The sequence below is a fragment of the Amborella trichopoda genome, chromosome 1 (genome assembly GCF_054954075.1).
Source record: "Amborella trichopoda isolate Santa Cruz 75 chromosome 1, AtrichopodaSantaCruz75HAP2 v2.0, whole genome shotgun sequence".
Lineage (NCBI taxonomy): Eukaryota > Viridiplantae > Streptophyta > Magnoliopsida > Amborellales > Amborellaceae > Amborella > Amborella trichopoda.
In genome coordinates, this window is record NC_142336.1 from 55,339,625 (window position 1) to 55,483,803 (window position 144,179).

Consider the following 144,179-nt stretch of genomic DNA (forward strand, 5'->3'; position numbering starts at 1 on the left):
TGAGAGAAACAAATTTTTTATTGAGAGGTGCGCAACTTGATTTTCAACTGAAGAAATTGCATTGTGACGTAAATATCACTAAAATGAATATTCACTAAATGGTACGAATTAGGGATGGAACTGAGCACTTTTTTATATTTTTTTTTAGTCTATTTCAATACTCAAAATAATTCAAAGATTAACTCTTTATGAGTTGAGAGATATCATATTTTTATCATGGGATGCTCAAGTCCTATTCTACAGTAAATTAAAAAGATGTGGCATGTTAAGACACATCTTTGGATTCATAATTACGAAGACCTTTTTTTTTGGGACTCATTTAAAAAGGTTTTATAGTGTGCCATGAGTATGGTTTATTATAGTACAACTTCAGAGAGATGTAATGCAGAGTTAGCATGATAAAAGACTCTATATGAAGAATTTTCGATCTGGAAATAGCAAAAAGAAGAAGAAATACAATACCTATAAAAGCATCTTGGTTTCTTCAAAATGAAAGGATATATAAAGAGACTTGGTGGTAGCATAGAAACGCTAAAGATCAGTGGGAGAATCAAAATTATGATATTTGAAATAATGGGATGAATAAGATATTTTTTTCATGGTGTAAGACAAGAGAATCCAAGTGCCGAAGAGATTGACACTTCGTGACATGTGAAATCAATGACCAATATATTTTCCATCAGTTACGTGCACTTCTAAGATCACAAAAGCTTGTCAAACAAGTAAAAGCGATGAATCAAGAAAGCCCAGGTACCACACTACATGGTTGAGGTATGAAATGTATCCCACATTATATGGTAAGGTCATATAGGGAAAGATGATTCAATAACTTTGTTTAATGTGCGTTGGCTATATTTTGGCTAATTGTTTTATGAATATGTATGGAGTGTATAGACATTAAGTGATAAGTGCTAACAAATTTGAAAGTGCCGATTTTGAATACCTTGTGTTTTTGTACCTCCTTATGCTTGAGTATAAACTACTTAAGGTAATGATACACATAGAGATGTGATTTGATCAAGAGCTTTGAGCCCTAAGGATGAAACACGAGAGATGAGTGTGGCTCATTCAAATATGTAACCACAAAGGGAGTGTTCTGATGACACTTGGTCTAGGTGACCATCCTCTCAATAATGTCTATAATATGATGTGTTGCATGTGATGATGATATCTTGATAAATTCTCCATAATTGCCAAAAATGAAGTATGTTGTCAAGGCTTTAATAACATTATTTAGTCGCGCTTTATTTTGGATAAAATTATAAGATGGTATATATGATTTGTTTTTATGGACATGAACTTGACTTGGTTGGAAATTAAAGGTGAATGCGGTAAAATGACTTATGAAGGCTAAACATGAATTTTATAATTAAATTGGATGATTTGAAAAAAACCTAAATCTATGAATATCGTTTTTAGAAAACCACATAGTCTTACAAGGTCGATTAAGTCTTTATGAAAATCATTTTAAATTGTCATATTATTATATAACTAGTGCTTGCGAATGCATATATATATATATATATATATATATATATATATATATATATATATATATATATATGTACCAAGTCAATTTTTTTTATTAAAAGAAAAACATTATATCTTGAATGTATTTGTAAAAGTGGAAAAAAAACTATCATGCACTGTTTTTTTTTTTAAATACCTATATGCCTTGACCCATGTTTTTAGTTATTTAGAATCCTCGAACCATAGGGAATGTTGTAGAAATGCTTTCATGTTGGGCTTCTCTGATACATTGTGTTGATTAGATAACTTAGTTTGTATGAATTTACTAGTAAGATGTCTAGTGTGGTTGAACATTCATGGTTCATGAAGGTTTTTGCATATTATGAAACCAACGGGTATTGCATTACATATTGCATGAGACTTGATATGTTACCTCATGATATATACATAAGAATGTTGAGAATGTATATGTGTGAAATAATTGAGTGGGAGCTACTGTAGTCCCACGTTTTTTTAGCTCCTTGGATATTCATATATACAGGTGCAAGCTATCTCACAGATCCAGATGATGCGAAGTCAACATCTGGATATGTGTTCATGCTTGGAGGGGGTGCAGTTTCTTGAAAAACAAAGAAACAGAATGTGACGAAATTGTCCACCATGAAGGTAGAGTACATGGCATGTTGTTTGGTGATCGATGAGGCCGTATAGATTAAGAAATTTCTTAATCGACTTAACTTTCACCTCATGCACTGTGAGGCAGTAAGAATTTCTACGACAGCACGTTGATGATATGCGTGTTAAAGGAGTCACGATTCTATAAAAACTCTAAGCATATAAAATCATGTTTTTATTACTTGAGGAATGAGGTGAGATTGAGAAAGATCGAGATCCAGATAAACTAAATATTCCAGTGGGAGCACCTGCTAGTATTTGACATGTCAAATGGAACAACAGACTATAATGTTGTTCACCCATGGAACTCAAACGGTTGGTGCTGGTTATATGACTACAAAAGGGAGCAGCTTATTTGAAGAACTCTTTTGAGCCCATGAATATACGATCCCATGCGATAAGGGTATGTGATGGTCTTTTGCGACAACATGTCTATGATTCGCGATGTGATGTGAAAGATGAGCTACGACCATTTTTGGGATGAGATCTGAGCAACAAAGAGAAAAATATATTGCTTCTATAAATCTTTTTGTGAAATGATTGATGGCGAAAGTCATAATTAATGTATTGAGAGAATAAGTAAAAATGCTTGAGAGAGATTGTAATTGGGAGAGAGAGATAGAAATGAGAGGAAGTGAGAAAGAGAGAATGTAAGGCCAAGTGGGAGATGTTGGGTTTATGTGGCCTTTAAAGGCCTTATGAGTGCTTGTAAAATGAAATAATATAGTGGAATATAAACTCAATGGGATTGTGGTCCCTCGTAGACCATACTAAGCAAACGATGGTTTGCTGATACTGATGTGTGCTTAATGATCTATGTCAGTTGGTTGGAAAAAACCCATGTTACCTGGGCATGAAGAAAAAACCGATGAGGGTTTATGGGTTAGCCCTTGATGAGGTCGGAGAACATTCCTGGATGAGTGAGCCGAGGGACTGTGTGACCCTTGTGTGTGATGGTGGCCTACAGAGACAATGGCCAAAACCTCATCCATATACCATCACATGGCATGCATATCGATAGATCATTCGGGAAAGCCAAAAATCTATCTTTTAGGGTGAAGCGTATGCATGTGCGAGAGATACCCTCATGCGCCATAGAGCTCTGGTCGCATAAGGTTTTGGTGACCTTGACTTGTCTCTAGGGGAGACCATGAAATCCACAGATTGAGATTGCAATCCCTTGGCTCATCGGTTTAACTTTGGTGACTCGCTAATGAGCCACTGCTTGGACTACGGGTCATGGGAAACACTGGGTCGGTATGATAAAGCAAGTGTAGTTTGTAGTCCACAGTTGAAGGTGGAGTGCCCCATAATTGTTGATTCCTAAACCATATGGATCATTTTCCTATCAAATTAATTTAATTGTATTTGTGTGATGATAGAAATTATTTTAATATTATTATTTGAATTTTAATGAATCTCCGGATATTTTATTTATAATTTTTAGATTTATAAAATTAAAGATATTGATTTTACAATTGTTTAAATATAAAAATAATATTCTAATTTTTTTTATTATTTTTAAATATATAAAATATCATGAGGGGCCATTGTGCACATGGGCCTGCCATATTTTTAGAAGGTGTGGCCCATGAGTGCCTCCCTTGGGTGGCACACCCCACCCTTATTCTCGTTCCTATTTTTTGGTGATATGGCATGTAGCCATATGGTTGATTCCTAAATATTTTTTATATATCTTTGAAAGATTTTGTGGAAAGATTGAGTAGACTTGTGCTATTTTATGGTATGCACAATATTTTAATTAGACTTAATTTATTTAATTTCCATTAATGGAAAAATGGTTTAGGAAAGGGGGATAATGGTTTATGCATCTTCCATAATGTTGATGACCCATCTATGGAATGGATGGCTCAGATCTCTCTCCCCACAAGTCACCCTTGATCGATAGTCTATGTTCAATCTCACAAGAAGAGGCAAGCCAAAGAAAACCTTAAAAAACCCTAATCTTGTACAAAGCTTATAAAAGGAATTGTCTCTACCCAAAATCTCTACACCTTATCTTTTTATCTCTCTCTCTTAAGAAAGTTTATCTCTCTCATGTTTGATCTCTCTCTACTACATTGTGAAAGAACCTAAAGGTTTAGATTATAGAGTTCTTCTCTCCTATCTTTCAAATATGGATTTATGGCTAAGGGTTTTAGGGTGTAGCAAAAAGATAATCCATCTCTCTCAAACTAGGTTGCTAAGAGAATTCATTTATGATTTGAGTTTGTAATCAAATGAGTTCATGTTCCATTGGTGTGGATTGGCCGAAATTTGCTTTCTCGGTTCAAGATTAAAGTAGACCGTTGATCCCGTGCCATCGGATGATGGTGACTCGGTGTGGAGTGTAATAAGCCCAATTGAGGTAATCTCCAGTACTATTCTTTTTGTTTCTTGCAATTTTATCTTTTATTCTCAAGCATAGTGCATACTTATTTCAATGGCATCAAGTTGTTAAGATCTTGGTTTTATTGTTATGTTGATTTTATTTTGAAAATTATCCTATTATAATAAAGACCGCATGTAAGTGATCTTTTGCCAAAAGAAAGAGATGAAGAAAAAAAAAATGTATTCCCCTATAAAAGATCACATAGGTCTTTCTTTCACGTGGGTGATGCCGATAGGAAGAGAGGGTCGAAAAAAAGTTTGCTTAACTGGTTTTGCCCAGATGTTACATGAATAAAAGGGGACCTATTTTTTAAGGTTACTCTCAAGGTTATCTGTCGATACCGTAGTTTAGGTCTCTATAATTATGACAGATAGGTGAGTGATGCCGATAGAAAGAGCGAGTAAAAAAAAGGTTTGCTTGATCGGGTTTGGTCCATGTATAGGACGAGCAGAAGGGACCTATCTTCTAAGAGAATATAGGACAAATGTCCTTAAAAGTTGAGGGTTTTTAAAGGGGTATAAGGCATATTTTATTATTTGAAGTATATCTTTTGGGTTCTCTAATACACTAAAATTAGAGAGGCTAAATAATAGAGAAGTTAAGCTTGAAATTTAAAATGATCTCTCCTTCTCTATCCACACACCAATTTTAGGAAGTGAAATGATCCTCAAATAGATTACTGAGATGTTATAGAAATTGAAACTTATCTCATAGGAATCAACTACATGAATTAGAAAGGCTAAATAATACGGAAGTTCAGCACGAAATTTAAAATAATCTCTCCCTCTCTATCCACACATCAATTTTAGGAACTATTTTTAAGAATGTCAATATAAATAAAGAAAATATCTTCAAATAAATTCACACTTATCTCATAGGAATTAAAACTATATAAAAAAAGAGAGAGAGTATACCTACTATGACATTCCCATTATTTTTCTAGGCTTAAAAACTTAGGAAACCATAGTATACTATATTACTATTATATAGTACATTCTATATATATATATATATATATATATATATATATATATATATATATATATATATATATATATATAGCTTGATGTACTTATTTATTGATATATGTGCTAAGATAAGGATAGATTAATAAGCATTTATAGGTACACTTCTCCCCTCATTAAAGTCATAAAATAGATCCTTGCGATATTATAGAAATTCAAATATATCTCATAGGAATCAAAATTATATAGAGGAGGAGATATAGTATACCTACTTATGACTTTCCCATTATTTTTCTAGGTTCCAAAAACTAGGAAACTATAGTATACTATTACTATATGGGAAAAGTTTATATAGAGTCGAGACTCTAAGCAATCACAATCGAGCCTACCTCAAAAATTTTACTAGATGAGATTGTTTTGATGTCTAAAAATCCTCAAATTGATCATTTCGACATCAAGATGCATGGACAGGAGAAAAAAAAATTGATTTGAAGTTTTGGAAATAATGTATTTTGTAATGCATTTTTTACCGTTAATTTTTAAGATTTTCAAGTTTTCATAGATCTGTCATCTACACCATTTTTTAAGCTTTAAAATTTATAAATTAAAAGATTAAAATATATTTTAAGGCTATCACAAAGATTTCCAGTGTTGAAACCACATTTCTTGACACTACTTAAAAGGTAGGCTCTAATTTGATTGTTTAGAGCCTAAGCTGTATATGCACCGCACCCTTACTATATTACTGTTTTATTAAACATTACTACCATATGTTCATACATAAATAGCTTGATGTACTCATTTATTAATATGTATTTACATGTGCACGTATAAGATAAGGATGGATTAATAGGCATTTATAGGTGCACATATATATTTAAAAGTTAAAGTATATCTCTTTAGTTATCTAAGCACACTAAAATTTAGAAAGAAAAAGTTCATATAAGGGCGAAGCCCTAAACAATCAAATTAAGGCGCACCTCAAAACTTCACTAGAAATGGTCCCAAAAATCTTCAAATCAATATCTTAGCCTCGAGATGTATGGAAATGAAAAGAACTAGATTTCAAGTCTTGGAAATAGTGCATCTTTTTACGGGCAATTTTCAAGATATGCTCAATGTACACTATCTTTAAGCTTTAAATTTAATAATTAGAGATGAAAATAAATTCTCAAGGCATCACAAAGATTTTCCGTATTGAAACAATATCTTTTGACACCATTTGAAGGCGGACCTTACTTTGATGGTTTAGGGCCTCGGCTTTATACAAACCACGCCCAAATTAGAAGGCTAAATAATAGAGAAATTAAGCTGGAAATTTAAAAGGATCTCTCCATCTCTATCGACGCACCAATTTTATAAAGTGTGAGATTTAGAAAAGGCCAACCTAAATAAAGAAAAAATCCTCAAAACATATCCTTGAGAATTAATTAAATCAAAATAATCTTTGTGCTCATTTTGTTTTTATTTTCTTATATTTTGTAAAGACGTGCTTTTTTTACTAGCTTATATTAAGTTTACTACAGAAGGGTGAGTCGTGCAGAGTTTCGAAATTAAAAGTGAGAAAGAAAGAGAATGGACGGGAAGGTCGTGTGTGTAACTGGTGCTTCAGGCTACATTGCTTCATGGCTCGTCAAGTTCCTTTTACAGAGAGGTTACACCGTTCGAGCCACTGTTCGCGATATCAGTATGCTACTTTCCCTTGCATTTTTCTTTTTATGTCTCCTTTCTTTTTCTTAGTCCATGGATATATCTTTCTTTGAAAGATGAGAGAGACCCGAAGATTATCGTAAATATCTATGTAAACTGCACCCTTTTGCTTCAGCAACTGGTTCAAAAAGATTGGCAAACGTCCATGATATAAAGTACGAATTAACATAATTTCACTGAAATTATAAAATAAATAAATATTTTACTAGAGATTATTCTTTAACCGCATGAAAGCTCTCAGTCTCTGCAGTGGAGAGAGTGAGACTGGCAAAGATGCCGCCCTGTTTTTTACAGGAATCTAGAGAGAGAATGGCTGTAATACCTTAAATCTTTAGTATTCTTTCTCTTATTTAATTTCAATGGAGAAGCTGTTTGGCTGACGCAATTCAATTGGATTATACTATGTTTTTATCTTTCTTTTTTATTGAAAAGCAATTGATTTTGAATCCAGAACAAGTTTATATGATCTCTATTGATCTTGTTTTCTAGATCCTTATTCGCTTTTCTTATCCTCTATTACTGCTTGTTATTTTTGTGTAGAACTCGTCTCCATATGTGATCGGGATCTTCTAGAAAAGAATAAATCCTTCATGCTCTTCTTGTTATAAAAGATCAGGACCTCTATGCTCCAGTATAAGCAAGGATATGGCGTAAGAAATATCCCACATTGTAGATGTGGGATGGAGTTGGGGGGCAAAACCTTATAAAATGGGTTAAGGTTGGACCACAAGATGTGTTTTTTAATAAAATATTAAATTTGAAAAAGAAAAGATCATTTTCAAGGAGGTGGGATATATTTTTAAAATAATAAAAAACAATATAAAACATTGGATTGGTAATTAGGCTGATATTTTAAAAAATAATAATAAAAAAAAGCAATATAAAACATTGGATTGATAATTAGGCTGATATTTTAAAAAATAATAATAAAAAAAAGCAATATAAAACATTGGATAGGGAATTATGCTGGTTTTGTTCGATCGATGGTTCTTGACAGAACTGGGTTTGTTAGAGATTGGCGTTTGATTCGAGATAGTTTGTAGGAATTGCATTGGTGTTTTTCTAAACAATGATATAAATCAAATAGTTTATAGGAACTGCATTGGCGTTTTTCTAAACATGGATATAAATCAAATGCCGATCCCAAATAATTGGGATATTTGGGATAAGGCTTTGATGATGATGATGATGATGGTATAAATCAAATAGTTTGATAATCCCTGTTTTATTTATGTTTTCATCTTCTATATTCTTTTGTCGACTTTTTTAAATTATTTTTAACTATCTTTGACCTTTTTTATTTTTTAACATTTCCCATGGTGTGCATTACTCGGGCTAGTGGCAAATTCCTGGCTCGAGGCGATTCTAAAAACATTGGTTTGTGCTGTTAAGGTTATCCAATTTGGATTTCAAATGAATCTCTAATTAACTCAATGGTAGAATAGATGACTTTGAATGAAGGCATTGTTAATTATGCATGATGAAGTTGCAAATAGGAAGAATCTTTGACATAAATGATGGTGGAGGTTATAGTTACATTAATACGATTATGATATTTGAAGTGAAAGAAGCTTTGAGAAAGATGAAGATAGAAAAGGCTTTAGGACTAGATGGTACCCCAATAGAGGTTTGGAAGTGCATGAGGTGATTAACATATGCTGGCTAACCAAGTTGTTCACAAGGTATTAAGAACAAAGAAAATGATAGACAAATGGAGAAAAGTATCGTTGAACCTATTTACAAGAAAAAATGAGACATACATAATTGTACAAATTATTGAGGGATTAAACTTATGAGCCATACTGTGAAGCTGTGGGAGAGAGTGGTTGAACCATGATTAAGACGTGAAACGAGTATATCTGAAAATGAGTTCGGCTTTATACCAGGGAGGTCAATTGTTGAAGGTATTTTCCTACTTAGGCAGCTAATTGAGAAGTTTAGGGTGAAGGGAAAAGACTTCACATGGTTTTTATTGATTTAAGAAAAACATACAATAAAGGTACCTAGATATTTAACTTGGTGGGTATTAGGAAAGAAAGGAACCACTAAGGCTATGTTGACATAGCGAGATATATGTATGAGGGAGCAGCAACCAGTATGCAGATAATTAGTGGAGAAACAAGTGAGTTCTCAGTGACAATTGGCCCACATCGACGGTTAGCGTGGAGCCCATATCTCTTTATTACCATGGTGTATGTTGTTCGCAGAAGACATAATTTAATCGATTAGGCTAGAGGCGGCGTCAATGCAAAGTTAGAACGTTGGAGGGATGCTCTAGAATCTAAATGTTTTAAAATTACTTGGACTAAAATAAAATATATAGAATGCAAGTTTAGCAATACTAGGAGTACAAAATGAGGAAGTTCAGATTGATGGTTAAGAAATACCTAAAAGAGATTGTTTTATATATATAGAGTTGATAATCCATGAGAAAGGATAGATTAAGAAAGATGTCATATATAAATTTAGAGTTGGATAGGCGAATTGGAGATGTGCATCTGGTGTTTTATGTGATCGCCCCTTACTATTGAGACTGAAGGGGAAGTTCTATAGGACGGTTGTACGACTAGACATGCTTTATGGGATGAAATGTTGGGTGACCAAAAAATAACATATTCATAGGATGAGTGTAGTTGAGATGAGGACGCTGAATGGATGAGCAGTAAGACAAGAAATGATAGAATTTGGAATGAATACATACAAAGAAACTTAGGAGGTGTGCCTTTAATAGGCGATAAGATGAGAAAATGTACACTTAGATGGGTTGGCCATATGTAGCGTATAATTAATATAACGCTGGTTAAGCGATAAGATGAGAAAATGTACACTTAGATGGGTTGGCCATATGTAGCGTATAATTAATACAACACTGGTTAGGAGGTGTGAAATGGTTCAAGTGGAAGATTCTAAAAGGGTAAAGGGAATATGCAAAAGGACGTGGATATAAGTAGTGAGAAAATATACGATAACTTTTAGTCTTACTGGGGTATGACCCTTGATAGAGAAGAATCGAGGAATAGCTGACCCTAAATAATTGGGATAAGGCTTCGATGATGATGATGATGCTGATGATAATGAAGTTGAAAATATATTCTTAGAAATGTTTGATCAAGGTAAAGCTCTTTTTTTCTTTTTTTTTTTTCTTTTTTGTGGCTTAGATTGTTCTTTTAAATTAACCAATTGATGGGGAAAGTTATGTATATTTCTTAAATTTGAGTTCATTTCAAAAATTCATCCACCCGACAGCCTAGGCGACTGGGAGGCCGAAATGCCTAATTGGGGCCTAGGCGGGTGCCCTGGGCATACTTGCTCCTAGGTGCCCACCTAGGTGGCTAAGGTGCCTCCTTAAGGCAACTGCCTAGCGGCGCCTTTGAGCAACTTGGCCGAGCGTGGAAAAAAACCCTTGGTCAAGGAAAAAAACCCTTGGTCAATTACAAAAAAAAAAAAAAAATTCGTCCCTAGAAAGACGGGAAAAGGGCTTTGGGGGCAAATTTAACCCCCAAAATACATATTTGCCATGTGCCAACCAAACAAAGCGTAAACGCTTTTAAAAAAAATAAAAAATAGTTTAGTCTCTCTGCTCACATGCCGATGTGCTCTCTCTCTACATGTAAGAAAAACTGAAGAGGAGGAAAAAGAAGACGCCCTTCAATCTTTTAGTGCGAGGGCTCTCTCTCTATGAAACACATACATACATACACAAACACACACATGGACCCATATGCTCTCTCTCCATATAAGAAGAGAAAGAAAAAAGTGACCTCCAAATGTTTGATGTTAGCTCCCACCCCTTCACATACTCATATTCTCTCTCTACATATAAAAAGAAAAAAAAAAAGAGCATGTACTTCAAGTGGTCGATGTGAGACCTCTCTCTCTCACCCACACATGGACCCCCACACACACGGACGTGCACAAACACACACACGCATAGACAAACACGCCCCCCAAAAAAAAGCCCCAAGTTGGGTGGCTAGGAACCTCAAAACGCCTAAGCAGCTGCCTCCGTGTTTTTTAACGATGCGGAGTTCATATTGATGCATGTTTCTCGATAAATTCCTCTATGGGATATCTTTATCTTTTAGAACCTTAAGTTAATTGTCTGTTTATTTCTTTAATGCATAGTTTGGTTTTTGGATAAATTATGCAGTACTTGATCATATTCAACTCCCAAACTAGTACTTGGATGATTCACATTGTATTCATTGCATGGTGCAGCGAATTATTTTCAGTTCTTCATTGACTCTGTCCAGTTTCTTATGTGTGTGCATTGTTCTTTGTTGACTGGTGCTTTGCATGCAATGCTACATAGAAACCCCACTTTCTCTACTGTGTCATGTGTCGACCCCAGTTGCTGACAACTGGACATGTGCCGACACACACAGACATGCCTGAGACATGTGGTTGTACATGCCAGGTCATTTATGCATTATACGTATGAATCGACACTTCTTAAGGAAGTGTCATCTTTAGGGACACATGGTACCTATTAAATTTTTGTATAAAACAGGTCTTTGGCAGCTCCCCAATTCAAACATAAGATATCATGCATAATAGGGTCAGCTCCACCATCCAAGCTGTGTTTCACGAATGAAATATATAGGGAACTTAAAAAAAATGATGAAAAGAAAAAAACTAGGGCTTACTGCCGCATTTTCCATGCAAGGGTGACGTACAAGGGATGAACAATTAAAGATAGTAATGCATTGTACATAAGTATCTAAAAGCACTAGGTTTTCAGCATCTTATACTAGACACCCCAATACGTACTAGATGCTGACACTTGTCGAGGTCCATGTACCACTGCTTGCATGTAATTTTTATACACTAATTTTAATTCTACTGGATTGTAGTCAATATTTTTGTGTTATGGTATTGCAGATGATTCAAAGAAGACCAAACACTTACTTGAACTCGAAGGTGCCAATGAAAACCTTAAATTGTACAAAGCTGACAACCTGGAAGATGGATCCTTTGATGCAGCAGTGGATGGATGTGATGGTGTTTTCCATACAGCGTCTCCCTTTTATTCATCAATCAAGGACCCTCAGGTTCTTTCTAATTCTAAGTTATCTGCATTTGTTTTCTAATGACATCTTACATTACAAACTTAGTCTAGGCTCTTGAAGTATGCTGGTATGTGACACTAACTTTGGTATCTTTGGGATTAAATTAATTTATTCAAGTTTTCATTGCAATAGATTTAGTTGTCTGCTGGCTCTTAGAATTAGACAGACAGATGACTTTATTTGAAATGTCATTATGTCCTTTTAATGTAGGAGGTTTTGCAAAGTTAATGGCTTTCCTAATTTGAATTTAAAGCACCCATGCCAAGATTGTGTGGACGTGTTTAAAGATTGTATTATTTTGAGTTTCATTGTATTCTGTTTATCTAGAATGGGTTTTGCCTTTACATATGATTGGTTGTTTACAACTCAGTAAGAAACTTACAATTGCTCATTGGTCCCTCTCATAAAACAAATGATTCTTTTCCAATTCTTTCACAATGAAACCCATTTATTCTTCTGTGTCCATGAGGCATTTCTGGAGGTTAAAGTCCCAGACAATATTTGATGTAAATTGCATCAAGGAGCTGACTGGAACAATCATTTTAATTTGGCCCCGGGATGTGTCCGTCAATCTCAAGTTTGGTTTTGGTTTTGGTCACCAGGACGTGATTGTCATTGTCTTTTTTTGTTGGGTCCCAGGATGAGTTTGGTCATTTTGGGATTTGTCAAGGTCTGGGGAATTTGGAGAAGAGATGAGTAATTTGCTGTCTAAAAGTTTCCATGAGTTTAAAAAGTCAAAGATGTGTAGTTTTAATACATGAGAATTGTATTGCATGAATGGAGACTCGTAATATGGGAATTAGGTTGCATGGAAGTTGGTTTAATTGTACAGGGGAATAGGTATAGGGGCAGTTAAGTCATTTATTATTTTTTTAGGGGTATTTTAGTCAATATCTAGCTCCAGCGAATGGGTCTATATATATTGTACATTGCTGTAAGAGTTAGTTGGTTGATAATTTGATAATGGAATCTTCTTCCTCCTCCTCGGTGTAGAGGGAGAGAGAGTTCCCATACTTGTGTATGGAGAGTACCTTGAGTTGGAAGGCCATCCTTGTGTACTGCGAGTACCTTGAGTTTGGCCTTTCTTCCCTTGATCATCATTCCCTTGATCGAGGTCAAAGAAGCCGGGTCATTGTTGCTAAATTGGCCTCGGATCTTTACTTTCCGGTGCCGGTTTTGCACCAATATTGTTAGTTATACAGAAAACTTAGTTACTTCAATTGCCCAAATGGCACTTTCTATTATCCAATCATTCCAACAGGAGTAACAGAACACCATGTGTTTTCTTTGGAGTCAGTTGATTTAAGCTCATGCACCAGTGTGCGCATCTCCAAGCCAGAAATAGAACCATTGGCAGTGCCAAATGGTTGGGTTGGTTGATGTCCTGGAATGCAAAGCTTTATATGTCCACGTTATTCTATGAGTCACTTTTTGTCGTTTCAGATTCCAATTAAAGTTCTTAAATGTTGATGCTTGATAGAAGTATCTCAATGCCATTTTATTGTGCATGGTATTCTTTGTTGTTTCTAGTATACTTTGTTATGGATTGGTTGTATTGGATCTGGTATCTGAGGTGGTGCTTATGTGGATACTTGATAGCAGCACACGATAAAAAACAAATTAGTAATAAATCAAGCTTGCATTCCTGATCTTACTGGATTATACCTTGGTTTGTTTTGCTTACCCAGAAATTATGATTTTTTACTTGCCACTATATTTAAGGTATCATTCTTTGATTGGATTTACCAGACTGAAATGATTGATCCAGCTGTGAAGGGAACTCTTAATGTTCTTGGGTCCTGTTCCAAAACATTATCTGTTAAAAGGGTGATTGTGACGTCCTCCATGGCAGCTGTATTGGTTAATAGAAATCCCCAAAATCCTGATGTTGTTGTTGATGAGACCTGGTTTTCAGATCCAACAGTTTGCAAAGACATAAAGGTTTGTAGTTGTATACAGTTTTTCTTTATAGATTTTTTCCCTTAGTACCATCTACATTCACAAAGAAGGATGCATGAATAATGAGTTCAATTTATTTGCTAGAATTTTGTTTAAAACTTAATATTGGATAGGTATGTTTATGTTGAAAGACTTTTAGTAGTCAATTTCGAAGGACCAATCATATTAATGTCTTGGCTTATCTTGTTGTGCTTTGCAAACCTTGAAATATGATCTGAATGAGATTTTCATGTTATGACATGTGAAATATAGCTGTGCAATGAAATTTGGTAGAGGAATGGTCCAGTAAGTTAAATGCGTATGCTTCTTAATTATGGTGAATGAAGTTGTCCTAGTTGGAAAGATGAGAGTCTAATTAGCCAAAAGGTTACCTAGAGTTTGGCCAGGTCAAGCATCCATATAGGACAATGTAGAGTTTATTGTTAAAAAATTTTATGTAGTGAATTCCTTCTACTAATTTTAAGTGTAAAACCACACTCTGATATATGCTATTAACAACATTACCATTCATGTAACTTTGATGTTGAATGGTACCATTGATGGTGGGACAGTTGGTTACCCTAGTTACATAACAGTTTTCTCAATTTTATTTCGTGCACTTCACAGTTTCTAATGTTTGTTACACCTTCAAAACTTTGTCTTGAGTGAATCCAAATTGTCAGTATGTGTATTCTTACTTTCCTAGGTGTTTCCTGCTCAATCAAGAGCAAATGCATAAGAATGTTAATGATGAAAACAAAACCAATGAAAGTAATGAGAGAAGAGGGAACTTGCATGAATATTGGTTTGCTCAAGTGGCCGTATTCCTCTGGGAGGGAGATCCCACTCAATATTTTAGGTTGCTTGCAAATTTTTTAGAATGGTGATATTTACCACGTATTTATCATGAAGAATGGAGTGATATGATTTCTAACTGCAACGCAAGGAAAAGAACACTTGTTGTAGTTGCCCCAAAATTTTTATAAGAATGGCTTTTACAGAAATACCCTTCTCACTAATTATGTTCATATGATTTTGACTAATTATGGGAAGGGACTCGCATGGTTTTCCAACTGCAATATACATAAGAATGGGGCTTCCATCTCCCTGAATATAAGTAAAAATGGGCCTGTTCCATCCCCCCCCCCCCTCTCTCTCTCTCTCTCTCTCTAAATTGCATTTTAGCTTTCAATGTGGTCTCTGTTTTCTGCAGGCATCCCTATTGTCAAATATCATGCTTTTCTCAATGATATTTGTAATAGTTTGTGTTTGTTGGATTATTTTTTTAAAGTGCTTCTTTTGTTCTGGCAGAGCTGGTATGTCCTATCAAAAACCTTGGCTGAGAAAGCTGCATGGGATTTTGCAAAGGAGAAGGGGATTGACTTAGTGACAATAAATCCGGCAATGGTGATCGGTCCCCTTCTACAACCAACTTTGAACACAAGTTGTGCTGCTATTCTAAATCTTGTAAACGGTAAGCACAACACTTAGCAGTGAATCTTTTATGTCCAAGATTGGATAGTGTTTTAGATTGCGTTTCTCTTACTATGCATGGTCGGCCTCTGCCTCTGCCTATGATGGTGAAGGGCGGGCATTGGACTGAAGTCACAATGGGAAAGAAGTATTTGATTATTACCTGTATGATTCTTTGTTTAATGATCTATATAATAACAGGAAAGGGAAAAATGTGAAATCTCAAAGCCCATATTCTAACATTCGATCATTTCCTCTCCATTTTTGGTATTGCGTGACAGTGAAATTATTTTATTGAGTCACATTTTCAAGAGAAGTGTTGCACAACATGAAGCATTTTACTCATGAAATGAAAAAGCATAAAGCATTTTGCATTGAGGTGAGGAAAGTACAAAGGCTTGACAGTGAGGCATGAGCTTTATGGTTAATCAGAAGGGTCCAGTAAATAGTAAGAAAATGTGAAGAAAAAGATGTAGGAGAGATTTTGTTTTGCTTCTCGATATAAATGCAAGGCAGGGTATTGTAATGATTTAACAATCCGTTTTGTCAGAAAGAGCCATCAAATTGATTGAGCAGCTATTGGTGGCCTTTAGTAAGCCTTGGAAGTTAGACATCAAGCTACATAGGTCTGTCTCCTAATTGCTGGGTTTGGGGGTTGTCTTTAGCTGTCATTGATACCAAGTTGGAGGCTCATCCATCACCCGATTGGTCGACCTATAGTATACAATATTCTTCTATTTTTATAAAAAGTGACATGCTAAAGTTTCAGCATTAAGGATCAAATGTGCTGTCCACATATTAGTCTGTAAGATTGCAAGAGTTCTTTTCTAAGCAATACTTAGCCTTCAGCTTGATAATTTTCTAGTTTTAGTGACTGAGGTCAAGGGTTCAAACGCTTGAACTTTGTCACAAGAAGTCCAAAAAAGCTGACGTCCCTGTGGGGTTTAGTCTTGCAATGGTTAAGGTGTTGACAATTGCCATAAAATCTATCAAGTTTTCTTGTTGCTGAACTACAAAAATAAAAAAAAAGAAAGGAGGGACTATGCTTTTCTGTTCAGTAAAAACAAGAAATATATTCTAAGAAACCCTTGCATGAACTTGGGACACTGGAGAGGGGTGCAACAAGTAATTTGGAAATGAATTTTATGTTTAAAGCTATGCTACCTAGACACCGACACAAGTATCTTGTCCTAGGGGTGTCAAAATTGTCTAGTCTATTGCTTGAAAAGCCAAAACGACAAGACATGATAATTTCCTATTTATATATATATATATATTTATATGGAAAACACTACAAAACGCCTATAGGTGAAGTTCTACAGTACTTCACCTACCGCTTTATCACCGTTCAAAGTTTATCACGCGGTCACAGATGTTTGATAGTATTTGAATTTTAATATTTTTTTATAAATCATAATGATCTGAAATTTTTTAGATGTGTGCGCTTTAGTGAGATGCACATGAATAAAATATAAAACAAATAATTTGAATGATAAAAATTACGCAAAATACCTCTATAAAGTTTCAGGGGTAATTTCATCATTTTATTTTATGTCTATTATTTTTTTAATATTTTATTTTAGTGTGAATTGGTCATATGTACGTACGTCTCAAATTTTAGATAATCTGATTAGTACAATAATTATAAAAATTTAAATACTGCTGCACAATTGTGATCGTGTGATGAACTTTGGATGGTGATGAGGTGTAAGTGAAGTACTGGAGAACTTCATCTATATGCGTTTTGTAGATGCTTCCTATATATATATCGTCATCATCATCATCATAGCCCTTTCCCAATTAATTGGGGTCAGCTACACGAATGATGATTCGTCATTCTGCTTTATTAAAGGTCATACCCTCAGTGAGGCTATAAGTTCTCATATCTTTTCAGACTACCTGCAAGCACATCCTTTTGGCCCTACCCCTTGCTTTTTTCAGTCCTTCTACTCTAACTAACTCGCACCTCCTAATAGGTATTATACTTGGTCGGTACCACGCATGGTCAACCGACCTAAGTCTACTCTCTCTCATCTAGATGTATGTATGTATATTTATGTAAGAGAGAGAGTTCACATGTATTACACTTAATGTTGTTGGTGCAGCAGTGACCACATGAACTTAGCACAAGATCCCTTGGGTCCAAACGCCAGCCCTGTGGTCTAAATACATTTTTAAATGCCCTGTGGTCTAAATACATTTTTAAATGCTCCTAGTGCTGGAAGTGTTGAGCACATGATGCGGCAGCAAAAATGTGGGGTCTGGGTAACATAATGTTAAAGCAATATAGTTAAGTCACAAGCAACACTGAGTAGACATGCATCATAGCAGAATGTAAAATTTCAATGAATTAGTCCGTTCATCTATCAGTACCTCTTATGCTTTTCATCTGTGTTACTGATTATTTGAAATTTTTATTTTCTTTTTCTTTTTTCTGATGCAGGGAGTCCTACATACGTGAGTGCAAATTTTGGATGGGTAAATGTCAAAGACGTTGCAGAGGCCCATATTCTTGCATATGAGGTTCCATCAGCAAGTGGGAGATATTGCATGACTGAAAGAGTGGTGCATTCTTCAGAAATTGTGAAGTTGTTGCATGAGCTGTACCCGGAATATCCAGTCCCTCAAAAGTAAGCACTCTCCTACTACAAACCTGACGAGTTTTATATTTTTTGTCAGGGGATTCATGTCATTATACAAAGATCCAGACATTGTTTTTAAGCTGGACTTCCTTTATAGCTGCTATGAACCCTGAAGATTGTTCGCATATATGCAAGTGGAAAGTAGATGTGGGTTTCCAATGGAAAAATATAACGCATCCAGCTTGTGCTTAGTATCTGACAGAAAGATTTTCATCTCAAAGTTACAATTTTGGATCAGAATTATTATAGTACTGAGACGTACTCTTTTTCAAACTTACCATTTGCCTCGAGTTTTTTGGGAAGTGGGCTCTCGTTAGCTTGGCAAGCTATATACATTTGCAAATCTTTATTCAGGGTCATGGATGTATCAGTGGCTTTTAGTGGCATTCCTACCTGTTTGTGTCAGTTTTTTGGTAGAAAAGTAATGTTGTTTGCTTCTGATATTGGGTTATGCATGTATCAGTGGCTTTTAGTGGCATGCCTACCTGTTTGTGTCAGTTTTTTGGTAGAAAAATAATGTTGTTTGCTTCTGATATTGCAGGTGTGCAGATGAAAATCGTCCAACATTTAAGGTGTCAAAGGAGAAAGCACAGAAGTTGGGAGTCAACTTTATTCCTTTAGAGGTCAGCCTCAAGGAGACAGTGGAGAGCCTAAAGGAGAAGAAATTTTTCTAAGCTGAAAAGTTGAAAGGCATCATATAAGTGTTGAATAATGGTTCTTGTCATTTTCCTGAGTTTTTCTCTTTTCCTTATTCCTTGGTGTTTAAACCAAGGAGATGGTTCTCAAAATTGTATGTCAAGAACATCATATATACATTACAATAAATTGATTCAGACAAATATATGATCTTTGGCTTGACCAAGATGTTTGAAACTATCATGCCAGCGGCCTGGATACTCTTAGGTAACTGCAAGTTACAGTACTTGATATCTTGAAAGTTGCATGCAGTTAAGTACTCACCGACATATATTGTAATCTCTTGCTATTATGACAATTGGGTTTTAGGGGTTTCTGAAACGAATAATTGGTTTCCTCTTGCTGGGTATTTTACTGTTTCCTTGGATTCATCCTTTCCCTAGGACAGTGACATGGAACAATCAACCTTTTAATGCATCCTGGGCAATTGAGCCTGTATTTTTGTCTTGGACCCTATATTCATAAAGTTTCCAATTATTTCAATGCTCCATGCTCCGGCTCAAGATTAGGCCAACTATCGAGTGAGATTACATTTTTCAAACGTCAAAGTTTCCAAGCTGCATAAGTATGTGTATACCTGGTTGATGAAGAGGTTTCGGAAGAAACCAGAGCAATTCACAACAACATCAATACGAGGGCGACCAATCTCTTCAAGGCTAACAGGTTCCACCTTGTCCACCCACCCAAATGTATCAGCCACAGGCCCCACTCCAACCATCCATAGCACTTGGGCTAGTGACTCCCACAGATCTTGATATTATCAGTTCCCCATAGCACCAAATGCAACTCTCTGGGTACTTTCCCTCATTGCCGGCCTTTTGCCTCTCGAGCAACGTATCGATCACTACTTTTGCACTTACTTGGCGCCATTCAACTTCCAAGCCCAAAACAAGTTATTTTGATGCAAACTTCTTCCAAATTTGGACAAGGAATAGGGGTGGCAATGGACCCAACTAGACCACCCCCCCCCCCCCCCCCCCCCCCCCCCCCCCCGTCAAGCCCCGGGTCCGGGTATGAGCCCAAATTTTGGACTTGAATACTATTGTTACAATATTGTTCATATTGTTACAATATTGACAACATTTACAATATTATTATAATATTGATAACATTTACAATATTATTGCCAAAAAAAAAGAAACTCATAGTCATTGGGTATATAATGGTAATAAAAACCAAAAAAAAAAACTCATAGTCATAGGGTGGCAATGGATCCAACCAGACCTAGGACCCAACAGGTCCGGGTACATGTCCAAAATTTGGACTAGAATACTATTCGGGTTTGGATCCAGGTTCAGCCGTATCTGACCCATTGCCAATCCTAATCAAGAACAAGGCAAGAGAAATTGGGTCATTTGCGGCATGTAACTCTGAGTGGAGTAAATTATAAAAATGCCCTCACTTGTTTAAAGTTCTAATGAGTTCAGAATAGCATGTGGCCAAGTCCGCACATGTAGAAATATGAGCTTGGCAATAAATATATTTTTTAAATATAATTTTATCTTAATTTTTAGAAAATATATAATATTTAACATGGAAATCTTGAATATAGATTTTTGTTTTTGAAAACTAGAAATAATTATTATATTAAAAAAATATTTGAACCATTAGTTACAATTATTTTTAGATGGAAAACCTATTTATACATGTTTAAGATGGATAATTTATACCTTCGGACTGAAGAAATGCGGTCCAGCCTGCAATTGTTCATGAGTTTTATCATTAATGAGTTTGGTACACTGGAGGAGCTAAATCAGATGGAAATTATTAAGGGTGCAGTTGGGATACAGATGCAGCCGATGCAGTAGAGGTAAGGTACACCTTCAAATTTTATCATGGTATATAATTTTGATGTAAAATGTTCTTAGGACTATCTCAAAATTCATTTTTATATTTAATTATAAAATTTAAAATTTCAAAAACGGTTAAAATCAAGTAGATCTATAAACATATGAAAGTCTTGAAAATAGACGGTGTAAATAATATATTGTAAAATGCTCTGAGACGTAAAATCTTTTATTTTTGATGGTCATACATCTCGATGTCGAGATGATCAATCACAACATTAAAACTACTTTTCTAATAAATTGTTGAGGTGCATCCGTAGCTCTACATTATAAGGTTGCAATCTTATATAAACTTTTTCCTATTATTAATATTCAAATAAGAAGATTCAAACTTAGTTTTACATAGGTGTTTATTTGTTCACAATAAATCAAATCAAAGAGCCGTGATACCATAACTTATTCGATCTTGACTTTCTAATTCTCTATAGACAATAATAATCGCTATAACAGCCCAAATGCTGAACCCACCCAAAATACTACATAAGTGAAATGATTTTCTCCTCTTGTGGAAGTATACTGTGCATTAGCTCCCGAGAAAATTTTTGGAGTTCCCTTAGGGACATACCTGGAAATATATTCTATGTAAAATATTAGTGGCTTAATACATTACCTACAAATAGATTATATTTGGGTAGTATTTAGATGCAACCTTGGAAATACATGATTATTGTTTGGCAAAGAAATATGGGAAATGCATTATCAACATTTTACCAGCACTTGCCTATAAAGTATTATTTTTTTCTTTTTTTTGTCACAAAATTCCACTGAAATGCGGATTTAAAGTCATCATCAAATCATTCTAAAAATATTTTTTTTAACATCATCACCGTTTCAAAAAGATTTTCTAATAATACCATCATCAATTTCTTACTTATTTTGCATGCATTTGGTACTTACATGGATCACATGTTTTCTAACATGATTAGACTTTGGTTTCAACATGATAAATCATTGGAATAATATGTTTTGAATAACATGTTTTTATTGTAATAAGCTTTATTTTTATTTACTTTTTTATTTTTTATAGAAGTCTTTGAAATGTTATCTATATAATTTCAAATAAGCAATAAATTTATGATACTAAATTAAAAATCTTTATGTGCAAGTTAAAAAATGGTAAGAAGTTTGATTAGTAAACTAGAATGTTTGATAATTGCACTAGAAAATTTTGAGGTATTGGAGAATTTTAATAAGTAAACTAGAAGGTTTGGTAGTTGCGAAACTAAAGATCTATCTTATTGCAATTGAGCTTTTACTAAGTCTTATGAGTATTATGTTAGGTGAAATTTTTTATTATAATCGTGTTGTGTAATTCTTATGTTGGGTAAAAAATTTTATTATAATTGTGGTATGTAATTTCTCATTGATTATATATAATAAAGAAAATGGATATGCTAAGGAGTGAAGGAGAATGGAAAAAGTACAGATGACAGAGTAAGATGAGAGGACGGGGCCTAAAGATAAATGGGGCTTGAAAAAAAAGAAAAAAGATATATGAGAAGGAAAAGGAGAACCTTATACAAACCAGTTATTAGGGTTCAAGAGAGAGGGGATGGGTTTAAAGAGGGATGGAGGAGCTATGCAAACCTAGGTTGTTACTCATTTTATTAAGCTGAGATAGCGCAGAGTGATGCCCGCGAAATGTTTCTAAAGACTAGCCATCAATGGTGTAATAGATTTTTTATCTTTCACCGAGAGTAATGTATTTTTTTATTTTTGGGTAACTCTTCCTATTTCCTTACTATAAAGTCTACCCAAACTTTGGAAATGTCATATTTCCTTGTAATTGATTATTATGTAATAGATTTCTGGATACCTATCTCTTGAGCCTAACAATAACTATAGCAAAAGAAAATTCACATCGCACTCGCTACGTGAGTTCAAAAATAATGTATCAAGATTGAAGCAGCACCATCCAGCTTTTGAAACAGTAAAATATAAGTGTTGTAAAACTATAAAAAAAAAAAAAAAAAAATCACCCTCAAAGAAAAAAGTTTATATAAGGTGTTAGGTGCACATAAAAAATTCATTAGCAAATGTGTTGCTGAAAAGCCCTCCAATTGATCATCTCAACCTTGAGATATATGGATGTAAAAGAGAAAAAGATTTGAAGTCCTAAAAATAATTCATCTTGTAATATATTATTTAAAGTGCTCATTTCCAAGATTTTCAAGTATTAATAGATATGCTAAATCTAAACTATATTTGAAATTTGAAATTTTATAATTAGATATAAAAATAGATTTTCATACCATTACAAATATTTCGGACACTAAAATAATGTCTTTAGGTACACCTTGTTTTGATTGTTTATAGCGTCAATCTTATACAGACCTCACCCTTTTCCAAATAATCATCTTGTGATTCTCAAAGGACCTCCAAAATTTCGGATAAAAGGATATCCCAAGCAACTCCTTTTACCTTATGGGAAAAGTTTATATAAGGTTGCAACCTTACCTCTACAGCAATGCGTCTCAAAAATCCATCGGAAAAGATAGTTTTAATGTTGAAATACCCTTTGATTGATTATCTCGACATCAAGATTTATGACAATAAAAAATAAATAAAAAAGGATTTTAAGTCTCAGAAATAATGCATTTTACAACATATAATCTGCACCGTCCATTTTTAATATTTTCATATGTTTATAGATCTACTTGATTGTAATTGTTTCTTAAATTTAAAGTTTTATAATTAGATATAAAAATAGATTTTGAGATAATCCTAAAAACATTTTACATCAAAATTATATACCATGATAAAATTTGAAGGTACACCTTACCTCTATAGCTACGGATGTACCAATTGCACCCTTACCTTATAGAGCAAATGGATAGTATGCTCCAGTAGGATTATGTCATATTATATACTTAATAAACCCATTATATGACTCCGAGAACCAAATTTAATATTTTTTAATTTTAGTTTTATTTTAAAAATTATTGAAATTTTACGTTGTAGTTTCATTTTTATAAGAAGAAATGAATAAAAACAATAAAAAATAATGACCAAAATATATAGGGGTATTTTAATCTTTTTTATTTGAAATATCTGCAATTATTTATCCCAAAATTTTTAAAAATGATATTTAAATAAAAACAAAAAATAAACGACAATATTAATTTTGGAAAAAAGCCTATCTATTGTTGCAACCTTAAAATGTAGAAATACAAATGCACCTCAAAAATCTATCGGAAAAAATTGTCTTAACATTGAAAAACTCTCTAATTGACCATCTCAACAGCGAGATGTATGAATATGAAAATAAAGAAGGATTTTAAGTATGAGAAATAGCGTATTTTGCAACATATTATCTAAACCGTCAATGTTTAATAGTTGCATATGTTTATAGATCTACTTGACTTTAACTATTTTTAAAATTTTATAATTAAATATAAAAATAAAATTTTAAAGAATCCTAAAAAATTCTTACACCAAAATTACATGTTAAAATAAAATTTGGAAGTGCGGCTTAAATGGATTGTTTAAGGTTGCAAGTTTGCAACCTCATAGAAACCCATTAATTTTTAGCCATTACGTGTGGACTTACGAAATCTCCGATATCCCGATGATGTGGACGGAACACCTCTCCTTGTCGAGAACAATCGGGAGCTGGAGGCCTGGACTAAGATAAATTATATTTACATTTAGTTTTACCAGTTCTCATCGCCATTGCGTCGTGTAGAGTTTAGAAATTGAAAGTTAGAAAGAAGATGAGCGGGAAGGTCGTGTGCGTAACTGGTGCTTCAGGCTACATTGCCTCATGGCTCGTCAAGCTCCTTTTACAGAGAGGTTACACTGTTCGAGCCACTGTTCGCGATATCAGTATGCTATTTTCCCCTGCATTTTTGTTTTTATGCCTCCTTTCTTTTTCTTAGTCGATGGATTTATCTTTCTTTGGATGATGAGAGAGAGAGCTAATATTTAGGAGTCGAAAGTGAACTGTGAATTGAATTGATTTTAGTTAACAGCTTACTCACTGAATGAACTGAATCACGATTAAATTTTTTATCATGTAAATTTTGGAATTTTCTGGCGTTTATCTGAATGAAAAAGCAAACTAGGATCTGGTCTATAGAAAGGAAGTAATAAGAAAGATCGATAGTCGAATTTTCAATGTTCATCTTTTTCTTTATTTTCTTTTTAATGATTTGGTGCGTATAGAAATCTTCAACTGGGAGAAAAGAAAAAGAAATATCAGGAATCGACTGTGAGGTGTGACTCTAATTAGTTATCAAATCAAGAAAATGTCTATCAAGGTTATCAGTATGAACTTTTTGTGGTTTGTTGCGTTCATCTAAATGTTTAGGCCTTATTTGCTTTCTTTAAGTAGGCGCAAACTAGGGTTTGTTTGTTAGAGAGGCTGATTCAGAAATATCAATTGTTTCCATCTATTCTAGTATAATAGTTTGAGGCACATATTTTTCATTTTTATCCATAATTTTGTGGTTGTCTGCTTAAATCCAACTTAGTTTAAGGTAATATATCTTGAAGTTTGTATGAAAAACATATAAGAGAGAGAGAGAAAGAGATAGAGAGATAGAGAGAAATAGATATAGATAGGGGTGCAGTTTGCATACGGACGCATCCGTAGGTGTAGAGGTAAGGTGCACCTTCAAATTTTATCATGGTATATAATTTTGATGTAAAATGTTCTTAGGATTATCTCAAATTCTATTTTTATATCTAATAATAAAATTTTAAATTTAAAAAATGGTTAAAATCAAGTATATCTATAAACAAATGAAAATTTTAAAAATGGACGGTGTAGATAATATGTTGTAAAATGCACTATTTTTTAGACTTAAAATCTTTTTATTTTTCATGGTCATACATCTCAATGTCGAGATGATCAATCAAAGGGTTTTTCAACATTAAAACTACCTTTTCCAATGGATTTTTGAGGGGCATCCGTAGTTCTACATTATAAGGTAGCATCCTTATATAAACTTTTACCTATAGATAGGGAGATGAAGTAAGAGACTTTGAAACTCTTTCTCATGTTTTTTGAGATAAGAGGAGTGGTATATCCATTGATATATTTATACACATTTACAAGATAAGTACAAAATCATGTACACTTAACAAATTGATATGGTCAACCTTAAATATCTCATTTGGGATAAAGAGGAGATGATTTGTTTGTTGTGAATGTAAGTTTGGTGGAAGGAGGTTTCACAAGTTCGTTAATATGCCCCCTCAAGCAGATTGTCCGAGTAAAGTGACAGATGGTCAACTCGTCATGAAGTATGTGAAACCTGGTAGAGTGCAGTCCTTTAGTGAATAAGTCCACCACTTGTTCATGGGTGGAGACATAGCGAACATCATGATCTTTATGAAACAATTTTTCGCGAACAAAGTGATAGTCAACCTCCACATACTTACTACGTGCATGAAAAACTGGAGTAGCAACTAAAGATAGTGTGTTGTCGCGCCAAATGATTGGTGGAGAAGGTAAAAAACGTGCAAGTCCTTGAGAAACATGCGAATCCAGACAACTCGGCAGTGGTGTGAGCCAAAGATCTGTATTCGGACTTTGTAGTTGACCTAGCAATAGTGGGTTGTTTCTTGGCACTACATGAGACAAGGTTGCTACCAAAGTGTACACAATAGCCACTTGTCGACCGACGATCATCCGGATTGCTAGTCCAATCCGCATTAGAATAAGCAACAAGTTTTAGTTGGCCTGGCAGAAAGTGAAGACCATAATCAATTGTGCCTTTAAGATACTGTAGAATATGTTTGACAACAATCCATATGTCATAGTGGGGCTGTGCATAAATTGACACACTGGATTAACGGGAAAAGCAATGTCGGGCCTTGTTATTGTTAAATATTGGAGAGCACCAACAATGCTCCGATACTTAGTACCATCAGGGAGTGGATCACCTGTGTCCTTAGATATTTTGCTACCATCGACAACAAGAGTCGTGTAAGGTTTGGCCCCACTCATTTTGGATCGTGCAAGTAAGTCCACAATATCTTTAGATTGACACAAAGAGGATCCTTTAGATGAGCAATGTCCTTTGATGCCCAAAAAATAATGTAAGGGCCCGAGGTCCTTCAGAGCAAAGAGGTGCCCAAGATCATGGATTAATATATTTAAGTGGATGCCACTATTGCCAGTGATAAGAATGTTGTTGACATAGATTAGAACAATGATGATAGTGCCATCGGTCAAGCGGACAAATAGAGAGGTGTCGGCATTAGATCCCACTAACCCGAGACCAATAAGATACTGTGTGAACCTCTCAAACCAGGCTCGGGGAGCCTGTTTGAGACCATACAATGCCTTGAGAAGGCAACAAACATGCATAGGGAATCTAGGATCAATGAACTCCTACAGTTGCTGCATATATATTTCCTTAGAGAGAACCCAATGCAAAAATACATTTTGTACATCAAGTTGTCAAATTGGTCAATTATGAGTGATGCCAAGCGAGAGAACCACTTGAATGGTTGTAGGTTTGACAACTGGGCTGAATGTGTATGAGTAATCTATGCCAAGTTGCTGATGAAAACCCTTGGCTACTAGACGAGCCTTATATCTTTAAATAGTCCCATCTGCTTTATGTTTGATTTTGTATATCCATCGACCTCCAATCACATTTTGGTTAGGGTGAGGTGGTACAAGTACTCACGTTCCATTTTTAATGAGTGCATCAAATTCACTAGCCATAGCCGCCCTCCATTCTGGTAACTTCGATGCTTGAGTGTAGCATGTGGGCTCGCTAGCAGTAGTAGTCGTAGCATGGGCAACAGGCATAGGGTACAATATGGATAGGAGCACACGTTTGTGGTGTGTCCCATCTTTACTTTGGGTTATCATTGGGTGAGTGGATGGTTGCCAGGTCTGGGTTGATGATGCATTATTGGTATTTGAAGTTACAAGTGGTTGCGTAGATAAGGGTTAGAGTTAGTGATGTCAAAGGGGTCATGTTGGGTGGAAGCAATTTGTTGTAAAGAGGAGGTAGGAAGTGTCATAAGAAAGTTGTTAGGAGTAGAGTTAGTGGGAGGAGAATGTGAGGTATTAAGGAGGCTGGGTGTAGATTGAGGGGCTGTAGGGACATGCGAGGAAGCATGGACAGGTGATGGGGAAGATCCATGAGGCACATGAAGTGGGCTAATGACCACAGACGAGGTGTGACTAGTTTTTGTGTGAGGACTAGCGGAATGCAGTGGTGCAGGTTGCAAATGGGAACCGCAACTCATCAAAATATTACATGCCGAGAGAGAAAAATACGCCCCGTGGCCGGATCAAGACAATGATACCGTTGATAGTTTAAGCTATACCCGACAAAAACACATGGAATCGACCGAAAGGCCAATTTGTGGGTGTTATATGGTCGGGTATAGGGAAAACAAGTACAACCAAATGAGCGCAAAATACTATAATTAGGTGGTTGCTGGAACACTTTTTGATATGGCGAATTATTGCAAATGACTTTTGTAAGGAGTCAATTAATTAGAAAAACAACGGTGCGGAACACCTCCACCAAATATTGTTGCCGCATATGAGCATGGGCTAACAAAGAGAGCCCTGTCTCTACCACATGATGGTGTTTGTTCTCTGCAGTGCCATTTTGTTCCGGTGTGTAGGGGCATGATAAGCGATGAGCGATGCCATTAGTAGATAAAAAATGTTTGAAGCGATAGTTTGTAAATTCGCCCCCTTTATCAGATTGTAGGCTCTTAATTTTAGTTGCAAACATATTTCCACCAAATTTTTAAATGCAACAAATACATCAAAGGCATGTGATTTGAGGACCAAAGGATAAAACCAACAATATCTACTATAATCATCAATAAAAACAATATAATAACGATATCCACTTATTGGCATAACTGGGGAGGGACCCATATATATGCGTGAATAAGTTGTAATGGTTGAGAGGCAATTGATGGAGATAGACTGAATGGTAATCACTTGCTTTTACCCATTTGACAAGAAGTGCAAATGAATGAAGGTTGACGAGAAACATCCGTGGGTAGTCGTTGAGAGAGAAGGTGTTGTAAGGTACCATGTGCAGGATGGCCCAAACGATGATGCCAGGTTTGAGGAGAAACTCGTTAACTGGCGAGAGCAAAATGAGGCATGTATTTATTCGTGTGGCACGTATTTATTCGTGTGGCATGTATTTATTCGTGTGGCTATGCTTATTTCAAGAGAGTAGAGACCATTCGTACTCCGTCCTCGAAAGATGATCTTCCCCATTCGCTAGTTCTTAATAAAGAAATCAGAAGCATGGAATTCAAAGAAACAGTCATTATCAGGACTAAATTGTTGAATGGAAAGAAGGTTTTTGAAATGTCAAGTACATGTAAAATATTATTTAAGTGAAGTTTAGAGGTGGGAGAGTGCATAGTGGTGGACCCAATGTGATGGATTTTCAAACTTGTACCATTGCCGACTGCCACATGATCTGCCCCTGGATACTCCGAGCGAAGGGAAAGATTGGCTAGATTGGAGGTGATGTGGTTCATTGCCCCTATATCAGCATACCATGCGGTGTCTATTGAAGGAGCGGTAACCATGGCAGCAAGTTTTTGAGGAGGGTGTCGATCTTGGAAAGACATATGCAAATGCAATTAAGAGCGAGTGGTTCACTCGGTTACAGATCTAACATATTTGTTTTTGTGTTGAAGAATGATTACTGGAAGATGAATATGAGGATGGGCTACGACCACCATGATCACGGCCTCTACCACGATGGTTTGATGATCTGTCACGATTTCTGCCATGACCTTGAAATGAATGGGATGGAGCACGGTTGGTAAGAAGGGTCGTTGCTAGCTGGTCTAGAACACCTTGTTGTTGTTGGGTTTCAAGGCTAATTTCTTGATTAAGAAGAAGATCATGAAAGCTCATTTGAGCACCGGATCAGCATGAGTTGTGATGGATGTCACCAATGAATCATATTCTGGACTAAGGCCTCCCAAAATGTATAGGACAAGATCATTGTCATCAACAAGATGAGCAATAGCGGTAAGACTGTCTGTGATAGTTTTTGTCTTGCTGAGGTAATCCGATATAGACATTGTTCCCTTCTTAAGGGTTTAAAGTTGAAGCATAAGTTGCATCATACGAGCTGTTGACTGTGACACATAGAGCTTCTCCAATGTTTTCCACATGTCCCTAGAAGTAGTGAGGCCAACCACTTGTGACAACACTCCTTCTGTCATTGTGGCAATTAACCAACTCAATAAGAGTTGATCTTTTTGTCCCACACAATGACTATGAGATTTGAATCACCCTCACAATACTTGGATGGGGAGGGAGTTGATCCATCAACATAACCATATAGGTCTTGGCTGCGCAGAATAGGTAAGAATTGTGACCGCCACAATAGATAGTTGGTTCGATCAAGTTTGGTGGATACCAATTGCATGATGTTAGATAATTGTGGAGAAGCTGCAGGAATGGCGGAGGAATAAAAAGATTGAAAAACTGGTAAATTCGACTGATTAAGGGGTGCTTGTGTGAGAAGCTATTGGGCCTTTAGAGGTGAGCCTTGGCTCAATGGTGCTGCAATAGTCAAACGTGACTATCTGCAATAGTCAAATGTGACTATTTAAGGTTGGATGCAAGGCAAAGACCGTAGAAGCAAAGTAGTTGCTTTGCTTGTATTAATATTGTGCACTTGCCAATAAGACAAGCATAGCATTCTATAGTCTAAGTAATGCAAGAACGTAAATTGGCAATGTCCGTTTATGGATGCCAAATAGTGCCCTCTCTGATACCATAAGAACATATAAGAGAGAGAGAGAGAGAGAGAGAGAGAGATGAAGAAAGTGACTTTGAAAGTCTCTCTCATGTTTTTTGAGATGAGAGAAGTGGTATGTCCATCGATATATATATAAAACATTTACAAGATAAGTACAAAACATGTACACTCAACAAGTTGATATGGTCAACCTTAAATATCTCATTTGTGATGATTTGTTTGTTGTGGAGATAATTTTAGTGGAAGGAGGTTTCACAAGTTCGTTAATAGGCCTCAACTAGCCGAGCACAAAAAAACTTTGTAACATTTATTTTTTTAAAAAGTAAAAAGACAGGAATGTTTAGAAACATATTTTTAGATGATTTTGATGGGTTTTAAGATATTTTGAGAACTTTTCTTGTCATGCAATCCAATTTTTTTATGTTTTCTTTTGATTTTTTTGAAATATTCATGGTATAAATTAATATTTTAAAAAATAGATCAGTGACCTTGATCGCCGATCTCGAAAATATGTCTGGATTGGTGGACGGCGGTCAGGATCAGTGAATTGGTCGGATCTGCCCAAAACAACCTTAAATTTGTTTTATAAAAATTTCTTAAAAGTCTAGTTTTTCAGATTTCCAAAAAAATTGGGGTGTTGCATTATAATTTTTTGTTATTTTCTAAAAAATATATAAATACTGAGAAATAGTTTCATATCTTAGTGTTTGTTGCCCATTATATTTATTTGATAGTGAAAGTGAAGTCTCTAACTCAATTTTTTATTTTTATAATCTCCAATGCCACTCACGCTTGTAAAGATAAAGGGTTTTTTGTCTATTCATTTCTTATTTTTCCACTTAACTTGAAAATTAATTTATTGAATTAATTATTTTTCTATTTATATTTGTTTACTATTATATCTCTCTATCCGCTCTCAAAATTTTCCCAAAATCCGTCGATCCTCAAGTCTTTTTTGGTTGCTTAAATATTTGTAAATTTTTTTTTTCTCTTTTTGTTGTATAACTTATAAACATCTGTATTAAACCCTTTTTGCTTCAGACACTCGTTTAAAAAGATAAGCACTTTACCAAAAATTGCTAAACTAACATAAATGGACTAAAAGTTCATGATAATATACCAAGATCAATCACAAATTAACCATATTTCACTGAAATTATAAAATAAATAAATATTTCACTAGATATTTTTCTTTAACCGCATGAAAGCTCTGCAACTTCACTCTCTGCAGTGGAGAGATCGAAACTGGCCAAGATACTGCCTTTTTTATAGGAATCTAGAGGGAGAATGACTATAATACCCTAAACCCTTAGTATTCTTTTTCTTATTTAATTTCATGGGAGAAACTGTTTAGCTGAAGGACACAGTTCAATTGGATTATACTATGCTTTTCCATATCTTTCTTTTTTATTGAAAAGCAATTGATTTTGAATCCAAAACAAGTCCATTTTGACCTCTATTGATCTTGTTTTCTATATCTTTAGTCGTTTCTCTTACTCTCCATTAATGCTTGTTATTTTTGTCTGGAACTGGTCTCTACATTTGACTGGGATCTTCTATGTGGAAAAGAATAAATCCTTAATGCTCCTCTTGTGCTGAAGGATCGGGACCTCTATGCTCTAGTATAAGCAAGGATATGGTGTAAGAAATATCCCACATTGGAGATGGGGGGTGGGGGGCAAATCCTTATAAAATGGGTTAAAGGGGCAAGGGGTGAAGACTTGGAGTTTCCGTAAGATGGGTTTAGGTGCGGGTCCTCCTCTTTAATGGAGTTGGACCACTTTGCATAAGATGTGTTATTTAAAGAAATATTAAATTTGAAAAATAAAATATCCTCTTTAAGGAGGTGGACTTTTTTTTTCAAATAATAAAAAACTATAAAATGTGGCATGAGAAATTAGGCTGGTTTGGTTCGGTTACCAGTTCCTGACAGAACCAACTGGTTTTGTAGAGACTGGCCCGAACCGGTCGTGTCATTGGGGAAGCGGCCAGTTCCAGATAGTTTGCAGGAACCATTTTGTGTTCAATGATTCCTGGATCGGCGTTTTTTAAACATTGGTATAAGTCAAATGCTGATCCCAAATAATTGGGATAAGGCTCTGATGAAGATGGTATAGATCAAATATTTCAATAGTCTCGCTTTTATTTATATTTTCATCTTCGATAGTCTTTTAATGATTTCTATTACTTTCTTAAATTATTTTTAACTATCTTTCACCTTTTTTATTTTTTAACATTTTCCCTTGGTGTGCATTACTCGGGCGAGTCCCCACCCCCTTCACAAACTCATGTTCCCTCTCTACATATAAAAAGAAAAAAAAGAACTTGTCCTCCAAGTGGTCGATGTGAGATCTCTCTCTCACGCACACATAATCCCACACACACATACATTTGCGCAGACACACACACATAGAAAGATGCCCCCTCAACAACATCCCACCCCCCAAAAATAAAAAAGCCCCAAGTTGGGTAGGAACCTCAAAACGCCTAGGCACCCGCCTCCATGTTTTTAAACATTGCTGAGTTGATATTAATGTGTTTTTCTCGATAAATTCCTCTCTGGGATATCTTTTTCTTTTTGAACTTTAAAGTTAGTCTGTTTATTTTTTTAATGCATATTTTGGTTTTTGGATAAATTATGCAGTACTTAATCAAATTCAACTCCCAAACCGGTACTTAGATGATTCACATGGTATTTATTCCATGTTTTCATGAGTCATTTTCAGTTCTTTATTGACTTTGTCCAGTCTCTTATGTGTGTGCATTGTTCTTTCTTGATTGGTGCTTTACATGCAGCCTTACATAGAAACTCCACTTTTTTAACTATGTTACGTGTCGACACCACATGCTGACAATTGGACATGTGTCGACACACACAGGCATGCCCCAGACATGTTACTGTACGTGCCAGGTCATTTATACATTATACATATGTATTGACACTTCACACTTCTTGAGGAAGTGTCATCTTTGGGGACACATGGTACCTATTGAATTTTTGTAGAAAACAGGTCTTTGGAAGCTCCCCAATTTAAACATAAGCCATCATCCATAATAGGGTCAGCTTCACCATCCAAGCTGTGCTTCACGAATGACATATATAGGGAACTAAAAAAAAAAAAAAAAACTAGGATTTACTACCACATTTTCCATGCAAGGGTGGCGTACAAGGTATGAAAAATTAAATATAGTAGTGCATTGTACAAAAGTGTCTAAAAGTACTGGGTTTTCAGGCTCCTGTACTTGACACCCCAATACATACTAGACACTGACATGTGTTGAGGTCCATGTACCACTGCTTGTAGGTAGCTTTTATACACTGATTTTAATTCTACTGGATTGTAGTCAATGCTTTTGTGTTATGGTATTGCAGATGACTCAAAGAAGACCAGACACTTACTTGAACTCAAAGGTGCCAATGAAAACCTTAAATTGTACAAAGCTGACAACCTGGATGATGGATCCTTTGATGCAGCAGTGGATGGATGTGATGGTGTTTTTCATACAGCGTCTCCGTTTTATTTTCAAATCAAGGACCCTCAGGTTGTTTCTAATTTCTAAGTTATCTGCATTTATGACAATTACATTACAAACTTAGTTAGGCTTGAAGTATACTGGTACGTGACACTTACTAACTTTGTTATATTTGGGATTAAATTAATTTTTTCAATTTTTCATTGCAATAGATTTAGCTGTCTGCTGGCTCTTAGAATTAGACAGACAGATGCCTTTATTTCAAAGTGTCATAATGTCCTGTTAATGTGTGAGATTTTGTAAAGTTAAGGGCTTTCCTAATTTGAATTTAGAGCACCCATGTCAAGACTGTGTGAACGTGTTTTAAGGATTGTATTCTTTTGAATTTCATTGTATTCTGTTTATCTAGAATGTGTTTTGCCTTTACATATGATTGGTCATTGACTCCTCAGTAAGAAACTTATAATTGCCAATTGGTCCCTCTCCTAAAACTAGTGATTCTTTGCCAATTCTTACCTAATGAAACTTATCTATTCTTCTGTGTCCATGAGGCATTTCTGGATGTAACAGTCCCTGACAATATTGTTAGTTATGCAGAAAACTTAGTTACTTCAATTGCGCAAATGGCGCTTTCTAATTTCTATTGTCCAATCCTTCCAACAGAAGTAACAGAACACCATGTATTTTCTTTTGACTCAGATGATTTAAGCTCATGCAGCAGTGTGTACATCTACAAGCCAGAAATAGACCCATTGGCAGTGCCAAATGGTTGGGTTGGTTGATGTCCTTGCATGCAAAGCTTTCTATGTCCATGTTATTTCTATGAGTCAGTTTGTGTGGTTTCATATTCCAGTTAAAGTTCTCAAATGTTGATACTTGATAGAAGTGTCTCAATGCCATTTTATTGTGCAAGGTATTCTTTGTTGTTTCTAGTATACTTTGGTATGGGTTGGTTGATCGTATCCAGTATCTGATTCTGAGGTGGTGCTTATGTGGATACTAAGCAATACATGATCAAAAACAAATTAGGTAATAAATCAAGCCTGCATTCGTGATATGTCATCTGTTCATAAATACCAGAAATGTTTAGTCTGTTTATAACCATATAAATATATTTCTTAATCTTACTGGATTATGCCTTGGTTTGTTTTGCTTACCCAGCATTTATATTTTTTTACTTGCCACTGTATTTAATGTATTATTCTTTGATTGGATTTACTAGACTGAAATGATTGATCCAGCTGTGAAGGGAACTCTTAATGTTCTTCGGTCCTGTTCCAAAACTTTATCTGTTAAAAGGGTGGTTGTTACGTCCTCCATGGCGGCTGTGTTGTTTAATAGAAATCCCCGAAATCCTGATGTTGTTGTTGATGAGACCTGGTTTTCAGATACAACAGTTTGCAAAGAAGCACAGGTTAGTAGTTCTGTATGCTTTTTCTCTGTAGATTTTTTCCCTTAATACCATCTCTACATTCACAAAGAAGGATGCATGAATAATGAGTTCAATTTATTGGCTAGATCTTTGTTTAAAAATTAATATTGGATAGGTATGTTTATGTTGAAAGACTTTTAGTAGTCAATATTGAAGGGCCAATCGTCTTAATGTCCCGGTTTATCTTGTTGTGCTTTGCAAACCTTGAAGTATGATCTGAAAGAAATTTTCATGTTATGACATGTGAAATATAGTTATGCTGTGAAATTTGGTAGAGGAATGGTCCGGTAAGTTAAGTCCATATACTTCTTAATTATGGTGGATGAAGGTGTCCTAGTTGGAAAGATGCGGGGTCTAAGTGGCCAAAAGGTTAGCTAGAATTTGGCCAGGTCAAGCATGGGTATAGGACAATGTAAAGTTTATTGTTAGATTTTTTTTATGTAGTGAAATCCTTCTACTAATTTTAAGTATAAAACCACACTCTGATATATGCTATTAACAACTTTACCATTCCAATAACTTTGATGCTGAATGGTACCATTGATGGTGGGACAGTTGGTTACCGTAGTTACATAACAGTTTTCTCAATTTTATTTCGTGCGCTTCATATTTTCTAATGTTTGTTACACCTTCAAAATTTTGTCTTGAGTGAATCCAAATTGTTAGTATGTGTATTTTTACTTTCTTAGGTGTTTCTTGCTCAATCAAGAGCACATGCAGAGGATTGGAAATGATGAAAACAAAAATAATGAAAGTAATGAGAGAAGAGGGAACTTGTATGAAGATTGGTTTGCTCAAGTGGCCCTATTCCTCTGGGAGGGAGACCCCACTTAATATTTTAGGTTGCTTGCAAATTTTTGAGAAGAGTGATATTGACTATGTATTTATCATGAAGAAGGGGGTAATATGATTTCTTTTGCAGTTGCCCAAAAATTTTTATAAGAATGGCTTTTACAGAAACATCCTTCTCAGTAATTATGTTCATATGATTTCGACTAATAAGGGGTATATTTTATAAAGAAAGGAGTTGCATGGTTTGCCAACTGCAATATAGGTAAGAATGGGGCTTCCTTCTCCCACAATACAGGTAAGAATGGGGCCTGTTCCATCTCCCTCCCTCCCTCCCTTCCTCCCTCCCTCTCTCTCTCTCTCTCTCCCTCTCTCTCTCTCTCTCTCTCTCTCTCTCTCTCTCTCTCTCTCCCCTCTCTCTCTCTCTCTCTCTCTCTCCACGCACACACACTCTCGCTCATACTTGAGTACAACTCATGTTGTGATAGTTGCCTCTACTGTTGTCGTCCACATTTGGCTTTCTATTTTTTTTGTCAATGTTCTATTTACATTGCATTTTATCTTTTCAATATGTGGTTTCTGTTTTCTGTGGGCATCCCTATGGTGAAATATCATGTGTTTCTCAATGATATTTGTAGTAATTTGTGTTTGTTGGATTATTTTTCTGAAGTGCTTCTTTTGTTCTGGCAGAACTGGTATGTCCTATCAAAAACCTTAGCTGAGAAAGCTGCATGGGATTTTGCGAAGGAGAAGGGGATTGACTTGGTGACAATAAATCCGGCATTCGTGATTGGTCCCCTTCTACAACCAACTTTGAACACAAGTTGTGCTGCTATTCTAAATCTTGTAAATGGTAAGCACATCACTTAGCAATGAATCTCTTCTTTTGTTTTTGAACATGTTAACATTGTATTAATAATTAAAAAGATACAAGGTTTCCAAAAAATAGGCTATCCACAAAGTGGAAGCTCTATATACGAAAAAACACATTTCCATAAGGGGTGCAGTGTAGAAACAAACTATAGGCCTTCATTACAAGTTAATTACATGAACTGTCTATAAAGAGCCCATAACCAGTGACGCAGCGTCCTTAGCGAGGGTGTCGGCTTCCTGGTTTGATTCCCGCCAAATATGCCTCCATGAGATGATTATATTCCTGTATAGGTGTGCAATTTCATAAAAAATGTGGGCCAGGGCCAATGTTAAGGGAGAAGAGTTTGATTCCCAACCAATAATATTCTTTGAATCTCCCTCAATGATAATCGAGGCATTCCTGTAGGGGTCTAGAAGTCTGATCCCCTCAAATAACGCCAAAGCTTCAACTGTCAGTGAGTCGGCGTGGCCAATGTGTTTAGAGATTGAAGCGAAGATGGATCCACTGTGGTCCCTGAGGAGGGCCCCAATTCCCGATGGGCCAGGATTGCCCAGGGAGTAGCCATCGAAGTTGAGCTTAATTTGTCCCAGGTCGGGAGGTCTCCAAAGGGAAGCTTGAGGTAAGCGATAGTGTCTAAAGAGAAGAATGGCTTCCCAATTTTGATAGAAGTCAGAGTGGGGTACGCCTTTGAAGTTCTTGTGGTTGGTTGCCCAGAAAACAACCCAGCATTTGATCATGGTGAAAAGGGCAGACCTGGATATGTGTTCACCCCAGAAAATCCTATTGTTGCGCTTGATCCACAAGGCCCAAATAGTAGCTGCCACCAAGGATTTCCACAATAAGATGCCTGATTTATGCCAGGGGAATGGTTGAAGAGAGTTTAGGAGCTGGGTTACGATGGACCAGTAAGGCCCATTGGCATTTGAATAGGCGAAGAACTTTTCCCCAGAGCTTGTGGGCTAAGGGGCAGTGTAGGAATAGATGGGCATGGGCATTGCTCTCCTCGTCCGCAATGCATAGAGCACTTCGATTAGGGAGAGGAATGGCTCTTCTCTGAAGATGGTTCATGGTGAGCACCCTCTGGGAAAGAGCTAGCCACATGAAGACTTCAATTTTTGGAGGGGCGAAAGAGGACCAAACTTGGGCTGCTGGGGATGTTGGTGAGAGAGGGAAGGTGGGTGGTTGTAGAAGTTTGTGATAGAAGGATGAGACCGAGAAAATACCCGAGGGACAAGGAGTCCATATATTGAGGTCCACCCCCAAAAAAGCGAGGAAACAATTTTGAAGGGCAGCAGCTAGCTCAGAGAAGTAAAATTTCTGAGTCGATAAGAGCTCTTCTAAAAAACTGGGTTCCAAGTTCGAAAAGGGTCAGCCATAGTCATCTCATCTGCCACCAATGCCCCTTGGAAATGAGCCAGTAAATAGAGATCTGGGTACTGATCTTTGAGGGATTCTTGCCCTAACCAAAGGTCATACAAAAAAAGAACTCGGCTTCCTACTCTCAGGTGAATGTGTATGAGGCTTTTGAAAATGGCCGGGGAAGAGATATATATCCAAATCCCGGAAGATCCATTGTTTGCCTTGTACTCAGGCACCCAATAAGAGGGTGCGAGGCGATATTTGTGCCTCAAGATGTCAATCAATAACCGGTCTCTTTGGGTGGCAAGGCACCACTACTATTTTTCGAGTAAAACCTAGTTATGCTTCCTCAAATTTCGGATACCTAGACCCCCTAATCTCTTTGGTTGACACAGTTTCTCCCATGAAATTAAGTGGAACTTGTGGTTCACAGCCTCACCAGACCAAAAGAAACTGCAAAAGATCATTCCAGCTGAGAAATCATTGCTGCAGGCTTGTGAAAAAGAGACATCTGGTGCACAAAAATATTGGCAAGGGTAGCCGTGATGAGAGTTAACCTCCTAGCCGGGGATAGGACGCGGCCCTTCCAGCCTGCGAGTAAACAATCCACCTTATCTAAATTATACGATCACAAGCACTGCACTTTTTTGATTTCCGATGCAAAGGGTAGGCCCAAATAATTAGAAGGAAGATGTTCTGCCTCTCATCCCAAATTATCTGCAAAAGACAGTAATTTGGAAATCTATCCCCATTATCTTGGACTCGTTGAAGTTTACTTTGAATCCCGTTGCGAACTCGAAGCATCTAAGAAAAATGAAAAGGTTGTCGAGTTCAAGAGGGGAAGCATTGCAGAATACCAGGGTATCGTTTGCGTATTGGAGATGGGTGACTATAGGGCTTTGGTTTCCACATTTAAAGCAATTCATTCTACCAGAGGCGAACATCTTAGAAATGGACTGACTAAAAACTTCTACCGAAATGGCAAAAAGGAATGGGGAAAGGGGATTACCCTGCCTTAATCAACTTGAAGAAGGGAAATGGCCTTTAGGTGATCCGATAATGAGAATAGAGAAGAAAGGTTGGGAATAACATACTTTCATCCGTTTTCTCCATCGGCTCCCGAAACCCATTCTTGTAAGCGTTTCTTCCAAAATTTCCCAGTCGACATGGTCATACGCTTTTCCCAATCTAATTTGACGATGAGATCAGGTAGTTTTGCTAAATGTCTTGAGTGATACACTCGTGGGCTACTAGGGCCCCATAGAATATTTGGCCATTTTTTACACAAGCACTCTGGGAGGGAGAAATAACCAGGGGGAGTGAGGCCTCAAACCTCGAGACATTCTTCTTTGGGGCTTTGAGAAAATGAAGGTGCATGTTAAATTTTATACAGAGTTCTAGAGAGAGAAAGGGGAAGACTTGGGCATAAATATACAAGGAGTTCTAGAGAGAGAAAGGATTGACTTGCATAATGTTTGATGTGAGTTAATGGCCTGAGATGATCTAAGGTTGGAAGATGAGATTCAAGGTCTCAGCAAGGCTTGGAGCTGGAGAAATGGTTCCTAGGTATCGAAATCAGTAGAACCTTTGGTCTAAAGAAATTCAAAGTTTGTGAAAGTCTAATTGAACTATTCAAAGGCTCCAGCTGCGAAGCTCTTCTCCTACTCATGGCAGAGCGATACATGGAGGAGAAGAGAGAGGCTTTTGGGGTTTTAGAGAGAGAAGATTCAAATTGTGTTGTTTCTTAGAAGGAGAAGAAGAAGAAAGAAATATGAGGTTTGAGAAGGTCTAGAGACACTTGAGAGAGAAGAAGAATTGGGAGATCTTGGCTTGGGTCAAAAAGGAAAGGAGTTTTGGTTTTGAGCAGGGGGTATTCCAAGTGTTTGATAAAAGGTTGAGGTGGAGGCTGCTCTTGGGTGGTTACTATGAATAAAACGCAAGTCAAAGTCACAAATTATTTGAGAGTTCGCCTATGAGAGAACTCCTTTCCATCGAAGTTTGAGTGAATTTTCATCACCTATGGGGGAGATAGGAGTGATGGAGAAGGAAGAAGTTAAGGATGGAGTAAAGCATCAAATTCTTCGCTCTTCTACTAGGTTTGATCATTGTGTTGATCCAGTGATTATGGTAGGTGATAATGTTGTCAAAGATGGACTCCAACGTATCCAATCTAGTGTTGTCGTATCTTCTCTCTAAAGGTACAGACATTGCGGCTTTTCAGAGATAGGTGGACAAATCTTGGACTTCGACCCCTAGCCTATATAGAAGTATCCCTGAAAATAAAGCTATATGTTTTCTTGGATCGAGCAATGAAGTAGCCAAAGTGATAAAACAGAAATTTTGGAGGTTTTGAGATGTGGAATTGACAGCTGAAAAATGGGTCCCAACCATGGAAAAATCTCTCATTAAACTCAGGTCTGCATATTTTTCAGTGAGCAGTATACCAGTTATAGCGTGGTCGATGGAAGTTTTTAAAGAAATTGCTAGCTTATGTGGGACTCTAATTAAGATTGATTGGACAAAAACATCGTATCACTCGCTAATATTTCAAGTAGAGAAAAAAGAAGTCAAGAGTCGTGCCTCATGTATTATGAAAGTTGATCTATTCGATTTTCCCTTGACCTTTAAGGAAATCAGCTCCACACAAGACAATAGCAACCAAAACAATGATGTCAGTACTTCTGCTGATTCGAATGTCCCTAAGTCTAATGAAGCACAAATCATGGGGATCTCTGTGAGCATCGATGGCCGACCTAGTACGACGGCATGAAAACCGCAAGAATCGAATGCATCTTGAAGCAATTCTGGCCGTTCATCGCAATCAAGCACCGCTTTCATTGGGAAGCGCATTGTTCAACGGTGGGTAGTAAAGTATGATGCCAACAAAAACTTAAATGTTGTATCTCAAAATTCAAATGAAAAGTCGGCTCCCATCTCTATCCAAAATAGATTTGTTGTACTCAAAGATCTACCTAGCTGTGTTGGGGACATGTGTGTGGAAGGACACCACCGAGTATAGGAAACATCAGTGCATGCAATGAAATCTCAGGTCCTCCATCATGAAGCAGAGTCTCCCAAGGTGCTTATCTCTAGTGTGTTTTCTGGTGCCCTCCTTAACCACCCCCAACTATCCCTTTCATCAGCAAAAGGCAAAGAAAAATCGTTATGGCCATGGCGTACGGGAAGAAGATTCTAATGAAAAGAGTGGCATCAAAACCTCTGAAACTCCCAAAAAAAACTAATACCCCGGAGCCTAGCCAGTACCCCTTGATTGATTACAACTTTGGAAGAGGAGGATTGAACCCCTGATGGCTGATAAGAGTGAGAACTTGCATTGGGATGGAAATGTCTTTCAGCAAACATTTGGAAGTAGTAGAGCCTATGGAAATGGCAGGTGGTGTGTTCATGGCAATCCGCTTGTCCTATCACTTACTAGATCAACCCCCAAAGGATGAAGAAGACGATGAGCCTAAAAGGTCACTAGTAGTCCTGCACCTCTCAGAAGTCGGCAAGGTTGTTGATGCGATGAATTTCAATTACGGAGACTCTTTGGACTCTATCACCGAAATGTTGCAGAAAGATCGTGACAAGGGTGTTGATGCACAACTTGGAGGCTCAAAAATTAAAAAATCAAAGCACTAAGGGCGAATGACAAGGGAGCTCGACAATTTGGTATGCTCTATAAACTACGACAGGGTCTTTCTTAATAGGTGCATTCGCACCATTTCTGAACCCTGTGGTACTGTGTCTGCTGGTCCATCTAAGATCTCCAGGCATAGTAGGGGTATGTTTTAGAATTAAACTACTATGCTGGAACGTTCGGGGCCTCAATAGTAGTAGAAGGAAAAAAGATGTCTTGTTTTTGGTTAGGCAGGAAAAGCCTGACATTCTAATTATACAGGAATCAAAGATGGAGGCCCCGAAAGTCTGCTAAATTAGTTTGAGGTCAGAGACTAATGGACTTTGTCGGTTTTGATTCTAATGGCTTATCACAGGTGGTTTGCGGGTCATATGGGACCCGAGTGTGGTTCAAAAAGATGATTGTGTTTTAAATAAAAGACATCTCCATTTTGTTTTCTGGCCCTATGAATGGTTTTAAATGGTGTTTAACAAATGTATATGGTCCCAACTATCCCGATGAAAGAACACAATTTTTTGATGACCTAAATGCTTTGACCAATTTCGCTAATGTGCCATGGTGTATTGGAAGTGATTTCAATGTGATTCGATGGCCTAGTGAATCCTCAGTTAATCCTGGGATCACTCTTTATATGCGATGTTTAATTCTTTTATTCAGAATAATGAACTTCTGGACATTCCTTCGATTGGGGCCGTCTACACCTGGTCAAACCATGCTCTTTCGGACCCTACCCTTACCTGCGCAGATAGGTTCTAAGTGACCAACTCCTTTCTTAATAAGTTTCCAAATCTTTATGTTAAAACCTTAGTGAAAATTGCCTCCGATCATGTCTTGCTCCTATTGAATTCGGTGGGTATGAAGTTTGGCCCTTTACCTTTTAGAATGTAGCTAAATTGGTTATCAGATAAATGCTTTATTAAGTTGGTGGAAGAGTTTTGACAAAATACCAAGATAGAAGGTTGGGTGGGTTATCAATTTACTACTAAATTGAAAATATTGAAGAAGGAAATCTGTAAATGGTAAAAAGAATCTTGGGGTAAGCTAGAGACAAAAATTGCAGTGACAGAAGAAAAACAAAAACAAAAACAAAAAAACAAAAAAATATTTTGAAGAGATTGATGTTCATAAACATGATAAGGATTAATTAATTGAGAACTAGTTTCAGAAACTTTTCAGGGGTATAGGTTATTTCAAAAAGATGTTCTTGTTTGGAAAACATGGGACCTAAATCCGGACTAGAAGAGAAAACACTATCTAAAGAGATATCAGAAACATTATCTTCTGCCATTTTGAAATAATTTACTATGTTGACTGTAAACTTTTGACATAAAGGTTAAGGCCTTCTTTCCTTGTCTTGTTAACAAAGTATGAACTCCTTCCACGGCCTTCTTGCCTTTAACAGAGCTCCTGTTATGTTAACTCTCAGAAAATATTGACAGTGGAATAACATCAACACGTGAAATTAACCTTTAAATCATACTATGTTTTCTGATGTGAGAGATCCTAGATCAACTAGGCAGACGCAGAGCATACTAATCTCAGTATGAACTACCGATTAACCCAGCCAACATAATAAATATAGAAAATAATCTCATATCACCTGGCATTGACTCTGATATAAGGCCAGTTTAAATGTTGTTCTTTCAAGAGACAAGATCTTGAAAAACATTTTTCAGAGATGAACAAAAGAAACCATAAAAGAGGACAAATTGATGATATAAATTTGAAACAATTTTATCTTGAATCCATACCTCCTACTCTTGGTAAAGAAGCAACAAAGACAATGGAAAATGAAGGACTTACTATTCAAAACACCAGTTTTGGTGAATTATACCAGTTTGTTCTCCATGCTCTAGAAAGACTCTGCAACCAAGTTGAATTTGTGAAACAAATGGAAAAAAATAAGTATTTACTGGGAAAATCTTGTGTTAAACCATATCTCAAGATTAAATGTGATGCAGCAAAACAGTGTTCATGTCCACCTACCTCGAAAGGAAAACAGAAGTTTGAACAAAAAAGAAAAAAGAAGATAGATCAAAGAAGATAGAACTTAACAAGCGCACACCAAAGTTTTAACTAAACATAAGGATCAAACTTACAAGCAAGAGTAGAAGTAAAAAGCTTACAAGCACAAGCAGAAGCAAAAATGGGAAGAAAGAAGAAGCACACCAAAAGAAAGAAACTAGGCTGAGAGGCTCTAAGTAGCTCTTTGCCATTACAACTGACTTAAAGGGCTTTTATATCAGACTGTTGTGCCAATTCCCACTCTGAATTTCTCAAAAAATGTACCAACCCCTATGGAGAAATCAGAATTTTTATGTTAAACTGCCTTTTAAGAAAAATGAAGACATAAATCCTACAAAGGCTTCTCACAGAGGTTTAAACCCAGATTTGTTGGAACAAGCTAAGCTAGAGATACAAGATTTGATAAAAGAACAGTTAATTGAGCCTACCAATTCTCCTTGGGCTTGTGAAGCTTTTTATGTAAATAAAAGAGCTAAACAAATTCAAAGACAAATCAGGTTAGTGATCAATTACCAACCTTTGAATACTTTCCTTGCAGATGATAAATACCCTTTGCCAAATCAAATTGCACTATTTTCTCAGATTTCACATGCTCACATATTTTCAAAATTTGATTTAAAATCAGGATTTTGGCAAATAGGAATTCACCCAGATGATCGTCCTAAAACAACCTTCTGTTTACCAAATTACCATTTCCAATGGACGATCCAATTTATGAGAAGGATCAGTGCCACCAGAAAAAATGAGGGAAAGAAACAACTCTCTTGCTTCTTTGCATGACCTTCTGAAATTGGAAGAAGTATATTGGAGGCAAAGATCTAAAGTGAAATGGTTAAAGAAAAGAGATAGAAACACTAAATTCTTTTATGCTATTGCTAATGCTAGAAAAAGGGGTAACTCCATTAGTAAAATTAAAATGGGAGATGTGGAGCTTACTGAACCAAGTAGTATTGAAATAAGTTTAATTAACCATTTCAAGGAAGCTTTTACAGGGGAAAGAAGAAATCATTTTAGTCTTTAGAATGTCTTCTTTGATAGATTGCGTTCAGAAAGGGCTTTATGGCTGGAAAGACCTTTCAAAATGGATGAGATAAGGCACCGAGGCCAGATGGTTTTCCTTTAGCTTTTTTTCAAACCTTTTGGGAGCTTCTAAGGGAGGATCTTTTTTTACTCATGGATGAATTTTATCATAGAGGTAAAATCTCGACAACAATAAATTCTGCCTTTATTGTTTTAATTCCCAAAAAATTTGTTATAGAGAGTGTGAAGGACATATGGCCTATTAGCCTTCTGGGGAGTGTTTATAAAATTGTTGCAAAGATTTTGACAAATAGATTGAGAGAAGTATTGCATCTGGTTGTGAAAGGTCTTCAGTTTGCTTTCCTCAAAGACAGACATATTATGGATAGTATCTTATTGGCACAAGAATGCATACACTCAAGGATGAAAGAGCAAAAACCAGGTCTTTTATGTAAAATAGATTTTGAAAAGGCATATGATAAAGTGGATTGGCATGTTCTACATGAAATCTTGGGGAAGATGGGTTTTAGATCACGTTGGAGAGTGTGGATCCAGGGATGTTTGAAGTCAACTCATTTCTCTATCCTTTTCAACAGAAAATCTTGTGGTTATTTTAAAGCATTAAAAGGAATTTGGCAAGGAGATCCTTTGTCCCCATACTTATATACTATTGTGGTAGAAATTTTTAGTTCTATGTTGAACTCTGTGGTGAGTGGAGGTCTTATTTATGTTGGTAGACTAACAATCTCTCATTTACAATATGCAGATGATACTCTTATCTTTTGTAGCCTAGAGGAACAAGAAGTAAGGAATTTGTGGGTGTTCTTAAAGTGTATGGAAATGGCAACGGGTCTCAAAGTGAATTTAGAAAAGACAAATTTGATTGGGATTGGAGTTTCAGAGAATGTGTTGGCATCTTTGGCAGAAATTCCTGGACATGGGGTTGGCAAGTTTCCTTGCAAATATTTGGGCGGTCCTTTATTTAGAGTAAACCAATCGACAGCTATTTGGGATCCTATTATTGAAAGTTTTAATAAGAAACTGGATCTATGGAAGTCTAAAGTGTTGTCAGTTGGAGGAAGATCGACTCTTATCAACTCTACTTTGTCCAACTTACCCATCTATTTTATGTCCATTTTCAGAATGCCAAAGCAGGTGATGAAGACTTTGGAAAACACTATGAGATCTTTTTTATGGGGCAATGTGGGAATGGGAAAAAACTGAAACATGTGAATTGGGAAAAGGTATGCATTTCCAAGAGAGATGGGGTCTAGGAGTTAAAAAGCTCAAATTGATGAACACTAGCCTATTGACTAAGTGGTGGTGGCGTTTCCAAAATCAGCAGGATACCTTATGGGGAGAGGTATTGAAAGAAAAATATCACGTAGATATATTGATTGGCCTCATTAAAAGTCCAAGATCTAAGGTTGGTTTTTGCAAGTATTTGGAAAGGAATTGATGTGTGCCAATCATTATATCTTAGTCATTGTCGCAAAGTGGTTGGAAAGGGAGATCAAACCCTGTTCTGGTTTGATAAGTGGCTGGGAGACTTTGTTCTTCGAGATTCTTTCCTTGAGGTCTTCTTCAAAGTCGACAATCCATTGGCCTCAGTGAAAGATCTCATAGGAGTTGATTTTGTTAACTCTTTGCAGGTTCAGGAGGGTCTTAGATTCTTTCTTTCATGAGTTCCAATTGCTTATGAATCTGTTGCATAATTTTTTCTATGTTCCTAATAAAAATGATTGATTGGTGTGGGAACTCACAGCTTCAGGGGATTTTTCAGTTAAGTATGTCTATCGACTGCTGCATGAGGAGAATCACAGAGCGATTGATCGTAGTTTAGCATGAATTTGGAAATTGCATGTGTCGCTGAAGGTTCAGTTATTTTTGTGTATAGCTCTTCAAAAAAAGCTGCCTACTATGGATAACCTAGAGGTTTCATAATTGTCAATGTTTGTAGGCTATGTTTGAGGGATAACGAAAGTGTGGACCATATTCTTTTACATTGTCCTTTCACTCTAAGCATGTGGGATTGGTGTAAAAAGTTGTTGAATCTAAATATCCTGACCCCACAAAACCTAGAGTTGATCCTCTCTCAATGGATGAACCCTGGTCTATCGAAAGTTGGCACTGTGCTATGGAGAGCTTTATGGGTGAGCACTATTTGGAATATTTGGAAAGAGGGAAATAGAAGAACATTTGAAGGGACACAAAGTGAGATTGAAGTTTTGAAGTCCAACACCTTAGCAACAGCAGCTGAATGGTTTTCAACCAACAAGGATTGTAAGTTTATCCCAAAATCTCATATTTTTGATAACCCATTTGAAGTTGCTAAGCTTAATATTGATAGGCAAACTCGAATTGCTATTTGGATGCCTCCTCATGAAAATTGCTTAAAACTCAACTTTGATGGAAGCTCGATTGGAAACCCAGACTCAGCAGGTTATGGTGGTACCATTAGAGATCATATGGGTAATTACAAATTCACCTACTCGAACCATGTGGACATACAACAGTGAATGAAGTTGAGGCAAGAGCTCTTTTAGAGGGTTTAAAGATAATAAAGAACCTCGAGGGCCAAAAGATGATTGAAGGTGATTCAAGCAATGTCATTGCATGGGCAAAGGAGATGAAGCCACCTTGGAGATTATGCAGCATTTTTGATGAGATCTTTTTCATTTTAAGCAGTGGTTCTTTTGAGTTATCTCATTGTTTTAGGGAGGCTAATATAGAAGCTGATGCTTTAGAAAAGGGTGGTGTGCACCAACATTCTTTGGTGGTTACATCCTTTGAGAGGCTAGAACCTTGGAAATGATCTTGTAGGTCAAGTTAATAAGGCTAATTGGGTGATAATCTTTAAGATGCTTCACTCCATCAAATTTAGGGACAAGAGTGAGTAAGCATTCATTGCTCTATTCATGACTCCTTTCGAGTGGAGTTGTTCGAATAGACTGAGGATGTCACTGCAGAAAGAATCTTAGAAAATTTTGAAGGGAGCCAGCGGGTAGCCATCAAGGCCAAGAGCCCTTTCGGGAGCAAGTTGATTTAGGGCTGCTCGGATTTCTTCTTCTGAGAAGGGTCTCTCCAGCCATATAACTTTTTCTGAGGGGAGAGATAGAAAGGAGAGATCACCCATTTTGGGTTTGGGGCGGAGGGAGCACAAATAATTGTTTGAAGAAAGAGATAATGGCTTCTTTAATCTCAAGAGCTTGATCGAGAATTCTATTGCCTACTATTATGTGGGAGATTGTTTTGTCTCAGCTCCTATAGTTTGTTATTTTGTGAAAAAACCCAATGTTCAGGTCTTCGGAGTGTAACCCCTTAATCTTGGACCTCTGGTACTAATAAATCTCTTCCTTTTTGAGAATTGATTGGTACACAATCTTGAGTTGGGATCTCAATTGTTGTTCAGGGACCAAAAGAAGCTTGGATTCTTCCGAGATGTCTAAATTTTGTATCGCTTAGAGGGTAGTCGATTTTTGGGTTTCGAAAGACCGAGGCAGCAAGCAGCTCCAAGATTTTGAAGACACCTTTAGAAGTTGAAGCTTTTGTTGAATTCTGAATCCTGCCAATCCAGAGACCGACAAGGAAAGAGACTCCCATTGAGAGGGAATAAGGGACAATAAAGAACTTTCTTCAACCCTTGTCATTTCAAATCTGAAAGGTTTGACAACTCTCGAAGCAAGGTTGGTGTCCAACAATAAAGGGCAATGGTCGAAGGTGGATTTTAGTAAAGCAAAGATGTGAGATCTAGGAAAAGCAGAGTCTCACTCCAGACTTACCAAAAACCGGTCAAGTTTGGAGAGGATAGGAGAAGAGGTGTGATTGGACCAAGTAAATTGAGTTCCGTGGATGGAAATGTCTAGAAGGTTGTTTCGGGATACAAAGTCAGAAAAAAGGAGCATGGCCGGAGTTATCCTAGTGCTAGTAGTCCTTTTAAAAGACCATCTGGTCACATCAAAATCCCCCCCAAAGCACCAAATAGGGTGGGGGAGAGAAGTTACTTGGTTGAGTTCATCCCAAAAGACGAGAGACTCGGAGTTAGGGACATAGACAGCACTAAACTTTCAACACAGTCCATCAGGAATTCTAGAGAGAAGCACTAAAACAGAAAAGGATGCGATGTGGGTTGAAGAAAGGTTATGGGCTGTAGGGTCCCATATCACCCAAATGACACCTGAGGCCCATTTAGCAGGTAGGGATTCCCACTAACAAGGGTGGAGACCTCACACTTGTCTTACTTGATGAAGCATTGGGGAAGGTAATTTAGTTTCATTTAAAGCTAGAATTGAAGGGTGGTGCTTGAGACCAAGGTCCCTGACTGCATTTTTCTTGTGAGACAGTGCTAGCCCTCTAATATTCCTGGACATGATAATCATTTGGAGGAAATAATAATGGGGGTGCTCCTGGGGGAGCGGCTGGGTAGAATTCCATTAAGGGGAGCTTCAACAGCTAAGGGGGTAATCGAGAGAGAAAGAGGGGACACTCTGTCATAGTTGATACTGCAAGCGAGGTTGGAGACCTCTCACATGCCCTTCCAACTTGCCCTGAACCTTGATTGAGTGTCAGCTTTGAAGAAGGAGTGGAAAGGGCCTTCAGGACCACTGTAAGGGAAGCCCATAACATTAAGCACCTCCCGAATGTTACCTTGCGCTGCGTCCATGCTGTCATCAAAGGAAGAGCCCACTGAGGGAGGAGAAGGGCATGAAGAAGGGTCCTCATGGGAAGAGGAATCGAGCTGACCATCATGCGTGTCTCCAGCTACGGATGAAGAGGCAATAGGGGAATGCAAAAGGGAGGAAGGAAGGGGTAAGTCCAGAAGAGGGTGGTTTTCCAGAGGAGGGGGGCTTAAAGGAGAGGGAGAGGGGCTAGAGGGTTCTGTGAAAGAAGAGGGCTCAGGTGGGGTAATGGGTTCAGGGGTAGGTGGGGGTCTTGGAATATTTGCTAGAGGGGGAGAGTTGTAAAAGCCAGGGTTCACTGATGGGTGAGAGTAGATGGATGGGGGGGGGGGGGATATTGTTATGGATAGCTTCCTACATTGGAAGGAGGGAATAGCAGAGGGAAGGGGGGGATAGTCAAAAGGTAGGGCGAAGGGGTCACTTGGCTGGCCGCCATAGGGTTTAAAACCCAACGGAAAGAGGTTGAAGGAGAGGGAAAGGGGAGGAGAGGAAAATGAAGTGGATAGGTGAGAGTGGAGGGGGTGGGCATAAGGGGGCCAAAGGCAAAAGGGGCAAATTGGGAGAGGGGAAGGAAAAAGATGGATGAGCCTGGAGGGGTTCGACTGGGATTTCAAGGCTAGAAAAGTCGTATGAATCATCGAGATCCCCAAGGTGGTGGTTCACAGAGAAAAGGGGAAGAGGAGGTGATAGGCGCCTTTCCATGCCTGAAGAAACTGCCAAGAGAGGGAGTTCACCGGGAGAGGGGAGGGATTCCGGCCGGCCAGATGAAGGAGCTGACGAGAGGGAGGGATCTCCAGGGAGAGGATTGGGGAGCTTCGAAGGGCAAGCAGAGAGAGCTCCTGGAAGAGGAGACGTGAGAGGAGCGGAGAGGTCAATCAACGGCGGCGACCTTAGAATGGGGTCAATGGGAGAGGCGGTGGTCGGTGAGAAAGGGGATATGGGCTTGGAGTCAAAGGGAAAGAGGGAGAGGGGGGGAGGGGAGGGAAGACATTGTAGATCACTCTCATCTTCTGTATATGTGCGAGATTGGATATAGGGGCTCTAGATTTCATTTCTCTTACTATGCATGGTCTGCCTCTGCCTCTGCGTCTGCCTATGATGGTGAAAGGAGGGAATAGGATTGAAGTCACAATGGGAAATAAGTATTTGATTATCACCTGTATGATTCTTGGTTCAATGTTCTACGTAATAACAGGAAAGGGAGACATGTGAAATCTTGACGCCCATATTTCAATATTCGATCAATTCCTCTCCATTTTTGGTATTGCATGACAGTGAAATTATTGTCTTGAGTCACATTTTCTGGAGAAGTGTTGCATAGCATGAAGCTTTTTACTCATGAAAAGAAAAAGCATGAAGCATTTTGTGTTGACGTGAGGAAAGTACTAAGGCTTGACAGTGAGGCAGGAGCTTTCTGGTTCATATATCAGAAGGCTCTAGTAAACAGTAAGAAATTGTGAAGAAAAATAAGTAGGAGAGATTTTATTTTGCTTCTTGATATAAATGCAAGGCAAGGTATTTTAATGACATAACAATCCGTTTTGTCAGAAAGAGCCATCAAATTGATTGAGCAGCTATGGGGACCTTGAGTATGCCTTGGAAGTTCGACGAGCCACCAAACCTAGTATGAACCTACATTGGTCTGTCTCCTAATTGCTGGGTTTGGGGGTTGCGTGTAGGTGTCCTTGATACCAAGTTGGAGGCTCATCCATCGCCTGATTGGTCTACCTATAGTATTCAATCTTCTTTTATTTTATAACAAATGACATGCTAAGGCTTCAGCTTGACAAATCAAATGTGCTGCCCACGCATTAGTCTGTAAGAGCCTATTCTAGATCGTAAGAGTTCTTTTCTAAGCAACTTAGCCTTCAGCTTGATGTTTTTCTAGTTTGGGAGAGTGAGGTCAAGGGTTCGAACACTGGAACTTTGTCACGAGAAGCCCAAACAAGCTGACCTACCTGTGGGATTTAGTCTTGCAGATGAATGGTTAAGGTGTTGACAATTGGCATATAGTGTATCAAGTTCTCCTGTTGCAGAACTACAAAAATAAAAATAGTCTATAAGAGCCTATTCTTTGATTGCAAGAGTTCTTTTCTGAGCAATACTTAGCCTTCAGCTTGATGTTTTGACATTCTAGTTCGGTTGAGGGAGGTCAGGGATTCGAACGTTTGAACTTTCTCAAAAGAAGCCCAAACAAGCTGGCCTACCTGTGGGATTTAGTCTTTTCATTGAATGGTTAAGGTGTTGACAATTGCCACAAAATGTATCAAGTTTTCCTGTTGCTGAACTACCAAATTAAAACTAAAAAGGACGGGAGGGATTATATTTTTCTGATCGGTAAAAAGAAGAAATATATTCTAAGAAACCCTTGCATGAACTTGGGAAATTGGAGAAGGGTGCATCGAATAGTTTGGAAATGAATTTTATGTTTAAAGCTGTGTTTACCTAGACACTGACACAAGTATCTTGTCTGAGGGGTATCAAAATTGTCTAGTCTATAGCCTGAAAAGCCAAAACGGCAGGACATGTTAATTTCCAATATATATATATATATATATATATATATATAGAGAGAGAGAGAGAGAGAGTTCACATGTATCATACTTAAATGTTGTTGGTGCAGCAGTGACCACATGAACTTAGCACAAGATCCCTTGGTCCAAGCCCCAGCCCTGTGGTCTAAATACATTTTTAAATGCCCCCTGTGCTGGAAGCGTTGAGCACACGATGCGGCATAAAAAATGGGGCGTCTGGATAACATATGTTAAAGCAATATTGTTAAGTCACAAGCAACACTAAGTAGACATGCATCCTAGCAGAATATACAATTTGAATGAATTAATCTGTTCATCTATCTGTACCTCTTTTGCTTTTCATCTGTGTTACTGATTATTAGAAGTTTTTATTTTTTTTTTTCTCTCTTCTGATGCAGGGAGTCCTACATACGTGAATGAATCTTTTGGATGGGTAAATGTCAAAGACGTTGCAGAGGCCCATATTCTTGCATATGAGGTTCCATCAGCAAGCGGGAGATATTGTATGGTTGAAAGAATACTGCTTTCTTCGGAAATTGTGAAGTTGTTGCATGAGCTGTACCCGGAATATCCAGTCCCTCAAAAGTAAGCACTCTCCAACTACAAATGTGACGAGTTTAATATGTTTTGGTCATGGGATTCATGTCATTGTACAAAGATCCAGACATTGTTTTCTTAGCTGGACTTCCTTTATTGTTGCTATGAACCCTGAAGATTGTTCGCATATATGCAAGTGGAAAATACATGTCGGTTTCCAGTGGAAAAATAAGATGCATCCAGCTTGTGCTTAGTATCGGATAGAAAGATTTTCATCTTAAAATTACAATTTTGGATCGGAATTACTATAGTACTCAGACGTACTCTTTCTCAAACTTACCATGTACCTTGAGTTTTTTGGGATGTGGGCTCTCGTTAGCTTGGCAAAGTATACTTTTGCGAATCCTTATTCAGGGTCATGCATGTTTCAGTGGCTTCTAGTGGCATGCCTACCTGTTTGTGTCATTTTTTGGTAAAAAAAAATAATGTTGTTTGTTTCTGATTTTGCAGTTGTGCAGATGAAAATCCATTCCCTTCAACATATCAGGTGTCGAAGGAGAAAGCACAGAAGTTGGGAGTCAACTTTACCCCTTTTGAGGTCAGCCTCAAGGAGACAGTGGAGAGCCTGAAGGAGAAGAAATTCTTCTAAGACGAGAAGTTGAAATGCACCATATAAAAGGTTATATAATGGTTCTTGTCATCTTCCTCAGTTGTCCTCTTTCCTTTATTTCTTGGTGTGGAAACCAAGGAGATGGTTCTCAAAACTGTATGTCAAGAACATCATATATACATTACGATAAATTGTTTCAGACATGATAAATATATGATCTTTGGCTTTACCAAGATGTTTAAAACTTTCATGCCAGTGGCCTAGATACCCTTAGGTAACTTGAAGTTACGGTAGTTGATATCTTGAAAGTTGCATGTAATTAAGTACTCACTGACATATATTGTAGTCTCTTGCTATTGTGACAATTGAGTTTTGGGCAATGGTTTAAAAAACGGATCAGTGACCCGGATCGGGCACCTAAAAAACCGATCCGGATCGGCGAATCGGCGATCCGGATCAGGAATCGGGTGAATCGGTTAGAATAAAGCTTCAAAAAAATCCAAAAAAATTATTAAAATTCATTATAAATATTGTTTTTTAGGAATTCAATAAGAAATGAGGGTACTCCATTAAGAATTTTCATGTTTTTGAATGAATATGCGAATATTGATATGTTCTTTCCCTGCAGGAACCGCCATTAGCATTTAATTTACATCACACAAAAGGATAAACATAGAATTATCATGGAATAAGTATATCAACATACATAGACTACAATAAAGCATAAAATTAGTAACATACGATCTAAAAATAAAATGATAGACGACGTTGTTCTTCTTGGTCACGCTGGTGCCATTGATTGAATTCGTTTGACAATTTATTGATTCGATCTAAAAACGAATCATCGATATTAATAGGCGTCTGACTATTCCCAAATCCCTGAGTGTTAGTGTTTTGTTGTGTTCCCAATCCAAAATCCCTGAAGCTTGTTCATCCTTCATGCTCACCTGCACTGTCGTGCTCATCCCTATACTGTTGTTGTTGGGACTCAATATGTGAATAATATGATTGGGATAGGGTGGCCTTGTAAATAATATGGTTGGGATAGGGTGGCCTCAGAATCATCATCTCTCTCATTTTCTCTTAGACCCCCTTCCCACTCTCCCTCATTAGGTACAATATCACCGACATCTCCGACGAATTCTGGATACGTTGGCTGGCTGCTTCCTCTTTCATGCTGCTCATCACTTTCTTCAAGATCTTCATCACCGAGAGCCTCAAGGAATACTCTCTTGTGCAACATTGACTCCTCCTCTTCTATTACTCATTGGTCTGTTGTGTCTGTGACAAATATTGTGTCTAAGTTTATCGACCCATAGTCTTCAAGCTTCCTTTTATTTGTCGCTCTCTGAGGTTTAAATTATAATGAACATAGACTACTTTATGAAGCTTCTCAAAAGCGAGTCGATTCCTCCTAGTAGTGTGCAACCATTGGAACGTACTCCAGTTGCGCTCACAGCCAGTAGCAGAACATGTCTGGGAGAGCACCTTGATTGCTATCCTCTTTAGGTGAGGTGCATCAGTATCATATATCTCCCACCATTCAGCTGGATTAAAATGCAAAAAGCATTGTAAGGGCAAGAACAATTCATAAGATTAGATATATGAATGAACAAAATATTAGCGAGGGGATAACCTGGATCCATTATAGTTCGATAATTTCTGGCAAGTCTAGTTTCTCAGGCTCCATAGCATCCCTATACATAGCAAGCTAAAACAAATATATTACGTTTTAGTGCATTATTCCTCACAAATATAACAACTCAATGAAGTTCTTACCCAAACATTAAATAATACCTCTTGTATTGCTGCTACTTGATTTCTCCAACCTTGCAATAATGTATCTGACCCCTTCCATAATCTTGTGGGGTTGTTTAGGTCTCAAATAGAAAAATTTTGGGTTGAAGTAGTAACCTAAAAAATATATAGGTAAAAAAATGTCATTTACAATTTCATAAAAAAATGATTTAAACTGAAACATTGTAATGATATAAATATATATTTACCAGCATAATGAATTGGACATCCAAATTTGGTGTTCTACCTCATTTCTATAATCTTGATCACTTTGTTAGCAAAATTACACTTCTCCTCAATAGCTGATTTCGCCCTCTCAATACCTTCGTAAAGGATACCCATGGTAGCTTTCTTGTCAACATCCACCATGCTTAACACCGTGACCAAAGGAGCAGTGGCCTCTGCAACACTGGAACATCGAGACCAGAACCGCCTATTTGAGACTATGTTGTCCACTTTTATACCGACACTGGACTTCGAGAGGCGGTCATTTAACCATTCTTCACAGGTAAACAATATCTTTAATGCACCTTCAAATTCTCAAATGGAGTCCACAGCTAAGTAATCGGTGGCAAAACGGGTTATGGCAGGCCTAATTATCTCTTTTTTCTTAGAGTGTTCTCTAAACAGAAATAAAATTTTAGAGTGGTTGTATATAAATCTCGACACCAACCTTGCTTCCTCTAGAGTCTCCTTCAGTATTTTGATCTCACCGATCTCCTCTAACATAAGATCGATGTTGTGTGCAGCACACGGGGTCCATACTAGATGCTTCCTCTTATCCATTAACTTGCTGCCCGCAGAAACACATGCATACGCATTGTCCGTAATAAACTGGACTACATGCTTATCTCCCACCTCCTCCACTATCTGATCATATAGTCGTACGTAGAAGTTTGCATCCTTCTTCGTCCCTGATACGTCTTTGCTAGACAAAAAAGCTGTACCTTTTGGGGAATAGGCCAAGAAGTTTAAAAACTCATTTTTGCTAACTTTATTCAACCAACCATCACTCATGAGAGTAATGCCTGTCTTTGGCTAACTCTGTTTATATTCTTCAATCCACTTTTTGACTTCTTCCACCTCTTCATCTAATATTGGTCCACTGAGCTCATATGCCGTCGGGGGTTTTACCTCGAGCCCGACTCTCTGGATTGCGCTGACCATAGGTGGAAAATATGGGCTATTGGCTGCATCAAAGGGAATCCCTTTATCGTAGGACCATTTACCAACATATTTACCTAACATGTTTCTTGTACCTTTAACCATGCCTTTTAGGGTCATCTGTTGTGACTTAGGCTTTGAGAGAAATGGGTCTTTACGACCATGACCTGCAATACTGGCACTCCTAGGTAACCTAGAAACAATTTCTTCAACAACTGATTCTCCTTGATATATATTGCCATCAACCCCTCCATACATATTTGAGCTGGGCTCGCCATACATGCTCGAGCTGGGCCCGCCATGCATATCTGAGCTAGGTTCCATGCATATCTGAGCTAGGCCCACCATGCATGTCTGAGTTAGACCCACCAGGCATTCTAAACCCACGTTCCCTCTGATATTGTTCATATAAACTCAATCTTGTGGCCATGTCCAGCTCATTATTATATTGCTCTTCTAGGTCATTATTATATTGCTCTTTTGTATCATTCCTGCTTGATGGTGTATATAAACTAGCTATCTCCTCATTCATCCTATATTTGACAATTTTTTTACATTTGTTAGCATTAAGAATTGCCGTCATCTGTTTTTTTACATTACTAGGGACACTAGTGCATGCAGAAACTTTTCCCTTAACCCCTGCCAAGTGTTGCTTGAACCTATGTACCCCACTACTTATCACTCTTTGACAGTAATTACAAATAATTTTGTCTTTCTTGTTGGGATCAAGTCTGACCCCAAATTGCCATGCAAGGTCTTCTGCAGATCTTGACATGATTCAACTGTTTTAAGATGTAAAAAGTATAAAATTAACCTGACAGTTCAAAAAGAAAAATAATCACCATATGTAGTGATAATATGTTGCGGTAGTTCATGTAGCCATATTTGTTGTTATTTGTTATTGCAAAATACCTTTATTGACAATAATATTTTCGTACATATCAATTACAAACATTCAGGATAATATAATACAAAATGCAAGCTCCAAACATGGCTACAACTCAATTATCAAGAACATACATTTTTTACATTAAAAAATTAATAATAAAAACAATTCTTCACAGAGCCATCTAACATCAGTCATTCCAACTAAAAAATCCATGAACAACAAATAAAAAAAATACAGTTTTGCATTAACAATATAATAACATGCATTTTTTTGCATAAATAATCTATCAACATACAATTTTTTCAATAAAAACTTTAACAATAAAAATTTAGAATATGGTTTAATACCTCATGATAATTAAAACCTTGTCACGATTTTCACATCTTTTCGGAAAATCACCATTTTTCAAAAAATTCGATCATGGAAAAAAAAAAAAAGTACAGCAAACTCAAACAATAAAAATTAAAAATTGGGTTTAATACATCATGTTAATCAAAACCTTATCACGATTTTCACATCTTTTCAGAAAATCATCATTTTTCAAAAAATTCGATCATGGATTACAAAAAAAAATTCGATCATAGATTAAAAAAAAAAAATAACAAATTTTCAAAAAGTTCGATCATGAATTAAAAAAAAAAATCACAAATTTTCAAAAAATTCGATCATGGATTACAAAAAAAAATTCGATCATGGATTAAAAACAAAAAATCACAAATTTTCAAAAAATTCAATCTTGGATTACAAAAAATTCGATCATGGATTACAAAAAATTCGATCATGGATTACAAAAAATTCGATCATGGATTACATAAAATTCGATCATGGATTACAAAAAAAAAAAAAAAAACATAAAAAAACAAAAAATTTCGATCGTAGATTACAAAAAAAGACAAAAACAATTCGATCATGGATTACAAAAAATTCAATCATGGGTTACAAAAAAAAAAAAAAAAAAAAAATTCAATTATGGATTACAAGAGAAAAAAACAAACATTTTGATCATGGATTACAAAAAATTCGATCATGGATTACAGAAAATTCTATCATGGATTACAAAAAATTCGATCATGGATTACATAAAATTCGATCATGGATTACAAAAAAAAAAAAACAAAAAATTCGATCGTGGATTACAAAAAAAGAAAAAAACAATTCGATCATGGATTACAAAAAATTCAATCATGGATTACAAAAAACTCTATCATGGGTTACAAAAAAAACAAAAAACGAAAAATTTGATCATGGATTACAAAAAAAAAACAAACATTTCGATCATGGATTACAAAAAAAAAAACAAACATTTCGATCATGGATTACAAAACATTCGATCATGGATTACAAAAAATTCTATCATGGGTTACAAAAAAAAAACAAAAAAACAAAAAATTCGATCATGGATTACAAGAAAAAAAAACAAACATTTCGATCATGGATTACAAAAAATTCGATCATGGATTACAAAAAATTCTATCATGGGTTACAAAAAAAAAAAAAATTCGATCATGGATTACAAAAAAAAAAAAAAAAAACAATTCGATCATGGATTAGAAAAAAATCGATCAAGTATTACAAAACATTCGATCATGGATTACAACAACAACAACAACAAAAAAAAAAAAAAAAAAAAATTTGTTCTTCACAGAGCCATTTTACATAAGCCATTTTAACTAAAAAATCCACCTCTAAGTGAATAAATTACATCCAATTGAGTACATTTTCTGATAAACAACAATATAAGGAATCAAAACCCTAAATTTTTTAACACATTATTTCTAATATATCATGAAAAAAAAATCAAAATGCGGAAAAAAAAAAAAAAAAACAGCAGAATTTTGGTTCCGCAGACATCTATGTGTTTATCTCAAATTTCATGTTGTATTGAAAATTTTAAATCATAATAGACACAATAAAGATTAAAAACCCTACAAATTGAACTCATTATCTTCACAATATGTCGTGAAATAAATCATATGGCGGAAAAAAAAAAAACCCAAACTTCTTACCTGATTTTGTGAACCGAAGCCTTCAATCTCCAAAAAACTCTGTTTTTCTCAACGATTATCACAAATTAGTAACAAAAGGTTTTGATGCACAACTTTACGATCAAAATGCCTACAAATTTTGAAAGATTCATGCCCTATTTGTCATGAAACACAAGGAAAGGTGGAAACCCTAAAAATGCAAGTTTTGTGATCCAAAAACACTAAATTTTTCAACCATTTAATCCGTGTAAAAGCTTAATAAAACTGTTTACAGCCTGCAAATTAGATCACATGCCAAAAAAAACAAGAAAAATGATCAAAAAAATGACAAATTTCAAAGAATCCCGTGAAGAATACTGTGCAACCCATGTTCTTCACAGACTCGCCGATTCCGTACAGTGAATCGGCGAGTCACTGTGCAAAATCATCCGGTTCTCTCTAGAACCGGACGATTCTCGTTTTTTTAACCGATTCCCCCCCCCCCCCTCCATGGCGATTCCCGAGTCGACTCGGCGTTTATTTAAACACTGGTTTTAGGGGTTTCTGAAACGAATGATTGGTTTCCTCTTGCTGGGTATTTTGTTGTTTCCTTGGATCCATCCTTTCGCAAGGACAGTGACTTGCACCCTTCAATCTTTTAATGCATCCTGGGCAATCGAGCCTGTATTTTGGTCTCAGACCCCTTATTCTTAAGTTTCCAATCTTTTCTAGATTTTGACACAACTTTTGTTTCATACAAGAATGTTAACATACACGGCATGCATTGGCCTCACAAATCATAGGCCTTTGATTTTAGTGTGCTCTTGAGTGTAGAATCTTTTGGATCAGGTGTAGATGCCTAAAGTAAGGTTTCCTGTCATTTGTCAGAAATCAACTCCTGCTTTGGTAAAGCAGCCTTAATTATATCTTTTACATCAGTGGTTTCACCCATATGGAGTATGCTTCTAAATGAAGATGGCCATATCTTCTTAATATGGCGGTGTTCATAGATTTCCCTGCCTGAAGACAAAACAGACTCAATCAAAAGAAGAGTGGATTATTTATTCCATCCCACTTAGGTACATATGAATCAAAATTAGAAGATAAATGATGATGTTTATGACAAAATTCACAAATGATTGTCCCAAATTTCAGAGAGAGAGCGAGAGAGTTAAGATCTGTCAAGACCTTGGATCTTGTTCTCTAATATCAGAGTAGAGCTGCCTCTGAGAGAGAGAGAGAGAGAGAGAGATTAAATTCTGTCAATTCCTTCAATCTTGTCCTCTACATCAGAGTAGAGCTGCCTGAGCCTGTCAAGGTTGTCCTGCGAGGTTTCCCAGTAACCTCTTCCATTGGCCTCCAAGAATGTTTGCACCAGCTTCCTAAATGAGTTCGGATTGGTATCCATCAATCTCTTGAGCATCTCCTCATCTTGAATAAACGTGGAGTTTGCCTCCTCATAAACCCAGTTGTCCACCTGTCCAGATGTGGCGCTCCACCCAACTGTATTGGTTAGCCTCTTCTCTATCTCTCTAACCCCTTCATAACCACTCGATAACATGCCTTCATACCACTTAGGGTTCAATAACTTTGTGCGAGCATCAAGTCTCACAGTCTCTGATAAGGTTCGAACTTGTGCATTAGCAGTGGTGGTATCAGCAATATAAGCATTTGGCTTCCGACCATCTTTACGCAGGGATTGAACCAGGTTGGTGGGATCAGAATCGAAGTAATGACTCACATCAGTGAGTGAGATTTCAGAGGAGTCGAGATTTTGGAAGGTGGCCTCGGCAGTTCCAAGGGCCATCTCGAACACTTTCCTCTTCTCAAGCATGCCAGCCCCTGGTGCATCACAATCAAAAGCGAAGGATTTCCGGGTCAAATACATGTCCTGAAGTTGCTTCTCATCATTCCATGATGAATTCTCTACTGCAAGGTTTATGTTTGAGGAGTAGGAGCCTGAGGCATTTGAGAAGACACGAGTGGCCGCCTCTCGGACATCGACGCCGAGCTCAGCTGCCTGTTGGAGGGCGTGCTTGCGCACGTAGTTCATCTCCTCAGGTTCATCGAACTCTGCAACCATCTTTACTGCTCTGTCCAACAAATTCATCTGCACATCCCAAAAAGGGAAGGCAAGGACTTTAGAACCAGGTTCAAATCACTGTTTATAAACTAGGAATTAAGACTCGGGACTTGTTCAAGTTAACTCGACATAACATGAGCCAAATTTTAGAAATCGACCAAATTTTTACTAATTTTTCTATAGTTTTTATAGAAGGCAAAGTTTCTACCATTCAGGGACAGTTAAAACACAATAGTTGGGTAACACCGTCCAATCAATGGATGGCCAGTGGTGGAGAGAAAGTGGTCAATGGTGGGTGCAGCTGTCCCTCCACAATGTCCAGTTCCATCTGTAGATTGGACAGTGATGACAAAACACACTATGGTGTTTCAGCAGTCCCTGAGATTATTCCTTTTTTTTAAAAGAAATTTCTGTTTTGTCCTACAGTCCTAACGGGTATTATACAGAGCATCTTGAGTCCACTCAGCTCAAGATTAGGCCAACTATCGAGTGAAATTACATTTTTCAAATGTCAAAGTTTTGAAGCTGCATAAGTATGTGTATACCTGGTTGATGAAGAGGTCTCGGAAGACACCAGAGCAATTCACAACAACATCAATACGAGGGCGACCAAGCTCCTCAAGGCTAACAGGTTCCACCTTGTTCACCCGCCCAAATGTATCAGCCACAGGCCTCACCCCAATCATCCATAGCACTTGGGCTAGTGACTCCCCATAGGTCTTGATATTATCAGTTCCCCATAGCACCAAGGCAACTGTCTCAGGGTATCTTCCCTCATTGTCCACCTTTTGCCTCTCAAGTAACCTATCGACCACTACTTTTGCACTTTGCATAGCGGCAACAGTCGGAATGGCTTGTGGATCAAGTGCATGTATGTTCTTACCAGTGGGCAGAACCTTAGGGTTTCTTATTGGGTCACCTCCAGGCCCTGGCAGCACATAACTCCCCTCTAGGGCTTGTTTGAAGCTTCCAAGCTCGTTATCAGCCACAATAAGCTTCAGACACTCGCCCAAATAACCGAACAATGTGCGCAACTTCTCTCTGTCAGCAGCCCAAAACCGGGTTTGCGATAGGTATTGGATCCATGGCTCCATCATCCCAAACCCAAGTATGGAACCGAGCTTCCCAGCCACATCAACCACTTGGCCTTTCTTATTGGCGGTTCGGTCAACAAAAGCTGAGATGGCTCCCCTAGATGCGTCTGTGATCTGCCTTAGCAACTCCACGTCTTGCAATACACCATGGTCACTTCCCCTATAAATGTCCTCCATTTCTCGTCCTACAGTCTCGGCCAATATAGAGTTGAGGCTGCATATCCCATCTTCAGGTCTATCCAAGGCTGCAATGTTCACCAAAGTGGCCACTGCCTCCATAGCTGTAGGGGGCTCTCCAATGACATGCAGGCCACAAGGCAACAACCTTGACTCAATCTCCATGATTTTGTTATACACCCGACCAACCGTTAGGTCACGTTGCTCCTTAGTTAGCTCGACCCCCTCCTCTGGTAACTCCACATCCTTGTCGAGGTTGCACCTTCTTGCTGTGCTTATGATACTACTCACTATCTGAGGCCCTCGTCCTGAGTCTCGAAGTGATTGGTATGACGAAATGAGCTCTGCGAGCTCCTTGAGCCCCTTGTAGAGCCCTGCATTCTCGGCAGGAGGAGTTAGATAACTGATAGTGTTAGCATAGCTTCGTCTCTTGGCCACTGTGGCTTCAGAGGGGTTATTGGCCGCATAGTAATAGATGTTTGGTATGTTGCCTATCAGGCTATCAGGGTAGCATGCATCACTCATGCCCACTTGCTTGCCCGGCATGAACTCGAGCGAGCCGTGGGTGCCAAAGTGAAGCACTGCATCGGCCTTGAAGACCTTCTCGACAAATGAATAGTAGGCAGCAAAGCCATGGTGAGGGCTAGCTGACTTCGAGAAGAGGAGGCGCATAGGATCGCCCTCGTATCCAAACGTTGGCTGAACACCAATAAACACATTTCCATATTGTTTTCCGTATACAAGGAGGTGCTCACCATCTGAGTTAAGGTTACCCGGTGGCTTGCCCCAACTGTCTTCAAGAGCTTTGGAGTACGGGGTGAGCTGTTGATACTCACGTGTTGTCATTTTGTATGCAATGTTGAGGTTGGGGCTGCTGAATTTGGCCTCTTTGTCATGGATTATGTCCTCGATTAGGGCCTCAGCAGTTTCAGGGAGGCCATCGACACAGTACCCATCATGCTTTAGGTCTCTGAGGACACTGAATATGGAGGCGAAGACATTCAGGTAGGCAGCGGTTCCCACATTGCCCTTGTCTGGTGGGAAGCTGAAGACTGTGATGGCCAACCTCTTCTCCTCCTGTACACAACGATATGGTCAGTTTAGGCCATAATCAGACAAGATCTGAGTGTTTCAATGAGACAAGTGAGGACCGCAATTGATTACCTTAGCCTTTCGCTTGAGTTCAGCCCATCGGATGGCCCTGGTGCAGAGCTGCTCAACTCGTTTGTGAAGCGCATGGGACTTGCCTGCAATCATAAAGCTCCAATATGAGAGAGAGAGAGAGAGAGACTTTGGCTCTAATTGGGGCATGAGTACCTCAACACGAGAGTCTCCAGCCTGAATTTTAGACAGAAAAGAAAAGAGCGGTAGTTAATGGGCTTGCCTGTCCTTGCATCTCGTCCAGAGAAGACAATGGGCTCAAGCCCTCCATCAAGCTCCGGCAAGGCCACCTGCAAAGCCACCTGAATCGGGTGCAAACCTAACGTACTCGCAAGCCACTCATCAGTGGTCTGGAAAACTAAAGGCAAAGCCACAATATAGGGCACATCAAGCTTCCTCAAAGCCTCCACTGCCCTAGGGTGGTCCTGCCTTGCAGGTCCTCCAACCAACGCAAACCCTGTCAACGAAACCACTGCATGAACAAGAGGCTTCTTGCTCACTCCTTCTCTAAAATACCTCTCTATTGGTCCCGAAAAGTCCAGACCCCCTGCAAAAATAGGCACCACTTTAGCTCCCTTCGCCTCAAGCTCCATTATAACTGCTACATAATGGCCTTCATCGCCAGTGACTATATGGCTCCTTTGTAACACTAGCCCAATAACTGGAGTATCTTGACTCTTGATCCTCTCTCCTATGTCTTTCCTTGTGCAATACCAATTCATGTACTCCTTCACATCAGAGTACATGCAAGGGGCTAGAGGGTGCCATATCCCACTGTCTAGGTACACCACGGGTTCAGCATAGTCCATCTTTACACTCTTCAAAGCTGGAACATAGGACCCCGAAACCATTTTTAGGAAGTTTTCAAGGTTATCAGGAGAGCCTCCAAGCCAATATTGGAGGCTTAGGATGTAAAGGCGGGCATCTTGGGCCTTATCGCTGGGAAGGTATTTAAGGACCTTTGGGAGAGTGCGTACAAGCTTAAGCATGCTGTCTGCAAAACCGGCACTTCGCTTCTTTTGCTTGAATAGTTGGAAGAATGGGCTCTTTGATTGCCCAAGCTGGGACATGCTGAAAGACCCGAGTTTGTTTAGGCGCATCACCTCGGGCATGGAGGGAAATACAAGGACCGCATCGAGCCGATCACGCTCAGCCTCCACAGCAGTTTTCACCTGTTGGTTCGAGAAGGTATCAGAGCAAACTCTCTCGACGCAGGGACTGCAAGTCTTATAATTTGTTGAAGTATGTTATCACACAAGAAAGCTCTCTCTCTCTCTCTCTCTCTCTCTCTCTCTCTCTCTCTCTCTCTCTCTCTCTCTCTCTCTCTCTCTCTCTCTCTCTCTCTCTCTCTCTCTCTCTCTCTCTCTCTCTCGTATCAGAACGGCTCAACACATGGATTGGCAGTCCTATAATTTGTTGAAGTATGTTATCACACAAGAAAGCTCTCTCAGGTATTAGAACAGATTCTCCAACACAGGGATTGCCAGTGCTATAATTTGTTGAAGTATGTTATCACAAGAAATCTCTCTCTCTCTCTCTCTCTCTCTCTCTCTCTCTCTCATAGTGTGCTAAATGTCTATATTGGATTGGTACTGGACATCCCGGAGGTATATTGTATACTGGACATTCCCTAATTGATATCTATATTGAATCACAATCCTTCAATCCTTTCTTCAAGTAACTTGAAGAGGACTTTAGAGGCATAAGAAAAGAGAAGATCTTTAATAATGAGAATTTTTTTTAAGTTCATGTTTACATTATAAAAATAAGTGATATTTATAATGTTTATTTTAGAATAGACAAAATCGCTCCTTAATCGCTTGTCTCACTTATTTACTCAATTTCAATCAAACGCGATATTTGAAAACATTCTCTCTTTCTCAGCCAAGCATTGCGCGGGCTGGGTACCAGTTGGAATTGAAAAGGGAAATGACTATGGTCCAATGGATTATGGTGTATTGTACTCCAAAGTCCAGACCATATCCATCTTTTGCTCTAACTAATGGATAGTTGGAGATTGATTGCAGCTTGGACAGTTCCCTTTTTAGCCCTCCTCCAAGTCAATCTCCATCAGAACAAATGTAGCCTAAGGTGTACCATACACTAGTACATTTCAGTCTCACTCATGTTTTGTTAATCCAAAGGAAAACAGGGTAATGAAAAAGAGTGGATAACAAAATAATTTGTGCCACCACTAGAATACTCACCCAATTTTCGTGTGAAGGACAAAAAAATCATAAAATAGTTTTAACTATTTTGAAAAAATCAATGAGTTATTAAATCAACTAATTTACCAACAGAGTAGTTATTTGTTTATTATGCTTTCACTTATGCCCCTCATCAACATTTATTTTTACGGATTGTATACTATTGAGACCATTTATCTTTGTCACAAGTAGGTCATAATTAGTTTTAATCATTTAGGTGTCAAATTGGATGGTTTGGGATTTATTAAGAAATTAAAAAAAAAAGAGAAAAAAAAAAAAAAACCGAGTTTGGTCAATGACATTCTTACAACCACTTTATTTAAAATCTGACGGACAAGAGTGATCATGGTCTCCTTGTACTAAAATAAATGGTCTTTTTATATAATTTTTCTTATTGTTAAAAAATAATTGAGTTTTCCATGTTAGTGTAAAGGTATTTTGAAATTTGGTCCACTCAGGTCATTTAAGTCAAATGACTTATACCTTTATCTATTTAGTGTTCGAGGGGATAAACTTTTCATTAAAAGGATCTTCTTTCAGCTTTAGAAGCCGGATCAAGTTGGGGGATTTTGACAACTTTGCTCCACTCAGGTTCCACGCCGAAAATTAGTTATTTTAATGCAAAATATTTTTTCCAAGTTTGGACCCGGAAAAAGGCAAAGGTATTTGGGTCATTTGCCACATGTGACTTATAAAAATGCCCTCACTTGTTAAAAGTTCTAATTAAGAAATGGAAGCAATTCCGGGATTTTAACAAGATAGTTGAGGAGGTACCTAAATGAAAAAATAAAAATAAAAAGCAGTCAATTACTTCATTTAACAATTTCATTCATTATCTGAGCCCGTTTGACCACTTTATTGATATTTCACAGGAAAAAAAAACCATCGGTGAATTACAAAACAAAACACTCGGTCAATCCATTAGCGTTTTCAAAACACAAATAAAACGCAGATCAAGAGTTCAAGCGAAGCTTATATCACCACAAGAATTGAAATTAAGGCTAAGACCAAGATCACCAACCTTTTGTGCAAGCTCCTCAACAAAAATGAGGGAGCCAATGAAGATATTGGCATCAGAGAGGTCTTGGCAAAAAGTTCGGTATGTGTTCTCATCTCTGAGCTCCTCTACCAGGTAACCCACAACCTCAAAAGCAGCACCTGCGTTCTTCTTGTTGAGAGACCAAACAGCTTGGCTCAGGGCTGATTGGTACTGGGCCTCGAGTACCACGTACACGATCTTCACCTTTGGGGTTGAGGGGTTCCGAGATGAGTCGGGAATTATTCGCCTCACCTCGGGTGTGGTTTGAGTGAAGAGGCCGTTGCCAACCACTGCACATGTCACCTTTGAAGTGCTTGCCCTTCTTCCCGCCTGTCATAGCTATATGATATGAGAGTGCCATGTTGAGAGAGAAAGAGAGAGAGGAGTTTGAGATTCGATTAAAAGTTAAGAGATTTTTGAAATTTAGAATGGGACTTGAGAGTCCTTATTGAGGAAAAGTATACAAAGAATCATTTACTTCTAATACATGGTGGTGACAATCACTTTTGTTGTCTGATTTCAAATTGGGTGGCCCTGAGTTATTAACTGGACTGAAAGAAAAAAAGAATTTTATGACACACCTAAAACCATATAATTTGACATCTAATTGCCCGTAATTATGACATCTTGTACCAAAGATAAATGGCCTCCTGATATAGAAGGCTTTTGGAATTTACAATCAATTAAGGGGTTCCAAAAGTGAGAATTAGGAACGTGGGTTCTCATCAAACATCAAAATGCATTCTGCCTAATCATTTTGGCTTTAGTTCCTAATTTGAAGGGTTTAAGATTCTTAGCACAAAAGAAGTAAGCAAATTCAAAATGATATGCAGGTATGTTCTTGTATATGTAATGTATACCAAAATATATGTGGCTACTTATTGGTATTTAGAGCAGCAAGAACAATACATCGAACCAAAAACACTCATTGTCCTTCCTTTTTCCCTAATATGTGTAAGCTCATTCTCAATACACTCTTTGTTTCCTTGGCTAAATTCAAACTCCAAAATATTCGCTTCTTGAGTTCTATAGTATTCGGTTGAGGGGTAAGGTCTTTGAGCAAAATGCAAACAAGCCGACTGTAATTAATTAGAGATTAGAAAAAAACTATGAAGATGATGACGATATTGGCAAGGTTTGCATAAGTACTCAAAGTGAGGACATGTGAACTCTACTTGGCTACCAGTCGCTGACGAGTGACTTGGGTGAATCTGAACTCTTAACAAATATCAACCACCAATGGATTACTACCAAGTGCTAACAAACATCACAAGCAATTCCAAATTCTAAAAAAATTGACTCGAGTATAGATTGCCAATGCCCATTAGCTTGCATTATCTCTCTCTAGCTTTTGTCTCACCTTTCTTTCCGGAAATGAATTGGGTAGTCTGATTCCATCCAATTGTGAGCTAAGAGAAGCGGCACTCCGAAGAAGGTAGGAGAGAGACGAAGGGCGGGCACGGTTGTGGAGATAATCAACCTTGGAAACCGGCAATCCCAAAGATGTCACTGATGCCATGAAAGTCCTCTCTACTAGACAGATTCCCACAAAACCTCGGCAACTATAGTGTCAGCAAAAAACAGTGAGGTAGTTCATCGAAGAGAGAGAGAGAGAGAGAGAGAGGGGAGGTTCTATCTTCTGTTGCAGTGAGAGAATGAGCAGGGGAACACAATTTAAGTGCGTGCGGGCGGTTGGCCTTCTGGTGAATGAGTGGATGGGAGCCTCTAGTTTGGTGGGCTCGCCCATTGGCCCACGTAGACAGAGAGACGTGGACCTAGTGAGCCCAGAGAGAAAGAAAATGTTTAGAGAGAGAAAGGGGGTTTATCCGGGTGAGCTCGGATTTCAGTCCCCTTGCGATGCAGAAGGGAGCGTTCCTATTGGCTCGTCGGATTTCCCATAGAGTACCTGAGGCTTGAATATCTAGTGGCTGAGAACGCTTGAGACCTTCCTTTTTACCACCGTGGAGATCTTTTTTTCCCGTTCGATGGGGGCCTTTTTATACGCCCAAAAATGTCTTTCTAGGCTCCTTTTTGGCTTCTCACGGTCATGACTCATGAAATATATCTGCCAATTCTTTGCTTCTCTCTCTCTCTAAAGTTTTTCTTTATTTTGCGTCGTCTCGTAAGTGAAAATTTTCCGTCTTGTCTTTCATATCTCTTCATACAGTTTTTTAGGGTCCGCTGGCCCGGCCCGGCCCGACCTGATCAACCGACCCTAAAAGACCCCTCACAAAATATGGCTTGAGGGCCCACTCGGGGCCACGCAACCACGGCCCGAGGGAAGGGGCGGGCCGGGCTGGGCTGTGTTGGGCCAAGGCCAAAGGGCCCCTTTTATTTATTTGTTCTCTTTGTAGGTTGGGCCTGGGCCAAGACCCCTTTCGCCCAATCAAGATTGGGTTAGGGCCAAACCGGGCCCATTTCCAGCCGTAGTCTTCCAATTTTGCCCCAAGCATCTCTCTCTCTTTCAGGCGTTGTGTGCAGAAATTGCATTTAAAAAATCTGACTGTTGTGTTGAATCCGTAGGTTGGCTTGAACGACTTGACCAATTTTTTTTCAAAAGAAGAAACGGAATTCTATACTAGGACACCATTTATCTTTCTTACAAGGAGGTCACAATTACTCCTAGCCATTAACTCCATATTTGATGGCTTGGGTGTGTTATGAAGTTTGAAATATTCTTTTTGAACTTTGAGGAGTCTAATCAATAATATTGCTTACAACCACACAATTTGAAATTTAAAGGTCAAGAGTGATTGTGATCTTCTTGTTTTAAAAGTAGATGGTCTCTTTGAATACCTTTTAAAAAAGAAAGAAGAAAAAAAATATGCATTGCAACTTACGTGATAGTAATAAAACGTTTTAAGTTTCATTTATTTATTTTATCATTATTGTTGTTGCTGTTGAGCCAAAGTGACCATGGTCCGAAGAAGGTACACAATAATGGCCTTTCGGATTTGGTAAATAATTATATGGCCTTTGGACTTTATTCAATAAATAAATTGGAAAACGCGCATTTAAGGTTTGTAAGATTACTTATAAGATTGTACTAATTATATTATCTATTTTTTGTTTCGTTTGAATGATGTAGATTTGATACCGTCACAAAAGATGCACTACTTTTTGACATCGTTTTATGGAAAAAATTTATATAAGGTGCAACCCTAAAATGTAGAATTATAGATGCACCTTAAATTCCATCAAGAAAGGTTGTTTTAATGTTAAAAAAACCCTTTAATTGATCATCTAGAAAAAAAAAGATTTTGAGTCTCATAAATAGTTCATCTTGCAACACCTTACCTAGACCGTTCGTTTTCAAGATTTTCATATGTTTATAGATCTACTTGATTTTAACTAGTTTTGGAGTTTAAAATTTCATAATTAGATATGAAAATAGATTTTGAGATAATCCTAAGAATTTTTTACACAAAAAATACATTGTAATTGAATTGTTTAAGGTTGCGACCTTATAGAAACCACACCATTGTTTTAAATAATGTGTCTAATCCAGCGTTTTAAAAAACGCCGAGTCGAACCGGACTCGCCCGGTTCGACTCGGAAATAGTGAAAAAGGAACCGTATCGCCCAAAAATCGGAAATCGTCCGGTTCTAGAGAGAACCGGACGATTCTATACAGTGAATCGCCGATTCACTGTACGGAATCGGCGAGTCCGAACAGTGAATCGGCGATTCCGTACGGTTTTTTTTTTTTTTTTTTTTTTTTTTTTTTTTTTTTTTTTTTTGGTAATCCATGATAGATTTTTTTGTAATCCATGATCGAATTTTTTGGTTTTTTGTAACCCATAATAGAATTTTTTGTAATCCATGATCGAAATGTTTGTTTTCTTTTCTTGTAATCCATGATCGATTTTTTTGTTTTTTTTTTTTTTTTTGTAACCCATGATAGAATTTTTTGTAATCCATAATCGAATGTTTTGTAATATATGATAGAAATGTTTGTTTTTTTTTTGTAATCCATGATCGAAATGTTTGTTTTTTTTTAATCCATGATTGAATTTTTTGTTTTTTGCTTTTTTTGTAACCCATGATAGAGTTTTTTGTAATCCATGATTGAATTTTTTGTAATCCATGATCGAACTATTTTTTTCTTTTTTTGTAATCCACGATTGAATTTTTTGTTTTTTTTGTTTGTTTTTTTTTGTAATCCATGATCGAATTTTATGTAATCCATGATCGAATTTTATGTAATCCATGATTGAATTTTTTGAAAATTTGTGATTTTTTTTGTTTAATCCATGATCGAATTTTTTTTTGTAATCCATGATAGAATTTTTTGAAAATTTGTGATTTTTTTTTAATCCATGATCGATTTTTTTGAAAATTTGTTTTTTTTTTTTTTTAATCCATATTATTCAAAGAGAAAACGAGAGAGATGATGATTCTGAGGCCACCCTATCCCAGCCATATTATTCACATATCGAGTCCCAACAGCAACAGTGTAGGGATGAGCACGAAATACTGTAAATTAAATGCTGAATGGCGGTTCATGCAGGGAAAGAACATATCAATATTCGCATATTCATTCAAAAACATGAAAATTCTTAATGGAGTACCCTCATTTTTTATTGAATTCCTAAAAACCAATATTTATAATGAATTTTAATAATTTTTTCGGATTTTTTTGAAGTTTTATTCTGACCGATTCACCCGATTCCTATCCGGATCGCCGATTCGCCGATCCGGATCGGTTTTTGAAAAGCCCGATCCGGGTCACCGATCCGATTTTTAAACCATTGGTCTAATCAATAAATCCAACTAAAATAGCAACTAAAATAGACGGTGTGGAACACTGCAACTTAACGTCTAGCAATAAAGTGACTTGCAACATCAAAAATAAAATGGAAAAAGTTTTATATGTTTGCAACTTAAATTATAGAATTAAAATGCACTTCAAAAATCTGTCAAATGGTACAACAATCCTCCGACCAATTTAGTATTTCCGGCTTTGATCGGCTCATGATAGGTTCATTGGATAAACCAAATTACGAAAATCTTGCACATAAGCTCGTACCCTATGAGGCCTACGCAATCCTTTTTTTTTGGGTAATTCAGTGGGAAAAGTGGTAAGTCAGTAAGGATTTGAGCCCCTACCCTTTGGTGAGAATAGAGTCAAAGATCTCATCATGGGGCTCGGCAATACGACTGCCAAAGCCCTAGACCATCCTTTTCATTGGGGATTGTATACTATGAGACCATTTATTTTTTGTACAAAAATGTCACAATTACTTTTTTAGCCGTTATATGTGAAATCTAATAAATAAAAATGTGTCACAATTTTTTGATTTGAGTTATGTATTTTTAGGTTCTGTCATTGAATAAAAGTTAGGTACTCTTCGTAAAAGAAAAAAACATCATAATATTCGAGAAATTTGTTTTGGATTTTGTGCCTGAACGATGATACATCTTGAAGAACCATATTTCAAATCTTATGGTCAATAATGTTTGTAACCTCCTTGTATCAAAAGTAAATAATCTCATTTCTATACATTTCCTTTTCATTATATGGTGTATTTGCGCACACATCACACCGTAAAAAAATTGAAAAGAAGGGAAAAAAGTGACCTATTGCAGAATAGGCTCATGCCATAAAAAAAATGCAAGGACCATGTGTTATATTTGAGAAAGACAATATTTAAGTTCATGCCGGAGATATTTTTGTGTAAACTCTTACTGCGATGGTAGCAGTGATTGAAAAGCACCGATCCAAAATAGGAATCATTCACTAAGTTATTGGTCAGGGTTAGGAATAGGTAGGGGCCAACCCAATTTCTAATCAGAACTAGGCAGCTATTTGGTTTACAACAAATTGGCTCGATTCTGTGGGGCAGTCTGACAGATAACTGAGCAATCCATGTAAGCCGAATCATAGGGGTCCGCACCCATTTTATTTTTTATTTTTTTATTATCTTTTATGTTTCAAATCAAACAATAATATTTAAGTATTCTTGGTTCGGGAATCACCAGTGAATAGCCAATTAGAATTCGGAACCTTGAATCGATTCAGTTTTGATAGATTGGGCCAATTTTGTAACCTGGCTATTTAGATTAGTCTTATAGCTCAGTTCCCACTTACTTTGTTTTTTATTATTTTTATGTTTATTTTTATTTTAAAAAAATTAATATATATATATATTATTTCTTTTTGGGAATCCCTTATCTAGATTGGAAATCGCTAATTCAAGCCAAGAATAGGTAGGGGCTTCCTATCATCCTTGATAAAATCAAGAAGCAGCCGAAATTTGACAAATTGATCTGATTGTATACGAGAATTAGGCAAATTTGTCAAGGAATTGGGTGATCTAGACCAACTAGATTGCCTAATTCCTACCAATTTTCCTTCGTTCATATTTTTGTCAATTTTAATAGTGTTATTGTTCTTTTTTCTTTTTTTTTGGTTTGAGAAACACCAATTTTGACAAGGAATCACTAATTCCAATAGAGAATAGGGGCGCATTGATCAAATTCTTGGTCAAAAGTAGGAATTGTTCTGATTTTAATTGTTATGCCCTACTCCATCACAGAACTAGGCAAGTCTATCAAGGAACCAAATGACCTAGATCGACCGAATTATCCAATGCCCACCCTTTTCTTTTCTTTTCTTTTTTTTTAATATTGTTATTTTAAAATTAAAATATTTTATTATTATTTTTTTGGCGACCAATTCCTGCATCGAAAGATCAATCTGATCTGCCCAAATTGATTGTGAGGATTGGTCCTTGGATCATAAAGTTCATATAAGGTTGAGGTCCTGAACAATCTAGCGTACGTAAACCTCATAAATTCACTAGAAGAAGTTGTTTCAATGTTAAAAAAGCCTCAAATCTGACCATCTCGACCTTGGGATATATATATAAAGTCTTGGAAATAGTATCTTATAAAGCATTGTCTAGACCGTCGATTTTTAAGATTTTCAAGAATGTATAAATCTACTTGATTTACACTACTTTTGAAACTTTAATTTTTATAATTAGATATAAAATCTAAATATTTTTTATACTGAAAAATAATATTTTTTTATATTGTTTAAACTTATGCCGTACTTTGATTGTTTAGTGCCTCAGCCTTATATAAACCACCCCCATACTTGAATGGTAAAGCAATTATAATATGTAAAGTGCTTCTACAAGTTTGACATGACGGGAGAACCACTTACGAATATTAGTGTAGGGTATTCCCGTGTTCACATTGCAGCTCTTCACCCTTGTGAACTTTTACAACGCAAGTCACACGTCTTTGGTAAAAAGTTCATCGATAACTTGGCTTAGGCCCGTGTACCAGCGGTTGTAAGGGTATTCTTGCCCTTGCTCCTTAAAACAAAAGGCCCTCAAGAAGGATTTTTGTCGATATGAAATATTGCAATCCATCATTATATCATCATTATCATAATATTTTTTAAATTAATTGGGATTCAATATACGAATCCTAGTTGGTCATTATGCTTTATTTAAGGCAATATCCTGAAGTCATAAGTCTCCATATCTTTTTTTACTATTTTCAACCACATCTTTTTTAGTCAACCCCTTACCCTTTTTAATCATTCCACTTGAACTAACTCGCTCCTCCTAACATGTATTGTATTAGATCGACGCTGCACATGGCTAGCCCACCTAAGTCGACTATCACTTTTATCTTATTACCTATTGATGCCACACCTAAACTTTCCCAAATATATTCATTTCGGATTCTATCCCTGCATGTCTTGCCACTCATCCATCTCAACATCTTCATTTCTGCTACACTCATTTTATGGGTATATTGTTTTTTTTCCTTCCAACATTTCATCCCATAAAGCAAAGCTAGTCTCACAGATGTCCTATAGAACCTTACCCTTTAGCTTTATTAGTATGTGGCGATCACATAAAATTTCAGTTGCACATCTCCACTTTGCCCACCCAGCTCTAATTCTATGTGCAACATCTTCCTTAATCTTTCAATTTTCTTGATTATCAAACCAAGGCATCGAAAGTGCAATCCTTTTTTTACTTCTTGATCGTTAATATTAACTACTTCCTCGTCTCTACTCCTATCATTATTAAACTTGTATTCCATATACTCTATCTTAATCCGGCTAATTTTAAAACCTTTAGATTCTAGAACATCCCTTTAAAGTTCTAACTTTGTGTTGACGTTGTATCGGGTCTCATCGATCAAAACTATGTCATCAGTGAATAACATGTACCATGGTACCTCACCCTGCAGGTGCCTAGTTAAGTAATCCATAACTAAGACAAATAAATACGGGATCAATGCTGACCCTTGATGTAGACTTATTGTCACTAAAAACTCACCCGTATCTGCACTAGTTGTTCACACACTAGTTAGCGCTCCATCGTGCATATCTTTCACCAAGTCAATGTAGTGTTTGGAGACTACTTTTTTTTTCAACACCTACCAAATCAAATCTCTAGGTACTTTATGATAAGTTTTATCCGAGTCAATAAAGAGCATGTGGAGGTCTTTCTCCTTCTCCCTAAACGTCTCAATCAGTTACATAAGTAGGAAAATAGTCTTGGTTGTTGACATTCCTAGCATAAAACCAAATTGGTTTTCAGATGCACTCATTTCATGCCTCAGTCGTTGTTCAATCAATCTCTCCTTGAGTTTCATAGTATAGCTCATAAAGTTGACCATCGATAGTTTGGACAATTCTGTATGTCTCATTTATTCTTGCAAATAGATACCACAATACTTTTCCTCCATTCGTCTTGCGTTTTCTTTGTTTATCAGCACCTTGTTGAACAACTTTGTTAATTAGTCAATTCCAATCTCCCCCATGCACTTCCAAACCTCTATCGGGATATTATAAAGCATGTCTTATCTTCATCATTTTCAAAGCTTCTTTTACTTTTGACGTCCTAATCCCACGATTGTATCTATGACCTCCGCCTTCATTTATACCAGCAGTCCTACTATTACTATATTCCCATTATGTTCGGCATTTAATAATTTTTTAAAATAAACTCTCCACATTTCGTTGACCTCTTCATCCTTCCCATTCTGTTCGGCATTTAATAACTTTTTAAAATAAATTCTCCACATTTGGTTGATTACATAAATCTATCTAGCTCCATCCAAATTTTTCGTTGATATCAATACAAGTGGGACTACCTGCACAAAATCCCACAAGTGTAGCCAAATAAAGGATGTTTTAATTGATAATGGTTGAGAGTAACCGTATTTTGAGGGTGTTCCATCATATGTTATAGGCGTTGCTTCAATATCCCGATAAGAGGCTTGGATCATTTAGCCCCTAAATCTATATTGAATTCAGCTCATAAATCTATATGGGATTGCTGGATTGATGATCTAGATCAGTTGAAATTTTAAAAGAAAGGTTTATGGGAGGGTCATATCTAGTATTCAAAGTTTGCCTCAATTTGGTACCGCTCTCGCCGCCCGCACCGAAACAGTGCTTTACCCCTAGATGTCTAGATAACTGTTGTGCCTCAACGCATTTCAGGGAGAACTAGCTAGCTCTGGGTTCGAGTGGCATTTCACCCCTAACCACAACCCATCAGTTGGTTCGAACCTCCACTTAGTTTCCCCAAGCTTCACCCTGGTCATGGATAGATCACCCAGGTTCGGGTCCATAAGCAGTGACAATTGCCCTATGAAGACTCACTTTCGCTACGGCTCCAGTGGGTTCCCTTAGCCAAGCCACTGCCTATGAGTCGCTGGCTCATTCTTCAATAGGCACGCTGTCAGAGATCAAATTCTCCTCCCATTGCTTGGGAGCTCACGGTTTCATGTTCTATTTCACTCCCCGATGGGGGTTCTTTTTATTTTTCCCTCACAGTACTACTTCGCTATCGGTCACCCAGGAGTATTTAGCCTTACAAGGTGGTCCTTGCTGATTCACACGGGATTCCATGTGCCTCATGCTACTCGGGTCAGAGCGTAAGTCAGTGAGGCTTTCAGTTACTGGACTCTCGCCATCTGTGAGTGTAGCTCCATTAGCGAAGGTAGTCAGTTGTGAGACTACCGAGCGTAAGGAGCATCCCGAGTTGTGAGATAAGCGAGTTTGATTTATGGCTCTTTCCTTTCCCGTCCCGAGTAGTTCATCGAGTTTCCTTGCCTTGATTGACTGAGCTCTCCGTTTCGTTCGATTCTCTATAAACAAGTGTAGTGAGGTGGGTGGGCCGAGCGTAACGAGTTGCTGTGAGTTCAAGGGATTAAACGACTTTCTTTCCTTGATTGGCAAAGATAGAGACAGGAAAGAAAGACGTTTAATCCCTTGAACTCACTACCGTAAGGCTTATCGTTACGCTCGTAAATAGGCTCACTGGAATCCAGTTCTTAAATTGAGTGATAAACTTGAAAATACATACCAGGGAGCTACAACGACGTGCCAGGCTTAGCTCCGTCTTTAGTCGAGCATCGCTTGCTAGGTGCGAGACCTGTGAAGCAGAAGCTGCGCCGGGAAAAGAGGAAATATAAAAGCTACTGGAGGCGAATTTCATCGGAGCAGTGGACTACACCGAATGGATCTCTAATGTGGTACCCATTTACCAATAAGGACGGAATTCAGTTGCAAGAGTCCGACTTTTTTCAATTGAAACAAAGCATGCCCAAAGGAGGAAGGTTTCCTCTCCCTCATAACGACATCCTCGTTGACAATACGGCGGGGTTTGAAGCTCTGTCCTTCATGGATAATGCTCAACCTTGAGTTACTGGACTGTTTCCCATCCATGGTCGATTTGATTGGCCTGCCCCGGCTGACTCCTCCATCCACTGAATTCAAAGCCTTGAAACCTAGAAAAGTATAACTTAAAAATGGAATTTCCTATAGCATCTATTCAAAATGGAATTGTTTGATCCATTAAGTGCGGGAAGGTATTTCACCAAGTTGAACTTGAGGGGGATATAGGAGGACCTAAGAAATTATTAAGTATGCTTCCAAAAAATTATATAAAAGGGATTAGGTGGAACCAGGCCATACCAATACCATTGCTGGTTCGACGATCCAGATCATGAATCGTTGGGTTTTAATGCATAGTTGTAGGCAATAAGTCATTAGGTTTTAATGCACAATTGTAGGCAATCAACAGCTAAGGTTGCAAGGCAATTGGGTTGGGTCAACCCAAACCTTGTGCCAGGTGGTGACAATTGGGTTGGGTCAATCTGCCTACTCACTTAAGTTAGGGCCTAGAATCAATTAGCATAACCTGGACCTAACCCAAGCCCCGACCCATTTAAACGCATAGGCCCTGCCCTTGACAAGGCATTTTCCCATCAAGAAAAGTTTTACTATCTAGGTTCGCATTACTTACCAGAACTACAAAATTCACAATACAAGGTGTTCTACGGTGCATTTTGCACTTTGCATCAGCACATAAGGTACCTTTTGCCGATGTAAAACAAAAACTCATAATCTTCCAAAGTGAGATAGAGAATTCTTTAAATTTGATTACTTCAATACCCGAGAATGTATGCGATTGGCTCACTCTATTTTTTATATTAAAAAAAACTAAAAAATACACAACTTAAGGAGGAAACGCGGTTCAACTCATGCCGACAAATAACACAATCACAGAGAACAGCAAAATAAATAAAAGATAACAAATAAAATAAGAAAAAATATAGAATGAGACCAATTTCAGACGAATAAGAACCAAAAGCTTCCTCATATTTGATTTGTGAGATCCAAAAAATTGGATACAAACGCCTCAAAAATTTAGTCAGAGCCTCGATTTTGGGAAGCTGCGGCAAAAGAATAGAGGAACTCAAACGAGTCCACGGCCGCCGTCCCACCATTTTGCCGACGCCCGGAAGCCGATTTCCCGGCGACTTCCCGGTCACCTCCGTTACTCCCGTCGACCTCTTTCTCCTCGTTTCCGGATTTCGAAGGAGGCGGCTTGTAATACATCCGAGCGGTTTGGGGGCAGTGAGAATGGAACCTCGCTACTATGCGAATCCCTGCATCCAACATTTCAATGTATTTCCCCATCTCTCTTTCTCACTCCTCAATCAAAAGCTTAGGAAGAGAGAGAAACAGGCTCAAACTCTCTCTTATCTCTCTCCTTTCAATACTCAGCGGTGATGTGAGAGAGAGGAATTAGAGAGAGAAAAGCAGAAGGGGAGGAAGGCAAGTAAGTTCAGAAGACGTCCCAAATAGAGGAGCCCATGAAAGGGGAGAGCGAAGGTGCGAAGATGAGAGAGAAAGTGGGAGCCTGCAATGGGCCTTATAGGGTTATTGGCAGACCGCCTTTTTTTAGGGTTTCCGTTTTTCAAAGCTGTGCAAGGCTTTCCTCGTTGCTACGGCATGTTGTTGCCATTTCAATTCATTATTATGGCTTACTGAATAAGTGGAGGGCCTTACTAAACAATGGCCATGAGCCATTGAATTTGAATATTGGGGTTTCCCGCATTAGGAAATCAGAGGAATATTCTGATGTTTGGAAGGAAAAAGAAGGGAAAATAATGTTAATTATTATCATCATAGCCTTTTTATTAATTAATTGGGTCGATTAGGGGAAAATAATGTTGATCGATTGTTAGAAAATAATGAAAGATATTAGGTTAGCTTGTTTGATTTTTTTTAGACCTTCAAACCCCTCCTCCCTAGGAGGTGCATCATTGTCGTCGATTAAGTAGAACAACGGTAGAGAATAGACGAAGTAGTGTACGAAGATGGCTTGTCTAAGAGTCCATCAATTGATAGATGGGTTCACCTCAATAGTTAGCAAGTCGCGGATTATCAATAAATAGGCTCATCATGAAATAAAAAACTAATCATTTTTATTTTAAAAAGTTAATCGGGGATTATCAATAAATTGGGTCACCATGAAATCGAAAACTAATCATTTTTATTTTAAAAAGTCGGATAAAAAATACGGATCGGCAAAAATACTTCATATAAACAGGTCACGAATATATCGAATTAGGCTAAAAAATAGGATGTATTTAAAAACATTAGAAATTTTAAAACTCTAAATATATATATATATCACTCGGTATAGAAAAAATGATGGGAAAATATCTCTGTCCCCCATATTTTTAAGTTTTATTTCACAATAGACTCAAGGTTTTAAAAGATATCTTAAGACATAAAAATTGTAGATTTTATTTTTTATAACCCCTGAGTTATTTTAAACCTATTTTTTTAAGCCAAACAAATCTAAAAAGACATGCCTTTTCAAAAAGCCATCCTCCCAAATTTCTAGAGAGAAAAGGGCCCCATGGAGGTGACAGGTTACCGAAAGGAGAGAGAGGTATTTGGATAAACATGAGAGGAGAGAGAGTAAGAGATATAGGAAGAGAGAGAAAGAGAGAAGTTTGGAGTATATAAGTGAAGAAAGAGAAAGGATTGGGTTTAGAAAAATCATGTCGTTCTCGCATTTGTTTAGGTTAAAAGTGGTTAGGGGGGTTAGGGGGGTTAGAAGATATCTTTTGAAGTCTTGGGTTTATCAAGATATGAAACCCAAAAATAGGGGATATGGAGATAGTTTTCAAAAAATTAATAGTAACGAGGAGTAATGCTTTCACTTTATGAGCGTGTTTGATAACTGGAAGACACTTCCTAGAAGTTTTGAACTTCCAAGTTTTGTGTTTGATAAAAAAATTGAACTTCAAATAAAACCTCAACGAATTGTTTCATGTTTCAATATTGTTGTAAAACAAAAGTTTCAACCCAAGGGTTGGAACTCAAACTTGGAACTTTGTTTGGTGAACCCCACTTGATTACACTAGCTCCATTTCGCAGACCAAATAAGCAAGTCCTCCACCGCCATCTCTTCACAGAGGTTCAAGCTCTCTCTCCTCCATCTCTTCACAGAGGTTCGAGCTCTCTCTCCACTATCTCTTCACAGAGGTTCAAGCTCTCTCTCCGACATCTCTCATCAAAGTTCCTGGTTTACAGATAGCCCTCCGTCCGCCATCTCTCACACAAGTTCGAGCTCTCTCACTCAAGCTTGGTGGAAGCTGTAGGTTTTAAATTTTTGGCAAAAGCCGTAAATTTGGTAAAAGCCCTAAATCTATGGTGGAAGCTGTAGGTTTTAAATTGACTGCAAAAGCCCTAAATTTGTCTCTGATTGATTGTAAAAGCCCTAAATTTCCAAATAGTTGTGTTTTTAATTATCTTCTCTTTTTTAATCATTTGTGTAGTTCTATGGGCTTTCTATTTCTTTATTAGTTATGCAATACTGATTTTTATTTTCTTGGTTTGATTTTTTCAGTTCATTCTCTGAATTGTGGTTTGGTTTGCTATGGTGATAGAGAATAATAGGATCTCCATGAATAGTTTATTTTTTTTTAGAACTGTGGTGATAGAGAATAATAGGAACTGTGGTTTGTTTTGATTCATTCTCTGCTCGTGGTTTGTTTTGCTATGGTGATTGAGAATTGTGAGCTTCGCTCATGGTTTGTTTTGCTATTCTCTATGGTAATAGAGAATAAAAGGATCTCCATGAATAATTTGTTTTTTTGAGAACTGTGGTGATAGAGAATAATAAGAACTGTGGTTTGTTTCGATTCATTCTCTACTTGTGGTTTGTTTTGCTACGGTGATAGAGAACTGTGAGCTTATTTTTTTTAGCTAAAACAAGGATTTGTCTCCATTAAAAATTTTAGATTTTTTTTTACCTGGATGATGTTTGTATTAGATAATAATCCTTGTGAGCTTATTTTTTTTGAGCTAAAACAGGGATTTGCCTCCATTAAATTTTTTTAATTTTTTTTACCTGGATGATGGTGATTGAATGGACTATGTTTTCTATAGTGAATTTGATTATAGTGTACTTTCCCATAAAGCAATGCTTGTTGATTAGTTGTTAGATGTTGATGAATGATCGATTTCTGTTGAGGTTGAGCTTGATTGTTTTGCTATTTAATCACCTGTGAATTTGTGATTTGATATGGTTTAATTGACAAATTCTTTTTCATCTCTCTCTGTGTTTGTTCTTTTTTTTTTTACTCTGAGCACTAATCTTTGTTTACAGTTATTTTTATATGGAACATAGATTTTTTATTGAGCTCTGTTTAAATCTATTGATCTCTGTGTTTGTTCTTGAGCTCTTGAAGCAAAAAAGCTTTTATTCTCTATCTTATTGATCTATGTGTACGTTCTCGAGCTCTTGAAGCAAAGACCTCTTATGTTCTCTATGTTATTTATCTTGAGGTATGCTATTGACTCTAATTTTCTTCATCTTTCTCTCACTACCTCTTCTTTGAGCTATGATCCTTCCTATTGAAGTAAAGATCTATTTTTTGTTATTTTTTTATGTTTGAGTTTGTTGAATTTTATTTAGCTCCAATTATGAATGATGTAGCTACCATTCTCTTTTTGGTACCTTTCGTTTTTTAATGAATAATGCTTATGGGTTCATGATATCTGATCTAATTTTTCTAAGATATACAACTATGATGTGAATTTATTTGTTTCTTTTTATGCAAACAAGATGTGTATGAATTACCAAATATAATTTTTTGTATTTGGGTTTTTGACTACTTTCTCTATAATATAGTGCTAACATTGCTTCTTGTTTGTGAATAAAATGTTGAAAGCAAATTGGAATTGAGAATTATCTTGCTTACTTTTTTGTGATTTTTATTTATGAATGTTGTAGCTACAATGGTGGGGTTGAATGATTATATAATTTATAATAGATCTGTTGTTTCCCTATAATAGGATGGACCCACACACATCATCAAGCATAATGAATGAGAGTATCGGATCCAAGAGGAACTTGCAATGGACACAAGCAGAAGAGGATTATTTTATTGAACTTATGGAGAAGGAGAGCAGGGCTGTGGGGAAGGCAGGGGGGTTTAAAAAAGCAGGGCTGTAAGGAAGGCAGGGGGGTTTAAAAAAGGTGCCTGGAAACGTATGGTAGAAGCAATGACAATTAAATATGGGCTAGTAAATACGGAAAGTAGGTTAATGAGCAAGCATAAATACTTCAAAAATATTTACAATGACATAAAAAAACTTATGGATATATCTGAGTTCGGATGGCATGAAAAAGGAGGATAGTAACCGCTGAGAGTGCTGTTTGGAATGACTTCTTAGTGGTATGTAATTACTCATTTGCATAGGCTTTTAAAATGTTGAATATGTTTAAATACGACTATCACAAAAAAACAATTTAGAGTCTTTCATATACAGGCAAATGATTGGGCCAATAGATATCATAACAAGACTTTGCCCGAATATTCACTGCTAAGTAAGATCTATGAGGGCAACACGACAGCTAGGACTTATAAATCGACTGGGGTTGGCATTAGAATTGAGCCAGAAAGGCTCAACACTGCATTATCTAATGAGCCCCCCTTAGAAGTCCTGATCGAATCTAGCTCATCCTCATCTGATGACCTAGTATCATCTAGATAAAAAAGACGACGGTCCAAAACTCCGATAGGAACACATTGTCGATCAAAACAACCCACCTTCAATGACTCCATGACTGAAGCCATGACAAAGATGGCTAATAGTATTGAGATGCTAGTATGTGACACCATTAGTAGCAGTACTTCTGTGGCGGATGGTCCCAAGGCTAAGAGAGAGGCCTTAAAGATTATTGAAGGCATGTGAAGATCAGGTGAAGTTGATGATAATGTCCTAACGACAGCAAGGATCTTCCAAGATTCTACAAAGGCAGAGATGTTAATAAACTTGGAAGATCTAAGAACACAGAGGGCTTACTTAGATGAAGAGATGAAACACCTCTAAATACTTGATTGACTGTGTTTATTTTATGGTTTCTATATTATAAATATGTATGTGGATGACTTCTTTCGTTTGTTTGTGAATGGTTTCTTTCATTTTAATGTCAAAGATTGCTTCTTGGTTTTCATTATGGAAATGGATGGCTTCTTTCATATTATGGTTTGATAAAGATTACTTTATGGTTTGCAGTTTATAAAATATGTATTGGATGAGTTCTTTCATTTGTATGTGGATGGTTTCTTTCAATTAAATGTTAATGGTTGCCTCATGTTTTTCTTTATGGATGTGGATGGCTTCTTTCATTTAATGGTTTGATTAAAGATCGCTTTAATGGTTTGCATCTTATAAATATGTATGTGGATGGCTTCTTTCGTTTTAATGTGAAAGATTGTTTTTATTTAATGGTTTAATTAAATATTGCTTTATGGTTTGCATCTTATAAATATGCATGTGAATGGCTCTTTTCATTTTAATGTCAAAGATTGCTTTATAGATGTGGGTGGCTTCGATCATATAATAGTTTGATGATAATATTATGTGTTATATATACAATGTGTTTTGCATATTGCTATATCACTATACAAAAGAGGAGAAGACGTGTTCGTACTTCAATTTTTTATGGGCCCAATTATGTCCAATACTTGCTGTCAGGGCACCCTCGTAAGTGCGTCGACCAATTACGAATGGAAATATGTGCTTTTATCAGTCTATGTAATTTGTTAAAGGAGAGGACAAACATTACAGATACAAGATATTTGGTAGTTGATGAGCAAGTAGCCATATTTTTAAGCACTGTCACATACGATAAGCGGAATAGGGTGGTCCAAGAACGGTTCCAACATTTAGGGCAAACCATAAGTTACTACTTCCATAGAGTTTTATAAGCTATCTTACAATTGGAACCCTTGTTTCTGCAACCAACAAGCAATGAAATATCGACCCACATTGCTTGTGATACACCACGATTTTACGTATATTTCAAGGTATGCGAGTGTCAAGTAATCCACATTGTTGTTCTCACATCCACTGAGATCTAATATATAGTAGTATGCTTTTTTTTCTTTTAATATGATTATGTCGGAGCTATTGACGGGACTCATGTCCCTGCTCGAGTTCGTAGTCGATTGCATAATCGTTTCTGAAACATAAAAGGTTTTCTAATCCAGAATGTTATGGCTGCGGTTGGTTTCGATATGCGCTTCCATTATGTACTTGCAGGTTGGGAAGGATCCGCATCAGATTCTAAAGTCTTATATTATGCAATTAGTAATGAAGGCAGTAGACTTATAGTGCCTGAGGGTAACTCCGCTCCTTCCTATATTTCGTTGCATCGGTTTATACAATATTTCTCGTGTAATATTTGGCCTTACAATATACTCATTGCACAAACATGGTATAGGAAAATATTACCTTGTAGATGATGGGTATCCTACTATGCGTGGTTTCATAGGACCATATCAAAGAGTTCGTTACCATCTAAACAAATTTACTTCAGGTCCACGATCTTCTCGGAATCACAAGGAGTTATTCAACAAGCGGCATTGCACGCTTAGAAATGTGGTGGAGAAGACGTTTGAACTTTGGAATGCCAGATTTCATGCACTCAAGAATCAAATGCAGTATCCTTTACGAACACAGGTTGATGTAGTTATTGCATGTAAAATATTTCACAACTACATCATGATGACACGAGGAGCCGATGGCAGAAGAAAGATGTGTTTTTGAATGAGGGTTGAGAGTCAACTCGTAATTGACGGAGATGATAGTTTTTCGCAATTGACTAAGGGGCACGTTGATCATGACATGGTGATGCAGTTGTGGGAGGCCTACCTAAATGCTAACACTTGTAATTAAACCTTGTTCTACATTTTATATGGACCTTATTTTGTGGCCACAAATATTGAGTCATCGTCGAATATTGTCTTCATTCTATTGCAATTTCAATTATATATGTTTTAAACTAATTACAGGTTATTGTTGAATGGGTTGAATGAGCTGGTTTTGTACATGGTTTTCTTTACGGATGCATGAATTGTGAATGTTGCTTGACATGCATGACAAATGTCTTAACAGATAACATGCAAATGTTGTGTGCCAGTATAATCTTAGTGAGAGAGAGCACACAAATGTTGTATGCATGACTTGTGAATGATGTATATTTTTGAATTGTGAATGACATGTATTTTTTAGGTTGGGATACAGATGCATCAGTGTTGAATATAAGTAGTGCTCAAGTTATTACGAATTATTCTTCAATGGGCTGATTTCTTACTGCTTGTATTGTGCATGTGTCTTTGAATATTGATTGTTTTTATTCATTCTCAGAATGGTGGTTTGTTTTGCTATGGCGATAGAGAATAATAGGATCTCCATGAATAATTTTTCCAATTATGGAAAAGTGCTAAATGAATGAAAATTCTTTTCAAGAGAAAAATGAATAAAAATTAGCATGTTGAAACAATGATCACTGCAACCTCAGCATGTATTAGTTATTGAAAACCAAAATGCATTTTTATCATGTGGTGTTAGAGGTGGACATATGAAAAATGTAACGCTTGCCAATGGGATGAAAACCAGTCTTTTGTCTAATCCACTATAGATACCTAATTCTTCTTTAACTTCCCAAGAGGTTATCAAACACAGAAACCAGGAACTTCTTAACCTCCCAGGAGGTTATCAAACACAGAAACCAGGAACTTCTTAACCTCCCAAGAGGTTATCAAACACAGAAACCAGAAACTTCTTAGCTTCCCAGGAGGTTATCAAACACAAAAACCAGGAACTTCTTAACTTCCCAGGAGGTTATCAAATGTAGAAACCATGAACTTCTTAAGTTCACATAATTTAAGAACTTCCAATTTATCGTTCATGAACTTGCTTCCCGTTATCAAACAGGTCCTATATATATCACTCTGTATAAAAATGACCTCCCAATAAATATAAATTTCAAATATTCAATGTGATATATTTCTAAATCATAAGATGATTATCTATTCTATTTGTCAAGATAAGTATTGGGTAGGTTAATTCAATTTTCATCTTTCTAGAAATAAATTGTCTACCCCATACTTGCTAACTATGGTCTACCCATAACAACCCAAAAAAATAAGCACCATATCCATAGCAGAGAACCAAAGAAAGTTTCGGGAGAATAGAAATAAAATTAGAAATAAAAATTTCATAAAACAGGAAAATGATATTGAACTTTCTAAAAAAAAGAAATTATAGTTTATTAATAGGATGTATTTTTTGAAAAGATTTTTTCAAATTTTGAAAAAGTCGCATTTTAAACTTCTTCCTGAAAAGATCATGTATTGTTATCAATCTATTGAAAAAGTCGCAGATTAAATCTTTTTTCAAAAAATCGTGGCTTTTTTATTTTTTGAAAAAGTCACTATTAAATTGGCGACTTGCTAACCATGGTTCACCTACACCACTATAGTCATCAAGGCCGGTCCAACCAAGCCGATGAGGAAAATTTATGTTTGATTGAAAAATAGTCAAAACTTTGTTTGATCAAACAATTTTAACTTGTCACACCAGCTTAACGAAGTTTAATAATATTTTTGTAATACATATCATATTTTAAAATGATTATTATTGTTTTTCTTCAATTTTTTAAAATTTGGTTCAAGTTGATGATCATATCGATTTTAACTCGACCAAACCCTTCATCGGTGAATTACCTGTCTGCTCTTGACATCACGAGCACCAATTATTTTCAAATGAAATGTATACGATGAGATAATTTAATTTTGATACAAGGTCATAATCATTATTGGTCATTTGATTTGAAATGTGTTTGATGATATGTCATCGTTTGGGCACAAAGTCCAAAATAAAATTTCTCTAATATTATCTCACACTTTCATCAATTGAATTTCACGTCCTATGGCTAAAAATGATTGTGGCCTCTTTATACAAAAAATAAATGATATCATATTATACAATTGCTTTTTAAATTTACGCTTTTATTTGAAAACCATGCTATGCTAACATTCAGATTTCAAACAATAGGCTAATGACTTAAAAACCATTTGAAATCGACACTTTGAGCATAACAACATCCATCTAGAGTCTATAAACTCCTATTTATTTATTATCTATGTCACACTAGATGTTCTATGGATACAAACTATTCAATGTTCCAAACCTTAGACGGTTGAGGAGCCGGAGCGTTTAAAACAAAATGTTAGCATATACTATATAAGACCTTTCCATTTTATTTATTTCAGAATTAAAAAAAAAAGGAAAATTTATGTAAATGCCACGAAAATAGGCATTTATTGTTTGCTCTTCCAGAATTGGAAATACAAGTGGGGTATATTTTTTTCTAGATCTGTATTGGTCAATGGAGTGAAACCAGCTTGCTTGAGGCAGACTTTATCTGTACCAATATTTAAAATTCATTTAAACCTAAAATGCCGTTTCAACAAAGTTCTTATTCTAATTCAAATCAGAGGTGGTTGCATATATCTCATATATACCTTCCCCAAAAAGCACCCACAAAAGGTTCCCAATGAGAAACGGTGCCATGGATGAAGTCAAGGTAAGTTTTGGTAGTGGAGTAGCCGCAGTTATGTTGAGAAATGTTGGCAGGTGGGACCATAGGGCTTGTTGGGGATTGACCTAGGATCAATGAGTAGTGGCCAATGTCATCACACTCTCCAATAAGCGGTAGAATGGTGGAGATTGCCTACCTATCAATCCGGCAATGGGAAAGGGACCTACAACAACTACTAGTACTGCTATATATATTTTTTTTGGATACGTTTAACTATAGATATGGAGGGTGGGATGTTATGTTGAGGCATCAGCAACCTAATTACCATGGCCCCAACCAGTGTTTGTAAAATCGATCCTGAACGGTTAACCGGATATGGGGCTGGAAGTAGTTTAACTGACCTAACCGGTAAATCGGCCGATTCGACCGTTCTAATTGGACAAGTCCCGAAGCAATCAAAAAAAAGTTAAAAAATAAAAAAGATACAAAAAAAACCTATTAAAATATGAAAAGCATATGAAGAATGATTAAAACAAAACACATTCAAATGAAGTTGAAAATTAATGAAAAAAATGGATTTTAAAGGTGCCTAAGGGTATTTTTAAAATTTTCTGAAAAAGATGGAAAAATATAGAAGTGAGTAAAACAATTATTAATATTCACCATAAAGAATATTAAAAAATATATTACAAATCAAATTCTTTATTTTTGGTATTCTATATATATTTTTTCGATTTTTTTAAAAAATACCGGTCGATCACCAAAACCGCCCTAAATCAAAATCGACCAGTGGGTGGTTTTGATCTAACCATGCAGTTAGCGGTTAGATCGTCTGGTTTTTCCAACATAGGCCCAACCCCATTCCCTTACACTAATATTATTTTGTGAGCATTTTCTATGTTGCTGCTTTATTGGAAGTAAATATACATGGGAAAGTACTTGTCTGGGGCTCTAAAATTGCATATAAGATTGTGCCAGAAAATTGTTGTTCAAAAACAAAGAAAAGATTGTGCCAAAAAATGCAGTTCCAGCGCCGAAAAAACTAAATATACAAAAAAAGATTTCCAACGATCATTGATCAGGTTTATGGAAAAGGATTTCGATATTCTAAAAATAGTATGTCTGATAGTACAATTTTGGGAACAATCATTTCAAGTATCCACAAATCCGTCATATCAACATTATTTTACGAGCTTAAAATTCATGGAAAATATTTTTGGCTCGAGAATTGCAGCTTTGAGGGTGCATTTTGAGGTGCGGCTCTACCAAATATTGTATAGGTGCGGTTTCATGAAAACAATACCGTTAAACAAATTTGTATATGCAAATAAATGATATGTGAAATCTAATTGATAAAAGTGTACCGGCCTGATTTCAAATCTAATGATCAATGATAAATTTGACATTTTTATATCAAAAGTAAATAATGTCATTGTATATATTTTCTATAAATAAAGTAAAAGTTAGAATGTGGTTTGCATAAAGTTGCAACTTTAAACAATTACACCTCCAAACTTTGTAATGAGATGCAATTTTGATATCGAAAATTCTTATGATGGTATGAAAATCTATTTTTATCTCGAATTATAAAACTTTAAACTTCAAAATTGGTTCAAATCAATTAGATTTATAAACGCATGAAAACCTTGAAAATAAACGGTCCAAATAATATGTTGCAATATGTATTATTTTTAGAACTTCAAATCTTTTTTACACCTATACATCGATGTCAAGATGATCAACTAGATGCTTTTCCTACTTCAAAATAACCTGTTTCGAAGAATTTTAGAACTCAAACCTTATGTAAACTTTTTTCTAAAAATTATTCCTCTCATAGTTTTAGGTGGGGACGGGGTCAATGAAATCTAGAACCCAAGATTTCCCCTATGGAAGTCCCAAGAGTAGGGAGAATGAGTCCCATATGAAGACCAGCTTGTTCCTTGGAAACCTCAGAGAAGGTGCTTAAGAGAAGCATTTTAAAATGGCCTTTAATTTAAAACTCCCAAATATGACCCTTAATCTCATGAGTAGAGAAACATATTTTAAATATTTGAAAGCACAGGAGAGCTACATAGTGGTCGATTATTTATCAAAAGTCTGTTAAGGTCTACATGTGCATTATAGTAAAATATAGCAGTAAGAGTTATCACCCTCTTATCAATGGATTGAACGGTGATGAAAGGAAAAAGGACCTATGTTCTAATTTATGACATTTGGTGGGATCCACTATCCCCCCATCACTGACCAACTTATTGGTATTAAGTAACAACCCTTGTCATCAAACTAATCTTAAAAAGATTTGGTGGTCATGCTCGAGCAAAATGCACATTTACTCTGGGATACAATACCATTCTGCAATATTAGATCAAGCCAGAAATTCTTAAATCATATAACTTCATCTCTGAGATCATTTTCTCCACTTACCCAAAAAAACAAATATCATTTTCTCTTAGTCAAATTAATTTGGAGTTAAAAATGGTTTAAATTCAAATCATGTTCCAAGATTGACTCAACGGGTGTCCATTTAATGAACAATCTAGGATGTGTAAGAGTTTGCGATCAAATTGCCTTTCCTAAAAAAAGGCAAGAATAAAAAAAAAAGGGATTGTCTAGACCATTTATTTTTTGTACATGGATGTCACAATTATTCTTGTCTCTTAAATTTCAAAATGGGTGAAATTCCAAAAAGAAAATTCTCAAACTTCTATAGGGGAAATCTTGGAAGTCCCAAGAGTAAATTAAAAGGTTTGGTAATTGTTGAAACACTGGGGGAGAGTAAATATGTATCTTATTTCAATTGAGCTTTTACTGATCTCTTATGAGGATTATGTTGTGTGAAATTTTTTATTATGATTGTGTTGTGTAATTTCTCATATATTACCCCTTATTATTTTTATTATTTTTGTTTTTATACGCGGATGGTTTCAAATGAGGGCTACAACCCAAATTGGGAATAAAGGGATGTAGAAATTTTTTTATTTTGATTGCATTAAAAAATTGCCCCTGTTCAAATCAATTTAGATTTCCCCTTACTTTCACTTAAAATTTTTTGTTTTTATACAAGAGTTAAAAGAAAATTATCCATGTTCAAATCAATTTAGATTTCCCCCTACTTTCACTCATTGATTATTAAAAAATTTTGTTTTTATATGAGAGTCAAATGAGGGCTATAACCAAAATTGGGATAGAGGGATGTAGAAGTTTTTTATTATGATGCACTAGAAAATTGTCCTCATATATCTGTTCAATTCAATTTAGATTCCCCATTTAATATCCCCTACTTTCACTTTCTACTTAACTTAATAATTATATAATACAACAAACGGGAAATGTTTTTTATGCGGGAATAGGGCAGATACACTTCGTGATTTTTTTAAAAAATCTCGAGTCTTGTCTTTCCATTTTCTTACTATTAAAGTATACCCAAACAGTATAAATGTCATATTTCGTTGCAATCTATTGTAACATAATAGATTCCTAGATACCCCATCAACTAGCTCTTTTGCCAACGAGACCAAATGTACCATTTGGTACAATGGGACTACCAAATACACGGGCAGTCCTATTGCCTTTCTCTATAATTGCTTTGTAAATGCGAACCCTTCCTAAAATTCTTTAATATTATCCTATTGTATAAGGTCAAATGTTCCCTATGTCATAACTTGTTGGCTAATTAATGGAGGAGGTGTACCAAGTCCTAAATATTAAAGAGGCTATGGTTAGGTTGCTTGGGGGCAGTCGTTAGAATACAAGGGCACCAACCCTATAGTCTTAGGTTGGGACTAGAAAGCGGAAAGCCCGCCTTAATAAAATAAGAACGAAAAATAAATTAAGTTAATTCACCAGTCAATTAATCCAATAATCACCTCACTAAACTGTAGGTATTTTCTTTTTTTTTCTTTTTACTCTCAGTTTTGGTAAGCCCATCTTTCATTGTAAAATTATAACACGAAATTTATCAAAATACACCTTATTTTTTTAATTATTTGATATTTTATCTTTTTTTCTCTTACTCTAAGTCAAAATTATATGTAATTTGATGGGCATTTAGAAAATAAATTAAAACTTATAGGTCATCATCGTTAAAGCCTTTTTTCAACTAATTGGAGTCGGCTACACAAATCTTGGTGGAACTCAACCCTCCCAATCCCCCAAACACACCAGAATATGGTGATCTACAATATGTTTTGAATCTAAAATCCATTAAACATTAGAGCAGATGCGTGAGGTGGCCAAGTCACCAAATATTTTTCTTTTGTTATAATCGAGGATGGGTATTCTTGAATTTGAGTTTTGGATGAAGCCAATCTAAGTTCAATATATTTTGATTATGGAGTTCTAGTAAACATTCCTGGACGATAAAGTTTTTTCTTAAATTATTATTTAAAAAAAAAAAAAAATTTGGAAGTTTAGTGGTGGGATTCGAACTAGTGATATAGCGTTGCAAGCTTCATTAAGTAGGGTTTTGGTGCTTACCTATTCAAATGAGGTCTCCTTCCAAAAATATGTATTAAAGATGGAATTTAGATTTAAAATTTTATAGTCCTCGACGACCACGATCATGAAAATATGTATTAGAGATGGAATTTAGATTTAAAATTTTATAGGCCTCGACCACCACAATCATGAATTGAAAAGAAATGAATATTAAACCTTAAAAATAAACAGTTTTAAACTTATCTTTGAAGTGCTCAATTTATTTTTTTCATAAATCATCGAATTATCACCATTTTTTAAGCCACCAAATCATGAATCTAAAGTAGAAATGCATCCACAATGTCTTAGGATGTCTTACAAATAGAAAATTCATATCTAAAATGGATATTTGGAAGGGGATGCATGTGAGCAACATTCGCCACATGTTTTCCCTTTACTACCATGTGTCGAGGATGATGTTTAATTCACCACCCAAGAAATGCCAAGTCCAAATTATTTTTGGGAAATTTATCAAATCACATTTGAAACATCAAAGTATTTAATATTTCACCAATTTATCAAAACATATTTTAAAGTACCAACTATTCTAGCTCAATATGATTGTGTCTCTTTTGATAGCCTTTTTAAAATCAACCTAAAATATAGTGACTTATGGTTTAACTGAATGTTCGAATCCTGATAGAATGTGACTCATATAGTAGATCCCAAATAATAAAAATATGGCTAAGATGATGATGGTAGATGGTTCACGGTATTTTTGTCTCTTAAGTCCATTTTTATACATTTCCTATTATTCCTCCATGGCATATGATAAAGAGGTATTTTGAGATGTAAAATTTTCATAGTCATTTTCTGGGACTTTCATGATCGATTTCAAATTCAATACGAATTTTCTTCTTTATATTAAAATTCCCCAATAAACATTTAGCAGATGTACCAGTGTTTAAAAGGTATTTGATTTGGAGCATTGTTGCACCAAGAGTGTGACCTGCAAGTCCAAATGAATATCTGCTACAGATCTCCTTTAATTTTAATGTTGTTATTTTCTAATTTTTTATGAAAATAGCAAAATAAAATGGACAGAAAGAAAATACCCAAGATTATATTCAGCGAAACAAGCAGTAAAAGCTCATATTGATATTAGTTCAATCACGGGGTCAAAAAAATGGAAACAATGGTATCAAAAATTAGTCTCGGAGCCTCGATTTAGCAAAGCTCAAGCAAAATAATAGGGGAACTCAAACGAGTCCGCAGCTGCCATCACAATATTATTCCAGCCACCGGATTTCAAATTTCCTGCAGGATTCCGGTCACCGCTGGTTTTTCCGACGATTCTCTCCTGATTTGTTGTTGAATTCGAAGTCGGAGGCTTATAATAATTCCGAGCAGTTTGAGGACAATGAGAATGAAACCTCGCCGCTATGCGAATCCCTGCATCTAACATCGCAACGTATTTCCCCATCTCTCTTTCTCTCTCTCCTCTTTCAATTCTTAAAACCTCTGTGAAATGAAAGAGTCAGTCTGGAAGAGAGAGAAAGGGCAAAGGCTGACAGGGTAATGTAGAGAGAGAGAGAGAGGGACTCAGAAAAGCTTAGAGAGAGAAAATGGGGAATTGGCAATCGAGTCTAGAAAACGTCCCAAATGCAAGAGCCCATAAACTGGTAGAGAGAGGGAGATGAGGAAGAGAAAAAGCAATAATGGGGTTTTATAGGGTTCCAAATGACTACGAGAACCGCGTTTGACTTTGTAGGGTTTCATGGCACTTTCGTTCCTCACAATTTTACTTTCGAAGTTTTCTATCAATATCAACAGCGGCCGCGTAACGCACAGAGAACATGTCTGACCAGATATTTACCCTCCCTTTTTTTTTTTTTTTCTTTCTCGGCGGCGCATTCCACGTTGCGTTATGTACTTCAACCATGGGACAAAAGAATATTTCGAGAATAAAACAATATTTATTTAACAAAAATATCACCATATCTCCTATTTTTAAATTTTAATTTTTTTTTATAAATTCAAAATTTTAAAAAACATCTTCTAAAATCTATTTTTTAACTGAACAAATTGGAAGAATTATTTTTAAACTCAATCTTTTCTCTCTTCATTTATATACCTCAAACTTCTCTCTTTCTCTCCCTTCTTATATCTCTCTCACTCTTTCTCTCCTCCCATGTTTTTCCAAACACATCTCCCTCCCATCTCAGTAACTTCTCACTCCAAGAAGCCTTTCTCTCTTTAGAAGTTTGGGAGGATGGCTTTTAAAAAAGAATCTATTTTCACCACTATAATGAATTTTATAGTTTAAAAGATTGTAGAGAGCAGTGTAGAAAAAATTGAACCGAAATGGTTAATCAGATATGGCCTTGGAAGCAGGTCAACCATGGCTAGTTCAATTGTTGTAACCGGGCGGTCAAAAAAGTGTTAAAGAATAAAAAATACAAAAAAATCTAATAAAAAATAAAAATATATTTAATAAATAATTAAACAAAGCACATCCAAATGAAATTTAAAATTAACAAAAAAATAGATTTTAAAGAATCGATTTGTGCCCAAGCGTATCATTGAAATTTTTCAAAAAAATGAGAAAATATAAAAATAATTATTAATGATCAAAACAATTTCCAATATTTGTCATAATGATGAAAAGCATTAAAAAATACATTACAAACAAAGTCTCTTTTTTAAGAAATACCTGGTTGGTCATTAAAACGGGCCGAAATCAGATCCGATCAGTAGCCAGTTCCGATCTAACAGGGCGGTTACCGGTTTAGAATGCCTGATTTTTCCTTCAATGGTACAAAGCTTGCAAATGTTAGAGCGCTTGGAAATAGATGATCTACATAATGCATTATAATATGCACTACTTTTAGAGCTTGAAATCATATTTTCTTAGAAAAAATTTGTATATAACCCTAATTCGTCATATTATTTCATAGTAGACAATCTTTTTGTTTTTCTTTCAAAAGGCATAAGGAAATCCCTAAGGATATCACCGTACCCCTTCATCTCTTATCTCCCTCTTTTATTGACTTTTGACGATACAAATTAGCCTCAACAAATCTTTTTAAACCATGTCATCCTTAAAAAAAATTTAACCCTCTTTTTCCCTTTCCACCTATTAAAAAAGTTTTTTGGTTGAAATTGTATAAAAATATTTGTTTGAACTAAATTTTATAATCAAAGTCAATAAAAGAGGAAGATAAGAGACGATGGGGTATGATGAAATCTTTGGGGTTTTTTATGCTACTTGAAAGAAAAACAGAAGGACCGTCTACCATGAAATCATATGAGGAATTATGGTTCTATACGAAATTTTCCCTATTTTTTTTACATCTGTAATGATCAAGATCGAGATGATTGATTTGAAGATTTTTTAATGTTAAAACTACAAATTTTAGTGAAATTTAAGATGAGCCTTTACCTTTTCTCATAAGACCCTAGCCTTATTTTACGCTTTTCCTTTACTTAATATTTGAATGTTTGCTATTTAGGTCTGCTCATTAAGTTAAGACTATTGAGGTAATATTTGGATATTTCCTATTTAGGCACCGCTAGTTAAGTGGAGATTATCTACTTAATTTGAGTGTTTACTAGTTGGGCTTTGCTAAATAAGTGAAGATTATTTACAATTCTTGTGATTTTGGATATTTACTATTTAGAGCTTTGATAATTAAGTGAAGATTATTAATACTTACTATTTAGGATTTGCTAACTAAATGAAGTTAGGTCTGCTTTATAAAGGGTTTGCTTATTTCATTAGTAAAATATGGTTTTTGTAGCTAAAAAATAGAGAAGGTATAGTGCAAATCCATAACTAAATTGTTGGTTGCCTTCATATTAGGAAAACTCTTCCCAATGCTTGTAGACGAAAATGAACACTGATTTCGCCTACCATCATCACCATCAAAGCTTCATCGCACGATCACAGTTGTTCGGTAGTGTTTTAATTTTCAATTTTTTTTACTAATCAGAATGATCTAAAATTTGGAGTGTGTGTACATTTTAGTAAAGTGCACTTAATAAAAATATAAAAAAAATAATTCACAAAATATAAATTGACCAAAATACCTCCGAAAATTTACAAGGGTATTTTGGTTAATTTACATTTTGTGAATTATTTTTTTCATATTTTTATCAGATGTGCCTCACAAAGATGTACATACGTTCCAAATTTCATGTAATTTGGATTTGTAGAAAAACATAAAAATTGAAACACTACTGGACAACTGTGACCGTATGATGAAGTTTAGATGTTATGGGGGTAGACAAAATCACGGTCAATTTTTGCCTATAAGCGTTGGGAAGAGTTTTCCTATATATATATATGAAAAAAATTTATATAAAGCCAAGACTCTAAATAATCAAATTAGAGCACACCTCAAAAATTTCACTAGAAGAGGTTGTTTTGACGCCTAAATATACTCAAATCGTTCATCTCGACATCAAGATGCATGGACATTGGGAAAAAATGAATTTTAAGTTTTGGAAAATAGTGCATCTTGTAAGCCATTTTTAGACTGTCAATTTTCAAGATTTTCAAGTTTTCATGGATTTACTTGATCTACACTATTTTTTAAGCTTCAAATTTAATAATTAATGAAAATATATTTTAAGGCCATCATAAAGATTTTTAGTATTGAAATCATATTTCTCGACTCTATTTGAAGGCGTTCTTTACTTTAATTGTTTAGAGCCTCGACTCTTATATAAACCACATCAATTATCTATATATATATATATATATATATATATATATATATATATGGGAAAAGGTCATGTCAGCCCAAGGGTGTATTGCTATAGTAAATTCCAATGGCTCAGATTGAATCTAAGCCGATCTGATAATCTTGAATATCCGGCAGTGTTTGAATTTTAATTTTTTTTCTACAAATTGGATTGATTTGAAATTTGGAGCGTGTGTACATAAAAAATAGGTGAATCTTCGAATATATATATATATATATATATATATATATATATAATATTTTATATGAAAATAATTGACCAAAATATCCATGTAAAGTTTCGGAGGTATTTTATTTTCCGGATTATTATTTTTATATATTTTTATTAGATGCATGTTGATAAAAAAAATATACACCTAAAATTTCAAGTGATTTGGATTTATAGGAAAAAATTAAAATTCAAATATGAAAAAAGGTCGTGACTTTCAGATTGGCTCAGATTCAATCTAGGCTATTGACGTTTACTGTAGCAATTAGCTAGTGGGCGTATAAAATCCACTCCCTATATATATATATATAAATTGAGGTCCTAAAAATACTTTTAAAATGAACCTCACTTGAGAAGTATTTTTTATCATTGGCTTGCTAGTTACGGGGAAGATTACCTAGAACCCAAGATTGCCAAATGGAGTCGTTAGACATGGGAAGACTAAGTCCACAAAGTTTAGACTTTTGACTCCATGATAAAATCAGTCAAATGAAGACTTCCAAGGAAGGGGTTTATTTTTTATTTAAATGAACTTGCGTTAACCACCATCAAACTTTGTTGGACGGTGGTGATGGAAAGACTATCTTTCAATCAGCACCGTTCAGCCGTATCCCTTAGTTAAAGGAGAAGCAGCCATGTGGAAAAATCTCCCACTGTATTCATTTAAAAAAAGTTTACAACCGTTGGATCTCTATGCAACCTCCAGATTGGAGACGGCTTTTTGGTCCCCAAGGCAATTCTTATTATTTATGGCAATTTATGAGAGACGAACAATTTTATATGCCAAAAGATTTTATACTCTTGTGGAAGTACACTGTCTATTTACTCTCTCTAGTAAAACCCAATATAAGGAGTAATTTTAGAACCCAAAATTTGGGGACATAATATTTTCAATACGTATAAAATCCCAATTATAATAATAATAATAAATAAATAAAAAAAATCTCCAAATTGCACTCTCTATGCACTAGGTAAAAAAAAAAAACTACCAGGATTCAACTCAAACCATCCAATTTTTAAAGGGTGGGATCTAGGTCTTAGAAAACTCAAAATTCAAACTCTTTAATTTGAAAATGATCATCATGTCATTGTTAGATTTTTTGTAAAATTTTATATTAAAAAAAAATGAAAAGAATGTAGGTTTGGGACCAAAGAAGTACATGTATAGCATGCTCTTGCCGGAGCATTTTGTTGGGTTTTTTCATTCTCTATTACGATTATTTTTTGGACGTGAAGCAAGAACATGAACTGGAAATTGGAAGTTACTGAAGAATTGTAAATTAGAAGTTACTTAAGAAGTTCGTGGTTTTTGTGATTGATAACCTCCTTGGGAAGTTAAAAAGTTCATAGTTTATGTGTTTGATAACTCTTGAGATATATGGTTAAGATCTTATATTTATATTTATATTTAGATAGATAATAATTTAAATAAAAATATATAATATTTATAACATACTATAATATATGATATACTATATTTTAAACCTCCTTGGGTAGTTAAGAAGTTCATAGTTTATGTGTTTGATAACTCCTGGGATATATGGTAAATATCTTATATTTATATTTATATAGATAATAATTTAAATAGAAATATATAATATTTATAATATACTATAATATATGATATACCATATTTTATATTTATGTTATATATATATATATATATATAACAATAATGTATTTTTATTTATTATATTATATAATATATATTTATATAAAATAATTTAGTATAAAGTACATTGTATTCTATATTTGTTCTATTAATATATATTTTTATTATATAATATTATAAATATCTATTATATTTTATAATCTTTATAACATACTATAGCATATAATATATTGTATTTTATATTTATTTTTAATATGTATATATGAAAGTATCTTATATTACATAAATATATAATATAAAATATATATTTTATATAATATATATAACATAGTATAATATATAATATACTCTATTTTTTTTATTTTTTTATATGTTATATAATAAAATATATTATATTACATAAATGTATAATATATATAACATAATAATGTATTTTTTATTTATTTTATTATATAATATATATTTATATAAAATAATTTAGTATATTGTACATTGTATTTTATATTTAGTCTATTAATATATATATATATATATATATATATATATATATATATATATATTATATTATACATTGTATATATATTTTTATATAATATTATAAATATCTATTACATATATTTATATCATGGACAAAATAAAAAAGTTTCCTTTTCAAGTTCCCATGATTTGCCATAGAACTTTACTCAAGCCTAAAACGTGAGAACTTTAACAGTAAAAGGGAGTTCTCAAATTATCTTCCACTTTTTATCAAATACATAACATGAACAGTAATAGATAAAGTTCCTTTTTCCTCTTCTAACTTCTTGTTATCAACCACGCCCTTAAGGAAGGCTTGCTATCTTCATGAGCTTTGATAAGTTGTGGTGCTGATTTGAGAAAATTTGAAAACCCAATATGTTCGTACCCTTAATTGTAGCTTGGCATATGTAAACGTTGTATATTACATCACACTTGTTTTTAGATTGTCTCGTGACATCTGGACCTATTTAGAATGGATGATGTAGATCGCACCCATATCATCGTGATACAAATGCGATCTACTTCTTCTATTGTTTATAAATGAATTGTGCAATTGTTTATAAATGAATTGTGCAGATGTTAGTGGCCGCACTACAACACCTAACACTTTTCCTCATTACAATTGGAAACTCGACATCATAGTCGTTAACTAGATATATAGAAATCGTTTTATTTGAAAAAATGATTGTAAGACCATTTGCCATTTGTATAGGGAGGTCACAATTGCTTACAATCATATGATATGACAAAGTTCGAAGATTTTTTTTTTTAAACTTTGAGTTTGGCCAATGAAATAAATGTAAAACCCCAATTTCACATTCAATAGTCAAGATTAATTGTGACCATTTTGTACGAACAAGTAACTGATTTCCTTAAAAAAATCATTATTATTAAAATATTTTAGTCTTAAGATTAGTGGCTAAGTTGAAGTGCTGTCACTTCTATATCCTAAATTGCGGTCCTAAAAAGGAAGTACTTTTATCAAGGGCCTGTCATTAATAGGGTTAATAGTATCTAGAACCCAAGAATGATGAATGTTCCAATGGAATCAGACGCGGGAAGACTGAGCCCACAAAGTTTAGTCTTTAGAGTGAAAGATGAAATCAGTCAAATGAAACCCTCCAAGGAAAATGCTTATGTATACGTCTATTTAAAATGGAAGGAGTCATGTGGAAAAATCGCCCACGGGTATTGATGCAAGAAAAGTTCACAACGGTTGGATCTCGATGTGACCTCCAGATTGGCGATGGCTTGTGGTTATGGACATTCATCAAAATATTTATGAGAGGAATTATTTAACATGTCAAAGGAATTTCAGCTCTCACCGGGGCAAACTGTTTATTTACTCCCTCATATGAAACTCAATCTTGGAGAAATTTTATCGCTGCAATTTTTGGGGTTGTAACATGTTCAATATATGGACTAACCCAACAAAAAATTTCCAAATTTACTTTCTATGCACTTAAAAAAATCATTTTTCATGATTCAACTTAGACCGTCCAATTTTTTGACGGTAGGATCTAAGTGTCAAAAACTCAAAAGTCAAAAAAAAAAAATTTTTCTTTTGAAAATAATCATGTGGTAAATATTAGGTGGCTTGCAAACTTTTAGATTAAAAAAAATTTCCTAAGTATTGGGAGCAAGGGAGCATCTGTATGGTATGTTCCTGTGGGAGCATAGTATACATGCCCATTTAATATTCTATGCATATTTTTTTTAATTTAATATTCTATACATATGGTCATGCGTTGGAATAGTTGCAATTGAGTAAAATGGGAGGGATTTCATGCAACAGTTCTATTGAAGAAATAATCTTTAAAAACCATGTTAGGGCCATTTATTTTACCTCAATTTTTGTATATATACTCTTTTCATTCTAATGAATAATCACAAAAAAATAAAATTTGAAAATATATTCTAAAAGGTGTTTTTTTAGCCCAATTAATATAGCCCGTCGATTTTGGCAAGACATTTAGATCTAGGCCTCATAAATATATATTTTTTGCTTTCGAAATTTTTTAGATGGCTTTATTATTATTAGATGAACAATGTTAGAAAAGAAAAAAATATTTTGAGTTCGTAAAGGATTAGATTTAAATTCATCAAATGAATGGTCTAGATTCATTATTGAAAAAAACTTATTTTAACTGGCGGTGCAACTTGATTTTAATTTTTTGAGATTGATTATTCAGATGAAAAAAAATTATGTGTAATTTTTACGGTCACACAATTGCCACAAACACTGTTTGTTTATAAGTATGGATAGACATGGTAACATGAAATCACTCTCCAGTCCTAAATAGTCAGTATAATTTGGATAATTTCCAATCCTAAGTAGTTAGTATATTTTGGATAATTTGATAAATTTTTCCCTATTGCTCATTATTATGTTGGGTTTCTTCCTTTTCCGTTGTGATTATTTTTATGGAGACTCGTTATTTTTTGAGCTTCGGTAAGTTGTGGGGCTGATTTGAGAAAAATTCGGAACCCTAATATGCTGCACATTTAATTGCAACTTGTAGTATATATAACAGCTGGGAGACTGCATCTACATCACCCATTTACCATGGATACCCCTGAAAGATCGCAATCGGGGTGCGATCCACACCATCCATTGTAAATGAACAGTGCAGATGACAAGTTGGTGCAATGCAACAATTATGTCCCTTGACACACGTAACGCTTCTTCATTGGTATTGGGACCTCCATGTCACAGGTGTTGACTAGCTATATAGAAACCGTTTTATTTATTTATTTATTTTAAAAAAAGAAAAGACAGGCTATATAGAAACCGTTTTATTTGAAAAAATCAATATTTTTTATCCATCTTTTCCGGAACCAAGAAAGAAAGTTATTACAAGCACCGGGCACACACTCTCCCCACATAGAAAGTAATCTACTCTTTCTTAAAACTCACATGATCTCTATTATGCTACACCACTCCTTTCCCTAAATGGGCAAGTTTTTACGCTTTTTCTACTGCATAAAACTTATATATTTCTCCTTATCCAACCTTCCATTTTCAATAGAGGCATCCAATAGTCCATTCTCAATGGAGGGTTAAGATTGTCCCAATAACAATGTCACATCTTTACACTATTTTATATTCAAGTTTTTTTATATAAATTATTTTGATACCAAATTTTGGACGTCCAATCGTCTACTAAACTCGCACTATCGAAAAATATTAAAACAAATATTTTCAATAAAATAAAATGATCAAAATGCCCCTGAAAGCTTTAAGGGGTATTATGGTCATGATATTTTATCAAAAATTTATTTTTAATAATTTTAATATGTTCACCCTAAGGAGACGATGGCACGTACCAAACTTCATATTCATACAAAATGTATAAAAGAACTAAAAAAAAATACTTTAAGACATCGGATTTAAGATCAAATAGTAAGTGACTCTCTTGATAAAAAATGGACGGCTGGATGGTTGGGGAAACATAGATCTTCTATGCTGTAGAGGAAATATAGAAACCTTTCCTATATTGCCTAAATAAATCACATTAGTTGCCGCATTGCATTACTTAAGGCGGTGACAAATTTTATCGAACAAACTCCTTAATGTCGATAAATATATGGACATAGTTTCTATACGAGTCTGCGTGGAAACGAGTCACCTCTTAAAAATCTATTTTTGAGATGGAATTTTGGCCTTAATTTTAAGGACATATGGAGATCATGAATATAAAAAATATATAAATTTTAAAAATAAAAAAAATAATTCTATTAAGAAAACATTCGGATCGTTAGTTTGAATTGTTTTTAGATTGACCGCCTATTTTGCATCCATCTGGATGCGTTACACCTAGAGGACAGAAAATGTAGAAATGCGGTCTCTGCCGCATGAAACAATTTTCCAATAGATATTAATATTCGAAACAGGACTTGACAAACGATCGCACACAAGGATAATTTCTCTGTTCCTTCTAGTCATGACGATCTTATCATTTTATGGTATGATAACCAGGAAAATAAAGTCGAAGAGCATTTCTAAGAGTTCTAGATCATCCCTCTTGCTCTAGCATGTTGAAGATTAGTATGAACCAGCATAACGGGACTTGGCCGAGTCTATTCGGATGCAGCCGAGTATCTCAGCCTCGCCGTAATGGTGAGGCGAGTTAGGACTGAGTGGAATGCCCAAATCGATAGGCCCAAATAACTCTTCAAGTAATATAAAAATGTGAACAAATATAAAAAATTTGAAAAACATCATATTGGTTATAAATTTTTTTTAGTTTTTAAGATATTTTCGAAACTTTTGTATTTTTTTTTAAATAGTGAAGCTATAAATCTAATTTTATAATAATCTATTATATATATATATATATATATAGGAAAAATATAGGGTTAGCCTATTAGCCTATATAAATATATGAGTCCAACGGCTCAGATTATATATATGGGAGTGGATTCAGTACGCCTATAAGCAGACCGCTACAGTAAACGTCAATGGCCCAGATTGAATCTGGGTCGATCTGACGACGATCTCTTTTCGTGTTTTAATTTTAATTTTAATTTTTATAAATCCAAATCACTTGAAATTTTAAGTATGTGTTCTTCTCATCAAGACACACCTAATAAAAATATAAAAAAAATAATTCGTAAAACAATATTAACCAAAATACCTCTGAAACTTTATAAGGGTATTTTGGTTAATATTTTTAATATAAAATATTTGTTTTATATTTTTTAAATATTCACCTATTTTTTATGTATACATGCTCCAAATTTCAAATCATTTTGTTTTATAAAATAAAAAATTAAAATTTAAACACTATCAGATATCTATGATCGTTTGATCTGCCATAATTCAATTTAGCCAGTTGCCGTTTATTATAGCAGTACGTTATTGGGCTGTCGAAGCCTCATAAGGTCGTTACCTTTTTTTTATTTATTTATTTATATATATATATATAAAAGATGGGATACGCCGCTTCACGTATTTGGTTGTGGTGCGCCGACGACCGGGATTAACTTATTTAAAATCAAGGGTCCTCATTCAAAAGGCTAAACGCTAACTGGCACAAGGGGAACTCCATTTGAAATGGAGACAGCTTAGGTCTGCAAACTCCCGCCTACACTCCCACCTACTGTGAAGAGATGGTAGGCCTACGTGCCTCAACCCCTTCTCATACTCCATCTTTCTCTCTCTACCGATGCATCTACTCCCTCTCTCACTCTCTCTCTAAACCACACGAAATCAAAACCATTCCTTTTCTTTCTCTAAAACCAGAGGAGCCCTATCTCTCCCTCACGCCCAGTTTCCTCTCTATCTTTCACAAACTACAGGAGCCCTAATACACCCTCGCAAACTCTCTCTCTCTCTAAACCAGAAATACAGGGGAAGCCCTACCAAACTGACGTCTCCCTCTCTCTGCGCTTCTCATACGAGAACAGAAGTGAAAGCCCTATCTTAATCGCAGTCACAGAGGTACGAATAGTTATGGGTTATTGGTTTGAAAACCCTGTGATGGTTTTATGGTTATGGGTTATTGGTTTGAAAACCCCGTGATGGGTTTGCATTTGGGGTATTCATTATTGATCTGCGTTCTTTGCTATGAAAAATAGGATGTTTGTTCTAATGCTCCGTGATGAGTTTGCATTTGTGGTATTCATCACTGATCTATGTTTTTTGCTATGAAAAATAGGATGTTTGTTCTAATGCAGTAAATCTGGTTTTTTTTGCTAGTTTGCATTTAAAGATTTTCTTTTTCTCTCTTTGTGATATATATTGTGTTCACTTGACCTGAGTGTTGTGAAGATTGGCTTGGCTTCATCGCTTCTTTGACCAGGTCTGAACTAGGTTAAGTTTCCTGCCTTCTATTATTTTCTCCTTTATTTTGTTTACATATAGATTGAAACTTTACATAACCACTATTTGAAACAACCGCTCTGATCAATCTGGGTCTAATGATTTCTATTGATTTGTTTCAATATCTCGTTTGAGATGGGGGCAGAAGAATTACCTGTGTTTGATGGATTCTGTGTTTTTGGAGTTGTAAATGCTTGCATATTTTGTTAATCCTTATACATATTAATACTATGGTGCACAACAATTTGATTTCGGTGATGTGGAATAAAGCTTCTGATCCTCTTCATTATCATTGGTCTTTGTGGTTTTTGATCAGTATAATTAATACCATTGACTAAAACAACAACTTGAAGTGTTTAGGGCAAATAGAAATCTATTTTCATGGACCATGGAACAGTGATAAACTGGGTGTGTTTAGGGGTTCCATTGAGATATTGCTTGATTGACAATGTTTGTTATGATAGAACTATCCACAATTAGAATCTGAGCATTTTGTGGATTACATTCGAGGTCTTCGTCAATTACAGTGACCAATTTATAAATCCAGGGTATTTGGAAGGAGTGTGAGGGGATCCATTTTCATCGACTTAGGAATGTTGATTAGTGATTGCCTGGTTTTTTGTCTTGTGTTTCCAGTAAACAATCTGTTGGTTTGTGCCCAATTAACAAGTCGAAGGAGGAGAGAAGTCATGCTGTTTAGTTTTGTGCAGAAATTTATGCATATTAAGATGGACATTTTTGAGGTTTCTATGTCTGGCTGCTGGATCAAAGTCTGTGAAATCTGTGAAGTTCATGGCTTTGAAATCTTCAATTGGAGGCCTGTGACCAAATGCCCAAAATATAAATGAAAAAGAAATACATGTTTCAGATTCAATTGGCAAGCTATTTCTTTTTCAGTGGCAATTTTTTTGTTTTTTTAATACATGAGCTGTCCCATTATTATTGTTATTTCAATGGAAAATGTTACTGATGAAGTTCCCATTATCCTTGATATTTCAATGGAAAAGTCTACTTATGCATTTGAATTTGATTCATATGTGCTCATCCTATTTTTCTTTCATCACCATTTTTTAGGGCTACTTCTTTTTGAATGGCAATTTTTTTTTTTTTTTATACATTAGTTGTCCCATTATCATTGTTATTTTAATAGAAATGGTTTCTGTTGAAGTTCACATTATCCATGATATTTCAATGGAAAAGTATACTGATGGGCCTGAATTTGATTCATATGTGCTCATCCTATTTAACTTTCATCACCATTTTTTAGGGCTATTTCTTTTTCAATGGCATTTTTTTTTAATTCATTAGTTGGCCCATCATCATTGTTATTTCAATGGAAAAGGTTGCTGATGAAGTTCTTATTATCCTTGATATTTCAATGGAAAATCTACTGATGGGCTTGAGTTTGATTCGTATGTGAAGAATTTTGAGTATGTTGTGTACTTTATGCACAATGTGTGATGTGATGGGCTAATGAACTTGTGAATTTTGGGTTATCTTAATGCCTGGTTATATAAGTTAACATCCAAAATTACTTGGTTTGGTCACATATCCTTAATCTTTTTGTCCCACTTAAGATTACAAAAAACTAATATAACATATTTGTTAGGCATGATCAACTTGTTGAGACATTTTTTCAAATAGATACATGAGTTATGTGTCTTGACACTATTAATGTCATATGTGAACTTCAAAATCCCCAAGCCTATGATGTCTAATCTAGCATTTAATGCTCATACACATTACTTTAAGAGTTAAGTTCAAATTAATAAGAGTGCACCATGTTGTCTACAATTGTTTGAATATGGTTGATCCTATAAATGGAAGTAAGATTTACTTGAATAGTTAACTAGGAGTGTTGTTACCTTTATATAAAGGTTTGAATACATATATAGTTATGTAGTTTGTTTTTCTATGTAGGGTCAGTTGAAAAACTTAGATGGATCACACCATTTTAGACTGTGTGTCATCTCCCACATGTGCAATTAGAGACAACATGGGTGACAACAATGAGCCCATGGAGCAGATTCCTTATCTTGCAACCCCTCCTAAAAAATTTACAGAAATACAAGTTGGAGAACCTAACTCCTCAACCAAAGGCCTAGAAACAAATGTACCCCATGTAGGAATGAAGTTTTTTTCAGAGGAAGATGCAATTGACTATTATAAGGCTTATGCATTGGCCAAAGGCTTTGGTATCCGGTTGGGCACTACCCATAATAATAAATGTGAAATAATTACTAGAGAAATTAATTGCTCTAAGGAAGGATTTCGTAAAGTGAAAGAGCAGGTCAGTGGAAAGGTACTCCCTGAATCAAAGTGTGCGTGTAAGGTTAAGCTAGGATTCAGTAGAAAAGCGGACAATGAGTGAGTTGTGACTAGGTTTATTGATGATCACAATCACGATGTAGTTTGTCCAAGAAAAACTTGTCTAATTCGTAGCCACCAAACTTTGTCTAGTATCACAAAGTTGATGATAAATTCAATGAGTTCGGCAATGTTTAGGCCAAGACATATTCATGACATCTTTATAGAACAAGCTGGAGGGATCGAGAATGTTATATGTACACAAACAGACAACGAAAATGAAATTGCCAGTGCCAAAAGAAAACTAAGAGGAGAAGATGGCAGTCTAGTTATGCAATGACTCTATAAAATGAAAGAATCGAACCCATCCTTTTTCTATAGATTGAAGTTAGATGAAGATGATCACATTCTCAGCATCTTATGGGTAGATGCCACATGTAAAGTTTCTTATCAATGTTTTTCTGATGTGCTTACATTTGATACCACATACAAAACAAATACTTTTAGTTTGTTCTTTGCTCCCATACTTAGTGTAAATCACCATTTCAATACAACTTTCTTTCGACTTAATTCCTTTTAAGTCTGGAACTTAAAAGGAATTAAGTCTAGACTCAAGCAATGGATGATGAACTTAAAAGAAATTAAGTCTGGAACTTAAAAGAATGTAGTTATTAATTAGCCAATCTATCCGCCATAGCATTTCACTTCAATTCTAATTTCTAGGTTTCATAATGTCTGTTCTTTAAGTCTCATTGCATCATCGAGGTTGCCTCAAATTTTCGATCTGGAAACAACGTGGTTACGGTAGCTACTGACACTAATATCCGATACATATGCTCTTATTAGGGGATTATACATTAGTGTTATTTTCCCTAATGCCATGGCTTCTGTCTCGTCACTAAATGCATGTTAGATGGGAAAAGGAAGTTACTGATAAAATTTCCATGAGAAATCCAGATCATTCCTCTTTAATCCGGCAAGTCCGAGATTGTTGATGATGATCCATCTACGTTAAGCTTAAGTGACCCTTATTTGGTGGTGATTAGAAACCCAGATCATTCCTCTTTAGCATTTAACAATCTTTTGACGAGAAAAATAAAGAAACTATTTAGCTGTTTGGATGCAACATTAAACATGGTTTGTACCGAGCGTTAGTCGTATTTATGCACTTACCCATCTTCGTAGACAAACAGCACCTGGTGGCGTTAACTAGTGGGGGAATGGCACGAGGAACTAGTAGAAATGTTTTAGACGTGCAGCTTGACACTTTATATAAAATTAGAAAATTATCGAAAATATTTTTTTTTAGGCTACTGGAAAAAAATCCCAAATTTTCTAAAACCTTGTGCGTATCCCTATTTGTAATTTTGTGAGCCAAATACCCTTCGCATTAGTGTTAGGTACTAAAATGAATTGAAACAATCATGGTAGTGTTTGGATCTTAATAGAGTATCACGGTTGTGATAGTACTCTGATGATTGTACTTAAGAATCATGGTTGAATTTGAACCATGAAGCATAATGCGCATCCCGGTTGTGCTACTACCATGATGCTCTCTATGTGAACTACGGTTCTCTTAGAATCATTATGGCCTTCATGATATGAAATATGCCCGAGATAATGGTAGAGCTAGGACCGTGGTGCGCCTTAAACTGTTCACTTAGAACCCTGAAGATCCCGTAAGAAGCATCACAGTTGTGTTAGAACCATGTTGCTTTCTAAGTTGTCCATCTTCACTTAAGAATCACGGTTTTGTGATGGGTAACTTGGTCATAAAATTCCAAACAATGAAGAAAAGGGATATGAGTGAGGTTTTGAAAGATTTGGATTTTATTGAAAAATAAAAAGTTGCCCTATGTTGTGTAGATTATCACGCATTTGTACCACAATATCTCCTGCTACTGATACTAACTTTGTTTTCTACCGTATTATGGGTGGCTTTATGTTTGAAACAATTGCAATTTGGCCAATCACAATTTAATTTTGGGAAAAATTTATGTAAGGTTGCAACCTTGTTTTTTTTTTGAACGGTAACGTACGACTTATCATTGATTCTAATGTAAAATACAAGATGCTCAAGCAAAGATACAAGATTACATAAATGAAGTAACCAACAAAGAGGGAGTATGGACTCCTCTTTTGGCGAGAACGTCAGCATCTTCATTCGCCTCTTTATAATAATGTTGGACCGTTGTTATAGAGGTTGACAAAATATTTCAAATTTGATGAAAACTAGTCCTTAATCTCCAAAGAATATGGGCCTTTCCCTTACTCTAGGCAATGATATTTGCCGAGTCTCCTTCGATAATCATGCCCCCTTACAAAGTGCATATTAATTTCAAACATTTTAGTAAACCTCATGCTTCCGTATCATTTGCTGTTGTGATACCACAAAGACCCGAGTAAGAAAATACATTGTGCCCCAAATTATTTCTAATGAAACTGCCATAGCCAGTTGGCTTTGGATTGCCAAGTCAACGTCCATTAAAATTAAGTTTAAAGGAATTCACTGGTGGTGGTATCCAAACAATCGCACTATGAGTGTTGATGGTAACACCCATAGTCGCCACTGCTAAGGGATTGCTAATGATAAGACTTTTGGGAATAAAGTCATTATCTTTATGTACAAGGAATCAATCAGCTGTAACTGCTAAAATATTCGATTTTAATATGAATAGATATATACTTATACTATCAATGACTATTCTATTTCTTTCCTTCTACACATTCCAAAGAAGGCTAACACAAATAGATCTCCAAAGAATAGTTCCCATCTTTGAAATATTGGGTGTGATCCATTGATCAAGAAGAGCTCTGACATTTTGGGGTAAAGGTAATGGCAGATTGAGACACTGCTAAGCCCAATCCCAAAGATATGTAATAAAAGAGCATGAGAGGAAAATATGCTACGAAGTTTCATCACTGTCTTTGCATAGGATACATACATTGGTGATAATGAACCCCATCTTTCTTAAGTTGTCAACAATTGCTAATTTATCATAGTACAGGATCCATAAGAATAACTGTACTTTAAGAGGTGCATGCAATTTCGTAATATTGAATAAACCAGCATCCAAGTCTCTCCAACAATCAGAAATTAATATATTGTAGGTTGATTTAACAGAAAAATCTCTCAAAGGGGTAACATCCCCAATAAAGCTATCATCCATATTTGGAGTCAAATATGTGTCATTCATAATTCCAACAATGTTTGATACTCTTCAATAAATCTGTCTGTGCCTCTCATATACCTGCAAAGAATGGATCAAACAATATTAATATAAACACCCCCACAAGCCTCCTTGACAAATGCTAGCAGGTTTAAAGTTTTTGAGAAAACATCAAGGAAAAGGTATCTCAATGGGTCATCTCCAATCTATTTGTTAAACCAAAAGAGAGTGGATTTTTCATTCCCCACTTTTTTTCGGAATTGCAATATGTACACATATTTCTCATAGTCAATACCTCTCCAAACATGGGAAAACTTGTCTTGTTTCTTGGATTTTTAATGAGACTAAAGTTCAAATCCATTCTATATTTCTCTCTCAGAACAAGTACCCAGAGAGACTCAGGTTATGTATGGATCCTCCACCACCATTTTACTAAAAGTGGCGAGTTCATATGTTTCAGTCTCCTAAAACGCAATCATCCGTCTTTCATTGGTTTACAAATTTATTTTCCAACTCACCAAATGAAATCTTTTCCTTCTTATGTCATCTTCTCACAATAAATTTATCATAATTCTCTTTAGTTGCTTTTCAACTACTTTTGGCATCTTAAATAAGGCCATAAAATATACTGGGAGGCTGGATAAAGTGGATTTAATCAACGTATATCTTCTCCCCATAGAAAGAGTTTTAGTTTTTCAAGTGTCCAGTTTCTTGTCAAATATCTCCACCACCGGATCCTAAATTGATCTTGAAGGCCTCGAATCCACTAAGGAAATTCCCAAATAAGTACAAGGTAAGGACTCAACCCCACAACCTAATAAATGTGCCATTTTTTATATTACCATTTGCCGACAACCAATACCAATGAACTTGGTTTTACTCAAATTAACTTTAAGTCCAGTTGAGAGTTCCACACCTTTCAAAAAAATCCATTGGTAAGTGATTTTCTTAACCTTGGGATTACATAATATAATGGTATGATTAGCATACTGTAAATGTGACACTATAAGACCATTATTACCAATATTAACTCTTGATATGATCCTTTGCACTGTCAATCCATTAAGCATTACACTAAAGCTCTCAGCTATTAAAGTTTATAAAAATAGTGAAAGAGGGTCCCCTTGTCTTAATCCTCTTGATCTTTTGAAAAAACCGGTTGTTTTGCCATTAACAAAAACTGAAAAATGGGTAAAAAACAGGAAACCATCATTTCTCAATATCCACCTTGAACGAAAACTCATTTTAGCCATGATATTTTGTAGTACCCCCCCCCCCAATCAACATTGTCATATGCTTCTCAAAGTCTAGCTTACAAATAAGGCTCGGTTTGTCCTCGTTGATTTTTGAATGGATACATTCTTGTGCAACCAAAATACTATCCATAATTTTTGCCTATCCTTCAAGAATGCACCTAAAAAATCGATCGAAGAATTTTGTTTCAATGTTGAAAAACCCTCTAATTGATCATCTCGACATCGTGATGTATGAATTTGAAAAGAAAAAAAAATTATGAGTTCCAGAAATAGTGCATCTTGCAACACGTTATCTAGACCACATTCATTTTCAAGATTTTCATATGTTTATAGATCTACATAATTTTAACCTTTTTTGGATTTTAAATTTTATAATTAGATATGAAAATAGATTTTCAAATAATGCTAAGAAGTTTTTACACCAAACTTACATGTTATAATAAATTTTGGAGGTGCGCTTTAATTGGATTGTTTAAGATTGCAACCTTATAGAAACCACGCCCTTTAATTTTTATGAGTTTGTTATTTAAAATTTTTTGGCGGGAACAACAATTTAGATGCCCAAGTACTTCACCAACCCCCACTGCCACGAAATAAAATAATAATTAAAATGAAATAATCAAACGAACCACATAACGAACAATATGACCACCACCCACCCACTGCCACGAAATAAAATAATATTGAAAATGAAATAATGAAACAAACCACATAGTACGACTACGAACAATATGATACTATAATCAAAATGAGAACAACCAAATTAACCCCTTATAATTATACCACATATATGATTCGCAGTTGAGGATGGGTAGTGCTACATCTGTTTGATTTCTACTACTGAACTACAAATTATCGAAATCACCTTTTTGATCTATAAGTTCGGTAATTTCACCACAAGGTCCTACTTCTTTGATTTTTATTTTATTTTATTTTTAATTTTTCCCCTGATTCGATGTTTTAAACATTGAACTACTTATTTTTCAATTTATTTTTTTAAAATTCATGAGCTATCCAATGCCTACAATATCGAATCACCCCATTTGTAAGGCGGTTCGATAATGGCAACACTAGAGCACCCTACATTTTTTGCCCATCTTTGTCTATGGGGCAACTAATGTTAAAAACATTGGATAGACTTATTCTCTTAATTGTTTTGGCAATAAGATATTATAAAGCTCAGAATACTATAATATAAATAAATATGAAAAATGACTCCCTTCATAAACATCACACGACGAAATATATGAGGTGGGCCGATGTTGAATATTAAACATTGGACCGCCCCACGAATCTTAAAATTTTAAAAAAAACAATAAGGGAAAATATCCACAAAGTGGTTGAAACCCCTTATAATATCACGAAATGGTCAAAAGAATACAAATTTCACTTGAGGGTATATGTTTTTAAATTTATATTAGGTACTCCATACAAAAAAAGTTGAAAAAATTTCTCAAATTGCTCGTTGGGAAGCTAGAACAATTGGGGTGGTAATTTTATGAAGCTAGAACAATTGGGGTGGTAATTTTACACCCAAAGAGTTACTTATATCATTTGGTTAAAGCCTCTTTTGGGTAAAATTATCAAAGTACCCCTAATTGTTTGGGTTTTGCAATACCTAACATAGGCAATTTGAGGCTTTTTCAGACTTTTTTTAGAAAGCGCCTCATTGATATACAAATTTAGGAACATATCCTCAAGTATAATCTATAATCTTTTCACCATTTTAGTGATGGGTTACAACGCCTTATCCAATATTTTCCCTATTTTTTTTTGACAATCATGGAGTGGTCTGATGTTTTATCGCGCCATTTGTAGGGCAGTCTAATAAGCGGAACCAATGGCAAAATTGGAAAAAAACTACAAAAATCGAGGGAGTAGGAGCTTATAGTAAAATTACCAAATTTATAGAACAAAATGCACTTTTGGTAATTTTACCCACTTCGTATGCACCCAAAAAATACTAATCACACCACAAATGTTTATCTTCAATTTCTATTTGAAACTTCCATACCATTTCATAAACTTTGAGAATCAAACATGCCACAAATTTTGACAATCCCTTTCTGTTGAACTAATATTGTTATTATAGCAACGGGACTAGCGATCCGACTAGTTGGATCGTAAACTAATGCTTTAGCCAGTCTAATACAAAATAAAAATTGGATTTGATAAAAAATTAGTCAAAACTAATATTTGACAAGTTTTGATCAGTCCAACCGTTAATTTCAACTTTTTTGTAAATACAAGATATATTTTAAAAATATTGAATTATTTATATTTTTAAGAACTGGTCCAATTAACGGGCCAATGGGGACCAATAGTATTCACATAGCTGGCCCCATATGAAACGTGCAACATGCCCTCACTAAAGTTGTGGACGCGAAAAAAAAAGGGTGCCTCATATTTATGAACTTCACGCAACAAAAACAATTCGAGCCCCTGTCGTGCCTTTGACATTAAGAGAAACATAAGAAAAATATGGTGAAATTCTTTGTTTGCTTTACGTGCAAAACGATTTGTTATCATACAAAATGTGTGGTGCAATTTTTTTTACGATTTTGTGAGAGACTAAATATCTTTATACTTTTTTATAATAAAACCCTCATGGTGCAGCTGTCTCTACAGCACATGCAATGCCAGTCTCTTTACATGTTTCTTGCTTTTTTGGGCAAATCTTAAATTAAATTTGTGGAGCATATTGAAGGTTGTGTGTATTGAGTTGGAAACTCTCAATGATCAAACTTTTTTATTTACAAAAAGGCCACCTTTTGGTGTTTGGTCTTTTATAAACTAATTCGCAAATATGTGTCGCCTAATTAAGAAAGAATTTGTGGGCTTTGAGATAAATATCTAAATAATTAATACGTGTGTTGGGTGACACTAATAGTCCAAGGAAGAGTATGTAATAAGACTATTTATTATTAATATAAGGAGGTAACAATCACATTTGGCCGTGGCTGAGCTTGTATTATTTGTTGGGTTCAAAGTTCAAAAACAAAAAAAAAAAAAAAAAAATTGCACGTTGCGATACACTACAAGGTATCAATTTTCACATCCAACAGCAACTGTAATTTCTTGAACCATAGGCATAAAAAAAGATATGGTTTTCTTAGCTTTGTGATACAGCACGAGCCATTAATTTTTCACATCCAACGGCTACAGGTAACTGTAAGTTCATGTACCATGGGCGTCTTACATAGTTTCATAACTTATTACGTCCCTTTAGCCTTTGCCACAGATTATGCAACGACTTCATGGCCCTCTATACTGAACGTTGAATCACACATATATATATATATAGATGCGGATAATTTAATTTAAATAACTCTTTCCAATACAATGGTTAAAGTTAGAACATTTGTGAATGATGAAATTTTAAAATATATAGTTGCATTCTACCATAAAATTACTTTTGATTATGAGAGGATTCTAGTATTACATACCTCTTAAGCTTCTCTTGTTTTTGAGCAAACAAATCAATTACAAAAACACGTCAAACCCATCTTAATGGCCAGAACTGCCAAAAGGCCGGCGGCTAACCTGGCTCGATAGGTCCAGTCATCTAAAACTTGGTCTAAGCCACAACAGGGCTGGGCCAAAGTCAGGCCACCATTGTCCAACGGTTGGGCCGGGCTGGGCCTAGGCCAAGACCACGACAAATCCAGCAGGCCCGCCCAAGGTCCCTTTGGCGCAATTTTGGCCAGGCTCGGGCCCAGGGTAGCCCAGTCAAGGTCCGAGCTTGGCAGCCCCGTGGATGGCTCATAAAGGGAAATGTTTGATAAAATACCATCAGTTTATTCTAGTCTAGTGTACAGTTATGGAAACAACGAATTTCTCGTGCAACTTAAAATATTGTTGTGGCAATCAACTTAGGTGTTATTTATAAGTTTTAAATGTTATTTATATCCTAATAATCTCACCTCCAGCCTATGATTAGATTGGATATCGAATCACCCGATTTCATCCCCTTTGTAAGCAAATTTAAAAGATCGACTTATCTGCTTTCTTATTAATTTTTCTCTTCTATTTGGAAAGATACCCCATGTGTTTTTTAGAGTTCCAACCATTTTTCATGAATTGCCCTCAACGTGCTTTGTACTGGCTCCATATAATGAATTAACTATGTATTATAAAAGCAAAGTGCACCTCAAAAGGTATGGAAGATGATCAATTTGATGTTGGACAATGCTCGGTAAAAAGAACAAAAGAAGATTTTAAATTGTAAAAATAGTGCATCTTGTATCATATTATCCGGGCCTTTCACTTTCAAGTATTTATGGCTCCGTTCGATCTATATACATTATTTTTAGAGCTTTAAATTTCATTACTAAGGGATTTTCAAACCATTGTAGGGGCTTCTGACACAGAAATGGCATCTTCCTGCAAGAGATTTGAAGGAGCAATTTACTCTGATTGTTTAAAGTTGACACCTTTATAGATTTTGTCCGGTTAGGTATGCTAATACAATAGTAGAATCCTTGATATTTTAGTGCGACCTTGTTTTACACAAATTGGAAGAAAGCAAGTAATAATTGTAGGAAAGTGGCTGGGTCGTGGTGGTAGCACCCCTATATTTAGTTACCATGTTGTGGTTTTCAATTTGGCCGACACCACCCTTGACACCTTCCAAAAAGCTAACTCCCTAACCTATTTGAAAAAAAAAGGGTAGGGGCCTGACTTCCCCCACTAAATTACCCCAAAAAAAAAAAGAAGCAAAGTAATATTTGCTGGTATTGACAAATTTGGATAAAAACAATTGAACCATCAATGTCACTAGCAAATTTGAATAAAGGCAAGGAAACCATCAATATCATTGTTGGAGTTTTGTTGATACTCTGAAAGGGAATTAATGGGCAAAAAAAAATAGCAATGCAAATCCCATAACATTGGTTGCATGTTTTGTGGTCTGTTGAAAAAAAAGCAAAGTGTAGCTGGCTGTATTGTCGGGTTAAATTTTTTGAGTAATTACTCAATGAAGTCGCCGTTAATATTAAAAAAAAATTGAATTTTTTTTTTATTTTAGTGTTTTTATCTGACCATACCATTTACCCTTGCAAGAAGAATGTCACAATCAAAAAGGTCAGAGAGAAACAAATATAAATATCATCTTGGAAAAGATGTAGCTTTCTCTCTAAAAGCGAACCACTCGGGTCTCTTCTCTGAAAGTGAACCATGTATATCTTTATGTTTTGTTCATCTCCTTTTTGGTGTTCTGGTCTACTCGCATTCGCAGTAAGCTTCTACTTGCAGTGTCTTAAAATTTAGAATCGAGCTCCAACTCAATTTGCGAGGGTATGATTCACCTAGATCCGGAGTCCGCTCGTGTTATTTATAACGAAACCTTTTAAGAAAAATTAGAAAACTAGGAGAACTGCCCATGATTCTCTTATGAATCTTTGTCTTTTATAAATAGTTTATTTAACTAATTCCAAATAAATTTCAAATAAGTCATATCTTGTTCAAGCAAATCAATAAAGCTGAGATTATAGCTGAAGTAACAAAATAGAATACCAAAATAACTTGTAATATTAAGTTTGAAAATTCAACCATTCGGATCAGAATCATTTGATCTGGACCGAGAATCGTCAATACCTTTTTGTATTACTCTGCTTTTTATTTTCTAAAAAGTTTCACCAAGGGCCACGCATGGCACCTCGATATCACCTACCAAGACAACGCAACGCATGGCACCTTGGAACCTTTTTGCATTGCTCCATACTTTTGGCATCGTTGTTTGGTTCTCTACCCACATTTACTTCTCATACTTTGCTTTACCCCTCTCGAACTTTTCATTTAAGAGAAATCTGTAGGGTAAAAAATTACTATGGAAGGGTGAAAATTACTCCGTCTAGTGTACAAACGATAGGGTAAAAATTAATATGGAAGTACCTTGTACATTGCAAAATACTATGACATGTGATATGTGATTCAATTTTTTTTTTTAATTTTAACATTGTTATTTTCCATTTTTAGGTGAAAAATCTTTTTTGAATATTTGTTACTGTCATAACATTGAAATTTATCAACGGATTTATTTTTATTTTTATCGTATGATATGGAAGTGTTTTCTAATTTTTTAATCAGGTTTATTATAATATTACAATTAATAATTATACTTTGATAATCAAATTTTGTATTTCATTTATTGATTTATTTGTATTATAAATTATATAATATATTATTTTGTTATTGTGGTAAATCAGATTTTTTAAATTAGATGATATTACAAAATAAATTTTAAATTTATTCTTATTTTTGTAGAAAAATAATAAAAAAATATAAACTAATAATTCAAATTTTAGTGCATAATATTATAATTAGTTAAGCTGTGATAATTTTGGATGAGTAAAGATAATTAATAAAAGTTTGATGTGATATTAATTTCACTTTATAAGGGTTATTAAATTTTTTTAATCATCTAATATGGAAGGTTTTTTTCAATATTTTTTAATCATTTTGATGCATTATAGTGTTATATTATAATTAATAATTATATAGATATTTAACAGAAAAACAATGTCTCAATATTCATGTATTTTTACAAATAATGAAAGTACATAATGTAACACCCCCAAATGTTTTTTAAAACTGAAAAAACATTATTTTTAGAGATTTTTAGTGATTTTTTTAGGCCAAAACGGCTAATCCGACCAGTTATCTTATTTGGATCGTCGACCCACCGATCTGATATGGTTTTTGGGGTGGCTTATCCGCGTCACCGATCCACTTTTTTATACCTTAGTAGGTATGAAGGAGTTGAATCATATATATATGGTAAACCTTACAACAACTGGCCAGCTATAATGAATAGGATATTGGTGGAATGAAAGCCGTCAGATCTTTATTATGCAGTTCAAAATGAACATTACGATTTTAATTTTAATTTTTTTATATAAATCTGATTAATATGAAATTTTGGGTATATATACCTAACACTATTGCGTACCATATAAAAATATAAAAAAAATTATTTTCAATAATTTAAAATGACCAAACTACCCCCATAATTTTTTAGGGGTATTTCGGTCATTTTTTATTTTGGGAAATATATTTTTTATTTGTGTGCCCTATTTTTTAGTGCCCATGTCTAAAATTTCATTATGATCCGATTTATAGAAAATAATTAAAATTAAAATAGTAATATGCATTATGAACCGTATGATGAAGATCTGACGGCTCCTATTCCACTTATATTACTATTCATTATAGTTGGTCAATTGTTGTAAAGTTTACCATATATATATATATATATAAATGATCCTATCGGACCCTCCCCCACCCATGTGTGTAGGACCCCCAAAGATAGAGATGACAAAAATATCATTTGTCTTGAATTTTGTAATTTGAAGGGTTATGAAGTTTAGATTATCCCTATATATATATATATATATATATATATATATATATATATATATATATATATATATATATATATATATATATATATATATATATATATATATATATAAGTAATGATTCTATGAGACCCTCCCACACATAGGATCCTAAAGGATCACCATTAACTTTGACACAGATCTCTAGAAAATTTATCACATGGATGTGCGACTTGACTTTTATAGAGATCTGTGTCAAATTTAATGGTGATCTTTTAAGCTCCTACACACATGGGTGTGGGAGAGTCTCATAAGATCATTACTATATATATATATATATATATATATATATAGGAAAAAGATCCTGTCAGCCGAATGGTGTATTGCTACAGTACACGCCAACGGCCCAGATTGAATCTGGGCTGATCTGACGATCATGGATGTCCGGTAGTGTTTGAATTTTAATTTTTTTTTTACAAATTAGAATGATATGAAATTTGGAACATATGTACATAAAAAATAGGTGAATTTTCACAAAATATAAAAAAATACTTTAGATGAAAAAAATTAACCAAAATACCCCTATAAAAAATTGACCAAAATTTTCAGGGATATTTTGATCAATTTTTTGTATGGATTTTTTTTTATATATTTTTATTAGGTGCATCTTGATGAGAAGAATGTACACCCAAAATTTCAAATAATTTGGATTTATAGAAAAAATTAAAATTAAAATACGAAAAGAGGTCGTGATCGTCAGATCGGCCCAGATTCAATCTGGACCATTGAGCTCATATGTTCATATGAGCTAGTGGGCTAACCCCAGTTTTTTCCTCTCTCTCTATATATACATATAGTGTTTGCCTAAATTTGAATCCAGGTGCTTTGATGAGCAAAAATCCCAAGAGACATGTGGTTATGGAAGAACTAGCTTAGAGATGCCATAAAGGAAAGAACTTGGGAGCATGTCGTTAGGTATTTGACCAAATGTGATCGTCCAATTCCATGACTTCCACCATGTCAAGGTGACACTCTACTGTTCAGTTATATCCCTTCCATGTACCTATCAAAAAATAAAATTGAGAAACTCAATGCCAATATTCCACTACTCCTGAAGAACTCAAAGCCGATTTTCGAACTAATATGGATGTAAAAATAATGGAAAAAATTGGATTCAATTGTCAACTTCATTTATCCTATCGGAAGTACTCGGGATTCAAGCCGTAGCATACAGTTTCATAAATTCTTTATGATTTTTCCGATGTTCATCGAGCATATTTTACATAAAGAAATTTTGTTCAAGGAGTAGAACATGTCATTAAAATACATCAAGAAGGGCATAGTCTAAGTACAATGAGGAGAGTTTTATGAGATGAGATTCAAGGATTTTTTTGATAGGGACTACCAGCCTCCCGATCCTCTTCGCCTCAAGTAATTCCCTACATCCAAACTTCGAATCTCAAATATTTTCAACATCACTATTTCAAACGATCCAATTAAATTCACAATTGATGAACTAAATAAATGGAGATTTTGTTTAAAAAAGGGGAAAATCATGTGAACCCCCTATCACTGAACTTCCTAGACATAAATCCCTCTTGATACCTTTTCATTCACCCCATCGGTGGAACTTTTAGGACATTTTGTAGGAAAATACCACTCTTAGTCAAACACAAAATAATTTAAGTTGATGGCTAGTTTGAACCTTGGAGGGCCGGACCAACCTCAATTCCAAGAACTTTCCCCAAGATCAATCTAGTTTTGCACTCGAATAAAATTTGTATCTAGAAGAGTATTTTTATCCAAAATAACCCAAAATTTTCATGAAGGGGGTTTCAATGCAAACGAAAATAGTAAGAAGGTCTAAGTTGTGAATAAACAAGTTTGGGGGTAATCATGTGCCAAATTGGTTGAGAATGAAGAATAAAAAAATTGATTATTTTTTTATTCTTGTCTTAGAATAAGTTGTGATCAATTTTCTTTTTTGTTATTCTTATTCAATAATATACTCCGGGGTGAGTGTGGGGCGGACCATTTCAAAAATGACTCTTCCATTGATTAGATAGATAAGATCGCCAAGATTTCATGATTTGCAGCTGAACCTATTCTAACAATATGAGCATAATAATCAAAGGAGGTTTTATACAAATTTCCCTAAAAAAAAAATTATTCAAATACCCATGAGAGATGTACTATTTCGATATCTACCCATATTTTTTTATTTAATTTCAAAATACTCATTAAAAGATACATAATCATGATTTGGAATAGTTGCAAATAGATAAAATTTTAAATAATTCAATTTTCATTAGTATTTTGATAAATTTTTTAAAAAAATTACTCGTAAGTTTGAAATTTGGTCAATGAAATAAATGTGATCACCCATTTCCCATCCGACTGTCAAGATTAATTGTGACCACTTTATACCAAAGATAAATGATCTCATAATATACTTAACCTAAATAAAATACCTGCCAATTTAGAAGTATGAGTTGTATTGGGCTGTCTTTTCTAAGGATTTACCTCTAAATTTTAATGAGAGAGTTGGATTTTTTTAGAGAGAGTACGGCAACAAAAATCAAGGGTAATAGTGAGGATTATTGATACCCTTAATTTGTACTTTTTAGGTATTTGTCTCTTTATTTTGGATACCACATTATTGAAATTGTATAATTACTTTATTATTATTATTATTATTATTATTATTATTATTATTATTATTATTATTTGCACCCACTCTTACTTAATAAGTGGGGTTTTTTACGAAAAACCCCCTTTCTTTAGAACCTATGTTTCCATAATGGGACTTCCAAAATGTGTCGGTCTGCCACATAAATGTATTTGAACCAGTGTTTAAAAAAACGTCGAGTCGAACCGGACTTGTCCGGTTCGACTCGAGAATTGCCATGGACGGATCGAATCGGCGAAAAAAACAGGATTCGTGCGGTTCTAGAGAGAACCGGACGATTCTGCACAGTGACTCGCCGATTCACTGTACGGAATCGGCGAGTCACGTATGGATTTTTTTTTTTTTTTTTGTAATCCATGATAGATTTTTTTGTAATACTTGATTGATTTTTTTGTAATCCATGATCGAATTGTTTTTTTTTTTTTTTTGTAATCCATGATCGAATTTTTTGTTTTTTTTGTTTTTTGTAACCCATGAGAGAATTTTTTGTAATCCATGATCGAATTTTTTGTAATCCATGATCGAAATGTTTGTTTTTTTTTCTTGTAATCCATGATCGAATTTTTTGTTTTTTTGTTTTTTTTTGGTAACCCATGATAGAATTTTTTGTAATCCATGATCGAATGTTTTGTAATCCATGATCGAAATGTTTGTTTTTTTTTTGTAATCCATGATTGAAATGTTTGTTTTTTTTTTGTAATCCATGATCGAATTTTTTGTTTTTTGTTTTTTTTGTAACCCATGATAGAGTTTTTTGTAATCCATGATTGAATTTTTTGTAATCCATGATCGAATTGTTTTTTTCTTTTTTTGTAATCCACGATGGAATTTTTTGTTTTTTTATTTATTTATTTTTTTTTGTAATCCATGATCGAATTTTATGTAATCCATGATCGAATTTTATGTAATCCATGATCGAATTTTTTGTAATCCATGATCGAATTTTTTGTAATCCATGAACGAATTTTTTGTAATCCATGATTGAATTTTTTGAAAATTTGTGATGTTTTTTTTTTAATCCATGATCGAATTTTTTTTTGTAATCCATGATAGAATTTTTTGAAAATTTGTGATTTTTTTTTTTTAATCCATGATCGAATTTTTTTTTGTAATCCATAGTAGAATTTTTTGAAAATTTGTGATTTTTTTTTTTAATCCATGATCGATTTTTTTGAAAACTTGTTAATTTTTTTTTTTAATCCATATTATTCAAAGAGAAAATGAGAGAGATGATGATTCTGAGGCCACCCTATCCTAGCCATATTATTCACATATCGAGTCCCAACATCAACAGTGTAGGGATGAGCACGATAGTATAGGTGAGTATGAAGGATGGACAAGTTTCGGGGATTTTAGATTGGGAACACAACAAAACACTAACACTCAGGGATTTGGGAATAGTCAGACGCCTGCTAATATCGATGATTCGCTTTTAGATCGAATCAATGAATTGTTAAACGAATTCAATCAATGGCACCAGCGTGACCAAGAAGAACAATAACGTCGTCTTTTAGATCATATGTTACTAATTTTATACTTTATTGTAGTCCATGTATGTTGATATACTTATTCCATGATAATTCTATGTTTATCCTTTTGTGTGACGTAAATTAAATGCTGAATGGCGGTTCATGCAGGGAAAGAACATATCAATATTCGCATATTCATTCAAAAACATGAAAATTCTTAATGAAGTACCCTCATTTCTTATTGAATTCCTAAAAAACAATATTTATAATGAATTTTAATAATTTTTTCGGATTTATTTTAAGCTTTATTCTGACCGATTCACCCGATTCCCGATCCGGATTGCCGATTCGCCGATTCGGATCGGTTTTTTGGGTGCCCGATTAGGGTCACTGATCCGTTTTTTAAACCATTGGTTTGAACCAGCGTTTTAAAAATCGCCGAGTCGAACCGGACTCGCCCGGTTCGACTCGGAATTCGCGAAAAGGGACCGGATCGTTTTAAAAATCGGAAATCGTCCGGTTCTAGAGAGAACTGGACGATTCCGCACAGTGACTCGCCGATTCACTGTGCGGAATCGGCGAGTCCGTGAAGAACACGGGTTGCACAGTGTTCTTCACGGGGTTCTTTGAAATTTGTCATTTTTTGATCATTTTTCTTGTTTTTTTTGGCATGTGATCTGATTTGCAGGCTGTAAACAGCTTTATTCAGCTTTTTCAAGGATTAAATGGTGGAAAAATTGGTTGTTTTTGGATCACGAAAAATTCAGGGTTTAGGGTTTCCGCCTTTTCTGAAATTTCATGCCAAATAGGGCATGAATCTTTCAAAATTTGTAGGCATTTTGATCTTAAAGCTGTGAATCAAAACCTTTTGTTACTAATTTGTGATAATCGTTGAGAAAAACAGAGTTTTTTGGAGATTGAAGACTTCGGTTCACAAAAACAGGTAAGAACTTTGGGTTTTTTTTTTTTTCCGCCATTTGATTTATTTCACGGTATATTTTGAACATAATGAGTTCAATAATTAGGGTTTTTAATCTTTATTGTGTCTAGTATGATTTAAAATTTTCAATTTTACGTAATCTGGTCAATTACAGCAAGAAATTTGATATGAACAGTGAGATGTCTGCGGAACCAAATTCCGTTGTTTTTTTTTTTTTTTCCGCCTTTTGATTTTGTTTTCATGATATATTAGAAATAATGTGTTAAAAATTTAGGGTTTTGATTCTTTATATTGTTGTTTATCAGAAAATATACTCAATTGGATGTAATTTATTCACTTAGAGGTGAATTTTTGAGTTAAAATCGCTTATGTAAAACGACTCTGTGAAGAACAATTTTTTTTTTTTTTTTTTTTTTGTAGCCCATGATAGAATTTTTTGTAATCCATGATCGAATTTTTTGTAATCCATGATCGAAATGTTTGTTTTTTTTTCTTGTAATCCATGATCGAATTTTATTTTTTATTTTTTATTTTTGTAACCCATGATAGAATTTTTTGTAATCCATGATCGAATGTTTTGTAATCCATGATCGAAATGTTTGTTTTTTTTTGTAATCCATGATCGAATTTTTTGTTTTTTGTTTTTTATGTAACCCATGATAGAGTTTTTTGTAATCTATGATTGAATTTTTTGTTATCCATGATGTAATTGTTTTTTTCTTTTTTTGTAATCCACGATCGAATTTTTTGTTTTTTTTTGTTTTTTTGTTTTTGTAATCCATGATCGAATTTTATGTAATCCATGATCGAATTTTTTGTAATCCATGATAGAATTTTCTGTAATCCATGATCGACTTTTTTGTAATCCATGATCGAAATGTTTGTTTTTTTTACTTGCAATCCATGATCGAATTTTTTGTTTTTTTTTTTTTTTTGTAACCCATGATTGAATTTTTTGTAATCCATGATCGAATTGTTTTTTTCTGTTCTTGTAATCCACGATCGATTTTTTTGTTTTTTTATGTTTTTTTTTTTTTTTGTAATCCATGATCGAATTTTATGTAATCCATGATCGAATTTTTTGTAATCCATGATCGAATTTTTTGTAATCCATGATCGAATTTTTTGTAATCCATGATCGAATTTTTAGAAAATTTGTGATTTTCTTTTTTTAATCCATGATCGAACTTTTTGAAAATTTGTTAATTTTTTTTTTTAATCCATGATCAAATTTTTTGAAAATTTGCTGTACTTTTTTTTTTTTTATTTCTTTTTATCCATGATCGAATTTTTTGAAAAATGATGATTTTTCGAAAAGATGTGAAAATCGTGATAAAGTTTTGATTATCATGATGTATTAAACCCAATTTTTAATTTTTTTTGTTTGAGTTTGCTGTAATTTTTTTTTTTTTTTTTCCATGATCGAATTTTTTGAAAAATGATGATTTTCCGAAAAGATGTGAAAATCGTGACAAGGTTTTAATTATCATGAGGTATTAAACCATATTTTAAATTTTTATTGTTAAAGTTTTTGTTGAAATAAATGTATGTTGATGGATTATTTATGCAAAAAAATGCATGTTATTATATGTTCAATACAAAATTGTATTTTTTTTATCTGTTGTTCATGGATTTTTTAGTTGGAATGACTGATGTTAGCCGGCTCTTTGAAGAATTGTTTTTATTATTAATTTTTTAATGCAAAAAATGTATGTTCTTGATAATTGAGTTGTAGCCATTTTTGGAGCTTGCATTTTGTATTATTCTAAATGTTTGTAATTGATATGTACGAAAATATTATTGTCAAAAAAGGTATTTTGCAATAACAAATAACAACGAATATGACTACATGAACTACCGCAACATATTATCACTACATATGGTGATTATTTTTCTTTTTTAACTGTCAGGTTAATTTAAATTTTTTACACCTTGAAACAGTTAAATCATGTCAAGATCTACAGAAGACCCTGCATGGCAACATGGGGTCAGACTTGATCCCAACAAGAAAGACAAAATTATTTGTAATTACTGTCAAAGAGTGATAAGTAGTGGGGTACATAGGTTCAAGCAACACTTGGCAGGGGTTAAGGGAGAAGTTTCTGCATGCACTAGTGTCCCTAGTAATGTAAAAAAACAGATGGTGGCAATTCTTAATGCTAGCAAAGGTAAAAAAATTGTCAAACATAGGATGAATGAGGAGATAGCTAGTTTATATACACCATCAAGCAGGAATGATACAGAAAAGCAATATAATTATGACCTAGAAGAGCAATATAATAATGAGCTGGACATGGCCACAAGATTGAGTTTACATGAACAATATCAGAGGGAATGTGGGTTTAGAATGCCTGGTGGGTCTAGCTCAAACATGCATGGTGGGCCTAGCTCCAATATGCATGGTGGGCCTAGTTCAGATATGCATGGCGGGCCCAGCTCGAGCATGTATGACGGGCCCAGCTCAAATATGTATGGAGGGGTTGGTGGCAATATGTATCAAGGAGAATCAGTTGTTGAAGAAATTGTTTCTAAGTTACCTAGGAGTGCCAGTATTGCAGGTCATGGTCGTAAAGACCCATTTCTCTCAAAGCCTAAGTCACAACAGATGACCCTAAAAGGCATGGTTAAAGGTACAAGAAACATGTTAGGGAGATATGTTGGTAAATGGTTCTACGATAAAGGGATTCCCTTTGATGCAGCCAATAGCCCATATTTTCCACCTATGGTTAGTGCAATCCAGAGAGCCGGGCCCGGGGTAAAACCCCCGACGGCATATGAGCTCAGTGGGCCAATATTAGATGAAGAGGTAGAGGAAGTTAAAAAGTGGATTGAAGAATATAAACAGAGTTGGCCAAGGACAGGAATTACTCTTATGAGTGATGGTTGGTTGAATAAAGTTAGCAAAAAAGAGTTTTTAAACTTCTTGGCCTATTCCCCAAAAGGTACAGCTTTTTTGTCTAGCAAAGACGTATCAGGGACGAAGAAGGATGCAAACTTCTACGTACGACTATATGATCAGATAGTGGAGGAGGTGGGAGATAAGCATGTAGTCCAGTTTATTACGGACAATGCACGTGCATGTGTTTCTGCGGGCAGCAAGTTGATGGATAAGAGGAAGCATCTAGTATGGACCCCGTGTGCGGCACATAGCATCGATCTTATGTTAGAGGAAATCGGTGAGATCAAAATTGTGAAGGAGACTCTAGATGAAGCAAGGTTGGTGTCGAGATTTATATACAACCACTCTAAAATATTATTTCTGTTTAGAGAACACTCTAAGAAAAAAGAGATTATCAGGCCTGCCATAACCCGCTTTGCGACCGATTACTTAGCTGTGGACTCCATTCGACAATATGAAGGTGCATTAAAGAGATTGTTTACTTGTGAAGAGTAGTTAAATGACCGCCTCTCGAAGTCCAGTACCGGTATAAAAGTGGATAACATAATCTCAAATAGGCTGTTCTGGTCTCGATGTTCCAGTGTTGTAGAGGCCACTGCCCCTTTGGTCACGGTGTTAAGAATGGTGGATGCTGATAAGAAAGCTACCATGGGTATCCTTTACGAAGGTATTGAGAGGGCGAAATCAGCTATTGGGGAGAAGTGTAATTTTGCTAGCAAAGTGATCGAGATTATAGAAAAGAGGTGGAACACCAAATTTGGACGTCCAATTCATTATGCTAGTAAATATATATTTATATCATTACAATGTTTCAGTTTAAATCATTTTTTTATGAAATTGTAAATGACATTTTTCTACTTATATATTTTTTAGGTTACTACTTCAACCCAAAATTTTTCTATTTGACACCTGAACAACCCCACAAGATTATGGAAGGGGTCAGATACATTATTGCAAGGTTGGAGAGAAGCCATCGAAACCAAGTAGCAGCAATACAAGAGGTATTATTTAATGTTTGGGTAAGAACTTCATTGAGTTGTTATATTTGTGAGGAATAATGCACTAAAATGTAATATATTTGTTTTAGCTTGCTATGTATAGGGATGCTATAGGATCCTTCGGAACTAGACTTGCCAGAAATTCTCGAACTATGATGGATCCAGGTTATCCCCTCGCTAATATTTTGTTTATTCATATATTTAATCTTATGAATTGTTCTTGCCCTTACAATGCTTTTTACATTTTAATCCAGCTGAATGGTGGGAGATATATGGTACTGATGCACCTCACCTAAAGATGATAGCAATCAAGGTGCTCTCCCAGACATGTTCTGCTACTGGCTGTGAGCGCAACTGGAGTACGTTCCAATGGTTGCACACTACTAGGAGGAATCGACTCGCTTTTGAGAAGCTTCATAAACTAGTCTACGTTCATTATAATTTAAACCTCAAAGAGCGACAAATAAGAAGGAAGCTTGAAGACTATGGGCCGATAGACTTAGACACAATATTTGTCACAGACACAGCAGACCAATGGGTAGTAGAATAGGAGGAGCCAGTGTTGCACAAGAGAGCGTTCCTTGAGGCTATCGGTGATGAAGATATTGAAGAAAGTGATGAGCAGCATGAAAGAGGAAGCAGCCAGCCAATGTATCCACAATATGTCGGTGATATTGCACCTAATGAGGGAGAGTGAGAAGGGGGTCTAAGAGAAAATGAGAGAGATGATGATTCTGAGGCCACCCTATCCCAGCCATTTTATTCACATATCGAGTCCCAACAGCAACAGTGTAGGGATGAGCACGACAGTGCAGGTGAGCATGAAGGATGGACAAGCTTCGGGGATTTTGGATTGGAAACACAACAAAACACTAACAGTCAGGGATTTGGGAATAGTCAGACGCCTGCTAATATCGATGATTCGCTTTTAGATCGAATCAATGAATTGTTAAACGAATTCAATCAATGGCACCAGCGTGACCAAGAAGAACAATAACGTCGTCTTTTAGATCATATGTTACTAATTTTATACTTTATTGTAGTCCATGTATGTTGATATACTTATTCCATGATAATTCTATGTTTATCCTTTTGTGTGATGAAAATTAAATGCTGAATGGCGGTTCATGCAGGGAAAGAACATATCAATATTCGCATATTCATTCAAAAACATGAAAATTCTTAATGAAGTACCCTCATTTCTTATTGAATTCCTAAAAAACAATATTTATAAAGAATTTTAATAATTTTTTCGGATTTTTTTTAAGCTTTATTCTGACCGATTCACCCGATTCACGATCCAGATCGCCGATTCGCCGATCCGGATCGGTTTTTTGGGTGCCCGATCCGGGTCACTGATCCGTTTTTTAAACCATTGGTTTGAACTATTGACGAGAAGTATTGTTTGCTTCTAATATTCAAAATTGTTTGGTATGACACAAAATGCGTTGGACCGGCTTAGAGAGAGAAATGTAGGTTTAAATAAGGGTATTTTGGTCTAAAGGTGAACATTTTTAGTCGGAGGTATAATGTAAAAATAAATAGTATTGTAATTAATAATATAGTATAAAAAATGGGAAAGGTTTCTCTAGTTCCCCTACTGTAATAGAAGAGAAATACTTCCTACCATCCAGCCATTCAATTTAGATCAAGTGAGAAATTGACCGTTTGATCTAGATCCAACGCCTCAAAGTGTTTTACATTTACTTTTTTTTACAAACTTATATGAATATGAAATTTGGTTGTGCCATAATCTCAATGTAGCGCACCTAAAAATAATTTTTAAAAATACTTTCAGTAAAATATAATAACTAAAATACTTTTAAAATTTTTAAAAGCATTTTGATCATTTTATTTTATTGAAAATATTTTATTTATTTATTTATTTATTTTTACAGGTGCAAAGTTTAAGAGAGAAGTAGATGCTCAAAATTTGATATCAAAATACTTTGTAGAAAAACATTAAAAGTAAAATAATATAGCAATGTGATTGGGGTCATCGCATCGCCCATTAAAAGTGAGAAAAACAATTAAAAGTAAAATAATATAGCATTGTGATTGGGGTCATCGCATCGCCCATTAAAAGTGGCATCATAGCTTGCCCGTAAAAAAAATACCGAAGGCGTTCCAAGAAAACCTAATTTGAGAGAGCGGTACGTATAATTTTTAAAAAATAGGACATTGAAAAGTGAGGGTTTGTAAGTGCATAGGTGGTTTGGGATTAGAGAGAATAGAGAGAGAGAGAGAGAGTGTGGTGATTGAATGCATTTCACGTGGGACAAATCTACCATGGGACCTCGGTGAGTGGGACGAGCGGTGAAGCTTCAATGCTCTTCAACGCCGACGTTGACCACACGTTTTCCCAAACTCTTCTCTCTCCTTTCTCTCTCTACATTTCTGCTCTCCATCACCATTGTTACCCAATCATCCTCCCCCGTCCCTTTCCCACTTTCTCTCTCTTCCTCCTTTCTATTAACCCCCATTTAACTCTAATTCACATTTCTTTTCTCGTTCTAATTTCCAAGTCTTCGTTCCCCTATATATTGACCCCCCATAAACGCACTTTCCTACTATTGCATTCCTCTACTATCCGTACAACCCCTTTTCTTGCTCTTCAACTCCTCTCAAACACCCCCCAATTTTACATCTCTCTCATGGATATCCCATCTCTCTCATCAGCTTCTGTAATCATAATAGGCGCCGGCATCTCAGGTACCCTTTTTCCCCTTTTTTTCTTTTTTTTTCATGTTTATTTGTTTAACATGTAAGTGTTATTCCGTTTTCACTGTTTTCAATTTCGCAGGATTAGGTGCGGCGAAAGTGCTTTCGGAAAAAGGTATCAAAGATTTTGTTATTCTTGAAGCGTCGGATCGAATCGGTGGCCGAATTCATAAAGAAGATTTCTGCAGTCTCAAAGTTGAAACTGGCGCTGGTTGGATACAGGGAGTGGGAGGCAAAGAGTTGAATCCCGTTTGGGAACTCGCCCAAAAACTTGGCCTGAGAACTTGCTTTTCCGATTATAGTAATGCAAGATTCAATATTTACGACCAAAGGTATCAGCATTTTCTCTTAAAATCTCATTTTTTTGAGATATTTTTTTGACCGTTCGTTTTTTCGGGGAGGGAAGGGGGCAATTTATTAGATGGGGTCAATGAGAAATACTTTTTTTTTTTTTTTTCTTTCCGTTTTTCTTTTTTGACTGTAATTTCGTGTTTTTGTTGCAGCGGTAACGTTTTCCCGAGGAGCTTGGCGTCTGAAGCTTATGAGAGAGCCGTACATCTGGCAAATGAACGGCTGAGATGCGAAGAGGCCGAAGTCGGGCAATGCGCGACTGAAGAAGCTCCACTGTAAGAGGCTACTCTCTCTCTCCCTCTACTTTACACCTTCATATTAATATTTTTCAATACGTATTCCCCTATTGATTAATATCTCTCTATCTCAAATACATATCAGGTTTATTCCTCTTTCCACAAGTATTCACCATTATTTTCTCTCTACAATTTTCAGTGCTCCCTCGACGCCGATGGAGCTTGCGATTGATTATATCCTCCACGATTTCGAGATGGCAGGTAAACTTACTAAGTAAAATTGCGCCCTTCAAATTCTGATGAGTTAAAACTCCTCAGTTTTTAGTTTTCCCTCTTCTCGAAAGAGGAAAAATATTGCTCTGTTTTCACTTTTAGAGAGAGAAAGTAACTGGTAATTTATGTTTACGCAGAAGTGGAACCCATTGCCACATATACGGAATTTGGAGAGAGAGAGGTATTGGTGGCTGATGCCCGAGGGTACGACCATCTCCTGTACAAGATGGCCCAGTCTTTCCTCACCACCAGAGAAGGCCACATTCTTGATCCTCGCTTGAAACTCAATAAGGTATCAATCTCGGCAATTATTTTCTCTCTCTAGGTTTACTGTAGTAATTTCTCTCTCTGTAGGCTTCAGGTAATTTCTCTCTCTCTCTTCATTCCAACCTTTTTTTTAGACTCGATTCTCAATAAATCTTCTGCAAGTTTTTTTGTGTACATAGAAATAGGGTTCCTTGAGTTTAGCATTGCATTGATTTCCTCACTATATTTAAAATGAAAAAAGATGTTATAGGACCCCCTCACATCACCCAAAACATCAATATTAAGATTGATATGGACCTTTAAACAAGAAAAGTAAATCTCACATAATAAGGTGATGATAATTTTCGTAGATATCCGTATGAACTTTTTAACATCTTACACGCGTAAATAAAAGAGAATCACTTAGGGTCTTACACGTACACCATTACTCGTTTAAAATATGAACTAATTTGGACATTTCACCTTTTATTTGTTTTTATGGAATTTTAGGATTTTCGATTTTCGTTATGAAGGCAATTTGGACATTTCACCTCATTTGTTTTTATGGAATTTTTGGTTTTTCGATTTTCGTTATTTGATAATATGGTGAGGGGCTTATTTATGGTGCCGTGTCTTGTTTGAGGGCAACATGACGTCTTTTGTACCTTTCCCTAGTTGTAGTCTTTTGGGCATATGTTCTTTAGTCAACTCCTGAGCTTTCTTTTCTTTAATCACTTAACATGTTCCCGCGGGAGTACACTGTACGTACACCCTCTGGCCGAATTTTTTTTTTTTTTTTCTCTGTAGATTTGTTACCGTTGATAATGGAGGGTGGGAAATTATGTGAAGGTGTTCGATGCTATAGCATGGAAGCCACCGCCTTCCGTGTTTTATGAAAAATGAGACTTTGCCTTCACTAGATTTTATGTCCCATAAATATTTTTTTTTTATTTTTTTATTTTTTATTTTTTATTTTTTATTTTTTAAAAAGTAATGATTTTATAGCACCAATTTTAATGGTTATCTTTTGAAGTTCTACACACATGAGTGATATAGAGTCCTATAAGATCATTTTTCTTTTTTAAATAAGAGAAATTATAAAAACCTCCCAAATTGGACTTTCTATTCGTCCCCAAACCAAAGATATTTTGGATAACACACTATTATACCGATTAGTTTTACATCCACCACACCCGAAAAGCAAAAAGAACGTGAATTTTTTAAACCAAAATACTATCATTTTAACCTATGCTTCTCATTTTCTCCCTATAATGGAGCCCAGCACGGTTTGAATATAAATGGTGCCACAAAGAATATGTGTATCAAAAACCGGACCAGCGGTTTTTTTGTCGGAAGGAGCGCTTCATCTCATTTTGGAAACGGGGGTATTTTTGTTAAAAAAAAAAAAAAAGTTGGGGTGAAGTACAAATTGGGGGTATCTATGAGTGTCCTGCTTTAATATTTTCACCCCGAAAAGGAGAAAAAAATTATGGAAAATGTAGGGGCATTTCGGATATATAACTTCATTTAAATAATAGCCGGTAATAAGAGTCCGCCATGCTCTGAATTTATTGAGCAGTGCAGCAGAATTTCAGTTGTTCCCCTCTTTCTCTCTCTACTTTCTAGAACAAACAAAAACAAGTTACTCTAGACTCTAGAGAGAGAAAGATAGGTGGACAACTTCCTTTTCTCGTAAGAAGACACGATAGAGACGAGACTATGGTTCAGAGGTACCTCTTTTTTGTTTATGTTTTTAATAAGCAAAAACACGATGCTTTAAAGAAAGTGACCACTGACCAGAGACTATAGGGAGACAGGTGCCCAGTTTTTTGTTTTTTCTGGACTAGAGACTACACAAGATATTCAGGAGAGAGACATGAACAGAGAGAGAAAGAGATACCCATTTTTTTTGTTTTATCTAATATTATAGAACAGAACAAGACATTGGAGAGAGAAAGCACCCAAATTTTTCTTCTATGAACAGATCAGCATATTCTAGAGAGAGAGAGAGAGACGAGATGGGTGTCCAATTTTTTTTTTTCATGAGATGAAAACAAGAGAGATGCTAATTTTCTTTGTCTCTCCGACAAACACAGGTGGTCCGAGAAATGGAGTACGGAAGGCAGGGCGTGAGCGTGAGAACGGAGGATGGGTACATTTACAGGGGGCGATACGCAATCCTGACCGTCAGTCTCGGTGTCCTCCAAAGCGATCTCATCACGTTCCGTCCCCCCTTACCTGTAAGGTCTTGACCCACGAACGAACTTTTACAGGGTTTTAAATCATATTTAGTTGGGATTGTATGCTGTTGTACTATTATCTTTATTGCAATGTCACATAGTTCGAGAAATTAGATGTCAAATTGAATAATTTGAGATTTTTTTATAAACTTTAAGTGCAGTCAATGATACCAATTTGAAATTTGACAGCAAAATTGATAATAAACTCCTTGTAACCAAAAAAAAAAAAAAAAAGCAAATAGCCTCTCTGTGCACTTATATTTTTTGGTTAAGGGCTTTGCCCCTCCAAGATAACACAAGATGGAGGGCATTTTAGTCGGGGTTAGCTTCTGCATAACGCGTGCTGTAGATGTAAAATTGCACTTTTAAAATTTACTTATAGATATAGTTCCATTGTTAAATACCATATGATGGCCTTTTATATGTCATTTGTCAGGTTCCATCATAAAATTATCTGGAGTTAAAACTGATTTAAAACTCATGGCCCTTTATATGTCATTTGTGAGGTTCCATCATAAAATTATCTGGAGTTAAAACTCATCTTGACATACGAGTTTATGTTTTTTAAAAAGTAGTTTTTACTGTTTTCGAACTACTACTAAACAAACTTTTTTTTTTTTTTTTGCTAGAAATAGCTAAAAAATAGGTTGAAAATTTCTGAATTTTTTAAAAATTAATAATAGCGTTAGTTTTAAATAATTTCCAACGCGTTGCTTTTAGTGAGCTTATCCTCTTTAAGGCTAACTTTAAAGGTTAATGAAAACTAAACCTCTATTTTTTTTTATTTTTTATTTTTTTAAAAAATGCGTAGAAATGGAAGCAAGATGCTATATCAAAATGTGAGATAATCATCTACACAAAGATCTTCCTCAAGTTTCCCTTCAAGTTTTGGCCTTGTGGACCAGGCACCGAGTTCTTCCTTTTTGCCCACTCCAAACGAGGGAATTACACGTTTTGGCAGGTAACTCTCTCTCATCAAAATTATTTATCTTTGGGTTTTTTTCTCACTAAAGAAGAGTACAAATTATCTCTTATGTAGCTCTACTTTGTTGTTTTTTTTTTTTTTTTTTCAAAAAATTATTGTATTTTCTTTTTAGAGAGAGAATTTTAATAATTTCATAGAGGTGGTATAGATCAAAGTAAAAAAAATCGGGTGGTTCAAATTCTAATCGCCCTGACCAAGTTGGAGTGGCCGATTTACCAATTCTAATCGCCCTGTCCAAGTTGGAGTAGCCGATTTACCGATTAGGCTGGTTACATCGCATCTTGCCCCGATTAACCGTTCCCATTAGATTTTCCTGGACTGGTGTAGATTTTGTTGCTAAACCTGTTCATTGATGCCCTGAGCCTTATTCTCTCTCTTAATTTAGAGTTAACTTAGGCCATTGTTGGGTTCCCTTTCTCTCTCTTAGTCTACTCAATAAACTGCCAAAAGATCTCTCGAAGTTCACCATACACGTAATACCTCACGTCTCTTACTGCCCTCGTCAGCTCCCGAGCCTACGTTTTAATCTTTTTCCTTTCTCCAAAAGTAACCACACGTGCAACAAATATTTTAGAGGTCATGAAAAAGTAACCACATGTGCAACAAATATTTTTACAGATCTCATGCTTCAAGCCTAATTTTTCACGGTGAGTTTCTATCTTTTTTTCTCATCCAACCGACCATTCTGAATGAAGGGTGATTATCTCCATCACAATAATGTCATGTCTCTACATTATTTTGTTTTTAATTTTTTTATAAATTATTTGACACCAAATTTTGGACGTTCATTCCTCTATTAAACTCGTATTAGTAAAAAGTATAAAAAAAATATTTTCAATAAAATAAAATGGCCAAAATATCCTTGAAAGATTCAAAAAGTATTTTGGTCATTATATTTTATCGAAAATTCATTTTTAATATTTTTTATAGGTGCGTTCCAATGAGAAGATGGCACGTACCAACTTTCATATTCATACAATTTGTATAAAAAAAACTAAAAATAAAATAATTTGAGATATCAGATTTAAGATTAAACGGTGAGTGGGTTCTCTTGATCAAAATTGGATGGCTGGATAGTATGGGGAAATAGAACTTATATGCTGTAGGAGAAGCATAGAAACCTTTCCCTATTCCTATTATATTATTATGTGTTTCTTTATTGTTATTTCTTTTAGGAAAAATGTTTATATAAGGATGCTAGCTTATAATGTGGAATTACGAATGTCCCTTCAAAATCCATTGGAAAATGTAGTTTTGATGTTGAAAGACCTTTTGATTGATCATCTCGACATCGAGATGTATGATTATGAAAAATAAAAAGATTTTAAGTCTCAGAAATAATGCATTTTACAACATATTATTTACACCGTCCATTTTCAAGATTTTCATATGTTTATAGATCTACTTGATTTTGATCATTTTTAAAATTTTATAATCAGATATAAAAATAGATTTTGAGATAATCTTAATAACATTTTACATCAACATTATATACCATGATAAAATTTGAAGGTGCACCTTACCTCTGCACTTACTAGGCATCCGTATGCCAACTGCACCTTTCTTTTAGTCGTATGATATTGTGACAGTGTTATTTAAAATTAGAAAAAGTATCTTTCTTTTATTATAATTGGTGGTCTCTATCTTCCATTTTTTGTTCATTGACATAATGGCAACCTATGATTTCTAGTGCTACAAATACAAGTTTGGAGATTATTAGAAGTGGCAACAAATATTTTATTGATTCCCTAACATTCACTCATAAAACCCTTTTCCCGTCAGGCTGAAAAGATTAAAAACTACCAAAGTGAAAAAATATGAAGGGGCACTTTTAGCTTGATCCCGTGGGAGCACGCTGGATATTTGATTTTTTTGGTGAAAGAGCTACTTATTAGATTTTTTTTTTTTGGTTTGAAAATCAGGTAACAGTATTTGTCCTAAAAAAAGTAATCTTCAATTTTGAGTTCTAGTACACTTAAAAGTGGATACCCAAAAGGCAAAAAAAAAAAAAAAACACTCCGAGGAAATTATAGCCCTATAAGTAGTTCTAAATGGTGTTTTAAATCCCAGTCAGTGAGGCAGACTGTTCACTCTCATATACATGTTGAATTGTTATATTAGCGATCCAATCCAGTCTAGAGCAGTCCGAATCAGTAATCCAAAAAATATTTAATTAAAATAAGGTGTATGAAGTGGGGATTTAGAGAGAATCTAAGGAACATGAGATTATCATACAAAGAAAGGTGGGGTTTTAGGGGAGAGTCGGTCCACGACCCCTACCATCCGGAAATTGGTTCGGTCCCAACCAATTTCCATCCAACTCAATAATTCAGATCCGAAATCTCCAGGTTTTACAAGATTGGTTTCAAAACACCCTTGTAAAACACTGAATGGCACACATTATCCCGCGGGGGCATATCATATTTTCTACATTACGCAAAATGACCTCTCATTCTCTCACGTTGCATTGAATGCTCAATTTAGTGAACTTTATTTGGGGTTGTAGAATATTCAATGTTTGCATAAATAACATAAAAATAAATAATAAAAAAAATGCAAGTTTCGATAATCATTGTTGATATCATTGTGCGTATATTTGGTGGGCTTTGGTGTAATATTCTTTGGTTTTAATAAACTGTCCCTTCAAAGTTGTCATTCCACTTATTTTATATATTTTTTTGGTGGCTCCCAATTATTGCATAATAAACAAAGTCAAATATTAATATTTGTGTTCGAATTCTAACGTCATCAGTAATGAAATAAAACTACGAAGCACTTGTCATTATATAACTTCTCTTTCTGACGTTTCGACTTCCCATTGGCCGTCCAATTATTTAATATTTAAAGGCTTCCACTGTGGAAACAGCCTGTTTGCCTTAAAACCGAATTTGCCCATCTTCATCGATTTAATATCGATACCGTGCTCGAGTGATGGATATGACAAAAATATCCTTGATATCTTGTGCTGGCCTTTGAGGTGAAATTGAAAGATACGTGCACACCCTTTTTTTTATTTTTTGGATAAAATTTAACAATTTTATTGCTGGAAAAAATGACAGGGGAGTTGCATCATCGGAAATCAGCAAAGTAGGTAAAGTAACACCCCTGTTTTGCAAGGAAATCAGCTAAGGAATTAGCTTTTCTATATACATGGTGAAAAGACCTAGTAAGCCCGCGAGTTAAATCAAGAATTTCGTACTACTTGTATATGAGAGCCTCAAGAACTTGTTGCTCTTTATTACACCATTTGATTATGTTTATCCACGGAGCGAAAACCCCTAAATTTTTTTGATTTGAAGAGTTTTAAACCTTGAAAAAAAGCTAGCTCAGCATGGTTAGCAGTAGCCAGATATGAAAGTCCGGCAAAAAAAAAAAAATTAGACACCCATTCCAATCTTTAACCACACCTCCTATTCCAGCTTCATCTGGGTTATTATAATAACCTCCATCAAATTTGAGTTTAAAGCAACCATGTATAAGGGGTGTCCATTTGCCTAGAGGCCTACGTTTGATACGAAGGTGGAACAAGTTGTGATGATTAAGTATGTCGTCTACTTGAAAAACTCCCCTCCCTTCCTTGATGACGCTCAACACTTGAAAGTGTGTGATTGATGTTATTTAGAATTATGTCAAACGATAAAACATACCTTTCAAAAGTTCTTCTATTATGTTCTTTCTGTACTTCCCACATGATAGCTCCTTTTAGTGCTTTCCAAACTATGCTACCCACCTTTGGTAAAAGAACGTTTTGAGAAGGGGGAAGGTATCATTTTAGATGATACTGGAATTTCAAAAAAAATAGAGATGGGGTGGGGAGGGGGGGGGGGGAATCGTTAGGGACTGACCTAGTTTCCTTGTGGAAACTGAGAATTTGTCCATATTATAGGCAGTTGTATGTTATGGAAGAAGACTAGACACGTCTATAAGGAACCAGGTGATGCGGATCTGCCGAATCACAGTCTTACCTATTTAATTTTTTGATTTTGATTTTTATTTTTAAGAATAATTTTTAAATTTCTTAGGACCGATTCCTACATTAGCCCAAATAGGCGAACGGGATCGGTCCAGCCAGTATTTGATTTGGTTACCCAATCTATAATATGATATGAATTACTTTCACTACGAGATTTCAAAAAGATATGATATTAAGTACTTTCACTGTGAGATTTCAAAAAGATTAGTTAATTGGAGATGCCAAGTTTATGAAATGTCAGACCTATCTTTGGTGCATATGAAGGTTTTCATTCTTTTTTCTTTCTTTGAAAAAATATACAATAAACATATTTTCTTTTCGTACGAAAAGGTTATATGTTCACTTACCATATATGGTACCATCAAATGTGAAATCGGGCAGCTGAAGGTGTAACATTGACAACAAATTCCAATCATTCCAAATTCTAAAAAAAAGTCATTTGGGACTTTGCATGAAAAAATGGCACACTCACAACCGCTCAATTTCACATCTAATGACTCACAATTATTGTAACTTTTCTCTACAGAAAAAGTGTGAAGCTAAACAACCCCATCATATACACTACCTTTCCTTCTTTTTTTTTTTTTTTTCGCTTTGGTTATCTCCAAGCAAACACTCTCTCTATCTCTTGATTTATGGGGTATCTTTGATTTCAGCACATGGAGAACGCATACCCAGGGTCCAACATGTTGGTGGTGACAGTGACCAACGATGAGTCAAAGCGCATAGAGAATCAGAATGATGAAGAAACGTTAATGGAGATAATGGAAGTCCTGAGATCAATGTTTGGGCCTAAAGTTCCAATGGCCGAGTCCATATTGGTTCCAAGATGGTGGAACAATCGCTTCCAACGCGGCAGCTACAGCAACTATCCCATCCTCTCATCTCCCAGTGATTTCCGGGACATCAAGGTTTTTATCACTCTCTAAATAATTCTGGATCCAATTGTGCTTCCTTATATTAGGATTGGCAACGGGCTAGGCCAGCCCAACTTGGCACCAAAACTGTGCAATAGAAGCCTGGGCCCGAATGAAGCTGTAGTAATTTGGTGTTAGCCCTGGCCATTCTAAAAATATCGAGCCTAGGACAGGTTCCATACGAACATAAAGATCTTTGAGATGGCTAATATGTGCCACTCCTACTAATGAACCACGCAAAAAAGGTAAAAACTCAAGCCCGACTGAAAACATTTCGGGCCTATCAGGCTGGCCCACGGGCCTTATCATCTGACCTAAACCCAGCTTGAAACCAAGCCCGGGTCAACCCGTTCCCATTGGCAGCCTTAGCTTCTATGCATTCCCCCTCCAAAATCCATCTTGAATTTGGATCTGCTTGTGATCATGAATTTGGCAAATAAGTTTTGAGATTTACAGAAGCTTTTTTTGAATTCTTTTTCTGGCACTTTTTCATTCAACTTTTTGGGGATGCACTTTATGTCCTAGATCCATTAAAAACCCGAGTGGAAGCATGAGTCCGGAGACTCAAGTAGACTTTTCTTTCTAATAATTGTTTTTTGCTTTGATAATCATTACAATTAGTGTTTATGTGATCCAGGCACCAGTTGGCCCGATTTTCTTTTCTGGTGAGCACACAAGTGAGAAGTTTAACGGCTATGTTCACGGAGGTTACCTATCTGGTGAGTTAAGTCTCTCTCACACACACATACACGCATATAGTATACTGTAGGTTGGAAACGGTAGTACACTATACGAAATGAAAATTACTATAGTTTGGAAACGATATTTATATAAAAACGGTAGTTCACTATACATGTTGTGCACATGCATAACAAAGGATGGGCACATTGGTGATCCACCGTTTCCTATTGAGATAAATGGGGTTATCGTCAGTAGAGATGAGCCCCAATTTCACTGAAGCACTTAGAGTGTGCAGACAAAGCTTTCTTCCACTGATTAACAATGCATCACGACATTCCGGGTTCTAATCCTTCCACTTAACCCAAATAAAGTGAAAACAGACTCCGAAACGGAGCACCACCTCATCTGCATCATCCACTTACCAGAATCAAAAGCGGATGTCCTATTTATGTGATCAATACCATCCATGTGAACTATATTCTACATTTTCCCTAGCTAAAAATTCCCTTCCATGGACTAGAAACCAGAACTATGCCTTAAAATAAATTACTAACAAAATCGATACAAGTTGGAACTGAATTTGCTGCCCAAATCACAGGATATCTCCCAATATTGTCAACAAATAGGCTATAAAATCACCCTGGTTTGATCGAACTTATAAGAAGTAATCACAATTTGGTAAATATTGCCTAATTTTTCCCAATTTTTATAGAAATTGTTATGATTGACTGTGTTTCCTTGATAATTTATCAAAATTCAAGCACATTTTGATACGAACTTTTCATTCACAGGTCAAAAGAAACCTGAAAAGCTCTGTGAAACCAGTTACTAACTCTCTGATTTTTTGGTGTTTTTCATAGGCACAGACACAGCCAATAGCTTGCTTGAAACCATGAAGACGAAGAGCATGGCACTTGACTCTCAACGGGCATCGCGTTCCTCTGAGGACATGGCTTGGGGTGTAGCAAAACGCCATGTTGTCCACCCTTGGTTGTTTATAACCGACAACCTCGCCCTCAACCACTCTGCCTCTTCTTGTCTTCACAAGTGGGACTTTGCTCAACAACTCTTCCCAAGTGGGAAATTGGCGGTTGATGAAGCAATCAAATGAGCTAAAACCAAAGGGTCTATGACTTTTCTCGCTAGATTGACACCATTGTTGCACATGTGTGGCCCAAACCATGTCCTGGTCATAGTCATTTTCGGCCAGCCATATGTGGCTTCTCCCTTGCTCTGTTAGGGGTGATGGGTTCTTGGGTGGGTTCGGCTCCACTACTTTGCGGTGTGGTGGCGGTGGCGGCTAAAGGGCATGTAATTTTTTTGTCTCAGCTTCTCTTTAATCTATAAGCAACATATTCTTGCAAATTTCAAAAACAATACAGGTTTGTTAGAAAGGGATGCCATGCGTACGCACTGTGATACGAGGAATAGGGTCAGCCTCATCTAAATTTACAAATTGGGAAATCACCCAGTCAAATTAGATCTACTATTTGATGACTCAGGGCCAGAAAACCCTGGAATCACCCGAGTTGGACTAAAAGAACCAGACCCAGATCCCTGCTGAGTTGGACTGCAGTTCCAATTTCTGAAACACCGTTTAAATTTCGAAACAATGGGAAACAATTGGCAAGCCATGAAGAAAGGTTATAGCTCTCTAATTTGTTCTCCTTGTTTTGTGAGGGACTTACAATGAAAGCCCTGTAGAACATCCACTTTAGCAATAAGTGAATAAATCGACTCCCATGGCCTTAGTACAATGCCAGTTTTAGCTTAGTTAACTCCCCAGCAACAATCAAACTCCGCAAAAATGAAAAACATTTGAGTGCATGGTTTGGCTCGCATAGATTTTTTATTTGAATAAAAAAGAAAGGAAATAGTTCTAAAAAAATAATGGCAAATCTCATTATAATAAGGAAATACCATTAAAACCGTGTTCATGATATCTCCAGCAGTAATGGAGAACTTCACTCGACCGTTGTCTAAACATGCTCTTGAACTTGGTAAAGGTTTTCTTCACAGTATTCCTTGATCTACATAAATGTATTGTATTCATCACAGTGTTAGTTCTGACAAAGAAAGCTAAGATTAAAAGAGCAATTATGTCCATATGTTTATGAATAATGATTTTCTCAACAACCAGTACTTTATCGATCAGATTTCAGGATATGGGCTTGGGCTTGATTGGTCGAGGTGTTGGAATCTGCAACCCATCGTTCCAAGTTCAAATCCTACTTTTGAGCTACCCATGAATTTTTCTTGTGAATAAGCACTTTAATCTAAGTCATTGAAAAAGCTAATTTTGTAAAAATAATTGTAAAAACTTCATAAAGAGGTTGAATATTTAACTTAAATACTGCATTTCGAGGGACCTAAGTTTATAAGTTCTAGAGCACTTGCATTTACTTTTGGATTTGCTGAGAAACTGTGCATGTTCCTAGTACTAATTTGTCCTCCCAATGAAAGAAAATAGAAAATTTTAGAATGGGTCCTATAAAATGTGTGCATTACAATTTTCCTACATAAACACGCTCTTTCAAACCATCGGATATGGAATGTGACTGCTGGTGGTGCATCATTCCTCAATTCGAAGTCCCTCAAGAGTTTTCAATGGAACTTGAAGCCACCACATTTCACATTAGACGGCTTGGGAGAGTGAAGTACTGTTAAATTGCAGTGTGCTCATCTTATACTTTTCCTTGAGAAATGAAAATATTGACTCTGTTATGGGCAGTTCATTGGTAGGATTTGCCTTGGGGCGTAGTGTTGTAATCTTCAGCACCTTAACCCTTCAAGTCTGATCCCAGATCCTAA

General features: G+C 35.6%; 4 protein-coding genes and 2 long non-coding RNA genes across 9 annotated transcripts; 5 read left to right on the forward strand and 1 right to left on the reverse strand.

Annotated features, from left to right (window-relative positions):
- Positions 1–7,039: 7,039 nt before the first annotated feature.
- LOC18440870 (phenylacetaldehyde reductase) lies at positions 7,040–19,208 on the forward strand. 3 transcript variants are annotated; one of them, XM_006851007.4, is made up of 6 exons: positions 7,040–7,189; positions 12,094–12,263; positions 14,031–14,222; positions 15,531–15,693; positions 18,136–18,322; positions 18,876–19,208. In XM_006851007.4, the coding sequence occupies exons 1-6, from the start codon at positions 7,078–7,080 to the stop codon at positions 19,006–19,008; spliced, it is 957 nt and encodes a 318-aa protein (XP_006851070.1). In that variant the 5' UTR covers positions 7,040–7,077; the 3' UTR covers positions 19,009–19,208. The 3 variants fall into 3 exon arrangements, with proteins under 3 accessions (XP_006851070.1, XP_088701875.1, XP_088701871.1); XM_088845749.1 differs by lacking the exons at positions 7,040–7,189; positions 12,094–12,263 and adding an exon at positions 13,218–13,652; XM_088845745.1 differs by lacking the exons at positions 7,040–7,189; positions 12,094–12,263 and adding an exon at positions 13,219–13,647.
- A 5,126-nt stretch (positions 19,209–24,334) lies between these two features.
- Positions 24,335–53,804, forward strand: LOC18440869 (phenylacetaldehyde reductase). The gene is made up of 6 exons (XM_088845736.1): positions 24,335–24,702; positions 33,976–34,145; positions 35,299–35,490; positions 36,988–37,150; positions 52,827–53,013; positions 53,476–53,804. The coding sequence occupies exons 1-6, from the start codon at positions 24,591–24,593 to the stop codon at positions 53,612–53,614; spliced, it is 963 nt and encodes a 320-aa protein (XP_088701862.1). The 5' UTR covers positions 24,335–24,590; the 3' UTR covers positions 53,615–53,804.
- Positions 53,805–60,432: 6,628 nt separating this feature from the next.
- GUN5 (magnesium-chelatase subunit chlH, chloroplast, putative / Mg-protoporphyrin IX chelatase, putative (CHLH)) lies at positions 60,433–68,796 on the reverse strand. Its single transcript, XM_006851004.4, has 6 exons — positions 68,511–68,796; positions 67,133–67,480; positions 64,128–65,076; positions 63,908–63,990; positions 62,018–63,820; positions 60,433–61,499 (listed from the first exon to the last, which is right to left on the reverse strand). Exons 1-6 carry the CDS (start codon positions 68,667–68,669, stop codon positions 60,642–60,644), a joined length of 4,200 nt encoding a protein of 1,399 aa, XP_006851067.3. The 5' UTR covers positions 68,670–68,796; the 3' UTR covers positions 60,433–60,641.
- Positions 68,797–104,863: 36,067 nt separating this feature from the next.
- LOC148783933 (uncharacterized) lies at positions 104,864–106,699 on the forward strand. The gene is made up of 2 exons (XR_016047079.1): positions 104,864–105,299; positions 106,317–106,699. It is a non-coding gene; the product is annotated as an uncharacterized LOC148783933 (long non-coding RNA).
- A 21,963-nt stretch (positions 106,700–128,662) lies between these two features.
- On the forward strand, positions 128,663–129,078 carry LOC148783934 (uncharacterized). Its single transcript, XR_016039981.1, has 3 exons — positions 128,663–128,748; positions 128,835–128,910; positions 129,000–129,078. It is a non-coding gene; the product is annotated as an uncharacterized LOC148783934 (long non-coding RNA).
- A 1,904-nt stretch (positions 129,079–130,982) lies between these two features.
- Positions 130,983–142,742, forward strand: PAO1 (polyamine oxidase 1). 2 transcript variants are annotated; one of them, XM_006851002.4, is made up of 10 exons: positions 130,983–131,457; positions 131,549–131,798; positions 131,970–132,092; positions 132,253–132,314; positions 132,464–132,618; positions 134,669–134,812; positions 135,624–135,773; positions 140,427–140,681; positions 141,325–141,406; positions 142,229–142,742. In XM_006851002.4, exons 1-10 carry the CDS (start codon positions 131,073–131,075, stop codon positions 142,477–142,479), a joined length of 1,857 nt encoding a protein of 618 aa, XP_006851065.2. In that variant the 5' UTR covers positions 130,983–131,072; the 3' UTR covers positions 142,480–142,742. The 2 variants fall into 2 exon arrangements, with proteins under 2 accessions (XP_006851065.2, XP_020526753.2); XM_020671094.2 differs by lacking the exon at positions 135,624–135,773.
- The last annotated feature ends 1,437 nt before the right edge of the window (positions 142,743–144,179 follow it).

Coding starts and splice junctions, on each gene's coding strand:
- LOC18440870 (XM_006851007.4), top strand. CDS start 7,078: ATGGACGGGAAGGTCGTGTGTGTAACTGGTGCTTCAGGCTACATTGCT. Junction 14,223..15,530: donor CAGTTTGCAAAGACATAAAG/GTTTGTAGTTGT, acceptor TTGTTCTGGCAG/AGCTGGTATGTCCTATCAAA. Junction 15,694..18,135: donor TATTCTAAATCTTGTAAACG/GTAAGCACAACA, acceptor TTTCTGATGCAG/GGAGTCCTACATACGTGAGT.
- LOC18440869 (XM_088845736.1), top strand. CDS start 24,591: ATGAGCGGGAAGGTCGTGTGCGTAACTGGTGCTTCAGGCTACATTGCC. Junction 34,146..35,298: donor TTCAAATCAAGGACCCTCAG/GTTGTTTCTAAT, acceptor TGGATTTACTAG/ACTGAAATGATTGATCCAGC. Junction 37,151..52,826: donor TATTCTAAATCTTGTAAATG/GTAAGCACATCA, acceptor CTTCTGATGCAG/GGAGTCCTACATACGTGAAT.
- GUN5 (XM_006851004.4), bottom strand. CDS start 68,669: ATGGCATCAGTGACATCTTTGGGATTGCCGGTTTCCAAGGTTGATTAT. Junction 63,991..64,127: donor TGGACGAGATGCAAGGACAG/GCAAGCCCATTA, acceptor TTATGATTGCAG/GCAAGTCCCATGCGCTTCAC. Junction 61,500..62,017: donor GAGACCTCTTCATCAACCAG/GTATACACATAC, acceptor TGGGATGTGCAG/ATGAATTTGTTGGACAGAGC.
- PAO1 (XM_006851002.4), top strand. CDS start 131,073: ATGCTCTTCAACGCCGACGTTGACCACACGTTTTCCCAAACTCTTCTC. Junction 132,093..132,252: donor GCGACTGAAGAAGCTCCACT/GTAAGAGGCTAC, acceptor TACAATTTTCAG/TGCTCCCTCGACGCCGATGG. Junction 141,407..142,228: donor TCACGGAGGTTACCTATCTG/GTGAGTTAAGTC, acceptor TGTTTTTCATAG/GCACAGACACAGCCAATAGC.